The 144,179-nt window shown below is 34.4% G+C and overlaps 1 protein-coding gene across 1 annotated transcript; it reads left to right on the forward strand.

Moving 5' to 3' along the window:
- Positions 1 to 14,752: 14,752 nt before the first annotated feature.
- On the forward strand, positions 14,753 to 116,961 carry LOC150106979 (uncharacterized). The gene is made up of 13 exons (XM_090393526.1): positions 14,753 to 14,805; positions 26,375 to 26,523; positions 28,381 to 28,542; positions 30,745 to 30,987; positions 53,618 to 53,814; positions 58,368 to 58,478; positions 63,055 to 63,217; positions 71,450 to 71,600; positions 96,439 to 96,593; positions 98,582 to 98,824; positions 101,763 to 101,959; positions 114,095 to 114,205; positions 116,691 to 116,961. Exons 2-13 carry the CDS (start codon positions 26,385 to 26,387, stop codon positions 116,877 to 116,879), a joined length of 2,061 nt encoding a protein of 686 aa, XP_090249652.1. The 5' UTR covers positions 14,753 to 14,805; positions 26,375 to 26,384; the 3' UTR covers positions 116,880 to 116,961.
- The last annotated feature ends 27,218 nt before the right edge of the window (positions 116,962 to 144,179 follow it).

Consider the following 144,179-nt stretch of genomic DNA (forward strand, 5'->3'; position numbering starts at 1 on the left):
TTTTGGTGATATTGGTCCCCCTGTCTAGTACCTCTGCTTGTTCTAAACAATTTCCCCAAATCATCACCTATTCTCTAACCGCTGCAATTGCATTCTTGTAAACATCTCTAAATATAGCTACTAGTGTTAGTTTTCCATCAATTCCATTGGATTCCAGAACTGCTAATGTCACTTTCTGGTCGATACTGTCAAATGCCTTCTGAAAATCAACAAAGCAGGTATATTTGTGTCTGTTTTTTCTCCTAGCTTTCTCTGCTATTAATTTTTGACAATTTCTCCTCATTGACAAAATCTATTGAATTATTCTTCTATCGTTCCTAAATCTTGCTTGCTCGTTTGCAAGGTATGCTTTCAATTGTGATCTCAATCTTTCTGTCAATATCATCATCATCACCTTACCAAGGTGACTTGTCAAGGCAATTGTTCTATAATTTTCACATTCTAGCTTATTTCCTTTCCTGTATAATGTCGCTAATATCGATTTCACCCACTCCTCTGGCACTTTCCCGTCTTTCCATACCACATTACATAGTTGGTGCATTTCTGTAACCATACTTTCGCCATTATATTTAATCATTTCTGCAGTTTATGTTATCGTTATCAGAACTCTTGTTGTGTTTTAGCCATCCTATTGCTTTTTCTACCTCTTCTCTTAAAATGTCCATATCATGCTCATTACCTGGTGGTGATATCTGCTTCAATTCTTCAATCAATTTCCCAACGCTATCTGAATCTAGTTTTTCTTCATATCACTCACTACAGAATCTTGTCCGTCGCTGCACAATTTTTTCTTTATTCATCAATACGTTGCCTTTTTCATCTTTATTATGGTCTGTTTTGGTGCTATATTAATGAATAAATTCTACTTGCCTTTAATGGTTCACTTTGTACACCTCCCTAGTTTTATGCTCTTCAACATGCTGTTCTATATTATTGCATTGGGCTTCTAACCATTTCATCCTATTCAATCTGACTGCTTTTTTCACCTCATTACACTTTCATCCATACTGCTCCTCTATTTGTTCTGATGTGTCCCTTCTTATCTTCAAGAATCTCTTCTCCCGTACTAACTTCAGTGTTTCTTGTCTAATCCACTTCATCTTGATCTACTTTCTCTGCTTCTGGTACCGTTTCTTCAACTTCACTTCTATCGCCGTCATTACTCCTTTCACTCTTAGATTCGAATTTTTCTTTGTCCACACTTTTAAGTTTCTCTTCTAACACTGTTCTGTACTTCTTCCTATTTCTGATTCACTATTCTTTTTGTCTTTTAAAATGAAGGGGTTTATATTTTCTTTTACTTTCAACTTGATATTTGCGATTAGTAAACTATGACCAGAGTCTATATCCGCTCCTTGAAAGGTTCAACACTGCTGTTCTGATGTTATCCATCTACTTTTCTTCGTAAGCATATCAATCATGTTCTTGGTTTTCCCATCATTTGATCGCCACAACCATTTTCTGCACTCCTTTTGTTGGAATCTTGTGTTACAGATCATCATCTCGTGGTCCACAGCAAATTTTAACATTTTTTTTCACCTAGTTCATTTCTTTCTCCGAAACCATATTTTCTTTCCAAACCATTATTATCTATTCCTAATTTGGCATTGCAATTTCCTTCAATAATTAGCAAATCTTGCTTTGGTATTGTTTCTATTGTCTCTCTCAGATCTTTGTAGAATAAGTCAATATCCTCCTCTGTACTGTCAGATGTGGGTGCATATGTCTGGACTGTTGATACGTTGAATGATTTTGCTTGAAATCTTGTTACGATGATTCGTTCATTGACTGGTTTGTAGCCTAACAGTGCCTCTCGAGCTTTTTTTGTTAAGAAGGAAGCCAACTCCTGCTTCGTGCTTGGTGTCATGTCCTGACCATATTACTTCGCATCCATTGATCTCTCCTGATGATGTCCATCGCATCTCCGCCAGTCCTAGTATATCACACTGATATCTCTTCATTTCCTCGCGAAGTAATTCTAGTTATCCTGACATCCGAAGTGTCCGTATATTCAATGTTCTCCTATTGATAACAGTTCTGTTTCTTTTCTTTTCGGTATCCCACTTTTCTATCCAATCCCGATTGCTCGATTCGTATCGCGGACCTTGTTCATCGGGATGACGTTGGAACTGATATGTTTCACATAATCGATAGTTATTAATTCAAAAATTTTATTTTCTGAACTTCCTCAATTTTGTACGCAAAAAAGTGTTGGAAGGATAGGTTCTTTTCCTCTTTTTATATTTCATATAAAATTCGGAAGTAGCACATTTTTCATTTTATTTTACAATATCAAATTATGTTTAATCCAAGCAATTGCGTTATAATTCTTTCAATGGAAGGACATATTGTTTCTACGATCTCAGTAAATGTTAGAGCATTTTCTCATTCGTTTAAAGCTTGATGTAGTCTTTTAAAAGACAACTGCCACAACTTTGATACAGAAAACCACTTGGTTGTCTCCGAGACAAGAATTTCTAATGTTATTATTATTATTATTATTATTATTATTATTATTATTATTATTATTATTATTATTATTATTATTTGGAAACGATACGAAGCTAATTGAATAAAACCCATTTCTGTTTTTGTCTTTAGAGTTTGTTAGACACTAACACCGACCAGTTCATTTACATAATTAAAATTTCCTTTTTCTAGAGATTTTCTAACAAAACCTATTTTTACAAAAATTTCTTTGTAATTTCATTCTAAAAATATAAAATACTAAATTCCAAATTACTGATTTGATAATGTATGAATTTTTATTATCCCTCCAAAAAAAAAAGTTAAAATCATCAGAATATTTTAAAACAAGTATATTTTATCCACAAAATGAGTTTTTCCTAAGATCTAGACATAAACGTATTCGGTTTTAAAACAATATGGGATTTAATATCCCCATAATTTAAATAAATAGACATAAACACTTTTGTAACCGCATGGAAAATTCTACCTATCCATATAGAATTTATCACGTTGTTTCCTTACTATAGGAACCCATGTACTCTCGTACATGGGTTCAACATAAAAAAAATAATAATACTAGTTGCTAAGCACTTCTCGGATAGCCTTTATTTGCTTACTCTTAGTAATATAATATACTTTCTTGCAATGCACCATATAGATATTATAATGACTAGTTCATATGGAGAGAGCAAAAAAAAATATTATTATCAATAATAATAATTATAATTATTATTATTGATAAGAATTTGGTTTAATATGATTCGCACAATTAACAAAGTTGCTATTAATGACTTTGTTTCACATGAAAAAAAAAATAAAAAAACACGGGAAGTTATTTATAAAGAGAAATTTTCATTATAATTTTGAGCAAATACAAGTCATACTATTCAAGGTTGAGAATTTTGAAGATGTTTCACTAGTTTGTAAAAGTAGATGGCGCAAGTGTTAGTATTTTAAGTTTGATGGGAAAAACTGCTGGTTTTCCCCCTAACAATAATAGTAGTAATATTTTAAAAAAGGAAATATAAAATAAATTTCTATTTAATATAACAATATTAAAGAAATTGCATGTAAACATAAGTAAATAACCAAAATAACACCACGACACAAAGGTTTCCATGCAGTGTCGTCTAAATTAATACTACTATTAATAGTTTTTTTTTTAAATTTGATTCTTCAACCTTCATAATTCACGCACACTATTTATAATATATACCTGATCTATGTGTTATATGCGTAACGCTATAGACGTAGCGTTTTTACTTAAAAATAACTGCAGAATTGGTTGGTCAGTCGATAATGACAATGTCGTTGCTCATTGTTGAAAAAAAAATAGAAACAGTACTCAAAATTGAAACTTGCGCATGGTGTTTTATGTTTTTGTTTACGTTTTGTGCATAAATGCAATTTCTTTGACAGAAAACAAAGTACTGTAATTATCAATACAAAGTAATTACCTTAACAATGAATTAAAGTATTTAACTCAGGTTTTCAAAAATCGCAACTACCCCACACACACATCTAATAAATTACGCGAACAGTACGGCAAAAACCCGTCATAACAACAATACAACCAAAACAAACTTTCTTACACGCATGATCATCATATTGCCATACATCCAAAACACATACAAAACCTACAAATACATTTCCAAACACATGGACTATAAGCTAGTATTCACCACGATCAAAAAATTAGCAACTCTCCTAAAACCAACTAAATCTCTCACATATAAAGAAATATTCGAACACCACAACATAGTCTACAAATTTCCTTGTCAAAAAGACTGTGATGTCACCTACACTGGCTCTACCATTAGGTCTTTATGGACTAGACTACAAGAGCACTTCCAGGATTGCAACATCCCCCTTTCGGAACATCTAAACAAAAAAAAAAAAATACAGAGAAGACAGAAATTGCTGCTCACGTCCTTGAACTGAAACACATTCCGCAAATCGACAAAGCCACATAGACAAACAAGACAACGAAACAATGCTTAGAATCTCCGAAACAATTGCCATAAAATGCGATGAAAACTCAATCAACGTCAACCAACCCTACCTAATTTCCGAATGGTGGACGATCCACAACTTACAAATCAGGCCACGCCTCCGGCCATTTAGCGACAACAAATACCCTTTTTTGGCAGATTCAACTTGCAGTCGTGACATAGCCCTACACTCATTCCGAAAATGTTCCGATGATGGTCAGTTCGATCGGAACGCTTCGCACCCCGTTAACTTTCTCCCCTGTCCCAGTTTTCCCATAAGTAAACCCTCCACGCCCCCCCCCCAAAAGCGCCCTTAAACACAATAATATATATATATATATATATATATATGTAGGAAGTATTTTTACCTTGGGTATAAATATGTTAAAGATACCAAGTAATTTAAAACCTGGTTTTACTCCATTTCCCAAGTAAACAAACAGACTAAAAGTCAAGTTTGCGCCTGCAATTGATGCAAGTCTATCTGATCCCACAGGTAGTGCAGGATCAGGGCAACTCGTGGCAAAGGTGGAACAAGCTCCGATCACTAATCTTAATATTTACCCTTAATGCCAAAACACATCTCCAAGAAGGGGATATATGATGTTTTGTATTAAAGGCAAGGGGCCACTACCCAGACCGGTTTCGACCTTTATTGAGGTCTCGTCAGTGGGAGCTAGGCTAGAAATACCAAGATTTAGTCATACCGAGCTTGTAAGTATTTCGCCAAAACAAGTTACCATAAGGTGTTTTAACCTTATTAAATAAAAATCTCTGGAGGAGATATAAATGTAGGAAGTATTTTTACCTTGGGTATAAATATGTTAAAGATACCAAGTAATTTAAAACCTGGTTTTACTCCATTTCCCAAGTAAACAAACAGACTAAAAGTCAAGTTTGCGCCTGCAATTGATGCAAGTCTATCTGATCCCACAGGTAGTGCAGGATCAGGGCAACTCGTGGCAAAGGTGGAACAAGCTCCGATCACTAATCTTAATATTTACCCTTAATGCCAAAACACATCTCCAAGAAGGGGATATATGATGTTTTGTATTAAAGGCAAGGGGCCACTACCCAGACCGGTTTCGACAATAAAGGTCGAAACCGGTCTGGGTAGTGGCCCCTTGCCTTTAATACAAAACATCATATATCCCCTTCTTGGAGATGTGTTTTGGCATTAAGGGTAAATATTAAGATTAGTGATCGGAGCTTGTTCCACCTTTGCCACGAGTTGCCCTGATCCTGCACTACCTGTGGGATCAGATAGACTTGCATCAATTGCAGGCGCAAACTTGACTTTTAGTCTGTTTGTTTACTTGGGAAATGGAGTAAAACCAGGTTTTAAATTACTTGGTATCTTTAACATATATATATATATATATATATATATATATATATATATATATTATCAAAATAAACCCGGGTTTCCAATTTATTCTTCCCGGATTAGATTTTGAAGACATCCCAGTGTCAAAACAAGGTATGTAAAAAGTTTCCTCCTCTTTTATTCTGCTATAATTGCCTTCAATACTCACCCATAATGCCCTAAAATATATATAAAAATTATTTTGAGTAAAATATTCAATGGCTTTAAAATAAGGGACACTCCTAAACAAAAATATGCTATAATAGCCATAATAGCCATAATAATAATAATAATAATAATAGTACTGTGTTTTTCAAAAAAATAATAATGACCCGTACTGTCATATTATTCATAAGCTGGAAATGGAAATAACTTTGATATTTTCCCAAATTCTTTGAACTAACTTTTGGTAATCGGAAGGCAGGTAGCTTGTATACACTTGAGGTTGCCCGTAAGAAGCCTTTTTTAGTTATTATTATTTTTATGTGAATTCCTCGCAAGAAAGTTTATACGCATTTAGTACATTAGCACCACTAGATAATGCAGAAAATACTGTAGTGAATAAATTCGGTACTTTTTTCATTCACCCAATCTGCAGGCTGATGGTCTTCTACAAGAAGTGAAGTGAAGGGCTTTTCAGATTAAGATTATTTATCCGGTTATTTCATGAATATGTAACAGACATTCTTTATTCGAAAAACAAGGGATTTTCCACACACACACACACACACACACACACACAGAAAATAGAAATAAGTGATAGTCATATCACGTGAAGATAAAGAATGAGATAATTACTGGACTTATTTATGTTGTCATACACAGCGGAAAACTTGTTATTAAAAAAAAAAAAACAAGCTCTCTCCTTCTTGGAATAAAATCAACGGACAAGGACGGTCTGACATATTCCCTCTTTTCCTTATTACTTGTGATAAAGTTGGGTCATTTGAGATATTATGACGCACTTGTACAGTTCATGAAATTTTACTTTTGGTCTTCACATTTGGAGTAAGCAGTTGGTATCTCCGCAACTCAAATTACATTTACCTACTGAACATAACTTCCGAAGTATTTCTATCATTTGTCTTTGCTGTGAATAAACTGCAATGTTCTTGATATAAATTGATATAAATCTAATGAAATAAGTTCTAAGTGCTGTTACTTATAAGAAGATAAAATCTGTGTGTGCTGCAGGATCAGTGTATTTATCGACTACACTTTCCGTTTCTTACCCATTATTCTATGCCATATTTAAAATGATAAATGTTTGTAATAAATTTACTGAGGTTGTTGTTAGCATGTTCTTTACGAATTGTGAAGATTTTATTTTCGTTTGACCAACTGCGCCGATGAAAGCGCAAAGAAAGCGGTTATTCCATCTACTCGATATGATCGAAGTTATTCCGTACGTTCCATTGATCATTTCATGCCTTCTGAAAGTGAAATATTTCATTCTGAAGAAATGATTCAGTCAGCCCGAAAGGATACTGTCGCAATCACATTCTTCAGCCCAAGTATTTAAGATAAAAATATACAGTAGTTTTAAAAGATAATATACGAGGGTTGTTTGAAAAATTTGGTAAATTTCCAATAGATGGCGACACAATTCGTTCATTCATACCAGTGTCGACACGTATCATCTTTTCGTGACCCCGTGAAAATTTTATCCAACTGCGACGCGTAGTTCTCGTTTGGCAAACATTTAAAATGAACGTGTTCATCTTTTTCATAAAAATGGAGAAAAACAAGTTTCGTGCAGTGATAAAACTTTTATTTGAAGACGTGGACAGACTCGCAGATCAAAGCTGAGTTAGATGACATGGGGACTCTGCATTAAAACAATTTGTTTTTGGATAAATGAATTTTAAACGTGCTCATAAGTCCATCGAAGATGAAGCGCACTCTGGACGCCCGACTGAGGTCACTACGAAGTGATTGACAAAATCCATGAAGGAAGTGATTGACAAAATCCATGGTATCGTTATGGAAGACCGCCGAGTGAAAGTGCATGAGATTGATGAGATTCTAGACATCTCAACTGAACAGGTGTATAATATTCTGAACGAAAAATTGCACATGAAAAAGCTGTGCGCGCGATGTGGGGCCGCGAAAACGCATGCGAAAAGACATTTCAACGCAGTGTTTGGCGAAGTTTAATCAATTCGCAGGATTTTCTGCGTTGATTCGTGATTATAGACGAAAATTGGATCCACCACTACACACATGAGTCCAAGCAGCAGTAAAAACGGTGGACAATGCCCTGTGAAAGAGCACTCGAAAAAAGGCGAAGATCGTTTTGTCAGCTGGGAAAGTGTTGGTCATTGTTTTTTGGGATTCTCAAGGAATTATCATGATAGACTATTTGGAAAAGGGCAATACTTAACAGGAGTCTATTATGGGTCACTGTTGGGTTGTTTAAATAATGAACTGAATAAAAAACGGCCAAGATTGGCGCACAGAAAATTTCATCAAAACAAAGCACCGTCTCACACATCGGCCAAATTGCACAAAATGATATTCGAATTGGTTCGACATCCACCGGACGTGGCCCTGTGTGACTTCTTTTTGTTCCCAAATTTAAAAATTTGGGAACAAGAAGAAGTCCTTTCAAAAACAAAATCTTCGAGCGAAGATGTCATCAAGACTGTCAATGACTATTTTGCACAATTTGACAAACCCTACTTTTTAGATGGGATGAAAAAATTGGAAACTCGCTGGAACAAATGTGTAGACCTCGATGGAGACTATGTTGAGAAATAAAGGTGTTGTTTTCCAAAACAAATGTGTTTAACTTTTTTTTTTTACCAAACGTCTCAAAAAATACTCGTATGGAAGTCTACATTATCCTCAAGACTATTTTTATAATTCCTATTATAAAACTTCTTGAATAAAACTTGCAAAGAGGAAAGAAAGAAGCATGGATATTTCGTCTGATTTTATGGATTAATCATAATCTGGCGTAGAGAGACAGTGTCTGCTCTGCCTCCTCAACTGAACACCAGGGTGGTAACTACACTGATCCAAGTGCTTCAACTGCGTCGCCTTCAGGCTTTTCTTGGTCTGCCGTATCACCGCAAAAAGTCCAGTTTCACTAATTACCAGATTACTTCTCGTATAACAACTTTGGCAAAACTTGCAGTTAAACACATTGAGCCAATTAAACGGCAGACAGTTCTCAATCAAGGAATTTTCAAAAAGTCGACACACAACCCATGAAGGAAACCTTTTCATGACCAATCTAGAGAAATTGAAAAAGGCTACGAAACTCACTCCATCAGAGTAAATGATTCCTCATCTAACCACACGAGTAACATCCACTACGCCAGACATCTACACAAGAATCCAATCCCACAATAGCAGCCTGTGAAACCCTCTCTGCTGATTAAATGCAAACAGAAGAGCTGGAGGAAAGCAAAGTCAAAGCACATAGAGGAAACCTGCTCAACGCTTGCAGACGTTAAAAAAACTAACAAAAACAACAACAAAAAAAAAACATTAAAAGCAAGGCAAAAAGAAAACAGAAGGAAAATTTATCAAATCGGAGAAGTCTACGGAACATTAATTCCCTCTACCTACCTACCACAAGGATCCCAATAAGAGGTAAAACTGAATAATGTATTGGGGCACAATTTTCTAATTATACACTGGTATAATTCTTCTTATTACAATTCTTCCCTGTCCCAAAGCAAGACGAACTACATTTTACTTGTATATGAATTTTTACCGATGTTAACATTTTCGTACAAATTAAATTGCAACACATTTTCGGAAGAAGTTACAAATTTCAAAAGGACGTAGATAAGGAATTAATGTCTCTTTGCTTATTATGCGAAAAGACATTTCAATGTGGAATGTATCCTCCCAGAACTGCGATGCAGCTATCAAAATTTGTTGCAATATCGTTTATCAGTCATAGTCCCTTTTTTTCCAGTACTTGTAACTCGGTGCATCCATTAGTCACAATGCCTCCCTACACTATGACCTTAGCACGGCCGTATTTATCCATTTCAAGAACATTCTCGCGATGGTAAGCAGCACCACCACCACCACTTTCACGCGAGATCAAGTGTTGTCTAGAATCGGAGCAAAGACTAAAACGACTCTCACCTGTAAAGAACCATTAGTATCTGGTTCAGTTTTCATGGAAAGAAGGCTACTGAAAATGTGCTCTACGATGAGCTGTGGATAAAGGGACGCAGACTATATGGATTGTGTGCCGACAGGCCTTCGGGCGTATATGCCTACTTGCCACAGGTTGTCGAGACATCCGCGTAACTGTGCTTAAATGAAGTAGACTTGTAAGCTGACCTGCCGTGGTATATCGATTACGTTTTACTATCATAACCAAAAATCTGTCTTCATGCTTCGTGATAGAGCAAGGGCGTCCTAGCAAACGTCATGAATGCATTCTATTGGTCTGTGCGGCCTTCAAGCTTTCTAATAATTCTTCCATGTGCGAAATCATCACGATGATCTCTTTAAGACATTACAAGACATACAAGTTTGTAACTTTAATCCTTCAATCCTTCACGAAAAGAGTTTGCTTCAAACAATTCGCTTAGCGCAGCCTTTTATCTTGTTGAATGCTACTATACCCCTTTGCGCGCGATTAGAAAATCTGAAGGTGTGCCTCCTTTCTACTTCTTCTCAGTTATAAAAATTGTCACGAACTTATTAGTCTGAATTTGCGGTTGTAATCCTCAGAAATAATGTTCTCTCTAAGGTTTTGGATACCAGTTTATATATATAAGCCCAACAAAGACAACATTACAAGCTGAAAAATTAAAAATATGTAGAAAGGTATAAGTAACTCTGAAGGACCCAAGATATATTGTTCCTTCCACGAAGTTTTAGACTCTTTAAATTTTGCCATCTAAAACAATGAAAATAAAAGATCTAAGCGAGATTTAACTTATCAAAATCCAAAAGGTGTGGAAATGGTCCGAGTCCCTCGACGTCGCCACCTGATTTCCCATCCTTCTTCTTGGCCATGCGTCACTATCTTCGTTTCAAATGGGACATCCTTTTTTGTTATTGCTTTTTGCCTTTTTGTTAACAACTACCTAAAGTTAGGGATGACATATCAAGCAGCGCACACAAGTAAAAGGCATCCCAGATCAAACAATTGACTTCAACGTCTTCTTTCTAAGAGAACGTATATCGTCTGGTTCACATCAAGAAATATTCAGTGGAATATATTTCAAATGATTTAAATCCAACCTCTTAAATAAACCGCCAATTTTTTAAAATTTTATATTCTCCAAAAACGTCGAAGTCAGTAGTGTTTCCTTTCTGTCTGGCAAGAGGATATGACGTTTCCATTCATCTCTGATCGTAGGTATTTGAAAAGATAATTTCATGGAATAATTTAATTGTTAATGTTAATTAACAATTCATTCCGCATCACCACGAAGTCGCTCATGTTCGCTTATGCAGACAACGTGGTGGGTACCTTTAAGGATAGAGCTTTCGTATGCATCATTTCGTTATTGCACCACTTATAGCGGAGTTAGTGGCCTAATATTCAAATGACAAAACATAGATCAGGTTATATGTTGGTTATATGTTTTAAAAGTCGCATGATTTTCATTTTCCTTTAAAGCTGCTTGATTTTTCCTTTTTATCTCAGGCGATTTCCAAAAATAGGGCCTTTCTATTGTTTAGAACCAGTCAAGCGTTTCTTGGATTCGCCTGAAAGAAATTTCGAAATGCAATATTTTCCTTCTTGAGCTTAGACAATAAACGTGACACATGTATCCACGAAAGTTCTTTAGAAAACATTCCATTAATAGTTATTTTGAAATACGTTTTCGGCTATTGTGTTGTATTTCCTGCTAGGGTAGAACTTTTACTTGGTTTAACGTGTGCTTCTGTAGTGGGATTCATTCACTATACTGTTGTTCTAAAATCTCGTTGTTGTTGTTTTTGTTACTGCAGCACACATATTATTACAACTATAAACCGCATATTTAATTTGTCTGAAACAATTTAACAATTCATCATTTAAAAAATGAAATTTCAAAGTTGAAATAATTTTCAAATTTGTCGAATTACTGTTTTAGACTGTGTTTATCAAATTGTTAACACCATAACGTTCACTTATCAGGTGGAAATGCGAATAATATTAATCTGCTCCAAACGGTTTCATGTTCCGTGGTAGATTAGGTTGTATTACACAAATGGGAGAAATATTTTTTTAATATCTCAATTTAAAACGAAAACGATTACTCATACGACTTCATCTACTTGCTGTCTTATGGCGAATTGATTTAACATATGGACTAATCTTTAACTAATATTTAAGTCCTTGTCATTCAAAATGTAATGTTAAAAAAGAACATCTAAATAACTATATTGGCGGCTGTGTAATTAATTATTAGTTATTTATTGACACATTTTATTAAGAAATATATTTTAATTATATATTGAACAATCTGCCGTTTATCATAAAATTTATATCTTTTAACAATTGTAGCGATTATAAATAAACATAAATAAATCATTCACATGGCCCTTAGAAACTCCTTTGGATGGATTTCTGTGCACTATAAAGCGAGGATTGCAATCAGCTAATATTGCAAAAATTCGGATGTCATGTGATACCATTTTTCTCACCTCCATCTGCATCATATTTCATAGCGCGTGGTCAAAAAAACTAAAAACTAAAATTTTCTGCTGCATTATCCACCAACAGTTAATGGGTATTAAAAGGTTCAGAAAATATTAAAAAAAATTAACTTAAATCAAGAACTCCAAACAAAACTCAGAAATACTAAAATGAGTAATCGGTGGTAATGACCTGTAATGAGAACTCAATATCTCCTTGACTTTCTCTGAGGCGCCGCCATTTCAATTCTCTAATTGCTGTAACTGCGCTGCACTTGAAAGAATAGATTAGCGCTGGATTTTTTAAACTGAATCCGCGGAACCCTAGTGTTCTGAGAGATTTCACTAGAGATTCCGCAAAGGGTTTCTCCAGTCATTGAGAAAGTCTGAATTAGCAACTGAAATTGATCACATGAAAACACCTCTGTCAAAATCGATTCACACTGAACCATTTTTCAGAATTGAACATAACAATTTTCGTTTCCCGTTCATCTTTGTGAATAATAAACATTCCAGAGAGATAAAGTATACTAAAATCAAATCTCAATTTTTTTTTATTTTATATATAAATATGCTAAAGCCATCCAAAGGCTAAAAATTGTGACATAATTTGCCATCCTTGATATTAAAGATAATACAGCTGTCGCTCTGATTCCGTTATCCGGGATTGTGTGCTTCATCTAGGCCATGATCTAAAAGATTAAATTCGAGTTTAGCACTGTCTTTATCTAACATTATCTTAAATGAATATTGAAGTTCATCTCTGTAACAAGTTGAATTATTAAAATCTGAATTTCTCTTCTTATATGTGATAGTTATTTCTCCTTAATTTTCTTACTTCGAAATGTACGTTTATCTGATATTTTCAGTTTCCGAGAATGCCATCAATTTCTAGGTTTTGCTAACATAAATTTTTGAAAAATCCTCCTCTATCTTTTCTAATCTTAAAATATTCATTGCTCTCTCTCTCTCTCTCTCTCTCTTCTATTGTTGACCTTAACATATTCTTCTGCATTACCTATGACTGTTTCTATCTGTTAGGCATCACATGAATCTGTACTGTTCGTCGCGATAAAGAGATCTATTGCTCTGAACACGAAAGTGTAAATTTGTCCAATGCGTCGAACTTCCACTAATTTAAATATTCCAATAAGCTAACTTTACCACGAACTTGTAGGAGCATGTCACTTCTGATCTTACACCAGAAGAGTATAATAAAAATCCATAATGTTTTCAATGATAATAAATCCCCAGCTCCAGATGATCTCCTTTCGGTGTGTGATAAATGGTGTGCCACGAAATTAATACCTATCCTATCATACAAGTTGAATTTTACTGCACATAATATCATACATGCCACACGTTGAATGCGGAAGGCTCGACTGGAACAAGAATCTGTACAAAAACATTGAGAAACGAGCCTCACAACATGAATTTTCATTGTAGGAGAGCAATTTGAAGTCCCACATTAACCAGAACCAACATGCAGCGTTTTCTTGAGTGGTGCAAAGAGCGTGAACAGTGGAAGCTAGGAAATCTGTGTTATGGACCAACGAATCACGCCACTCCTTCCACCGTGCAGAAGTAATGGTGTGACGAATTTCGGGTTAACATCACTAACCAGAGTAAAATAATCTCAACTATGAAATTCGGAGGTGGCAGTGTGATGGTATGGTATGGTCCTTTTTCCTGGTTTGACCTCAGACCTACGTTTGTAGTGCCATGAACTTCGAGAAGTATCTGAACATTCTGGACAATGAAATGCTTCCTACTTTGTGGTATTTCTACGGAACTTACCATTGTTTCTTTCAACAAGACAACGTACCGTATCATAAGGCTGCAACTATGACTACGTCGCTTGTGGACATAATCGTCATCATGCTTCATAGCCTCCATAGAGCCCTGATCTCGACCCTATTAAACATATGACGGAAGAAGTGGAGCGTCGGGTGAGGTCAAGGGAAGTCCTGTCTCACAACACTCCATCACCTCATTACATGCCTACAGGAAGGATGGTCCAAAATTCCCATGAAGCGTTGCGGTATTTAATGGTGAAACTGGAGTGCAATTTTATTTGTAGAAAATATTTCTAACGAGGCGTGCTATTTTTGTTTTTATTTCGTTCTACCGAACATCTGTCGTCAATATCAACAATTAATTACGAATGCGATAGGTGGGTTCCAGTTTACTTGAAGGACACAAAACCGACGTCGCTATACAAGTATACATAACTGACTCATCACTAGCCAATGGCTATTACTCACAATGAAACTGGTTTTAATTTAGCAATACACAATCTCTCAGTGTTCGCATTGCGAAAGAAAGTACAGAAACTGTTCCAGCATTTTATGAAGAATCTTTGTGCAAACTGAGGTAATTTCTTTTAATTTTCGTTGCCATTTATATAAAACTTAGTTTGGTAAAATGCAGAATTTCCTTTCCTTTTTTGTACCGACAGTGAACTTAGCTTGTAATTTATATTGTAATACGGCTTCCCTCTGTAGTATGCTAAGTCTGAAAGTTTTATTTTATCTCGCCTGTTTGTCGGTTATGCAGAAAAGAAACGAGTTCTAAGGAACCAAAACGCTACCACTTCGGTAAACAGTTACTTCACATTCATTTGAGAAACGTCATAAATATCATTGGCACTACAAGGTCAAATCTGACTTCAGATTTCGTAAAGCAGACATAACAATCTATTTGGTTATTTCGTTAAATAGTGGATTTGAATTCCGTTTAGGAAGTAAGAAATATTTAGAACGGCTGCCATACGTTATTCTGTCTGATTCGGTAGTGACAAGGTTCCTAGGTCTGCAAACTAGGTAGGTCAAATGATTTACTGTTACTTGAAAATTATGTTTATAAGAAAATATGTAAATTATATAAATGCCGCTAAGTTTAATCTTTCGATCTAATGAGGGAATGTCGTTAGACATACACGACAAAATAACTGTGTTTTAATATATGATTACTTATATTTTGGCAATGCCAGATTGTCTCAGTATTCTTCTTGTGATAAAATAATACGTCCATTTTAAAAAAAATCAATAAATAGAATGTTTTTTGTCCTTATTTGTTTACCAAAAAAGTATATCGAAAATAATCCTTGCAGTGGTGTTCAAAATGCAGTTAGTTAAGATTTCTTGTCCATTATAATATTTTATATCTTTAAAAAAAAAACCACACTTAAATTTAGCAGCCAAATACTGTGGAAGTACTGACTGTTAGAAGAATCACTTGGCTATATATATATAAATGTTCTTGATATTGCTCATAGTGTCTCGTATGGCAATTAGAACTATTGCTTTCTTGTTCCAATTTTGTTGAATTTCAATCTCCATATCCCTGTACTTGGTTAGCTTGTCATGCACTTTTTCTTCAACTTTACAATTCCTGGTATTGCCACATCAATAAACAGCACATGTTGTTAGTCCGACTACAGTGACGTCTGGAATATTATGTTCAAGATTGTCTGTCTGAATTTTAAAGTACCATAATATCTTGGCATTTTCAATAACTTTTTGAAGTGTGTGTTCCTACTGGATTTTCAAATTGGGAAACCATATTTCCTGCACAAGTTCCACTGTACAGCTTTTGCTATTTGATCGTGCCTTTGTTTATGGTTTATATGGGCAATCTTGCTGCAATAACTAATTAGATTGTCCATTGTCTCTTGTTTGTCTCTGCATATTCGGCATTTGCTATCGCTACAGATCTTTTCCATCTCGCCTTCATTGCATTCGTTTGTAGTGCTTGTTCTTGAATAGCAAGTATCAGAACTTTTGTCTCTTTCTTGAAGTTGCACTGGTGAAGTCATTGTGAAGTTAAGCGGCTATCAACTTTCGCTTGAATATCTTTAAAATAGTCACAAACCTTCTAAACGTTTTGCCAGTTCTTTCTCCTTGTACTGTTCTTTTAAATCTACCACATTCACTAATTTGTCTTGATAATCTTCATGTAACATCTTTACTGTGCTTTCTTGATGTAATCATTCAGCAGGTGCTTCTATTCTTCAACTTTCCGGTTCACTTGCAAAAGTCCAGTACCACCACCTTTTCTGTAAAACCGATCCACATCACTGCTTGGTACAAGGAATGATACACTGTCATCAATTTTCGTGTTTTAATCAAGTGCATAGAAATCGCTTGTATGCAGTCGATCATTCCCGTTGTATATCTGATTACAGAGATGAGTATGCTTTTTCAGTGTTGCCTCCATTCAGCCTGGACTTTAGGAGGTTTCTAATTCTTTTGAGATATCCATAGGCTGGCTTCTGAACTAAAAATGCCATCTGCCTCAAGTATCCCTAGATATTTAATGGATTCATGCTGTAGCAAGTTCCATCTGTAAATGTGATTCCTTTGTTGCCTGTTAGTTTTTCCTCGAACTATGGAAAGTGTTGCACGTTTCTCAAGTCCAAACTCCCATCTGAAATCTAAACTCTACACTGAAGATTGGACTGTACTGAGCAGTGACTGAATGTCCCTGAATGATTTCCCATATAGCTTGAGGTCATCCATTATAACAAATGGCATATTATTATTATTATTATTATTATTATTATTATTATTATTATTATTATTATTATTACTAGTACTATATATATATATATATATATATATATATATATATATATATATATATATATATATATAATATATATATATATATATATATATATATATATATATATATATATATATATATATATATATATATTGTTGAAATTAGGATTTACTCGGGATGTATACATTAATAAAACTAAATTTAACTGACTAGAACCCGAGAAAGTATAACAAAAAACCTTTAATACATCACAACTTTAATACATACCGATGAAACTAGTTGTGATGTATTAAAGGTTTTTTGTTATACTTTCTCAGGTTCTAGTCAGTTAAATTTAGTTTTATTAATATATATATATATATATATATATATATATTCTTTTATATATATATATATATAAAAGAAATTAAATGACTTTATACCGAGAATGACAAATTTATCGTTAAATTTAACGATAAATTTGTCATTCTCGGTATAAAGTCATTTAATTTCTTTTTTATATACTGTACTGTTCTACCAAGTAAATATGAACATTAATATATATATATAAATAAAGTCATTTAATTTCTTTTTTATATACTGTAGTGTTCTACCAAGTAAATATGAACAATAAACAAAGTGCCTTGTCTCTTATTCATATTAGAATTTAAATCTATATTTATTTTACTTTTAAAAAAATCACTGCACTCCAGTGCAGTGATTTTTTTAAAAGATTTCTTATAGTTCTTATAAGAACTGGGCGATGGACTGAGTCCTTGACTCTTTATCCCGTCATCTGAATGAAGTAAATCTGTGTGGATGGAGTGTTTTTGAGCTAAAAAGCTCTAATCATGGCTGGGTAACGGCAATAGCCGAGCCTCAGTTGAAACTTCATTGGCTAGCATTGCCATTTGTTACCTTGGATGTCCTAAAAAGGACTTTAATCATTTTAAAAGATTTAGTAATACGGAGCTTGTAAGCATTTCGCCAAAACAAGTTACCATAAGGTGTTTTAACCTTATTAAATAAAAATCTCTGGAGGAGATATAAATGTAGAAAGTATTTTTACCTTGGGTATAAATATGTTAAAGATACCAAGCAATTTTAAACCTGGTTTTACTCCATTTCCCAAGTAAGCAAACAGACTAAAGGTCAAGTTTGCGCCTGCAATTGATGCAAGTCTAACTGATCCCACAGGTAGTGCAGGACCAGGTCAACTCGTGGCAAAGGTGGAACAAAATCCGATCACTAATCTTAATATTTACCCTTAATGCCTCTTGGTATTTCTAGCCTAGCTCCCACTGACGAGACCTCAATAAAGGTCGAAACCGGTCTGGGTAGTGGCCCCTTGCCTTTAATACAAAACATCATACATCCCCTTCTTGGAGATGTGTTTTGGCATTAAGGGTAAATATTAAGATTAGTGATCGGAACTTGTTCCACCTTTGCCACGAGTTGCCCTGGTCCTGCACTACCTGTGGGATCAGTTAGACTTGCATCAATTGCAGGCGCAAACTTGACCTTTAGTCTGTTTGCTTACTTGGGAAATGGAGTAAAACCAGGTTTAAAATTGCTTGGTATCTTTAACATATTTATACCCAAGGTAAAAAAAAATACTTTCTACACACAGACACATATATATATATATGATTTTAATTTCCCTTCTGCCTGCAAAAATATAGTGAACGTCGCATATTTAGAGATGCCAAATATTATGCAAATATTTCAATAATTCTAACTGTAGTGAGCAGGAAGTTAATTTCTCAAGATGCTTTTCTGTATAGCTTAAAATCAATTTAAAACAAATGTGGTATTTGTTATTGCTTGCTTGTGATGTTTCATATCCGAACAAGTATTATTCTTTAGAATTAATGTTAGATTAATCAGTATTGATATGGATAATTGAGTGGTAATGAATGACCCTGAAGAAGACCTTTCTGGATATTCACTGCCCCAGGTTACATCCATCGAGTATTAGTTAGTTTTTCGAGGTCACTGGTAATTTCTCGATGTTTTTATTTGCTTCGAAAATTGCTAGACGTTTTGAAATCCAAGTATCTGCAAGGATATTTATATTTCTAAATCCATGATAAATAGGTTTTCTTGTAGTAAGTCTAAGCCAAATAAGTTTTTTTTGTTTCAAATTTTTAAAAAATGTTTCTAATTAACACTTTGTTTTCTCTGGACTTTGTTCTAGATTTCTTTTTAAGTGGATATTTTTTTTTTGAATATTAAATGTGATGAATTTATCTGACAAGCTATTTGGCAGTAACTATTTGGATTAGTATCCTTTTCTTGCCTTCCAGAATCAGAAATATCCTTCTGGTTGTCAAGATTCTTCGACTCACTCGGCCCGTATGCAATAAGTTGTTGAGTTGTTCAGCATCGGGCATGACTGACTGGTCAGACATTTGAGTCCAAACGAATCCAATTCTTTATTTGGTGCACTCCAGATTTTCACTTTCTTTGCTTGCCTTTGAACCATTTCTGTTGTTATGAGATCTTCCATCCGAGTATTCTTCAATTACTTTTCTGCATCTGTCATCCATTTAGCATTTATTACGATGTCATTCTGGATTATTCCAAGAATGTTTCCAAAACTTGATTGTTTCTTCTTCGCTTTAAGGCATTCGGTACTCCTGGGATTTCTCATCAGTATTTCGGTAACACGCGTTGTTATTATTGCTTTTCTTGAAGTGAACAATTTTTTCTGTATTGATTTATTCTGCTTTCATAACAGAATGACAGTTTTGCTATTCCAACTTTTCCTTAATTCTTAATTAGATTAAAGGTCGTGTCGATTTTTGCGACTGCCCTTTTTATATTTCTCCGTAAATTTTCCTTATTTGCATTTAATTATATTGTTTACGTCTGCTTGTAGTTAGTTTACTTGTGATTCCCATATACTTTCCACATTGCTTTCCTTCTTAGTCACTGATTTATCTTTGAATTGTGAAGCTACTTCAACTGTAGTACCTGCAATTTACATCAAATTATTTAATTCTTCAACTGTTTTTGTAGGATCAGTTTCTATTTCCAAGTTCCAGTTGCTCAACACTGACACTGTCTTCTCTTTGTATTTGTTTCAGTGTCGTACTTGCTGCCTTTCTTTGTCTCTCTTCATATGTTTTGCAATCATACGTCTCATTTCTTGTCTAGATTTGTTGTCGAGCATATACCAGTTTAAGGGATATTCCTGGGATTAACTGTATTCAGGAAATTTATTTCAGTTGTTTGATAGTAATTCATAGTGTAGTAGTTGTTTCAACTTTTGCTGGCTGACAACTTATTTTTGTAATTCTTCGAGTTCAACATCACAAAAAACTTTGTTTGCCACAATAAAGTTTCGTTGATCCATCAATCGCCGTTCAACGATTATTAAATGTTTGTTTCCGTATTTCACATAGGCTGCAAATGCTGTTATCACGTTCATTGCATTTCATTGAGACATCTTTACTCTCAGCAATTACTACAATAATGCAGTCCAAGTGCTACTTCTATATTGAAGTAGAGAAACATCCTGCTTTCCTAATAGTTAATCACTATTTTTTTAAATGTTTGGATTAAAAGTTAAATAGATTTTTCATAAATATTATTCTATGAGGCACATCAGTTGCAACATCCGTTTGTCATCACTACTGTAGTATATAGCATTGGGAATCTCTTTAATGCAACCCCATTCATTTTATATTTTAGTCGGACTTTGCGGACATTTTCAGGAAAGGTTGCAATTCGTTTCTACAGTTGAAGAATACAATTTGTTATGGTCTGATTATGCTGAAATTATAGTAACCTTAAGCGATGTAAAAACCATTTTCACGCGATTTTTACATCGCTTAAAGTTACTAGAAATGATTTTTACATAATTTCTAGTAACGTTAAGCGATGTAAAAATTGCGTAAAGATGGTTTGATTTATGTGAGGGTGCATGAGAGTTTGCACTTTGGCGCAGTGGTACCGAAATGTTCAGATAGAATCATTTACTAAGAATTATAAGAAATGAATCAGTTAGTTCGGAGCCTAATTGAAGGATAAAATCTACAGAAGTATCTTCCGAGAAGGGGTGGAAGGAGATGAAGAAAAAATTATCCCTTTTGTCATTTTATTCTGGTCTTCTCTTTAACTTTGTCGCTCACATTGTGCAAGCGGTTCTTTCCTTACAGTTTCTCTTAAAGCAGGAATTACGGTAGTTTGAAGTTTCTCATTACTGATCTTCTAATAAGGGTAGTCAGTGAGGACGTAAAGTACTGGGCCCCAGGATCACTGCTTTGGCTCTTGAAATATATATCAGTAACACAAAGTACTGCTTTAAAGGTTTCTGTTGCCCCGAAAAAAGAGGTTTCTGAGTTCGATTCTTATCGCTTCCTAGAAGAACTCATTCTAAGTCTTTATTCGGCAGTGTAAATGATTTCAGGGGCAGCTAAATGATTTTTGTGGCAGTTCTGACGAACTAGGTTTGTTTGTTGTTCTCTTTCTCCCATAGTAACTCGGGTTTTTCATCTTGTAAATTCAGGTAAATCGACTTTAGAACTAACAACATTTCAGATAATAATGTATAAGTCAGAGGTAGGTTAGAGACCACGAGATGGAGTTAAATCTTCTACCGTATTCTCCTCGGTGGATGAATTAAAAATATTGATAATCATGAAGAGCTAATCTCTGATTGGATAGGGTTAAGAATTTTTATGTTATTTTAATAATTTAAGTTGAATATTCATGTCTTCTTAGTTTTACGAGTTGAGTACAAATCCGAAGTGATTGTAACAAATGATACCAGAGTATCACAACTTAAAATATTGCCTTATTGTGGTGTACGCCTATATTTTTGGTTATTATTCCTTATCAGTGAATTAAATCTAACATACTGAAAATTATTTAGTTTTATATAAAACCAGTCTGAATGTATAATGCCTCACTTCCCTTCAGAGGTTAGTTTTTCCAAGAAATGTTTCTTAATGTTTCCATTTTAAGCTTAGCTTAAAATGGAAACATTAAGAAACATTTGGAGAATTGACATCCGAAAATCAATAAAAGTGTTGCTTTGTAAGCAATTAATTCAATTATCAGTCGTGCTTGTTAAGTGCATGTTTCAAAAATTTTAAGGCCGGATAAAAATCAAATTGTCCATATTGGCTAAATCGACAGTTCTAACAAAAATATTGCTTTGTGCAGTTATTTATTTGTTTGGTTTTAGTTTGTAAATAATAATCAGTTTGACTTTAGGGAGTGTTTGCCGCTTCACTGCATACTAATTGGAAATTTCTATTGGAATTATGTCATTTCATATTTCTCAGAATATAGCTGGTCACATTCCATTATGTTATTGAAACCTCGGTAGAAAAACAAGTTATTTTTACGAAATTAAGAGCAAAAGACAAAATATGACAAGGCAAGTTCAGCTACAAGATACGTGAAACGCATAAATAATTGAAGGTTATTTGTTAACTTCGTCTTTTGTAAATGTCGATATTAAGATTAACATCACGGTTAAGCAACTGTACTGAATAAAAATACCTATTTTGCAGTTTCAAGGTTTTCTAAAGAACAGAATCCTTTAGCAACAATTCTTGATTTTGATTAATTCTCAGCATATTGCATTAGATTATATATTCCTTTTTCGTTATAAAAATGAGTAATTGTACTTTGCGCTGTCATCGTTATTACTTTTAAGAATATAATTTCTGACGGAATGTAACGAGCATTTTAATAGCAAAATGCTTGTCATTGGTTCACACTAACAACTTTTTTTCAAGCTTATTTGTTGTTTGTTTCTCTGATTTCCCTCCTAGGTTTCATCCTTATTTACCAAATCATCGACAGCAAAGAGAAGAAAAGGAAGACGATGAAATAACATTGAGACAAAGTCACAGTTGTGTGCAGAAAAGAAATAACAGTTAGAGTTCAAATTAAACAACAAACAGTTGTATTAATTAATCACCTACATCTTTAAAAGTAAGTACAATTGATGGTGATCACGCAAAGATCTTGGGTATAGACATAGCGAGTGCGATGAGGACATAGCAGCAAAGTTTCGCATGTTTCCAGGTAAAACAAAGACATCAGGCAACATTAGGTTAGCCTGTCCAATCATCATGTTGATGCTGTACTAATCATTACCACGAATCTACTTTGTTACTGAACGAACGTACATGGAATAGAAATTTAGAACTTTGTTTTATATTAGCCTAAAATCCGATAATATGATGATTGAACATGGTCAAATATCACGTAGGCAAGAGCATGCTAAACTAAATGATGTAGTATGGGCAGTGATCATTAGGTAACTAGAGTGAATAATGAAAAGTCAGCTAGTAGAATTAATTACTCATGGCGGAATTCAAGGCCAGCGCCACCGACATAAGATGTACCAATGTAAAAGAGGCAGGCAAATATAGGGATTATGGATATGAACTATGACATATCTGACTTACCTAGACAACAAACAATCAGAAGGTTAAGATACTCTAAATAATGAGATACTATTTTTGAACAATGATACCTGAGGAAAAGAAAGAAGTAGTTAAATATTCCACAATTTACTACAGTTATGAAAAACTTCTTGATTTGCACGCATTTCAAGAAGAATGATGAAGGCGAATTTCAAAATAGGACATTGGATAATAAAACATTTGACCGACGATATGATACCACAAAAAATTCTTCCTCCACTAGGGAAGTAATTTGGTCAGTTTTTGATTCATTAGAGACGACTGATGACATAATGAAAAAAAAAAGATAGTTCTCGCTGTAGCGCTAAACAGAAGAGTATTAATGAATCCAGGATATTAAGGACTGGAAAAGTTCGATAAAGGAGCAAAAATAATATAATATCTAAAATATCTAAAACCATTTCTAAAACTGCTTGGTAAATATCGATTATCCTTCCCATGAATTATTTTTTTGTTCTTCAGAACAGAATTGAAACTTTTGCATACTACATAAAGGAGCAACACCTGTTTAGTTTCCAAGGAGGGTTCGCACTATTTTTGATATTATACGACAATTTATATTCCTCTTGTTCTTCCTTTGTTTCTTTGAAAGTGATAAAAACAAACTAAAATGTGCATTTTATCCTGATTTCCTTTCTTTTGATTTCAAGAACTTCCTAGAAATTTAATCTTTTCCTGGTGGTCAATTAGGTATATTGACCACCAGGAAGAGATTAAATTAAATTTAATTAAAACATAGATGGGGGAATGTTTATTAAATTACTGAAAAGAAACATTACTTTGCAACTCAAAATATTATATAATAACAACTAATGCAAAGAAAATATCTCAACTTTCAACAGGACAAAAGAGTATTGATGATATACTCGTCATCATCAATAATCATCATCAATAATCAATAATCAGAAGAATTAGAGACATAACTACTACCGACTTTGCACATTCAACTAATGATCTGCATATCGTTCATAATATTCTACCATTTCAGAAACTATATCTCTGTGGTTGTCTGTTATATGTAAAACGAAACACTGGAAGTTTCTTGGTATATAATGTAGACTATGGATTGCGCTGCGGTCGAAACACGCTGGAAGTACCTAAGGCTAACAAAGAAATTTTCCATAAATCTTTCGAGTGCATTGTGACAAAATGCTATAATAAACTTCCGAATGAAATTAAATGTATAACCTCAGAATATGTATTCAGAAAAATATTGAGAAACTAGCTTATGGGATTAAAGAATGTTGACAATTACTTTAAAGGTATAGTATAAGGGATCATTATAACTCACATATCATAACCAATTAAGGTATTGATTTACAATTGGTTCATTCAATTATGAATTAAAATATCAACATGTACATTATTATAACTGGTAAGGGAGCCCTCTTAGAGGTCCCCGGACTCTCAGTGTCTGTTTTAAGCTAATTACTTTTCTAGTAACCAGTATGGCTACGGCCCTTGGTTACACATATTTGCATTAACTAACTTACATTACTCTAAACCAGTTACTTATCATAACTATGAAACCAATCAAAATATATTATATTCTACTTGCATATACGAGAAAACGTTTTATTAACCATAATAAAATAAGCCAAAATAAGTGTTAGTACCAACAGAATATGATAATAATACTTGAATTTTATTTTTAATACAGTATTGTGCTGTGTATTGAATTGTATTGTGAAATATTGTCATAATTATACAAGTTGAATAGTATAATATGTATAATTTGTATACGTGATGTGAATAATAATAATAAACAAAACAAGTTGTAGAAAAGTAAAAAAAGAAATCATGTTTCTTTGTGCATTCTTGCTAAAAGAACATACATTTTCCAAAATTCTTGATATCTGCAAAATTGTGTCTTGTTCCATGTGTTGTCACCACTTTTACTTAACAATAATTAATTTCTTATATGAGTAACATAACTGGTGTTGCATTATATAATTTTCCGTTATTCTAGCTTTAGCATCTTAAAGGATTTTGAGGTGTCGGCTCATTATCTCGTCTTGGAGGGCCAATTTGTGGCCAATAAATTGCAAGATCGCTATTTATTGGCCAGAAACTAGGTGTTCCAGGTCGGCTAAATGGTTCGATCGAGTAGCACGGACGGGGTAAATTTTAACTAAGAGCCCTTGCATTCGACATCAGCAGCATGCAAGAATATATCTAACCGGAGGTATACACTGAGGAAGAAATGTAAGACTACAGCTATAAGGAAACTTATTATTACTCTTATTATTGGAAGACGTCCTCCAGGCATGATGTAACGTACAATGTTTGTATCGATTTTTTTTTTACCATATCCATTAATTGCTTCCGATTCCATTTTCGTTCTTGTTGCAGAGCGTACTGTGCTACGCATTAAGTGCAAGTTTTCGGAATAGGATTAGGAAAGGCTATTATACTGCCACAGTAGGTAGATGTTTTTGTGTTGGATGTGATTTTTTTTTTTAGTTTGTACTGCAGATATGTATAAAATATAATCTGAAATTTAAAGAAATGTCACCAGTGCCATATCCCAATAACTTCACGATACTGTTAGTATCTGCAACGATTATAACAAATTATAAGGTTAAACGATACAAATTTGTAGAAATAGTACAAACGAGAAACATCGTGCAATTACTATTGTCATTGCATCACAATCGTCCATGCTATTATGCGGCATGTTTCTCTTTTCTTTTATGAGTATATATATTCCTGCTAAAAGCAATAATTACTCTCTTTTTCTGAATGTTGCATTCTTAAGCCATATTATGAATAATGGACTATGATTCATAATATGGCCTTCATCATATTTCTGTTTGTTTCCAAGTCGTTTAGGAAATGTAACAGTTTTTAATTATAATTTCATCTTTCTTGGAAATTCATGAAGTTCTTCCATGCGTTCAACTTACTGCTGATTCAGCAGGTAACATTTTGTGTTTCTCTTTCATTAGAACCTGCTCGATGGCGTGTACTGGAATTTCTTTCAAGCCTCTCAATGAGGACCATTTTCTTGAAGATATTGATGAAAGAGTAAAGAAAATATGTGAAGATCCTAATACAAGAGACTTCTATTTACAGGGACTTAGTAAAACTACAAATGGTAGGACTTAATTATAATTCAATGGAAGTTTGAATTAGAAATTTTTCACGCTAAATCCAAACCAGAAAATTTTTAAAAGATAGTGATGTAAGGAGGTTAGGTAATAAGCGATATCACTCCCGACAAAGAACACTTCAAACTATTTATGCATTTTAAACATAACATGGCTTGAAGCCATCTAAAAAGAAACAAATAAATGGCAACATCTTATTGAAACCACTTCCAGGATAAAGGTATTACATTTCGAGACTCGAATATAAAACCAAATTCTTGTCGTTTATGAATGTTTATCGATGTTGTCTAAACCCAATGAACTCACAGATTATTAGGCTTCATCAAATAGGTTGAAATGTGAACATCCAGTGATTTGAGTAATCATATATCTTCTCAGATACATTAGGCAAATATCACGTTTGGAACCAACTATCCAATATTCCATTTAAAAAAAAAATACCATCACAAAATATTTAATGCTAATCTCAGAAAGGCTTAGTCTAGGAAAATTATTTAGGATTACTGGTTGAGTCGAATTATAGGCAGAGCAACTAAAGCAAGGAAAAAACCGTGTGTGTGTGTGTGTTCTGTTAGTTGCGTTTGTTCCTTTGGCTGGTTTGTCTGTTTTATGTAATTAAAAACGAGCGTTCGACGGAGTTAAAAGCCTGCCACCTGAGACAGCCGAACGAACTACTTATGAAGGTACTTCGTGTCCTAGACCGAATTCTTTCTAGCCAAACGGTACCTTCTTTAAAACGATTATTCTGAGAACATGGTAGTTAAATTACCCAGGAACGCAATTGTATAAAATCTCTGTGTACGTTTGATGACATATAATGTCATCATTATTCTTGATGACATAGAATGTCATCATTACCTAGATTTTACTGTTTTAAATAGAAAAACGATCTTTACCTACTTAGAGGTATTAAGAAATATCCCTGTTACCCTCTTGGCAAAGCGGATTATATAAGAATTTTATTTATATTTTTATGAAATATCCTTCATGAATGACACATTTTCCATTTATATGATCAAAGAAGCTCCATTTATAACACACACACGCACACACACACACACACAAAGAAAGGGGGAAAAGAAAGAAAAAGAAGAAAATATAACAAGTCTATCAACTAGTGAGAAAAAAACAACTTACTAAGCTGGAATTTGGCAGTGATACTGTTTTGCTGTAATCGCAGTCATGAAAACATATTCCGAGTTATCCCGCTAAAAGAAAATACAGCAACCTTGATATCCATAACGATGCCTTCAAAAAATTTATAGCTATGGTTATTTAGAATTGGGGCTAAAGAAATTAAGATTATTACGCCAGTGCATTGTGTTTGTTAAATGCTTGAGCCCTCGAAACCAACTTGGTTTGCCTGTTTTGGGGATTGAAGAATAGGAAAAAAAAACTCCGCTTCTTACGTATACCTGCTAATTCAACCAAACTGAAACATAGCTGATACTAATTGAACGAGGTAGAGAAATTTCTGCATTAATTGTTCGAATGTTTGTCCTGTGCTTCCTATGTTATAATGTAGCATTTCTGTAGGTCTTATGGTAGTTTTAATTCGATGTCAATCCTTTTTTTTGTCAGTATTATTTTATTATATTTCGATTCTCTAAAAGAATATTTAATAATTTTCATAAAATCTTATTATAAGAGATAATGTTAAAATAGTTGATAATTTGGATATATTTCAGAGGATATTTACGATTTGTTTTTATTCTATCAAAATGCACCTCTTCATTTTAGTAATTTAATAAATATATTAAATATTTTAATGAACTGCTTACAAAAACTTGCAAAAAAGATATTTTTACCTATATTTATTACTTATTGTTTTTAAACATCTTCAGACGTCCCAAAAAATAATTCTAGTCCAGTGAATGGAAAACCAACTTATAGGCCTCTCGAAGATGCTGTCAATGAACAAGACCTACAGAAAGCAGTACAGGAGCTCGATGAAGATCCCGAAACAAGAGACTCGTTTATACAAGAACTGAAGGACATGCTATTAGGTAAGTTATCGTTGTTAGTAAAGAAAAACATATTAAAACACATTATTCTAAATTTGAGGTTTATAATCGATTATTTGTTTTTTCTTATAAACCAACTATTTTGCAGATATTCTAGGTGGAATTTCATTTTCATATGAAGAACAAGTTTCATATTATCCAATTATTATCCAGTCTTATATTATGGAGAACATCCATTTAAATTTAATGATGATTGCCGAGCATTGATCATTAAAATTAGACCATCGAAAGTGTTTGCAGCTGAAAATGTTTGGCACGAACTCTGAAAAAGGTAACAAAGAATCAAAACAGAAATTGAATTGAACATGGGGAAATATCATAAATCACACTTGCCAACAATGTTTGGTTGAATTTTAAGGGTTTGCAACCCTCGTAAATATGGATCAAAACGAGAACTTAATTCCTTTTTAAGTAATAGTTAAAAGGGATTTCACAAAAGTCAGATTACTTTAGAGACCTGAGCATTCATCGATGTATTATAGTATGCAGGATTATAGTTAAAAGGGATTTCACAAAAGTCAGATTACTTTAGAGACCTGAGCATTCATCGATGTATTATAGTATGCAGGATTATTTGTTTTGCTTCATATTTCAAGCAAGAAGGAAAGTGAAGCATTTATTAAACCGTCACTTCTGTCTGAATATTCAAGAAGCGAAACCAACAAATTTGCCTTTGACCGTTACAAAGTGATTCAAAAAGCAATAACACTACTTTGCTCAGATAAAGTTAATAAACTTGGCTTCAAAATCAGATGCTCCTAATTCGCATTCTGATTTGCTATCAACAGAGGTAATTTAGTTTCTAAACGAATTAATTACAGACAGCGTAAAGCTATGTCATATTTGCAACCATTTCTAGCATGCAATGGATTTATTGTAGGTTTTGGAGAATGAGAATGAACTCATTCATAAATATAACTCAGTAAAGGTCCGTTAAGTCCAGAATATAGGCTGGGTAAATTCTATATAGAGGCGCAACATGAGTTTGTTAAAAAAGAACAATCTTGTTGCAATGACTGACTTCAATTTTGCAAGATCAAAATAGTGGGAGATAAAAAGCAATGCATACATTGAACACATCCAAGTTATTTCAGAGAGTATTGCATGTTAGACTGATATAAACGCGACGACAAATCGATATGGATAATTGGTTATTTGTTGGACAGAGACAGAGCATCGGTTCTCTTATAGATATTGTAAGACTGGGTCTGGAATATCTGTGGTTCAGTGGAGGAAAAGCAGTAGAAGAGTTACAATGATGTCCTAAGAGTTCTTTCACTGGATCTCAAGTTCCAAATTTAACTAAGTTTTATACAGTAAGCATAGAAGCCTCCAGATGACCTTCATATTTGCAACTATAACTCCTTGACTTTTATTATTTAAAGTAAAGTTACTTAGCCAGCTTTAGTTTTAGCAGATACAGTAACTCACATAATGCAAGGCCAGTTGTGATGCCCTTTTTAATTACCATTTTACTGTAAACAGTTCTGTCTGATTCGTCATGCTGTGGGTCTTATTATTCTACCTCTGAAATTTGTTATCCTACAGTTCGGTTTGCATAGCCAGTATTGATATATTGATATATTTCAGTATGCGATGTAAGTATGCGTTTGAATTTAGCAAATGATTTTTGATAGCTGCAATATTTTCATGAAAAAAATATCGACTTTTGTTTTGAATAATGTCTCTACTTCCATGTTTTGAGAAGTTTGATTGCTTAACTGCTGTATTCACCGGATCGTTTTAGTCCCTGCAAATTTCATTGTCATTGTGTTTATCGAGTTTTCCCTTTTTTGATTTTTGTCTGTTAAAGTTGAGCATTGTGGTTAAGAGGTGCTAAACGATGGCTATCTCAGAAACAATTCTAACCATCAAATAAAAAAAATGTTTTGTAATGTATTATTGGACTCAACATCTTACGAATAATCAAATATTAAAAACGTTCGCTTAATTAGTAAATATGTTCCTAGTAAATGAATTACAGTGAAATCATATATTTTTTGTTTAGAGATCACGAAAAGAAAGTATCAAGGGTAATATATCAATAACTATGTGGTCGATATAATCAACTCATTTTCTGATCAATTTAGTCTTTATGAACATCTAAATGTCCTGTATGTTATAAGTCGTGACTTGACAGTGCAACAGGTTTATTGATAAAAGATCTATTTTTTTTTCTTCCAGAGGTAAATGATTTAGTTCCACAGACAGATCAGGAGTTCCTCTTAAAATTCCTTCGAGTCAAGAAGTTCAATGTCAAACGTGCGTTTAGGGTCATATTGAATTTCTACAAGAACAAGTCGGAATATCCTGACATGTATATTACAAGGGATTTCGGTGATGTTCCTCAGACATTTTTTGAAAAATATGTCGCAATTCTGCCTTTTCGACATGTAGAAGGAGAAAGCATTCATATTAACAGATTCGGTATGTATTATGTATGTTACGCATTTTGTATACGAGCTAACAATATCATGAAAGAGATAGTCGTGTTTCTTGGTTTATATTGATTTATTGATTCTTGGTAGTAGAAGTAGTAGCAGTAGCACGTGGTATATGGCGATGTGCTTTGATTATAGTGGTGGCAGTAGTAGTTGGAGGACTAAGTAGAGGAGGTAGTGAGATGTGTATAGTGGAATAGACCGTCCTCCGACAATGAGTCGTAGGTCTCTTTGGAGGCAATAATAATATTGCTTTTTTTTACAGCAAATATTTCACTTTATTTCAGCACATTAAAATTTCAATCTGCTCACTCATCACGTTGCGCAGCACAGATGGTTTTTTGGATAATCAAGTAGTCACTAAATTCTTGATAAGAGGATTTTATCACTTCCTTTTCATGTCATAAGTGCATAGTGACATATAAGTACTTCTGGTGAACTCCAGATAAGTTGCATCTAGGAGCAGGTATAAGTTTCATTAAAACACTTCCACACTTGCCAGTTACGTTACAGGAAACAGTGTGTTTTTGCCAATATAGCTTACCCAGTATCCTCTACGCACGTATATTGCTGACAGTTTGCCCAAAAATGATTCTTCCATGAATAGTTGTAGCTACTTGTTTGAAACATTAACTCCAAAATGCATATGGCCACTTGTCTACTATTGCTACAAAAGCCTTACGAATCTAGTTCTCTGAGCAGATCCAGTTTATTTCGGAACAAGCATAATCTTGAGAACTTCATCAATGAGGAAGCCAAGAAAAATCTATTATTTCAAATTCCTTGATGGGAAGTGAGAATCAAACAGATATCCTGAATTGTTTTTATTTTTCCATCCATAACAAGTTTTCGCAACTTTGTCACTGATATCTATACTATCACACCTACCTTCCGTTCCTCATCCTCCATCCCTACCTCGTACACGACCACAAACCTCATATCCACCACGAATACCTCGTCTTCTAACACTTCAGCTGCCATTGTGCATATTTCTTCGCTTTAATAAAAGACAAAAAGATGATATTTTTTTAAATATTAATAATCATAATATTTTTATTGATTGCGAAAATATTTACACATACAATAAACATCTTGAGTGACATTGCAACTTATAATTTTACAGAATTCAGCACTAAGTGCTGCATTTTCTACATTGGATTTCAATTAAAATTTTTAGTAATACTTTTTTGCCGTTATACTATGTATTTACAACATATGTTCTTATGATATTAACAATAAAGATTATACAGAATTTTTGAATACAGAATATACAGAATAATAATATTTTTTTTTTCATGTTTAAACATTTTATGTCTCAGATAAATTACATACATAGATACAGTAATAATTATAATACGTTACAATTGTGAATAACAGATACTTGCAAGTTAATAATATTTTAAAATAATAATAATATATATATATATATTTTTCTTCTGTATAATGTATATTCTTTCTTTGGGAGGCATTTCTGATTTCTTCCTCGAAGCTTAGCAGAGCTTATCTGAGGAAGATAATAGATGATAGATGGTGATGGTTTTTCATGGTTATGTTTCTATACTGGTCGCAAGCCAGGTGTTGATTTTACTATTTGTTGGTATGTGCTTGGGAGACTTCAACTGCTATTACAGTTAACTTTTTTTTATTTTTTTTTTGCAAGTAGGGTTGGATTTAGACATGGTGTGTTTGTTTCTTTTTGTTCTTGTAGTGATGTTTTTGAAAGGGGGGGGGGGTTGTCATAGGTTTGTGTGTGTGTGGGTGGGTGGGTGGGAGAGAGAGAGAGTAGACTTCAACTGCTATTACAGTTTAACTTTTTTTTCTTTTTCTTTTGCAACTAGGTTGGATTTAGACATGGTGTATTTATTTCTTTGTGTTCTTGTAGTGATGGTTTTTGAAAGGGGGTTTGTCATAGGTTTGTGTGGGTGTGTCTGTGGGTGGGGGGAGAGAGAGAAACAGGAATTGCTCTAATTTTCATTCTCGCTATAATATTTATATAGCGCCTGTTTCGGTTCTCTCTATGTTCCTAGGTTTCTACAAACAGACAACAAACAGAGAAGCTCTTTCTCAAGAGCTTCTCTGTTTGTTTTTCCTTTGAGAACCATGATCTTTGTCTTGCTAGAATTGAGTTGAAGTCCTCTGTTATTACTGATCTTGTGAACTTTGTCAAGAATTAGTCCTAGTTTTTCCATCATTACAAAGGAGTACTGTATCATCAGCGTACCTCAGATTACTGATCAATCTACCTCCTATCGTAATTTCTGTCCTGAGCTCATCCAATGCTTCACGCATGATGTCCTCTGCATATATACTAAAGAAGTGAGGAGAAAGTAAACATCCTTGTCTAACTCCTTTTCCAACTTGAAGCCAGTCAGTCAATCCGACACCTGTTCTTACTGTGGCTTCTTGCTCCTTATACAAGTTGGCTATCAACCTGATAGTGTGTTGAGGAAAACCCATTCTTTTCATTATTTCCCACAGTTTCACATGCTCAACACAGTCAAAAGCTTTAGAGTAGTCTAAGAAACACATTACCAGAGGGAGTCCGAATTCTTTACATTTTTCTATGATCTGTCTAAGGCAAAGGATCTGACCTCTGATGCCCCTACCTTTCCTAAAACCTGCTTGTTTCTTGGGCATCTCTGCCTCAACTTTGGCTTCAATCCTATTAATAAAATTTTGCTAGCATGAGATATCAAACTAATAGTTCTATAATTCTTGCATGCCTTCATATCACCTTTCTTGTGTAGTGGGATGAAAACTAACGTCTTCCGGTCTCTAGGCCATGATCCTGTCTCCCATATCCTTGTAATCAATCTGTGAAACACTCTTATCCCTCCATCCCCTGTGGCCTTAATTAACTCTGCTGGGATTTCATCTGCACCTGGGGCCTTATTGCTGTTGAGCTGCTCTTTCAACTTCATGCCTAAGTGGAGGAGGTTCCAAATCAAACTTTTCTTGGTGGGAGGACTCCACATTTTCTTTATCCACTCTACTGTACAGTTCCTCACAGTATTCTTTCCATCTGTTTTTGATTTCCAACTATTCTGTTAGTAATGAGCCATTCCTGTCTTTGATGACATTCAATTTAGGCTTGAACTTGCGCTTAAATCACGAACTAAATAAAACAACCTTTTATAATTATGCCTTCTCATCTGGAACTCTATTTCTTCACATTTATTAGTATAGAACTTTTCCTTGTCCTGCTTGATGGCTCTTCTGACTTCTCTATGTAGACTCTTGTATTCTTTGGTCCCTGTGTCTCTTTGTTTTTCCAACCGCCTTCTTTTGATTAGTTCCCATGTTGAATCTGATATCCATGGGTCTCTTGGTTTTCTTATTGGGCTGAGATACGTCTTCGTTGTATCCTGTATTACCATCTTGACTCCTTCCCAAAGCATTTCTGGTGAGATTTCCTCATTGGTCTCCAAAAATCATCCAGCCGAGTTGATGTTTCTTCTGTGAATCCACTAGGAATTACTCTAACATCCAATCTAGTGGAATGTGCCTGACCTGGATCGGAGTCTTAGTCTTACTTTGGCGCTTACTAGCTGATGGTCTGTACCACAATCTGCTCCAGGACAAGTATGCACATCATAGATGCTTGTCTTCCACCAGTGGAGAGCCAGAATGTAGTCAATCTGGTGCCTTGACCTATCAATGTTGGTTGTCCAAGTATAGGTCCGTCGTGGATGTTTCTGGAAGCATGTATTGGTAATAACTAATCTGTTAGCACGGGCAAATTCCAACAGTCTTCCACCATGGCTGTTACGTTCACCCAGACCAAACATGCCACACTCCTGCCTGACTCTCATACTCTTTCCCACTTTTGCATTTAAGTCTCCTAAGTTGTACAGTATGTCTCTCCTTGGTAGGCAGTCCAAAACAGTTTGTAAGTTTTCATAGAATTCTTCACTCTCTTCTTCAGGCCTATCCGTGTGGGGTGCATAAACTACCACAATTAATACGTTGGTAGGCTGAGCCTTAAGTCTAATGGAGAGTATCCTATTATTAATGGGGCTATAACCAAGAAGGCTTCTTGCCTGAGTTGTCTTCAGTATCACAGCTACCCCATGATGTTTTGAGTCGCCACCTGAGTAAATAACTAGCTTGCCATCCTAATGTTGGATCCTAATTCTTCTCAATCTACACTTTGGATCCGACATGATTACTATTACGATGTTCTTAACTAATTGATAGGTTGCAAGTTGATTTTTAATTCAAACATAAAGAAAATTTATATTTAAAGACTGCGCCACTTTATATCTGAATTAGTTCAAGAATTGAAGATAAACCAACTCTTAACAACCTTTCCCTTATATGTTGTTAATATATATACTGGCCGAGTATATTTAACTTACTTAATTTTCCCGCTTTGGTTCGAATATTTTATGAATGGTGCAGTAAAAGAGATTCAGGCAAAATTCAACTTTTGATTAACAAAAACAAACATTTAATTTTAAAATCATAAATTTTACACTTAACTTCAAATCAGTAATTAAGATATCACAAACACTTCAGCTTCTCCGATAAGTACAATCATACAAACTCTGACAAGATAAATCTGTTATCTCTATATTACAGTCTTCTCACAGTTCCTTAAGTTCCAAATACAATAAAAATTGCAGTAACACCACTTCACAAACAAATACTTTTAATTTTACATTACAGTTAATTCTCCGCAATAGTTACTATTAGTATCAGGAAATTCTAGGATGAAACTCACACACTTCTCTGTATAGAATACTAAAGGTTGGAATAATCTTACCGATAATCTTCTATCTTCATCAACTTATACACAAACACTCTTTATAACCGTGAACACTTTTAACAGTAACGGGCACTCATTAAAATAAATCTTCTAAGCATTAACTGAATTAAACATTGGTCACAATACACAATAAACAAACGTTGTTGCATGAAGTACTACTGATCACTCATGAAATAAGGCAGCACAATAATTCCTTAAATTTAGGTTTTATATGCACAGTTGTTCATTCCTCCGGCATTCAATTAATTCTTTAGGCACTATAATTCCAAACACAGCTAATGGTAAATTTCAACTTTTCAGCCTCTACTAATCTCCAGTAACTTCGTGCTTTGTTTCAAGGTTCCGTATGTCCTTGAAAGGTTGGCCCTGAAATTAAATCTCAACTCAAGTATTGCTAGTCTATTTAGTAGTCACTCAGCTGTCTTCGCTAGCTATAATTGTTATTCTACAACTTATTAGCTAACCACCTCTGGACTAGTAGACTTTATTTAGCTGCTTGAGTGACTTGCCAACTCGCTATTATCGCACTGTGATTTCCGAATGCCGAATTCTCCGATTCCAATCTAATGCCAATCCTCTCCTTTCTCTCTCTCTCTCTCTTAATAATCTATCTAATCTCCTAATTAATTCATAATTTCAGCATTCATCGCTTATATATCTGTTCTTCCCGCCTAAATTATTCTCGTGATCTCTTTAACTTTCCAGTAAACTTTCAGCATTTTCCCTCTTGCCTTGTTCCACACTCGTGCAAGCTTACTTACATACGTCTCCATGACAACAAAACAAAACATAATAAAATTAAGCTATTGCATAACGTTAAACTTTCACAAACAGGAACAAAATAAATAGAGAATATTTACATTTCAATTAATGTACAGTTAAATTATCAAATACAAACTCTTATAATATTCACATAGCAATAAATAAAATAACTTAATAATATTTTATTACAGAATCTTATTACTATTAACACATATCTTTGATTAACTAATTAAATATTACATATAATTAAGGTAATTATATGAATATTAATTTATAAACAAGTGATTTACATTCAATAATATTTACGTCTAGCCTTTTGTGATGGAAGATCTTGTTGGAATCTGAAGAAAATAATAATTACTCTAATCTCTACATAATCAGAATCCAACATCCATGATGTTTTGAGTCACTACCTGAGTAAATAACTAGCTTGCCATCCTGTCTTTTGAAGTGACCTTCTCCATTCCATCTAGTCTCTGTAATTCCCAAGATGTTAATTTTATACCTATCCATCTCTTTACAGACAATCTCAAGAGTACCAATCTGTAAACCCGAACATTCCATGTACCTATGTAAAATTCCTTTCTAAGATTAATCTTATACATTCTGTGTTGCTCATTCATGGTATCACTGAATTTTGATGGAGACTGTAATATACTTCTCGAACAAGACCCTCTGCCTAAGCCCTGAACGCGGCTCTGATTATTCTGCGCGACAGCCGATGCAGCATGAGATGCGTTATTAGGCACAATCATAGTAGCATTTTGGAGTGAAGTCACTGCAAGAAGAAAGTGGTAGGGTTGCAGAGGCCCTTTCCACATAAGATGAAATAGAAAAATAGGAAAGATTCACCCCTAGCCCTCAATACGCTAATAGCATTGGGGGGAAGGTAGCAAGAAGAAAAGAAAGAAGGAAAGAAAAAAAAGGGAAAGGACCAGTCTACAAATAATATAACAGATGTATATTACATGAAGTAAGGCATGGTCCAGCATCAGGTACCTCGGGTTTGCCATGCCCGTACTCACTAAAGTGAGCCCTTGAGGGAAATGGTTCAAAAAATGTAATTACTCGTAACATCATTATCATTTGCAGAATTTCTCATTGACACGAGTATAAAGTGTGTATTATTACCATTAATAATAATCATAGTAATACTTTACAATTGATAACTCACAATTACACAAGTTAAACAATATTACTTATGTTGCAGTTTACATAATATTTTTTTAAAATTTAAATATATAAATTAAATATATAGTTTTAAATTTAAATATATAACTGAAGTATTACTATCACATTTTCTGTTTACACACACACACACACACACACACACACACACACACACACACACACACACACATATATATTTGATTGATTTGGTCGCTGTGTTGGAAGTAGGCAGGTGTTTGGGAGGTCAAATGAATGATCTGAAATGTCTGATCAAAATGAAGTTGCCGATATATCCTGTGTTATTGCATCTGTCTTGATGGTTCACATTCTGCTTTATTGTGGGCTTCTTTTTGAGGTAATTAGAAGACTTTTTTTGTTTCACAGTAGTAGCCTTTCTTTGTCTTAATAATAATAATCACGGCACCAATCAGAGGGTATTGAAGAAAAGGGGCATTTCAGAAAATTCAGAGGAACTATAGACCAATTGCTAATTGATAAAATGATTTTGTAAATTCGAAAAGACAAAAAGCCAATTTATAAAAAGCATAAATTAATTACCAGAGGGTATTGAACTCTATGTCACATAGCTGGATTATAAAATTCTTAGAAATTTTCGGAGTGAGTAAAAACATCAAATCATTCCTAACTGCTGTCATGCCCACTGGGAAAACTCACTCAATAATCAATGGAGAGAATCCATTGATTATTTAATAACAGTGAATATCAAGAATGTAATTGTCAAGGTAACCCATAATCACTCTATTGTTCATCCTAGCACTGATTCCTCTAACAATAATTTTGAAGGAAACTAACTTTGGATGTCAAACATCAAAGCACACAGGAAAAATATCTTATTTGTTATACGTGGATAACCTCAAGCTATACGGAAAATAATCCAGATAAATTGGGTCACTGCTAAATACAGTCTGAATCTTCAATGAAGACATTTCTATGGATTTTGGACTTGAGAAATGTGCAACACTCTGCATAGTTTCAAAGAAAATAACAGGCAACAAAACAATCACATTTGCAGATGAAAGGAAAATTAAAAACCTGCGACAGAACTAATCCAATAATTCAGAAGTCTTTTAGAAGTTTAGAAGTTGTTTTGTTTTTCCATAATCCATCCCATGTTTGCTAGTAGGTCTGTAGTTTCTCTACCTTTCCGACAACCAGCCTGTTCTTCTATCATTTCTTTCTATACATGTGTTTCTGGTCTTTGTTTGATTAATTTCAACAAATCTTTGATTGCATATAAAAATAAAGCGAATTTTCTGTAATTTTTCATTCTCCAGGATTTGACGCTTTTGTCGTTGCGATGAATAATGATGCTTTTCTAAGACATTTTATTTTTTACCAATCTATTGATAAATTTCGGTTAATTCGCTACTTCGTCCTGCACCTGTTCGACAATTCCACTGGTACTTCAGCTCTAGGAGATGATTTATTGTTCATATCACCACATTTTAATACAACGATTTTCTCAATGAATTCTCACTCTCCTCTTAAATTCTCCTTCAATGTCAATATATTTCTCATTTTTCTTCTCTACATCCTTTTCCCGTCGTTTTGCGCCTGTTCTTGTTGTTGTTGTTCTTCTTCAACCAATGTTTCCGATATTGTTTTTTTTTTAATCCGAAGATAGGAATAAACCCACTTGTAACGTCATTCATTGTTACAGAAAAGTTGTCGCTGATATTTTTTCTTCACATGATGTTATCCCATTTTCTTCACTTCCCTGGAGGTTTTCTTTATTTTTCTATTTTATTTCCTATTTTATTCAATCTCTATAAACCTGTGCTCAACAGTCTATCCCGTCCTTTGTTGCCCTGAAGGTTAATTTTTCTTCTTGCTTCTGATATTTGAATAACCTCTTTTGACAGCAATAAACCACGTTTCTGTTAATTTAATCAGAACCTTCTTTCCTTCTTCTATTATGGTAATAAGGCTCTCTGGAATTTTGCATTATTTCATATTACACAAAATTATATTAGTACTGACCATAGTTTTTTTTTACATTTTCTTCCTGCGTTATTCAGACTCTTGTCTTCGAACTTCTATTGAAATTATAGAAATCCAAAGCGATGAAGTTCTTTATTTCTATTCCGTCCTTAATTTCAATTTTCTTCAGCAATCAGTAATACATTTTCTCTTCCGCAGTGTGTACTAGGCAGCGTTTTGCTGATTTGAAGATATTTCCCAATTTTTCGTTGTAAATATAATAATTTGTCTCTCTGTATATTCGTTTCGTACAGTGAAGTGCATGCGAGTAGCCTTCTTTCGTTGTTGAAAGTGTTTGCAGTGAATTATTCTTGACATGAAGACTCTAATATCCTTTCTCCTGCTTTATTTTTCATTCCTAAACATGAATTTTCAGTGGTATTTTTTTCCTGTTTTGTCTTTTTAGTCTACGGTTTCATTCTACCAATATACAGAGAAAATCTCAGTTATTAGTTGTGGAATCTACCGTAAATTTTGTCTTCACTTTCATCATTGAATATGCTTTATTGTAATGAGGATTATTCTGTCTTCCACCATGAAACTGTTTCTCATATTTTCAATTAGTTCTGAATTCCACTTCATTTCTTCTAAAACATTCATATTCAAAGTAAAAAATCCTAAGTAGTAGGGGTGGCGGTTTGAACCAAATGCTTCCGGTGGGCGTGGCTTCATGTGTCAGGAATTTCCCTGTGGGCATATGTGTCAATGGCTTCAGTTGTCGTGTTTTGGTTCGCGTATGGAATTATGGGTTATGGTAGAGATAAGGATTCATGTTGTGATTGGTGGGACACTTTAAACCAAATGCTTCTGGTGGGCGTGGCTTCATGAGTCAGGAATTTCCCTGGGAGCATATGTGAACAATGGCTTCAGTTCTTGTGTTTTGGTTCGCATATGGAATTATGGGTGATGGTTGAGATAAGGATTCATGTTGTGATTGGTGGGACACTTTAAACCAAATGCCTCTGGTGGGCATGGCTTCATGGTTTTGGAATGTCAGGAATTTCCCTGGGGGTAATTGTGTCAATGGCTTCAGTTCTTGTGTTTTGGTTTGCATATGGAATTATGGGTGATGGTAGAGATAAGGATTCGTGTCGTGATTTGTGGACACTTCGAACCAGATGAAGATCAAGATAAGATAAGGAATCGTGACGTGAATGTTTGTTGTTATGAGATGTAGATAAGTGACGTCATTTGTTATTTGTAAATAAGTGATGTCATCTGTTAGTTGTAAATAAGTGACGTTGTTTTGAATGGAAAAGAGAGATATATTAGAGATAAGGAATCGTGTCGTGATTTGTGGACATTTTAAACCAGATCATGATCAAGATAAGATAAGGAATTGTGACGTGAATATTTGTTGTTGTCAGATGAATATCAGTGACGTCATTGTTAGTTGTTAATAAGTGACGTTATTGTTTTGAATGGAAAGGAAGATTTATTAGAGATAAGGAATCGTGTCGTGATTGGTGGACATTTTAAACAAGATCAAGATAAGATAAGGAGTCGTGACGTGAATGTTTGTTGTCGTTATTGAGTTTGGAATTTCGCTGGGGCCCTTGTCTGTCGGACACATCACGTGGTGTGTTTGGTGATATTTAGAGATAAGAATCGTGACGTTATGTGTTTGGAAATTCACAGTGTCGAGGTTTTCTGAATAATTTAATTATATGTTACATCACTCAAACATAGTTTTTTTTTCTTCTTCTATAGATGGTTGTACTAATTTTTCCAATACAATTTGGGGTATTTCTTTACTGTTAAATGGTTGGAATTCTTATAGTGAGTCGTGATGGCGACAGTCTTTGGAACTTTTCTGAATAATTAATTATATACTGGTGTCACTCAAACATACACACACTTTTTTTTCCATAGCTCATCTGTATTTTTTTCTATATTCATATTCTAATCAAGTTCATATTTTATTCATAATTCATCCGAATATTTTGATTTGTCTAAATGAAGATCATAAAGTTCAATAAATAAATAAACAAATCGTGTGTGACTTCACGGTGATTTCCAACTTATTCTTACTTAAACATACAAACACATCAAAGACAATGTTTGTTCTTTTAAGTTTACATATTTATTTCACAGATATTATTTACAATGCAATATGCAGAAATAGGAATTTACATATATCACCAATGCAAATGGTGTTTTTCTTGGCATAACATTTCTTTCACATACACTTTAGACATGAAAAGTCACTAATGTGTCAATGTTGATACTCTAATATACCCTGTGACTATTCTTATGAAAACAAAAAAAAAAAACTATTCAGTATTAGAATTACGCTTACCAAAAAACATACGAACAGTGATTATTGTATTACAATTATAAATTGTTATGTTCAAGTTAAAAAAAAAACAAAAAAACTTACATATCTTTCCAGAATGGGAACATCTTGGTACTATGTAGGTTTTCTGAATATTCCAAATTGTTGATTAACATATATTCACAGAACACAAACACAAGTCTGAAAAGACATTTCACTTTTTCATAATAGGTTACTGTGGCTAACATATATTCACACCACAAAACACACAAAACATAGGAGTTGAAAGATATTTCTTTAAATAACCAGAAAAGCTAGTGGACTACTTAATTTACATTAGTATCTGATTGGTTCTCTGTATTAATTCTTTCCCACTGTTGCCCAACCTTGGTGGGAAAGTCTATGCGCCGTTTTCTTTAGGGCAAGTGTTATATCAGGTTTAGAATTCCGATTGCTGTTAGAGTATGGAATTCTGAAATTATTATTATTATTTTTTTCTTTCAAATTGATTGGTTATTTTCTGTATTTTACTTTTAAAGGTCATATTCTAACAGAATAACTGAGCAGAATTAATAAATATATAAAGTATATGTGAATTTATTTTCTAACACTGTATATTTCTCATTAAGTCTTATCTTTAAGGTATCTATCTTATCCGGTCGCCTTTTGTTGTACGTAGGTGAGAAATCTTGTGTTTTGGTTTGAACTCTTGGTTTCAGTTGGGAAATTACCAATATAACTATTAAATTTACCTTCGATTCCTTGTGCTTTTAACCTATTTCTGTAAGTGGAATTTATTTATTTTATTTATTTTTTCTTTAGCATTAGTAAATTTTAAGTAACTGATATAAGACAAACAAGGTTTTGAACTCTCTGCAGTTTTTCTACAGCAATCATTTTAAGAGTTTTTGTAACGTGTTGTTGGTTTAAAATATCTAATGGCTCCGTAAAATAACCAAACTCTAACAGTATTGTGACTTTTCAGGTGAAATCTTCACCACTAAAATTCTAGCTATTAATTTAATACCCGATTATTTCTTTTGCTTCCAAGATTTGACAGGAGTTTCTTGAAATATTTCAGGACTTGCATGAACAAATAAGACTTTTAATTCAATGAATCAAAAAAAAATTTCTCTGGTTACTTTGTGGCATGAAATTTCACAAGGAAAAAAAAAAGTTATCTTCCTTCTTAAATTTGTATTACACATCTACGACACTCAATTTGTTCATTTAAATTTACACATTTATTTGAACGAAATATTATTTACAAATTGTATTTACTGAATCTAACAATACAGAAAATAAATAAATTGAAAAATACATCAAAGTTTGTTCCATGCTTGTGGAATTGCCATCGTATGGTTTTGACAATGTGACTCTCATCTGAAATTTAATTTTCATTTGGTGTTCGTTGGGAATTTATTACTGTAGTAAAATTAAGGGTTGCATATTTATATTTTCGAATCCAATACATATACTTCTGAGAATTATTAAAAGCACAGAATCTTTCGTTATGTTTCCAAAAGCATTTAAAAGTACGCATTATGTTTTCACGTTTTGGGCATCCAATTTCATTTAAATCAAGAACAGGCCTCCCTGTTAACATCGCTAATAATTTTGATTTTTCTCTTCCTTTGGCAAGTAATATATGATATTTCCATGTTGATTCTATCATCTAATTTCTTAGTTTGTCCAAAGATAGTGAACCAATTTCCCACTTCAACTGATAGTTATATTTTATTAACCAAGAATTCTGTTTTTTTAACTCTTTCAGGAACGGTTCTGGCTATAAAGTTTGTTAATGTTATTGATTTTTCTCTTCCAATGGCGGTAATTTTTTTTTGATACATTCGTACTGATTCCTTGTTATCTGCACGCTACGATACCTTTTTTATTTTCTAAAACAAACGTTTTTAGAGTTTAAGTAACATGATTGGCTAAAATATCAGCTGTTTGTCTCTGTAAAATAATCAAATTCTAACAGTCGTATTGTTAGAATTTGGTACGACTGTTTTTTCTAGTCTGGTGAAGGTATCTACAGATGTAGTAACAAATTGTCACTTATCAGTTCATTTTTACTTTATTCACAAAACTACAAATCCATTATTTGGTATGGTCTCTGTTTTTAATTGCCCCATTACTAGAATGTACGGGTGGTAAAGTTTTGAAATAAGTTTCGACTCGCAAGAATAATAAAATGTTTACATTCAAATAACTATTTATGATCACAGCAAGCAAGAAATTTATCAGTCTTTTAGTGATGTTACCTCCAACTGATACTGATAACTTTGGAGGGAAAAAAAAATAGCATCAGGTTGTGGAAGTTAAAGGTTAGTCAAGAGGGTGACAGAGGTCTTCCCTGCAATACTCCCCCCCTCTCCTCCAGAAGATGGCTATTTTTTTCCCTCCAAAGTTATCAGTATCAGTTGGAGGTAACATCACTAAAAGATATCTGCAAGTGATAAGCTCGCTCATCTCCGCTAGCCTGAGCAGACATCTGCTGGAGGAGAGAGGGATGTTGGGGTTAGAGTATGGGGTGGGGGAGTATTTAGCATCAGTTGGAGGTGACATGACTAAAAGAAATCCGAAAACGGCAAGCTAGCTCATCTCCCTTAGATGAGCAGACATCTTCTGGAGGAGAGGGATGGGTGGGGGAGCCTTGCAGTGAAGACCACTGTCAACCTCTCGACTACCCTTTCACACCCAACACATAATGCTATTTTTTTTTTTTTCCATCCCAACAATTTCGGATATCCGCAAATGGCGAGATCGTTCATCTCCTTGGTTATCAGTTTGAGGTGACATCACTAAAAGATATCTACAAATGGGTAGCTCGCTCATCTTCCTTTGGATGAATTCGAGCCACAGAGATAAAGTTTGTGCCATAATGTCACAAAGTAAGATAAACGCACATCAACATCGATCCACCAGCATGCGAAAACATGTCTGTGAGTCATCTGCACGAAAGTTTCATTTTGGAAGGAACGGTCAGGGTAAAGGGTCAGGTAAACACTACTATAAAGAAAAACAATCGAGTCGAGTGTCTTTTCTGTTACTGCAATTCGTTCATCCAGTGCAGCTATCCTATTGTGTTGTGTTGTGGTGTTTAGGTCCAGTAAAGTAAAATAATGAGTGAACCACAAAAGTCTTTGAAATTTTCTTTCTTTAGGAAAATAGTGTAACCTAAATATTGTGAAATAGTTTTAGATAACTACAAGTTTCGATTTTTTTTTCGTTGTAAGTAATATTTCAGCAAAATAAAATAAGCATTTGTAAAACATGAGTAAAGATGTGTGTTGTTGTTGTGTTTTCCACAGTGAAATTTTTACTCAGTTATTCAGTTTAGAATTTGATAATTAAATCCATAACTTTATACCTTAATGCAATTCTGTTTAATTATTGTAAAAAAAAGCACTACTGTGAAATTAATGCAAGGACCATGGCAAACCCGATATCCTGTAATTAAATATTTAGAAATTTGTCTAATGCTATCTATTGACATTTTTTTGAGTTATCTGTAAACATTTCGTTTGCATACTCGAAAATCCTACCTGTTAGAATTTGGTGATTTTACAGAGAGAAAGCAGATAATTTTACCGCAAACATAACTTAAACTCTTAAAGTTTAGTATAGAAAAAAGGTTTGTACTCTCCAGATAACACGAATACAAATTTTACCTTTCCCACACAAAGTAAGATAAAAATTTGGTTATTTTACAGAGTGCAGATATTTTAACTCATCACGTTACCAAACTCTTAAAAAAGCTTGATGTAAAAAAGAAAAGAAGGTACATTTTTTCTTTTCTTTTAAGATATTTGTACATGATAAAAGTTTAAAAACATATCACTGCCAGTCGAAACTTTTTTTCTTTTTTTTTTTTCAAAACTTGACAACACATATTTGTAGTTTGGTGAATAAAGTACAAATGAACGGAAAAGTGACAATTTTGTTACTACATCTGTAGATACCTTCACCAGACTAGAAAAACAATCGTACCAAATTCAAACAATACGACTGTTAGAATTTGGTTATTTACAGAGAGACAACTGATATTTTAGTCTATCACGTTACTTAAACTCTAAAAAAGTTTATTGTAGAAAATAAAAATAATATCGTAGCATGCAGATAACAAATGAATCAACATGTATATATCAAATAATAATCACCTTTGAAGGAGAAAAATCAAAATCATTAACAAACTTAATAGCCATACCCGTTCTTCATTTAAATGATACCAAATGATGAAAACAAAATGGGTATGAATTTCCAAACTTTGAAAAGCTGATGAATTACTTGCTTGCTGTGATCATAAATAGTTATTTGAATGTAAATATTTTATTTTTCTTGCGACTCGAAACTTATTTCAAAACTTTACCACCCGTACATTCCAGTAATGGGGGAATTAAAAACAGAGACCATACCAAATAATGGATTTGTAGTTTTGAGAATAAAGTAAAAATGAACTGATAAGTGACAATTTGTTACTACATCTGTAGATACCTTCACCAGACTAGAAAAAACAGTCGTACCAAATTCTAACAATACGACTGTTAGAATTTGATTATTTTACAGAGACAAACAGCTGATATTTTAGCCAATCACATTACTTAAACTCTAAAAACGTTTGTGTAGAAAATAAAAAGGTATCGTAGCGTGCAGATAACAAGGAATCAGCATGAATGTATCAAAAAAAAATTACCGCCATTGGAAGAGAAAAATCAATAACATTAACAAACTTTATAGCCAGAACCGTTCCTGAAAGAGTTAAAAAAACAGAATTCTTGGTTAATAAAATATAACCATCAGCTGAAGTGGGAAATTGGTTCACTATCTTTGGACAAACTAAGAAATTGGATGATAGAATCAACATGGAAATATCATATATTACTTGCAAAAGGAAGAGAAAAATCAAAAACATTAGCGATGTTAACAGGGAGGCCTGTTCTTGATTTAAATGAAATTGGATGCCCAAAACGTGAAAACATAACGTGTACTTTTAATTGCTTTTGGAAACATAACGAAAGATTGTGTGCTTTTAATAATTCTCAGAAGTATATGTATTGGATTCGAAAATATAAATATGCAACCCTTAATTTTACTACAGTAATAAATTCTCAACGAACGCCAAATGAAAATTAAATTTCAGATGAGTCACATTGTCAAAACCATACGATGGCAATTCCACAAGCATGGAAGAACCTTTGATGTATTTTTCAATTTATTTATTTTCTGTATTGTTAGATTCAGTAAATACAATTTGTAAATAATATTTCGTTCAAATAAATGTGTAAATTTAAATGAACCAATTGGGTGTCGTAGATGTGTAATACAAATTTAAGAAGGAAGATAACTTTTTTTTTTCCTTGTGAAATTTCATGCCACAAAGTAACCAGAGAATTTTTTTTTTGATTCATTGAATTAAAAGTCTTATTTGTTCATGCAAGCCCTGAAATATTTCAAGAAACTCCTGTCAAATCTTGGAAGCAAAAGAAATAATCGGGTATTAAATTAATAGCTAGAATTTTAGTGGGGAAGATTTCACCTGAAAAGTCACAATACTGTTAGAGTTTGGTTATTTTACAGAGCTATTAGATATTTAAAACCAACAACACGTTACAAAAACTCTTAAAATGATTGCTGTAGAAAACCTGTGGAGAGTTCAAAACCTTGTTTGTCTCATATCAGTTACTTAAAATTTACTAATGCTAAAGAAAAAATAAATAAAATAAATAAATTCCACTTACAGAAATAGGTTAAAAGCACAAGGAATCGAAGATAAAATTAATAGTTATATTGATAATTTCCCAACGGAAACCAAGAGTTAGAACCAAAACACACGATTTCTCACCTACGTACAACAAAAGGGACCGGATAAGATAGATAACTTAAAGATAAGACTTAATGAGAAATATACAGTGTTGGAAAATAAATTCACATGTACTTTATATATTTATTAATTCTGCTCAATTATTCTGTTAGAATATGACCTTTAAAAGTAAAATACAGAAAATATCCAATCAATTTGAAAAAAAAATAATAATAATAATTTCACTTGTCAGAATTCCATACTCTAACAGCAATCGGAATTCTAAACCTGATATAACACTTGCCCTAAAGAAAACGGCGCATAGACTTTCCCACCAAGGTTGGGCAACAGTGGGAAAGAATTAATACAGAGAACCAATCAGATACTAATGTAAATTAAGTAGTCCACTAGCTTTTCTGGTTATTTAAAGAAATATCTTTCAACTCCTATGTTTTGTGTGTTTTGTGGTGTGAATATATGTTAGCCACAGTAACCTATTATGAAAAAGTGAAATGTCTTTTCAGACTTGTGTTTGTGTTCTGTGAATATATGTTAATCAACAATTTGGAATATTCAGAAAACCTACATAGTACCAAGATGTTCCCATTCTGGAAAGATATGTAAGTTTTTTTGTTTTTTTTTTAACTTGAACATAACAATTTATAATTGTAATACAATAATCACTGTTCGTATGTTTTTTGGTAAGCGTAATTTTAATACTGAATAGTTTTTTTTTTTGTTTTCATAAGAATAGTCACAGGGTATATTAGAGTATCAACATGGACACATTAGTGACTTTTCATGTGTAAAGTGTATGTGAAAGAAATGTTACGTCAAGAAAAACACCATTTGCATTGGTGATATATGTAAATTCCTATTTCTGCATATTGCATTGTAAATAATATCTGTGAAATAAATATGTAAACTTAAAAGAACAAACAGTGTCTTTGATGTGTTATGTATGTTTAAGTAAGAATAAGTTGGAAATCACCGTGAATTCACACACGCTTTATTTATTTATTGAACTTTATGATCTTCATTTAGACAAATCAAAATATTCGGATGAATTATGAATAAAATATGAACTTGATTAGAATATGAATATAGAAAAAATACAGTATATAATTAATAATTCAGAAAAGTTCGAAAGAGTGTCGCCATCACGACTTACTATAAGAATTCCAAACATTTAACAGTAAAGAAATACCCCAAATTGTATTGGAAAAATTAGTACAACCATCTATAGAAGAAGAAAAAAAAACTGTATGTTTGAGTGACATAACATATAATTAAATTATTCAGAAAACCTCGACACTGTGAATTTCCAAACACATAACATCACAATTCTTATCTCTAAATATCACCAAACACATCACGTGATGTCCTGACAGACAAGGGCCCCAGCGAAATTCCAAACTCAATAACAACAAACATTCGCGTCACGATTCCTTATCTTATCTTGATCTTGTTTAAAATGTCCACCAATCACGACACGATTCCTTATCTCTAATAAATCTTCCTTTCCATTCAAAACAATAACGTCACTTATTAACAACTAACAATGACGTCACTGATAATCATCTGACAACAACAAACATTCACGTCACAATTCCTTATCTTATCTTGATCTTGATCTGGTTTAAAATGTCCACAAATCACGACACGATTCCTTATCTCTAATATATCTCTCTTTTGCATTCAAAACAAAAACGTCACTTATTTACAACTAACAGATGACATCACTTATTTACAAATAACAAATGACGTCATTTATCTACATCTCATAACAACAAACATTCACGTCACGATTCCTTATCTTATCTTGATCTTCATCTGGTTCGAAGTGTCCACGAATCACGACACGAATCCTTATCTCTACCATCACCCATAATTCCATATGCGAACCAAAACACAAGAACTGAAGCCATTGACACATGTGCCCCCAGGGAAATTCCTGCATTCCAAAACCATGAAGCCATGCCCATCAGAAGCATTTGGTTTAAAGTGTCCCACCAATCACAACACGAATCCTTATCTCAACCATCACCCATAATTCCATACGCGAACCAAAACACAAGAACTGAAGCCATTGTTCACATATGCTCCCAGGGAAATTCCTGACTCATGAAGCCATGCACACCGGAAGCATTTGGTTCAAACCGCCACCCCTACTACTATCCTAAATTTTCAGTATCGAAATGGATGATTCTGAGCAATCTAAGTTTCTTTTTTTTTTACCTTAGTCCTTTCAAATTCTTCAGACTTTCTGTTCCCAGTAACGTACTTGGTTTCTGTTTAGATAAAATGCAACATCTGAGAGTTTCGTGCTTTCGTGGTGATCAGCCCGTTATGAAATTTAGGTCAAATATTTTTTTTAGTATGGTCACTTTCTACAATCAAACAAAAAACAATTTGATTAAATTATTATTTGTCAAGGGAGCGTCGGTAACTACTAAACACTGCGAAAGAACTCAAAACAAGATTGGTTATCGTACTTTATGACGTGAAAGATGTGCAGGTAATAAACGACCACTCCTTAGGTTTTCAAGCACTGACTGATTATTAAAATGCAGCTTTCTCTTTGCTGCTTTATGTACAGAAGCTTCTCACAGAAGTAGAATAAATTACTTTATTTTATCAAGGGCACTAAAATATACATGGAATAGTACTTATTAGTCAAGACAGAAAGGATATTTAAATTCAGTTATTTTTATAGTAGAAATATGCAAAGTAGAAACCGCTGCAGTTAAAAAGTTTTTGAATAATTTGAATCTACTCTTTCATTTAAACGTCCAATAGCACTGTAAATAAGTCAAACACTTTACGCAAAACAAGTAACGTTGAATAAGTGTTTCTCGTAAAGAAGTGACTTGCTACTTACGGCTCCTCATGTATATCGTGAGTAGTGGAGAGACTTGCAACTCAATCACTCCTATACTTATGATGGAATCACGTTAACACGCTCATTTGAATGGCACTTCAATCCTGAAACTGATGGATCAGGGTGTTGTTTCTGCTTCAAGGCATCATTTGTATTTCAGAAATACTCTTGTTCAGGATATTGCTGCTAATAAGGATGGAAAAAAACTTCAGACTCTTAAACGAAATACAATATCATGCATCCTACGAAGAATAAAATGTAGCGTGAAGTGAGGTAGCAGCATAGTTTGTAACTGGCGTTTGGAAAAATTCTGAAAATATGTTCACACATTCATAGGATTCAACAAAGAATTACAAGAGATTGTTAACAAGGTAATGATGCTAGCCAACGAGTTAGAGTTTCAGGTTAACAATGAAGATTTAGAGCAGTTGTTGGAAACTGTGGAAGAAGAGCTTTGAAATAAAGACCTTATAGAGCTAAATCCCAGAAAGTTGTGGAAGAATAGGTAGAGGAGAGAGAAGAGCACGAAAAAGAGAAAGCATAAAATAGAAGATATGCAGAAGAACAACAGCAACATCGAAAAACAACACAACAAGGGAGAAATGCAGAAGAAAAAGAGGAGAGAAAAAAGTAGAGCAAGAGAGAAAAGAAGAAGGGAGAAAATGAGAAGCAACTCAGCTGCAAAACGCTTACTGGGAAAATATTTATCAGGAGCAAATGTTTCTGTCCAGTTTTAATTAGGTAATTCGGTTGTTTGAGGACATCAACCCCCCCCCCCCAAGTGAGGAGAAATTTGGGAAAGTAAACAACATGATAGCTGCAGTTGCTTGCTACAGAAAAACATATCAGAAAAGTAAAATACAAAAAATAATCCCTATACTTTTCACGCAAAGTTTCTTAAAGAATGCTACTCTTCCACAGCAGTGCGGTGTTTTGTAATCACACGATACTTTGCAATCTACTGTGCCGGCCTACCGTGTGGTTGATAGATTGATAAGTTGATGAGTAAGTGGCCTCCCTGCCTTATTTAGAGGAAAATATTTTCGTCGGGATGGTCAAAGAGTCATCCGAGGTAATTTCTTTTGCACGGCACATTAAACAGAAACCAAAGAGTTATACAGCAGGACATGTGGAAATCCGTAAGTGGCCTATGTAACCTTCTCGACCTCTATTGTGCCAGTAATCACATGCGATGTTTACAGAAGGCGAGACAGACTACCCATAATGGGTTTAATGATGCGCTTGACTGAACTGACTGTTCAACAGTTGTAAAAATAGAAGGCTGTTTGAAGCATTTTAGATCCTTTTTTTTGTTTGTTTCTTTTAATATTTTTCGAAAGCTGCTGCCAGTCAAAAAAAAAAAAAAAAGAAGAAAAAAAAAGAAAAAGAAAAAGTAGAGAAAGTGTCAAAGTAACACTTGTTTAAAATTGTAAAGTGTGTTACATTCTTTGTTTATTTATGCATTGATAATAATTCCTCAAAATAATAAGTTATTCAAAAATATTTGAACACTGCTACTTGGGCTGTATGATTGATTTCTCTCTCTCTCTCTTTTCCTCCAAGAGAAAGATAACAGAAAGAGGAAAAAAAAAGAGAAGAATAACAAGACAGAGAGAGAGAGAGAGAGAGAGAGAGAGAGAGAGAGAGAGAGAGAGAGAGAGAGAGAGAGAGAAATCAAACCAAAAGACTAAATAGCAGAAGCATTATAAATTTATTCATTATAACTTTCTATATCGCCTTATAAACTCATTTAATGACTTTCCATTATACTGGCAGCCTTACATATTATGCAATGTATTTCCGTTTTAAATTGCTCAACTGAAATGTGGACAAACAACTCACTTATAGAATAAGCTGTGTTTTGAATCTGTTTTCAAAGTTTTATCGCTCATATTACGTTTGTTCCTGCCATACAAAATTTGTAGTTTTTCGCAGCCATCATTTGAAATGGATTGAACTTTTGAAAAATTGTGATAGTTAAGAAGATAGTGTCATCTGCAAAAATGAAAAACTAAGTATAATAGCGTTGCCATATTGGAAACCAGATTTAATGCCAACTTCCTTAATGATGTTGCTTCTCGTAGTGTACAGCTTCGTTACTCCTGATTGAAGAACAAATCGACTTCAGTTATAACTGTTGTTTTTAAACTTTGTTTTAATTGGCATTAGCTATCTGTCGATGTAGAGATCTATTTTCACGATAAAAAGTCAGGACAATATCTATTTGGCCTAAATCCAGCATTTATTTTACCGATTTTTCCTTTAATGAGATCTTTAGCCGTCCATAAACGTTTCTAAGAACAATTAGCAAGGAAATTTCTCTATTATTCTTACATTTATGTTTTTCTTTATACAGTTCTTAATTTTTTCTTGATATATTTCTTTATTTTTTCTTTTATCTCTTTATTTTTCTTTATGGATTTTTTATTTTTTCTTCATATATATAATTGAGATTTTACCTGTATTACTGATGTATACTAATCACTGCGCCTCGTTTTGAATGTTTTATCTCTCAAGATCTGTGTAGCCCAAAAACATCGCATATGCAATTATAGCACTAGGCTACTCGAAGAAAGACAATTATAACTTTCATGACTGTACTGTAGTTTGCCGGATACACTCAAACAACACACAGTAAGCTTACACAACTTCTGTCCATAATATTTAGTGCTAAGATTATGGACCACAATATGGCAACTGTTATCTCTTACGTTCCTTTCGTTTCTTGCTAAAAGGCTGATGCGTCTTTTCTCGCAGCTTTAAAACACATACAGCTTTTAAACAATGAAAACCACAGCTCGCAAATAAATGAAAACCTTACTACATGAACATTGTCGTTATTTTTAATAAAGAAGTCCTGTATAAGAAAATTAAGTTGGTTTTTCGCACTTAGAATGAAACACGTATGAGGTCAATAGTTTTTAACTAATTCGCATTGACGGTTTCTTTTTAGCATTCGTCGGTTCAGGGGAATATAACTTTGAGCAGTGTTCTCGAGCACTGACCCTTCTTCATGAAAAGGAGACCGAGAGTGTGCTTAATCAGATACATGGATCAATAGCAATTCTTGATATAGAAGGCGTTACTTGGTCGTCTTTTCAAAATTTTATTGGACTGCATACACTGATCAAGTTTTTTAAACATGGCGTGGTAAGTAATGTTTATTGTTTCTACAAGATATAACATGACAACTTATTATATATATATATATATTTATTTTTTAAAGATTAAATGATTGAAAGCCGAGAAATAAAAATGTTGTTTTAATTCAGCACGACTAGATTCGTCTTCAAGAAGACTTCTTCGGGTGCACAATAAGAGAGCACAACCAATAAAAAATCGTGAAAGAATAAAAAAGCCTAAACAAAGCGTTAGCGTAAAAATTCTTTAAAATTAAAGCGTTAGCGTAAAAATTCTTTAAAATTAAAGCGTTAGCGTAAAAATTCTTTAAAATTAAAGCGTTGGCGTATGAACATTTGAAGCTGTTCTCTGTATCTCCTCATCATTGGGCGTGGCATGCATTCAAAATCTCGTGAACGCCGAAGTTGGATGGTAACACAATGGCAGTCCGAAAGATTATAACTGAGATTGTTTAAGATGTATTTGATTGAAAACGATTTCTCTGGATTCCGCTATTCTTCTTTCTAGTTCATCATAGCAGCGAAAGATAATTTCAGATTTGTCCCATAAAACTGGATGAACGAGGTTTTCTTCATCAGCGTTAGCAGAATTCAGAAAACATGGTTTGTCAGAGCAATATCTCGTGTTCTGACATACGTGACGTTTCTATTATATTCTTCAAGACTTAATTCGATGGATTTCTCCGTCTGGCCAAAATAAGGTTTCACCAAATTCGTAAACGCCGGGTTGTCTTGTCTTTGTTTGGCCTACTTAGCAAGGAACGGAGTTTCAGGACAGAAGTGAATGAAGTCCAGATGTTGTCTTGAAGTCCAGACTTATACAAATTATACAATTATCCAGAGTTTGGCTAATTTTGGCGAAAGAGAGCTGGTATATGATAGGGAAATGTACCATTTTTACTATTTGTATGTGCAGTATGGCAATGAGGTGGATTGAAAAGTAACTTATTGTTTGCTTTGAATAACCATTTTGTTGCTACTCTTAGAAGAAACTGAAGCTCTTTGTCGATGATACTTTTAACTCCCTGCAGGTGTCACGTAATAATAATAATAGGAAACAAATCCGATTACAAAAAGGAACAACAAAATAAACGATATGTGCGCTGGAAAAAATAAACTCTTGCATGGCCAATTTCTTCGAGATACTGAGGTATCTCGAAGAAATTGGTATACAGCACGGATACATAAAGAAATTTATATATCCGTGCTGCAGCCATTGCTTGTTCACGCATATATAAAAAAGAAACAGAAGAATTTATTCTAGCAGCTCAAGAACAGGCATTACAAACTAATGCAATCAAAGCAAAAATTTTAAATATCAATAATAACAGTAAATACAAATTATGCGATCAGAAAGATGAGACCGTAGAACATCTAATCAGTGCCTGCAGCAAAATGGCTCTAGTCAAATATTTATAGTCAAACTGACTATAAATACCGCCATGATCAAGTCGCCAAATTAGTTCATTGGCATCTAAGCAAAAAATATGGCTTTCCTACTTCTGATAACTGGTGGCAGCATAAAATAGAGACTGATTTGAAAACGAAACAGCAAAAATTCTGTGGGACGTACGAATATTAACTGGTTCGCATTTAGAACACAATAGACCTGACATCACAATTATCGAACATCGACAAGTTAGGATTATCGATATTGCAGTACCCAGTGAAAACAACATCAACAACAAAGAATTGGAAAAAAATTACTAAATATCGAGATCTGGCAATCGGAGTTGGCCGACTGTAACTTAAACACATCAAAGTCATCCGAATAGTAGACGAAATATCCTTAAATTCGGTGGGTACCAAGATTTTGACAATAAAAAATGTTTATAAACAACTTATAGGAGAAATATGACAGTGAGTGAGAGAAAAATACATTAATATGAACCATACGGTATGTACTGTGAAATGATTCAGAATCAGTTGACAAGAAAATATATATTCCACATAGAGCTGACATACTACAAGAGTTTGTCAATGAGATTCGGGCGATCACTGGGTGTTACATTCAATGTGTCGCTTTTGTGAAGGACCAATAGCTGATACTCCATACTCCCCTACAGACAAACGCAACTGTTCTGTCGAAATGTTTCGCACATGATGTGCGATTTTTTCTTTCAAATCTGCCTGGAGAAGTTTGTCCCGATACACCATGCTTTTAGGTAACCCCAAAAGAATAAGTCATAGGGTTAAGGTCGGGCGAACACGGTGGATTTCATATAAAATGAGCGACTGGTTACTCAATCCTTTGTGAAATGTTGTGGGGAGGTGTTCCATCTTCCATCAACACTATCGTGTTCCGGTACCTCCATCACTGCAGTTTCGGGATGACAAAACAACTCGACATGTCCCAATCAAGCGCAACTGTGACCGTTGCCAAGGTCACAGATCATGTTCGACGTACTTCGTGGAAGAAAGTATCCTTACAATCACTTATAGCGAATGTTAGAAACTTGTTGAAGTGCATGGGGGTTTCTTTGTATCCCGGATATTGCAGTTTTTAGTGTTCCACAAACATGAAATCATTGTCCACCTCGATGCGTGCCAGAAATGAAAACACAAACATTTCACGGATACTGCCATCTTCCATTGCAATTATTTGCTATGGTTGAGTTTATGTGGATAGAAACTATATATACTGAGTCAAATGGCTACATACACATCCTCGCACACTTCTCTTTCCAGTGTTTCCTTTCCTGTGTTTTTATTTTTCCAGGCGCATCATATCAATAAAGATGTGGGGAATTCAATGAAAGTGCAAAGGATTTGCTTTCCGTTATACCAAAAAGAAAAAAAACCACCTAAGTAGCTTTTTCAGGAATATATTATCTTGAATAGATTACATTGAATGCTATTTACTGCATAAATAATTTTCATGGTTTCCATTTATCTTTAGTACGAAATGGCGCAAAAAAAAAAAAAAAAAAAAAAAAACTCATGAGTACATCACAGCACACATTTCGACAATGTGGCAATCCATCATTGAGTGGTGTGGAAACAAATTAATTCTAAAATCCAAAATTAAAATTAATTCCAAAATACCTCAGGGTCCCGCTTGTATAATGTTTCCATAAGGCATTTTTTCTTGTGCATGCAGAACTTCAATTTCTTCTGTTTAGAAGAGTAGTAAGACCCGAGCCCCCTTCGGTGGCTTTCACCGACTCCTTTTGTTAGAATGTAATGGGTTTTAATTCAGAATATGAAGTGAGGACTTTTTATCAGGGTTTTTCAGTTAAAGGTGATTTTGTCTAACTCATACGGAGATGGAAATATTTTCTCCCGGAAAACGGGCTTTCGTCCCTCAAAACTTTGTTCCGCCATACATGAACACACACGTTTCAGTCATGAAATATGGGAAATGCAGCAGAGAATTGAAACCAGGCTGTATAAATTACCTAATCCGCCTAATTGGGGACTAACGTGTCAGTGATGGATGAGAAACACATGGATGAATGAAACATATTCGGTAAACGCCAACCCTTCTTCGCATGGTGTAATTTATGTGTCCTTCTTGACAAATCGTTGAGGTTCCTCTGGATTACCCATCGTATAACAAATCACGAGAATATGGAATCAGGTAAATAGTGAAAATTAAAAATTATGAGAGCTGATGAAATAAATGAGGAAATCCCGTGTATCTGTAGAGAAATCCCTTGAATCCTCGACTCTTAAATATCTTTGAGATATATTTATAACGGATGTAAATAGAATTAACTCTTTCTGATAGGAAGAATATGATGGGTCCTATTAACGACGATGGCCTTGTTAATAAAACTCTCGTTGGAATAATTAGATAATAATGTGGAATTAATTTGTTGCTATGTTTGGAAATAACAATGTCCGAGATAATTATAAGATAGTGTAATTATCAGTTTGGAAGATTTTCCAAACTGATGATGGCCAAACTCTATCGCTCATAGGTTATTACATCCTTGCATGTCTATTTCCTCTGAGGAAGAAATTAGTCTTAAAATATTTTATTTATTAAAGTAACTTGAACTTTTTATTGACAGTTAAATCAAATTCACCGTCGCATTTTTGGACTTCTGTCAGGAATCATAAATAAGGCTGTATCCCGATCATTTCACAGTACAGATAGCTCTAGTACATGCAGAAATTTTGTATAGTATTTTGTCTTACTTATATATAGTTCTTTGATGTAGTAAGAACATTTGAATTCACCAGAGCGGCATTAAAACTTGATCCATAAAGTAAAATTATTACAGCATTAAAAATACCTTCGAATACAGTATAAAATAAGGGAACGTCTCATTGCTATTGAAAAAAAAGCCAGATATTACTAAGTGATTATTAAAATACATCCTATAACAGACCTCTAAATATTTTCGATATTTGCAAATGCAGGTTGCAAATTAAAAAATCCTTTGTATTCTGATATTCTGTCCTTTGTTATCCTTTATCTGTAGACCATATTAAATTAAGCATTTCATATACTGGTTATATCGGTTAGCTGATATTTTATCAGCAATTATTATAAACGTGTGATAAACTGACTATTATAAACTTATTTGATGTCCTTTAATGTAAATTATTTTTCAGGATATCATGCCTGTACGCATGAAGCAGGTTCATGTACTAAATGCACCAACTCTAATAAAAGCTATTTATTTTGCTGTCCGGCACGTTTTCAGCGAGAAGATCTACAACAGGGTAAGTCTATTTTTGATTTATATTTATTACACACACACGCGCGCGCGCACACACACACACACAAGATTAAAACATAAGCGAGGTTGAAAACAATTCTTGCTTTCAATTAAGAGTCAAACTGATGGCTCAATTAAATAACAAAGCAGTAAAGAATATTATAAGATATAAAACAGATCCAAGAAAATTCAAAATTAGAATCACAAAGATACAAAAATCGAAAGACATCGGTTTAATATACAATGAAAATTTCCATGAAATTCAAAGATACGTTAGTATTCAATCTCCGTAAAAATATCTCAAATGGGATATTCCTCGTAAGATCAATATGTTAGAGAATGAAATCTTCTCTCTTGATTCAATGATTACAAAATTATTATGACACATAAAAGAAGCGAAAAGAAGGACACTTAGTTATTGAAGTATATTCAACTTTAAGGATAAAATAAATCATTTAAATGCCGGTGTCATTTAAATTTTGTGGAGAATTGGACATTCCCCTTACTAGTGTGTTCTGAAAAAGCCCTTGAATTGTAAAACGTTCCACTATCACACACACATACCATTAGGGAAAAACTTGTCCTTTGGATCTATCAACAAAACTTTGTGATCTTCCACGCGGGATATTTGATATTTGAATTGTGTAAACGGCCACAATCATAAATAACACGAAATAACGAAGAATATTATCAGATGCAAGCATGTGGTACTGAGCAAAAAGTGCTCGATATATATATGTTTAATACACATAAATTTTAACAAATTTAGAATTTCCACTATGCAAAACAAAAATGTCATTACTACCCTCACATTTCTGCAAATAAATATTCAACATTCACGGCAGGCTGTAAATAAATACTTGAAACATCGAAGTAATGTTAAATCACGAACTTTATTTCACTAACAAAGACTGGGCTGGCTTTTTGAATAAGTTAAAATTATTTTGTAAAGGAGAGGAAAAGAAGAAATCTGCGATACTTGTGATCAACCCAGAAGGTTACATAATTAGTTTCTCAGTACAGCAACGAGGACTTGCTAATTGCTGAATTTATGTACCGTAGAATCAAAACTCTTGATCCGGCCTTCTATCTAGATTATCATGGCGACATAAAGTACGCCTGAGTAAAATAGGGTAGCATCGTTTGTTTTCTTATAACTTATGGTTTACGCTTTGAAACAAAATTCAACGCAGTGAAGGAATGCCAACACATTTAGACATATCTATTGATGATACATTTAAGTCTAATGAAATGCTATCAATGGACAAAATAAAATCCCTGGTAAGGATGGTAAAACTAATGCTTGAGAATGTTCCCCCGGATATTTAACAACCGCTTATAACAACTAGCTCAAGAAAGGGTGACTTTTTATATAGAAGTGATCCAAAATTATACCAATAATCCAATCAGGAAAAGACGCATGTGACGAAGACGTAAAAGCTCATAAAAGTCGCTGGAAGGTATTAAAAACTTACAATGCACGATATAATGCATTCCTCTTTCAATAGACATATTCAGTCGTAACGAGTATGCATTTAGACCCCAGAAAAGTACTGTTTTTGCTTTTATAGAATTTTAAAACATTTACACGAAAACAGCCTTATTGACTTGTCTCGAAGTTCACGGAGCTCACTGATTTATCGTAGCCAGCCGTCATCAATCAGTTAAAGAATTATTTCGACCTTATTCAACCTTACAGAAATTACTTTTAAGGTGTTAGCAGCCTTGAACTAATTCTATAACGAAATAATCAAACGAGTCTGCCTATGATGGTGACGTTTTGGATCTGGGTTTTGGCACATCCAGTACTACTCATTATTGCGATTTTCATATTACACTGAAACAGAGACAGCTTATGCGACTGATTTGACAGCTGTGATTCATTGATGAGATAGTGTATAAATATACGCAACGGCTAGTGAAGAATTCTAAATTCGTAGAATTCGCGCAGGAGAGTAAAGAGTACGATAGTACCGAATTTAGAATATTCCCTATTTCACCTGAAGAAGAGTTTTCGTCTATGATAGGCCAAGAAAGAACGACAGTTATTTCATGGCTTATCATAGACGATTTATTACAGTAAAAACGATTTTTCAGATTACGTCATCTCTGTAGAATTAATCAACCAACAATACTGCTTGCCGTAATCCACTTGCTTCCATATCCCCACGAACACAACTCCAATCAAAGGACAGCAGCAATTTACAGTGATAGCGGGATCACTATATACACACACAAAAAAAAAAAGCCTAAATCACAACTTAGCCTTAGCAGAGAAAGCAAGAACATTGCTCATAACAAGAACTCAATTTACCCTCCCTATATAATCAAATACTTTGGATTCGGAAACGTATTCCAGAGGGAGGGGAAATTAAGTTATGGGGGGTAAAGGCGGATAGCGGGATTGCTGGAAATGCGACACACTATCATTTGTTGTCAGTACCTTGAAAACCATGTAAGCCTGAAGTAATTTAGTACCATGGGTAGACTAATGATTTTTTTTATTGTTAATAAAAGTAATGAAATGTTTATTGGCATAAACATTTCATTACTGTTATTAATATTTTACCTAGTCTGCAAACCCTTCTCTACAGACCAGACATGGACCGTTTTTGAATCACTTCAAGCTTCCATTAATCGAGGAGTTGATTTCGCATCCGGCGATGAAATTCACTTACCACCTAAAGACATTCGCAAATGCGAGGGCATATGCCCATTTAGAATCAACAGGTGAGAAGATACACTAGCCATTCGAGTTGTATATTAGAACAATATTGCCAATATTGCACTCTCATATGTTGCCTATGTTCTAAATCTTTAAGCAGTCAGAAATTAAACTGCTGCATGAAAATGAATGAATCTATGCACAGGCGCTGCTGTAGCCATGGCACAACAAAATTGTTTATCACGCGATACCTCTCTGAAGTAGATGAGCAGGTCGCAGAACATTACTGGCGAACATTTTCAAAGAAGAATGGTCAAATGATGGCCACTCAGCGTCCAACACCACTTGAGCAAGGCATGTTAAAGCGAATATCAGTCGACTTTCAAAGTCACGCGGGCGCAACTCTTATGTAGGGGTTATCTTGAATGGGTAGAAATGCAGAATCTTCCATAGAATAGTCCAGACAGTTATGTAAGACACATCCCTATGTCTTGATACAGCACACAGCACTCCAAGAACTAATGCTGTAATTGATGACCTGCTCCACAACGACAGTAGCAATTTCATTCGCTTGTTATGAACTGACTGGTTTGAGAGCTCTTCCAGGCCTGACTCCCAGCGACCTGTTTCTTCAAAACGACTAATCATTTGTTGCAGAGCACATGGAAATAGTGGACCTCGTCCACATTTGTTCAGGTGACACAATGCGTGGAATGCAGCAAAGCTGTGTAGTCGTTTATGTAATACAGCTTCACGAGCGAAGCATATTGGGGCGAGATTAGTGGCATCACTGTGGTCGGTATTAACAACAAGAATGAAAGGAAAAATCCTGTGTCCATCTTTTTAAACCCCCCCTGGCACCTACCGATTTTCATGATATGCAAATTCTATGCATTTTAGAATTTACCGTCCTCTGGTAGTGAATTTTGAAAGTACTTTTTTTTTGTCGGATATTGCTTCCGCATGACGTGCAATTTTATTCCTGAAAAGTTTCATAGCATTTGAATCACTGCATGACCCTTCACTACAACTTAAACAGGGATAATTTAATTCTGATCACCCTCTATTTTCGATAGAGGTTATAGTACTGTAGATTTTGTAAGTTCCTTATTAGGTTCTGAGTATAAGGTGTAATTGTTTTTGTAAACTAATAATCTCTGCTTTAACTAAATGGTGTTTTAAAAATGCAAAACGAAAAATCAGCTGCCAAATCTGCTTTGCAAATAGCGTCATCGCACTAATTGAAATGGTTCTGTTTTTACTTTTAAAGGTAACATTATCAAGTCATTTAATTTCAGTTTGTGATTTATTACTTTGTTGCTGTGCTTGCTACGTTATTAGTTTAATAATAGAACTTCTACCAAAGCTTATCTTCATTCTAATTCTCTTTTTATGCCGAGTCTTGGCTCTTCATTTCTTCCCAGTTCTGCTTTAGGTAATAATTTTAAACAGTATGCACATTCAATTGAAATGTCGTCTTTCGGTCTTGCTTTGTTCAAAAGAAATATCTTTATGTATTTCCATGAAGGCTTTTAAAATGAATTAATGAATTACCTAATCTATTTTCTTCATTGGTTTCATAAATTTATTCAAAGTCACATTGCGAAGGCCCTTTTGAAAATTTTCATTTCTACTTTCATCTATGTATATATATATATATATATATATATATATATATATATATATATATATATATATATATATATATATATATATATATATATATAAAGTTTTTTTCATCAAAACCTCGGTTTTCAGTCGTTAAATAATAACTTTAATATATATATATATATGTTAACACAACTGATGTTTCATTTTAGTGAAAACGTTAACGCCTTAACTTAAATATCTTAATAAATTTTACTGTATAATTAAGAATCGTTTTAAATATTTAACCAAACTTGTCTGCTTTTAGGTTATTTTCCATAACACTCTGGAGTCGCTTTATGAATTCGTTCCAAGAACCCTTCTTCCCTCGGAGTACGGTGGAGAACTAGGCCCTATGAAAGAACTGTCGGTCTACAAAAAGCTTGAAGAGTGGTATCCACACTACCAACACAGCCTCAAGTATGGCTTTAGTTCTCACAACTGATTCAGCGCTACTGTTCTTGCTTTTTGATATCCGGAATAAGTGGCTTAGAAAACAAAAATTATATTTTTGCCTTGAAAAGAAAATTATAGAGTACCCAGTCCACGTCTGCTAACCCAGTGGTCTAAGCATTCTGATGATTCCTGTGGTCTCGTAAAGGAAACTTTACATCTCTACAACTCTAAATAAACAATTAAGTGTCAATAAAATAAATATCTCAGATAAATAAACATAAACCATCATACGAAACTAAATAGAGAATTTGAATATCAAAGAGAGTATCTTCAGGAATTGAGTATTCTAAGTTATCTAAATAAAATTAAAAGGTAAAATAATAATGTGTCTGTTGCTATGGTTTCATCCACTTCATTGTTTTTTAAAATCATTTAATTTCAAAGAATCATCACGAGATGATCCGATATACCATATGTTTCAGTGAAGCATGTGCGCTAATAATGTATGAAGTCATTAAAATTGGAATAATTCCATAAAGATATTGTTTACCATCATTTTGTATTTTAAAATTTCATGACGGCTGGAGAGTCGCCCGGTTAAACAAGGCCCCCATTGTTTTCGCCAGGGAACCAGGGCGAACAGCGAAAAGCCAGCTACTAGAAAAAATCTGAAAACACACCCCAACTCAACATCACCAGACATCACGATCGGTGGTATCAACATAAGAAGCCTGAATGGCAAAGAAATGGAGCTAGCTGAGGAATTGGATAAGTACCAGATCGACATAATAGGGGTGTCTGAAACAAAAAAAAACAACAAAAAATGGTGAAATCTTTCTGAGCAATAAATACAAAATGTTATATTCGAGCAATGAAAATCAAGGAAAAGAAGGAGTAGCCAGAGTATTCAACACAAAATACGAGGCTAATCTTCTTGAATGGCAGACAGTCTCAAGTAGAGTGATGTGGGCAAATATCAGAATGTGGAATTGGACAATGAGACTTATTTGTGCATACAGTCACACAAAAAGTTCTACTAAGGTAGAAGTGAAGGAATTTTTTGATGCTTTAGAGAAAGCAACTGACACAATGAAAAAGGAAAAGTTGGTCCTTGTTGGAGATCTAAATAGCCGAGTAGGAAATGATTGTCAGACAAAAAAATATTTTGGGAAAATTTGGAGAAAAGAGCAAAGCTAATAATAATGGTAAATACCTGTTGAATTTCTGCTCAGGACATGGACTGGTTATTACTAACACAATGTTTCAACATACAAATGTGCACAAATTCACATGGAGAGAAGAGGCAAGGAATAAGAAAAGTCTCATTGACTATGTTATTGTTGATAGTGATGTTTTCTCCCTGGTGCAGGAGAAAAGTGTGTACAGAGTGTACAGAGGATTTGAAATTGGAAGTGATCACTATTTAGTCTTGAGCAGGATAAAATTGAATTTCATGTTGAAAATAATAACATGAAAGAAAGTTTTAAAGCGAATAAAAGTTGAGCAGTTCTCAGATGTGAAATGTAGACTAAAATTCAAAACGATTATTGAAGAAAAAATGAAAGAGTTTGATCATAGGAACCAAACCTTGGAGATTCAGTGGCAAGCCTTGAAGAAAACCCTGATTGATTCAGCTAGAGAGGCATGTGGTGAGGTTGTCTGCAAGGATAGAAAAATCAGAACTCCATGGTGGACACAGGAAGTTAAAGAGGCAGTGAAGGAAAAGAAGAAAGCATATCAAAAGTTCCTGGCAAATAAGTCAGCTTATGCTCTAAGAGAATATAGATATAAGTGTAAGAAAGCTAAACACTGTGTAAAACTAGTTAAACAAAAGTCATGGGAGAACTTTGGCTAGAACATAGAAACTAAATATCAAGAAGGTGGTAAGATATTCTGGAGGTTGTTGAAGAAGCTTAGAAATAGAGGAAAGAGTGCTGTAAAAGGAGTTAAAGATGATAAAGGTGACATGGAAACGGAAGACAAAGATATCCTTGAAGTATGGAGTAATTAATTTGAAAAATTGCTAAATGAAACAAGCAATGATAGCACAGTGGTAAAAAACACTCAAAAGGCATACAGTCAGGAATACATATCCATACTTGAAGTAAAAAAGGCCATCAAAAACTTGAAATGGGGAAAGGCAGCAGGAGTAGATGATATTGTATGCTGAAGTATGGTAGTATAAAGTCTTACAGTGGCTGCACTGCATAGTTCAGAAGGCCTGGACAAAGGGACGAATTCCTGATGATTGGAGTAGAGCTCTAATAGTACCCATATATAAAAAAAGGAAATAAAACTGAATGTGAGAATTACAGAGGAATTTCCATACTGGGTGTTCCTGGCGAGATCTATGCAATTATACTTGAGAAACGGTTGAGAAGAATTATGGAAGAAAAGCTTGGTGAAGAACAAGCTGGATTCAGGCCAAATAGAGGCTGTCAGGATCAGATCTTCCCTTTACGACAAATAGTTGAGAAAGCATGGGAATTAAACAAAGATCTGTATTTAAGTTTTGTCGATCTGGAAAAGGCATATGACATGATGCCAAGAGAGAAACTATTCAAAACACTACAGTTATATAGTGTCCATGGGGCATTTTATCAAGCAATACTTAGTCTTTATTTGACTTGTAAATCAGCAGTTAGAATTGAAGGAAGTACAAGAAGATGGTTTAATGTTAAACCTGGTGTGAGACAAGGATGTACTTTATCCGCTCTGTTATTCATTATCTATATGGATTACATTATGAAGGAAAGTGGAATATATATATATATATATATATATATATATATATATATATCAGAATTGGAGATGTTAATATCAGCTCTTTGCTTTATGCGGACGATGTTATACTTCTAAATAAATCCGCTACAAGTTTGCAAGATTCCCTGACTAAATTGAATAACTGTTGTAATAGATTGGTATGAAGTTCAGCAATAAAAAGACAAAGACAATGAAAATAGGTAGAATCGTTAATGATATCAACTTTGTTGTGAACGGAGAAACTGTGGATCAAGTAAAACATTTCAGCTACTTAGGCACGATTTTTAGTGAAGATGGTAAATTAAATATGGAAATAGACAACAGAATCAACAAAACTGGTATGATAGGAAGTCAAATGAATAAATTCGTATGGAATAAAAGAGAAATTAGTCGATACACTAAATTAGCTGTATACAAGACAGTGTTCAAACTAGTTTTAACTTATGGATCTGAGAGCTGGGTCAGAAGTAAAACACTTGACCAAAGACTAGACACCGCAGATATGAGAAATATTAGAAATATTAGAGGCGTGAACAGATGGCATCAATGGCAATATCATATTAAAAACAGGATATTAGGAAAGAACTTGACATCGTCAGCATCCAGGAATGCGTTAGCAGAGCTAATCTCAGATGGTATGGTCACTTAAACAGAATGGGCGAGGAAAGATTAGCAAAACAAGTGTTCTCTGCTAGGTTGGCAGGAAAACGACCCAGAGGAAGACCAAGATGTAGGTGGATTGATACGGTACAAAGTGCCTTAGACGATAGAAATATAAGATCTGATAATGTTGGAGTCTTGACAAGTAACAGACTGATTTGGAGGAAAATTGTAGATAGGAAGTTAGTAATGATATAAATTTTTCATGTAGTACTATCGTATCATGTAACCCCTTGAGGGTACATGTCAGGAATTTGATGATGATGATGAGATATTGTTTATTTTTGTCGAATTTAAATACTGTTCATGCAAGATTATTTAGTTAAATGAGTCTTCAAATTTAACATAAATAACAACTAAGTGAAATTCCTGTTTATTTGTGTATTGATTTGTTTTGTACATTATATATTTATTTTCCTAATTGTCCACTGAATTATTTAATTGGTTGCATCAATCGCTTATTGTAATTAAGTACAAGTAAATAATTATTTGCTTGTTTAATTTATCATTTTAGCTGTTGTCGTGTATAATACTGATTGCGGTATTTGTATTACTATTGTCTTCGACTGCTTTTAATAGCTGTGAATTGACAGTGAACAAAGTACTGAACTCTAAACAGAGATATTAAACATAGGCTCACGAAATAAGAAAAGAAGAAAGTACAGTTCTCGAGCTATTGGTTTTGAGTAAACACACGTTTTAGCTTTCTTTCAGCTCATCACATTTACTGAGAAACAGGGAGCAGCACAGTAGAAGCACGTGCAACGATTACCTGCAAACGAAGAGAAACTTTCCTGTCATTTACAGGCAGTTTTTCAAGAAAATTCAGATCATTAGCGATTGAGAGATCCAGAATTAAGCTTAATGACTGTTCTGACTCTTTTGCAAACTTATAATTTCCCCGAATTGGATTACGAAACGAAATGAGCTGACGACATAATTATCCATCCGTGCTTTGAAGTTCAACTTTTCCAGTTCATTGCATGCAAGGTTCAAGGTACATATAAGTCTTACAAATAACAGCGTCGTTAAAAGAGATTACTATTTTTTATTAGTTTCTTAAAAGTCATTAGGGATTTTATACTACTCTTGTATAGGAATATACTACACGTACTGTAATTTCATCACATTTTTCTGTGTTCATTCTGACCGAACCTTAAGGTGGCTAACCCGTATAAAATAATACGTGTTGCACAGACGATTTTTTATTTTTAATTCATTTTGTTTTTCGAAATGTAGAATTTAAAACTCAAATTTTTGATAGATAGCAAAATAAAAAAAAATTGTTATTCATCGAAAACTACTGAAATATCGAGATCAAATCGATATTTCAGTAGTTTTCGGTGAATAACAATTCCTGCAACCGTTCTTTCTTATGATAATTGCAAGACAACAAAGGGCTTTAAATATCTTTATTATCATTTTCTTAGTATATCATTTGCGCAAATAAATGAAGTTAGCCACTGATATATTAATGAGTAACTATAATTACGGTTTGCCAAGCATAACTCGAATGCGCAACATTCGAGTTATGCTTGGCAAAACTCGCATAACTCGAATGCGCAACATAATTTAGCTGTTAAAAATCGAGAAATCTTAGATTACCTCAGATTCTGCCATCCTATTCCAGTGAACCGAAATGTGTGAAATTGAAAATTTCGTATATTTTCGAACACATAACCAGGAATGAAATGTCACATATGTTATATAGTATGCGTATACGCTCCAATGCGCATGTTTTTTTCCCTTTACCACTTAAGTGTTTCATACAATAAATCAAGAGAACGAATATGATCTGGAAGAGCAAAATAGAAGCAACAATGAAATCTTGAGAGAGGCCAGCAAGAATTGCATTTTAATAATTTCAACGGAGTTTTTCACAAATTTTATAGAGAGAATCAACCATAAACGTATTATATAATAAAATTGCTAATCAATAATTATTTAAATGATAGCATATTATCAGTTCGTTTATATTGTTGATCATTATTAAAAACCATAAATATTAAAAAATTACAATTAACGATGATAGCAACATGTTGCAACACTGCTAATTATATACTACTCGCTCCGAATTAATACTGGTATAATTGACCATCTTTACAATAACCTAAGATAATAATAATAATAATTATTATTATTATTATTATCTCAGACCTCCAGGGAGTCAAGGACTCATCGAGGGAGGCCGTTAATTACCCAACCTTCCCTTAAATGTATTTACGCTAGATGCACTCACTACCCCTGAGGGAAATTATTCCACTCACTCACTGCTCTCTGGAAGATAAGCCTAGCTCTTACCACTTTCTTGCTGAGAACAACTTTAACTTCCATGGATGCTCCCGTATTCTCTCCACACCTTCATTTTAACGAAAGACTTCATCATTTGAAATGCTCTAACACTCACTTAAAAGTTTATAGACCTCTATCATATCACGCCTCTTTCTCCTGTTAACCAGAGCCTGCAATCCACATACTCTAAATCTGTCCTCATAATCTTTGTAACTCTTCTTTGCATCCTTTCCATAGATTCTTTATCCCCTTAGAACCTGAGAGACCAAATCTGAGCACAGGAATCCATGTATGGTCTTATCAAAGCCTTATAAAGAGACAAAATTACTTCCTTATCCTTACATGTCAAGGTTCGCTTCAACATAGCAATTATCCACTGAGTTATATTTGCAACGTTTTCTATGTGACTTTTGAATTTCTTATCCACCAATACACCAAGATCCCTTGCCTCTTCAGTTTGTTGTAGCATAACCCCGCTATGACTATACACTTACTAATATTAAACTCAGAGCGATTTTAGTTTACCCAGATTTCCAGTCTATTCAAATCATTTTGTAACTGCTGAATATCAGTAGCATTCCTGATTGCCCTGCCCTATCTTCGCATCATCAGCAAACAATTGCAAATCGGATAAATCTGATGATAGACCCTGCTTGATGTCATTAATGTATAGATTGAACAATAGTGGCCCGACGACTGACCTGAGGTTACCTGAAATCTGGCAGATTCACATCCACTGTATACCACTTTTTGACATCTGTCTATCAACCATCCCCTGATCCAAGTCAATAGATTATATTCCAATCCTCTATTCTCCAGTGTACGCAACAGCCTATATTGTGGTATCCTATCAAATGCCTTAGAAAAATCAAACATTATCATAGTGTACCCATTACCTTTATCGAACTCGGCTGTAACAGTGTTATAAAATATGAGAAAATTGCTAAAACATGAACTTGCTTTAGTAATGCTGTTCCGAGCAGAGTATAGCTGACCACACCACACCAGAGATACTGATAGACCGGTAGTTAGACACATCAGCTTTTGCACCACCCTTGTGCAATGGAACTCTCATACATTCCTTAAATTCCTGGGGTATCATTCCTGAGCTGAAACTCAAGTTAAACAAAGATGTGAAAATCCTAGCCAATTCAGCTGAACATTCCTTTAGTTAACGGGATATTCCATCTGTCCCTATTGACAAATTCTTATGCAGGTTATGCAAGAGCTCTTCAACCTCATTTTCATTACTCCAATTATCAATAATAACTAAAATTTATTAATAAAAACATATTCAACAATATGGTGATTTTTCCAATTCAAGTCAGTATATTATTATTGGTTTTCATTGGGAATTATTAATCGAAAAGAAAAATACTCTATTAAAAAGAGAAATATTAAAAATCTGGAATACAGGTATGGAAAATGCAATAAAGGAAACAAATCGCATACAAATCACTCCTTCAAAATGCACAAAGGAAACAGAACAAATACACAAAAACAAAAGGAATATATAGATAAAAACATAGTACAGAAAGCTCACCAAGATTCTTAGAACACATTTATTAATAAAATAGAAGCCATACATGAAAGACAATACAAGACAAGCATTGCCCACAAAAGTTTAAGGAAATTAACAACGAAGAGAGAGATAAAGCACAAATCAACATAATACAAGAGAAACAACAGACAGAACATTGCAAGAATATGTTTAATTGTTTAGACAATAAAATAAAATTTCGAAAGGCACACACGCATTGTTGCATCTCCTTAAGGTACTTCAATAGTCTGAGCTTCCTATGTTCTTTTAAACGCCACTTGACTGATTTTTTTTCCATTTTATTTTCACGTCATCTACCTTAGAATTTGCTTCCGTCTTAAGATTTCAAAGTTAATTTGTCTTCAGTATCGTCAGGTTTTTCTCTCCAGTGGGACAAATCCTCTTGTATTCAAGTTCACGATTCAACTTGGAATCGTTTTTTGTTGGTGCTCATTTCTTGTGCATTTTTTCGCTATTTTGCTGCCCTACTTAACACTGCAATCTCTCTCTCTCTCTTTCAAAATAAAAAAAAAATCTTATGAAATGCAGCATATAAAATAAAATCTTGCTCAAAAGGCAATTAGTTATATGAATTAAAAAGACATGCTTTTTAATTATCTCTGTGCATAGAACAGAATTTAGAAAATTTCAAGCAACTGAATTAAATGCACAAGGAAAGTAAAGTCTGTTCAATACATGGCAATAAAATTCTACCCACTTTTTTATGTTGTAGTAAAAACTATAGATATGACCCTTTTAACAAATAATGCCTGTCACAAACTGCGTGAAGAAAATGGTATAAAATGAAAGGGACGCACTTCTATTTCTGTGTACTGTTCAACCCTCCCCCCAAAATGTTGTAAAACTGTTGCACAAGAGTAATGCAATGAGCAATAGAAGCAATATTTGAAATAAATCCAACTCTTATAATATGACCATCCTAATTAAATCTTAACGGACATATTCATTCAGAAAATGGTGACTCTATAATGTATAATGTCTGCATTTTTAGTTCTTGAACAATTGGACAGAAAACTTGTACATAAATTCCGAAGTCATCGTCTTACACCCGAATATAAGAAAAGCAAAGAAATACTGAATAAAATTTCTATAATGAGACAGAAGTTTCTGCACAAAACAGTAAGATCTATATTACGAGTCCTGTATCCTATGAAAAAATCATAAACCAGGATGCTCCTTATGGAGTTCTTTAAGGAAAAGTGAAGTGCGATCGAAATCCTAAAAGTTCAGGCATTTGGATACGCTACTCTTAGAAATCACCGATGAGCTGATTAAGACGTAGCCACAAATAAATAAAGAACCTCGTAAAGCCCCTCCACTCCTTCGATACAATGCAAATTAGCTTTTGATACGAGCACTAAACACGGCTAAATAGTAGCAGTGATCATCACGCAACAGATCCGTTTATCATAATAGATATCACTAACATAAATATCATTAACCAATAATACTTATCGTGGTACACTAAGTCCATATAATATACATCACCTCATGAACTTTCAAACAAGAGAGAGAAAGAAATATTTAGAGGAACTGTTCAGTTACGCACAGATCATGAACATAAGAGCTCCTATTAATACATACACGCTCTCTAAAAGTAATAAGAACCAAATAAGTAGTAATTACTTCCAGTATTTCACAAACTGCCTACTAAATGCCTCCTCTGAACTTTCGCCAAAAGGACATCAGAAAAACTGTGATTGATCTTAATACCAACAAGGCTCCTGGTTTAGATGGCATTCCATTGCCATTCCATTCCCGCATTGGAACCATCCTTCCTCACACTGTTTTTCCCAGTGAGTACAATCTCCCACTCTTTCAGAAACATATTGACAGGCTACATTTTCTCCTTAATCACTTGCCTACACATGGCACTGTAGTGTTATAGGTCTTATGACCTTTTTTGTGTGAGGTCAATATAAAAAATTTCGACAGTATGGTATTAGAAGATAATCTGGGGAAGAGACTGAAAATTACCACTCAAGAACTTGCAAATTTATCTATGCAAAAGCAATTAATGAAATCCAACTACAATTCGTAGTTCATAAAGATACTACTATTATCTCCCGATATCCAGACAATAAATATGAAGCACACTCCCTAGGCGTTTAATGAATTAATAACTCGAAAAGAAAAGTTTAAAAAAAAAACACTTTCTCGCTAGAAATCTATGTCGAATGAACCAAAACGAGAAAGCAAAATCTTTTTTTTTTTTTTAATTCTTTAATGAATTGTTCTTCAGTGTAAACTAACAAAGTCTGCACATGAAGGAGTTCGTATTGTTTCGTATCTACTTTCTCAGTTAACATCACACACCTCAAACAAAGGTAATATTCTAACAAAGCGTAACATTAAATGAGCGTCTCCACAGTAAACTATATCACCGAATAAAGCCGTCTTCACCAGTTCAAGAATAGAAAAATCGGGTTTATAGATCTAATAACAAATTTTGAGAATAAAATCATAAAATAAATAGAAACAATTCCTTTGACGCTTTTTATCCCCAGAGGGAGGGGGTGGAGTTCCTTTGTCCCTATGGAACCGCTATCTCATTGTCATAACAACTCACACTGGTATTGTCTAATATTGTAAATTCTATGGTCGATTTTTCGAGATTCGGAGTGAAAACTCGAGTTTGTGGAAGACGAAACTACTTACTACGCTAAGGATCAATAAATTCCAGAAACTGACCAAGGAATGACCTAGAAATAGCCCCTATAGCGTGCGACTAGAATCTAATTAATAACGGTCTTTCTTCTAGAAGAATGTACTACAGAGGACTAATATATAAGTCACCGAAATCAGACGTGCACGCTGTTTTGTGAACATTGTATTTCCTTGATAAGTAAAAGTAAAAAAAAACACTGATCCAATAAACAATTTATTGAATAAATATAAATGAGCTGTCTCTATATTCTTGATGACCCAAATCTTTCTCCTCATCTGACGATGAAATAGTGCTAAATAATTATTCTCATTTGGAATAAGAGGAACATTTCATGCCCAGTTTAAGAAGCAGTTGTCACAGAGAATCAGGGAACACAATTAAGCACAAATCCAGGACATGCTGATTGATCACCGCATCCCTGAAATCTCCATATGATCAGCTACTTCTGTTCAGCATACCCATAAATGGCATTCGCAACCAGAATATACATGCTTAAATACTCGCATACTGAGATGGTATCACGTTACCAGCTAGCCAAGCTCATGTGGATGAGATTGCAGAGTATTGCATTCCTAAAAACTCATTTAGCAAACAAGCTGTCCGGCCAGAAGAATACATTCGAATAACAAGCATAACTCCAGCCTAGCCTGGCCGAGTGTTAGCGTATCCGCTCTCCAGACAAAAGGCTGCGGGTTCGAATCCCGCCGTGGGCATGGATGTTTGTGATTGTCTGTGGAAATGCTGGTGGTGGTGGGCGGTAGATGGCGTTAGTGTAGTTGATTGAGACAGAGTTGTAGAGAAGGTTCCCTCCCTCGATGAGTCTTTGGACTCCCTGGGGGTGTCATGTAATAATAATAATAATCATAACTTACAGATTTCATAGCCTTAGTTGTTTCGTCCGTAAATCCAAAACAGCCGATTACTAACAATGCGCATATGAATATATACTGCTTAAAAACAAGTCAACGGAGACCATAGTGTGAAAAACAAACGGCCATTGCGCCTACCTTGATAAAGTGCAGGACCACCTTTCGCAGGGATGTGTGTGTAGAAGTCCTAGGAGCACACTTTCCACAAGCGTACGATAGGGATCAGTGGTAATTTTGGACCATTCTTCTTGTATGCATGCAATGAAGTGCTGGAATACCGTGGGACGAACGTCTCTTGACCTCACCCAACGCTCCAGTTCATCCCAAACATGTTAATTACGGTTGAGATCAAGGCTCAGTGGAGGCCAGCCAAATGTGATGACGTTAATATCCTTAACCTACGCAGCTACAGCGGCAGGTTTATGAATTTTACGGTGCATTGTCTTGTTGAAGCTCCTCCACAATTTGCTGAACAGATAGTCCTGCAACATGGCATCCTATCACAACAATGCTTCAATCTCCATCAGTTCCCTTCTGACAGCCATTTCACCTGGACACAGTTGCACTGACTTGGGAGCGTCATATTCCTCCAATTTATATTGGCTTCAAACATGTAACTCGTTATATGAAACAATACACCTTGTCTATAGGCGTGTCCGTTGACATATGTACAAGCAGTGTACACATTAATACTGCTCTCTATCCATTCCTCTCACCCCCCCCAATCTTTCTCTCTCCAAAACCCACTTGCACTTGAGTGAACTAATCAACTACTTCTACCACAGTTAAATTGTAATAAAGAACATTAAAACTGAAAGGCTAATAATGAAGATGAAGTCGCTTAACCTATATTAGTATAAAGTATTGTCTTGCATTATTTTGAGTTACTATTACGAAGAAAGGTTTATCAATAACGCTTAATGAAATAACTTTCAAAAACTTTCTAAATAACCAGAATACCATAAGAACAGTTATGCAGTTTTGAGAGAGCATCTCATACCCACAATACTTATTAACCTATCACATAAGCTAAAATTCTTATAGAATACTAAAATATGGAATATACCAAAATGCCAATAATAAAATACCAAAAATGGAAGTCCAAACAACACAATTAATAAAGTAGACGCAGATAAAATCTATACCTCAAAAATCATACAACCTCAATGCCCAAGGAACCTCATAGAACCTCAACATTCTCCATTCGCTTGTCGGCTAGGTTGACAAAGTGGTTAACGTGTCCACTATCCAATCACAAACTGCGGGCTCGAATCCAGCTGCAAGGATGGATGTGGTTTTCTTCAGGAGGGAGATAAACTTCAATGCAGGGGATTAGACCACTTCCCATCTTCCATCTTACTGGAGACTTGAAATAGCTTGAAGAAGTTTCAGGTTTGACCTGTGGGTATGGACAGAACCGGCGCTAGGGTCTTTGTCGCCCGCATGCAGTTTCTATGTAAGCGCCCCTGTAACGATCCGGGTGTGTGTGGTTCTTTTACGGTAATAAAAATTTAAATTATTGGAAATTTCTTAAATAAATTTTGACAGAACAGCCACACGTTGGTTCGCTAAATGTAACGAACTGGGGGTGTTGACTAAGCAGGATAATCGTTAAAAACCAGAATATTCAAAAAATTCTCAAAAGTTAAAGCAAATTTTGATAAAGCCACTTAACTTTAATCGTTGAATATAATGATACAGGGATTGTAGCCTTCTCACCGACCCGAATCGCTAACAAAATTAAAATGAATTTTAATTAAAGTTAAAATTTATTTGAACTGAAGTTTAAAAAATTCTTGCATTTTACAAGTTACTAAATTCTTAGTAACTTGTAAAAATTTTTTAATAAATTTTTTAAGTTTAACTATCTTTTAGGAAAATAAAAGAAACTCAAGATAGATGAGAAAATAATGAAAGAATTCAGAAATAATTACAACATTTAATATAAGTATTCAAAAAAAAAAACATCTTTACAGAATAACAGAAAATAAATTAAATTACATAAATATACTTGAAATTTTTTTAAATTAAAATTTTAGGGTTTTTGATTTCATATTCACAAAATTAGAAATAATGGTCTTAACATCTAATTCCGCACATACATCATTTCCAATAGCTATTAACGCTAAACTAACAAGCCTTTTTTTTCCTTAAGTAGGTTTTAATCAATATCAACTTGGAAAAGGAAAGTTCACCGCTCGCTACACTAACAGGTAAAGTTAATAATATTCTTAAAGCAATTGAAAAGTTAGGATTAGCAATTGAATAGATAAATTATTGGACACAATAAAATTAAGAATATCGAAAGGGTTTTAAATATTTAAATTATCCTTCCGAAAAATACCCCGGAAAGCACATAACTCGTCATATAGTTCTATTGCATTTACGTCTTTATTGTCGCCGTCCTTCAAGAGAATCTCTAAATCGTCAAAATGTTTTCGTAAATCTTCGTTATTAATTTGTAGTAATCTATACAAGAAATTGAAACTATCATAATATGTTTTTAGTTGTTCAAAACGTTCTAGTAACGAACACATTGCAACGTCTGGAAGTGTATAAAACACATTCACTCTAAATTTATCTTCTGGCGATTGTGGCGTTTCGTCATGATGCTCATAGCCAAATTGTCGTGTCTTCTTTCGTCGTCGGACTTCCGTACCAGTTTTAAATTCTTGTTCTTCATCCACTTCTTCACTTAGTTCTTTTGCCGTTTTAGAACTTCTTCAAAATTTTTATCCGATCGATACTCTTGTAAGAATATTTTTAAGTTTTCGTTAGATTCTAAAGCAAGTGTAATGTTCATATTTTTGTCTTGAAGCATTTTACTCACAGGGTTTATTCTGTTAAGTAAATCATGCCAACTTATAAGAGAGCAAATAAATTTGTAGTCCGTTATTTTAGCACATAATATTTGTGTTTCATGCTGAGATTCTTCATTAAAATTTTCATTATTTAAAATTTCAAAAAGTGCATCGTAAATTTCTCGTAACTGATATCGTAGAGGGCGAATTCCCATCTCGTTTCTGATGGCTGTTTCAATGTTAATTTTTTTACGTATTTTAAAAGGATTGCCCAAGAGAATGAAATGAAATTGTATATTTCTTGAATAATTGCAAAGATACTAATTGTATCTGCATTCACTCTGGCTGCATCGTTAATGATTAAATTTAGAGTATGAGCAGCACATTGCACGTAAAAAGCTCGAGGATTTTTGTTTAAAAACAAATTTTGGAGCCCATATTTTTTCCCTTTCATATTTTCCCTATTATCATACCCTTGACCTCGCATGTCTTCAATGGGAATGTTCCATTTTTCCAGTTCTTCCATTATTGTTGCACATAAACAACGTCCTCTGGAATCTGATATATCTGCAAAACCTAAAACGTTTTCCCTGTTCTTGACAATTCCATTGTCACAGGAAACAAAGAAAATAATAATGGTCATTTGTTCTGTTTTACTTGCATTAGGTGTGCAGTCTAAAATTATGGAATAATATTTAGATTTTCAAATTGATAATAAAATTGTATCCCAGATTGCGTTACTTAAAGTTTCCAATATTTAATTTTGACTGTCTTTACTCAAATAGTGTATCCTCCTATTGTTTCGTTGTAGGGCCCTTTCCACATGATTTCCCATAACGGGATCAAGCTTCGCAAACAGTTCGACTAATTTTAAAAAATCGCCGTTATTTCTTTCATATAATTTATCAGATGATCCGCGAAAAGCTAAGTTTTGGCTACCAAGGAATTTTAAAATTTCAATCAAACGTTCTAAAACACTCGTCCAATGTTTCTTTTCCATTTCATACATGCTTTGAGTTTGTATGAAATGTTTCTTTTCCATTTCTGGCAATGATTATTAGTTTTGTTTTTTAAATTTTTATCAAGTTCCTTCCATTTTAAAAAATTTTTCATGTGAGCTAAACTAGTCTAATGTCTATGCAAAGTTGTACTTACATTTCTCCAATCGTTATAACCTTCTACAAGACTACTTGATTCGGTAGGTGCGAAAGGTTTGCAACAAAAGCAAAAAACAGAATTTAAAGTTTCGGAATAAATGAGCCATGTTCTTGGCACGAGCTTACCGTTTTCCATTTTTCTATTATAATAGGTGTCGCCAAATTTATGACCATATGCATCTCTGGGATATATTATATTTTTCTTTTGAACAGGCCAATTAAAACAACTCGTAATGTTTCATCAATATTTCCCCATTCGCCTGAATCTTCTAAATTTACAGAGACTAACAATGTGTTAGTTTCGTGGTCAACTACAACTAAATCTTCTCCTAACTGTTTTTCACTTAAATCATGCGTCTTGTTATCTTGTTCAATAGTTGCAATAGTACTTTCATGCCAACTGGATGATGTACACGGTTCTTCAACTCTGATTTCTGATGTATCGAGTTGGTTACAATCTGCCACAGAATATTTTAATATTTTAACAAATTTATTAAGAGCCCCAGTTTGTTTCTTAACATCTGCTTCTTTCGCAGCATGACGCTTACGATTTTGTGCACCGGATAACTTTTTTTTTTAATGTTTGATTCCAATTCTATTTTATACCCACAAGAAATTATTACACAACACGACACAGAGACGAAATAATAGTCCGCACTGCGCTACTGTCAGTAGCCTACTGAGATGCGTACCATATAACTGGTTAACTAGCAACAAATGTTTTGTACGAAAATTCTTTTCTGCACATAACCGTTCACCGTTTCACTTTAGATAGACTGCAGTAGACTCAATATTCTGCAGGCAAGCATTTAGCCTGCTCTCGCTGCCAAAATTGTAAACAGCCAGCTGATCAAAGAGGCGGCAATATACAATTTTTTAAAATTTTTATTCGGTGTATCTGGCCTTATTTATTTTAATATTGATCATTCTAAGAATTTTTTGTTTTCATGATAAAAATTTTGTTTCTTAAAAATGACTTATGAACGGTGCCCCGGCGGCGGCGTCCCCTTCGTAGCGGCTCCCGCATGCACCGCATACTCTGCATACCCGCTTCCGCCGCCCCTGGGTATGGTTTGCGGACTACGTAAAAAAATTCCTGAGCTCAACCACGGTGCGAATGCATTATGGGTGCTTTCGTGGTCATGGGGCCATATAAAAAATCACAACATAAATCAAATTGTAAATCACACTTTCCCCTTAAAGCTTTCTTTAGTTTCGAAGGAAGCGAGGTTACTCCTATCCAATATTTCTTCATTGTCTAGGTTATTTACTTTCTATCTCTCGTAACAATTAATGAACTGTGAGGAACATAATTTTAGTACACGTTGCTGAATTATTTTTATTATGTTTATTTTTATTATTTTTACTTTGCAAAGCACACCACATAAATTTTTCTATGTTTCACTTTACATGATGCCAGAATTGTAATATTGTGGAATCATGTGATTTTATTTTCTCGTGAATATATCCCTCTTTTTCATTTTTTTTCCCTCTCTCTTTTTTCTTTTTTTCCTGAATTTTAGTCTGAATATTAGTGCTATGTCAAGTTTATAACTGACGTGACATTTTTATTATAATTAAAATAGTAATGGTTTTTTTATAATTTTTCGCAATAGTTTTATTATTATTTGGTACTAACATGGGATTCCCGAAGGAACGCAAGAAGGTCACTTCTTTCTATAATGTTTTGTTATTTTGTTGACGAATGCGCTCTCGTGTTGGTGACGTATTTTGCAACAGGAAAACCCAGAATATTCTGGAAAAATATCCTGCTATCTTTGTGCGAAATTACTAACTCGCCTTCAGCAAATCACAGTTATTATTTAGTAATTAGTAAAAAGAAAAAATATAAGACGCATAAGATGCGATGAAAATTTATGTAGACATTTTAGCAGACTTTACAATTCTTAGTGAAATATTTTTTCCATTACAAGTAAACAGCAATTTTTTCCTCCAACTCTACACGCAGCGTAGAGTTGGAGGAAATTTTCATATTTCATATTTTAATATAATTACATAAACAACGTTTCGGAACTTCTTTTTTTTCTTTTTTTTTTTTTGTAGCAAGTAGCTAGTTTTCCTCTTCACATAATTATGCGTTATAATACTCCTAACAAGTTTCCAAGGCCAGACGAGTCCATTGGTACCTATAGGTGACGTGTTTCTTCGTTTTAGAATAAAATATCTAATAGTTCGAAGGAATTAAACTGTTAGTAGCATTATGCATGCTGAATGGAGAATAAGTGATTACAGAATGCTGTAAGAGCTAAGAGAAGAGTGGAGCGTAGAAATAGATAAAATTCAAGGTGAGATAAGAAATAAATTTAATTCCATATAATCCCTATTAACAGAATCTTAAAAGGAAAATACAATAGTTTAATTTTTGAAGCAGAGTACTAAAGTGGGCAGGGATTAAAGTCAATCATTCATTGATAGCTGAGCCAAAGATAAATTGCAGAAGTACAATGCGAGTCTTAAAGATAAAATTCAAGGTGCCATTGAAAACGCATTAGGCTTAAATACATTTAAGCCTAATGCGTTTCAACTTTTCATGTAGTTTTATTAGCTGTAATCATTTGCTAAGAGCAGATGATCACATGATTATACTGCATCTTGAATATTATTTCAGAATTGTTGTGGACTGTTTGGCGCTGATTTCTCTAAGTTATATACCTTTTGGTTTTCTTTATTCTTATGTAATTCCACCCACGATAGGTTGTAAAGCTATCATATGTTAACGTGCAGATGTGGTAGTTTATACACTGCATCATAATATACCATTGACTAACAATTTCAACGTTTCGGTACTGAATTGATAGAAAAAAGTTTCTGAGACAGTTGTCAGTTAATATAATAAGTTTAAATTATTATAATATAGTACGACTCGACCACTACAGAATATTACGCAGAAATAACTTAAGGTTACACGAGAAATGGCACTCTGCAAAATAGACCAATTCCGTATGTATTGAGTCAAGGGGTAGGGAGAAAGGATTCACTTAGTGCGACAGGGTACTAGATGAAATAATTTCAAAAATAAATGAAATAAAAATAAAAAGTTTTGTTAATAGTGCTTATTAATGTTTTCCTTTGGAAAAAGCACAGTAATTAATTACATGTGAATGAAAATTAGCATCCAAGAGACCATCTTGAAATAAGGGGTTTGCTTGTGGGGAAAGAATATGAGGAAAGGTAATTTGGTTAGATTTTGGTTGTGTTCTAGTTGAAAAGCACCTTAAGCTCCGCGATTTCCATGTTATGTCTGTTAATTTTTTTTTTTTGGCTCCTCTGTTTTCCTTCCCTCAGTACAGGTAAATTATTTTGAGGGAAGAAAAACAATGTCCGGTTGAAAAAAAAAATCACCACTGCCTCCGAATGTGATCCTACTAATTAACCACCAAGTACAAAGTTATCCATTCCCTACACAGGATTCGAACTGCCTTTTTAACCAAACGGCATCCTCGACTCCAACTGAGCCAAGACTGGAAACGCATAATCAGTTTTTCCTTGGATATGAAAATATTTGGTTAAGATATTTTTTTCTGTTGATATTAAAATCTTAACCATTATTATTATTACTATTATTTTTATATTATTCGCACTAGTTGTCATACCTGTACTTGAATTCATTCACTTTACCTGCACCCACAATATCCAAAGACTATCCACGCACTACTCTACCAGAGAAAAATCTAGTCCTAACTCCCTTCTTGACAGAATTGTTTCTCAACTTCTACGTATGCCCACTAGTCCTTTCCCCACCATCCATAAAATGAAAAATTCCATCTGCTGAAATTCTGTATAACCCTTTCAGAAGTTTGTAAGTCTCAATCACCTCTTTCTACTGTTCGCTAGAATCTGCAGTCTACAATGGCAGCAATTTTCTCATGCCCACAGTTCCAGCCAGTTCAAATCATTCTAGTATTGCATATCAGTTATATTTTTAAATGTTGCTCCGTGAAAACTGTGTTTTAACCTGCTCATCAACCGCATATGTTATGAAAGAGTCACCGTAGCAAATATCATAATTCTTTTAATTAACTACTCTTACCAGATTATTGTTATTCCCACTAACGTACCTCATTCCATGATTTGTTTTCCATTTTGCTGCTGAACTTTTTTATTCTTCCTTTGCTCCTCTAAGCGCCTATCGACTTACTTTAGTTCCGTCGTCGTGTGTCTAATAATCTGCTTTAACCTAGCCATCTCGGAGTCTCGGAGGTTAATTTTCAATATTCTCTTGAATATCTTTAGTAGATAAAACCCTTATTCACTACTTCGCTGTTCTTATTAGCGTTTCGTTTCTTCTGCGCTTTTGGCCCAATTTAAAGCTGTATTTGATATTAAAATATCACAATGAAATATATTATAAATACTCTAACACACGAAAGTCTACCGTAATATACTATAAAACACAAATTTGCTAAGAAAAAACAATAAAGCAGATAAAGATCACCAAGATCATTGGTGTCCAAGCTATGAGGTGAAAACACGTGCTGTAGAAAGCTCCTGAATGATTTGTGATTTTTGTGGATTTATTAAGTGTTTTCTTAGATTTAATTATATTTTAGTATGTTATTGTAGTCTTTTAGTGTAGTAATTGTGCTACAGGATTTTATAACATAACTGCAGAAATATTAGTTTTCAACATTCTTAAGAATGGCGTCGAAAACACCTAAAGAACAAATTGTTACTACTGAGAAGAGTGTTCGTTCTGATGAACAAAAGTGCCGCTACAGTGACGATAATGATAATTTAACTGAGGATAAACGGATATCAGAAATATTTCGAATAAAAGAAATTATTAGAAAATCGACCAGAGAATTGGAAAAGGTGGAAAAACGTTTGATTGCCTTAGACAGGATAAGAAAAAGGATTAGAACAAGAACAGGCAGGAAAGTACTGAACTTGGTAATCATAATATTAATAAAAACAAGGTAAGTCATTTAAAATCTAAGAAAAAAGAGGTGATACGGAACGGGTGTTAGTTTGAGTCTATGTGGCGTGAAGTGGAAGTTAACAGAATGAAATATATGGTGGGGTGTTTCTACAGACCTGGTGTCTCAGTTGCCGGGGACGAAGATATGCATCGCCAATTTACCATTATGGCTACCAAACAAATGATCATTATGGGCGATTTTAATTTTTCAAACATGGATTGGGTAGAAGAGAAATCTCGTAATAAGAGAAAAGGAGAATTTATTGAATTGTAGTGAGAAAACTTTCTCAAGCAGCAATGTGAAAGAAGAAACTCCAAGTCAAAGAGTGTTGGATTTGCTCAGCGTCAGAAGAGGTTTCTGACAGGAATATGGCTATTTTACCACCAAATGGTGACTGTGATCATGCTTTACTTTCTTGTCCAAGTTATGAGTTACTGAACGGAGCAATGTCAGCAATGCTTGGGAATCTTTGAAAAAAGTGCTTAAATGAGGTGTTCGAAGGATAGATAGATTGGGAGTGAAATGGATGTGCAACCGTATTAAGCAAGAGATCCACAAGAAGAAAATGATGCGGAAAGAATATCGGGAGTATGAGCGAGAGGAGTTATGAAATATATAAAGCTCAGGCTAGAAAAGTAGCGAGTATTGTGTGGAAAACTTAATCGGTGTATGAAAAAGAAATTAGCCATGCAAGCTAAAGACAATACGAAAGAATTTTATCGTTATGCTACAAGCAAAAGAAAGAATGAGTGTGAAAGAATAACTTTATTGAATTCAGATGGTACTCGAGTGTCAGAAGCTAATGCGATTGTTAGTTAATGAGTGCTCACTTTGCTAAGATATATCAATTAAGTGCACAGTGGTACTACTACTTTGGAGGAAGGGTTAGAGGTTCATGAAAATGAGGTTGAAGAGCTCTTGCTTAACCTGGATAAGAATTTGTCTATAGGCACAGTTGGATTATCAGCGCGTTTGCTAAAGAAATGTTCAGCTGAATTGGCTAGACCTTTCACACATTTGTCTAACTTGAGTCTCAGCTCAGGAATGATACCACAGGAATGTATGATAGTTCCACTGTACAAGGGTGGTGCAAAAACTGATGCGTCTAACTACCGGCTCATAAGTATCTCTCGTATGGTGGTGAATATTTTAGAGAAGTTGGTAAGAGCTCGCATACATAAACGGGTAGAAAAACATACTATACTCTGAAAGGATCAGCATGGGTTTACTAAAAGAATGTCATGTTTCAGCAATTTGCTCATATTTTATAACAAAATTACGGCTGAGTTGGATAAAGGGAATGGATTCAATATAATAATGTTGGATTTTTCAAAGACATCTGATAAGATACCGCATGAAAGACTGTTGCATAAACTGGAGAACATGGGAATGGAATATGAACTCTTGAAATGGATGTGCAACAGGGTAAGTCATTTAAAGTTTAAGAAAAAAAGAGATGATATGGTGTGGGTGTTAGTTTGAGTGTATCTGGAGTGAAGTGGAGGTTAACAGAATGAAATATATGGTGGGGTATTGCGAAAGACCTGGCTTGACTGGGATGAGCGAATGGTTGACAGACAGATATCAAAAGTGTATGCAGTTGGCGTGAATATGCCAGATTTAAGGTGACTAGTGGTGTTACCTTAGGGTTCTGTCCTTGGGCCATTATTCTTCAATTTATACATTGATAACTTCATGCAGGTTATAACATCAGATGTGCAATTGTTTGCCGATGATGCGAAAATAGGTAGAGCAATCTGATATGCTACTGATATTCAGTACTTACAAAATGATTTGAATATGCTGGAAATTTGGACAAACGAAAATGGCTATCACTTTAAAGTTAGTGGGTGTAATGTTATGCACTTTGATGTGATTAGAGTTCCAGGGGAATATTTTATTATATAAGCCAGGTTATGCTACAAGAAACTGAGGAGGCAAGGGATCTTGGCGTATTAGTGGATAAGAATTTTAAATTCAAAGGTCACATATCAAAAATTTGCAAATACAACTCAGATGATAATTGCGATGTTGAAGCGAACCTTGATATGTAAGGATAAGGAAGTCATTTTGCATCTTTATAAGGCTTTGTTAAGACCACACCTGGATGATTGTGCGCAGATTTGGTCTCCCTGATTTCAAGGGATAAAGAAGCTGTGGAAAGGGTTCGAAGAATAGTTACAAAGATTATATCTGGATTATGGGATTTAGATTAAGATTGAGTATGTGGATTACAGACTCCTGGTTAACATGAGAAAGATAAGTGACATGATAGCATTCTATAAATTTCTAAATGGGTGTTACAGAATATCATCTGAAGAAATGTTTTCTATATGGAAGATGGGGAGAGAACACTGGGACATCCATTAAAGTTAAGTGCGTTCACATTGATGAAAGGGTAAGAGCTGAGGTTTTTCTCCCAGAGAGCAGTGAGTAAGTAGATTAGTTTGCCCTTAGGAGTAGTGAGTGCATCTAGTGTGAATGAATTTAAGTGAAGGTATGAGAACGTCTTAAATGATTTATCGTCTCCCTCGATGAGTCCTTGACTCCCTGGAGGTCTCAGATGACGATGATAATAATAATAATAATAATTTTACACGAGCACTAAATTACACTGACCACTCACGATATAATCTCGAACTTAAGTCTAAATATATCCATTGAATAGATGGGAACTGTATTCATAGAAGAGTAACAATAACATGTGCACATATATCATAAAAATAAAAAATATTTTTAAATTTCTAAAATTTTTTTATTAAAATACGAAAAATGTAGCTGTATATTAAGTAGTTATTGTGTTATAAAAAATATACGAGTACATAGCGTCCCTCCGACTGCGCTATCGCAGTCTGAAGAGCAAAGCTGCATGCCGTTCTTCATGGAAATATCGAGTTCGACTCTTGTCCTAAAAACTTCCACAAGCGTTACAGAATTTTTTTTGTAATTTTTTTTTAAGTGAAGAAGAGTTCGGTTGAAAAAAAATCTCTTGAGGTGGTAGATTTCTATTGCAATATATGCTAACCTTCTGGTTAAAATAGACAAATATTTAATGAATAAGATGGATGTATATTGGTAGACTGCATTGTGGAATGGCCTCCATCTGAGACTCTGCAGAATGCTTCTGAATAACAATAATAACAAGAGGATCGTTTGAAATCAGCTTTTACGTTTTAATGAATGTGTTTTAAAGAACCAGGTGTTTCAAACTTGTATACACCATTTAGTCATAAAAAGCGAAGATGATCTTCTGCTGTCAAATTTCCAGTTTCGGATTTATCTCACTCCATAGTAGGGCGAATAAAAACTGTGCGATACAAATGTTGTTGGTGTTTGTCATGCATGGGTCCCTCAGTTTTCCCAATCCGTCGCCTTAGGACCAGTTGAGGTTATACCCTCCAATGAGGGACATCTGTAGGCATTTTTGATATAGATCCGTGTGTGTTCACGGAGCCGATTTGACAGTTTTGAGGGAAGAAAAACTCGAGTTTCTGGGTGAAAAAACCCACCGCCCCCGTATGAGATCAGCTGACTTACCTTTAGTCGAAAGAGACCAGATATAGGTCCCTCACATCATAGATGGGGATCGAACCCAGGTGTGTTTCCGAACAAAAAGGCTTCGTCTGTACCGACTGAGCTACGGAGGCTCGTGCGATACAAATAGAAACAAATTGCGGCAGCCGATGCATGTGGTTGAAACTCGAATACATACGAGTTATAGATTCTGTTCTAGATTTAGATTTACGATTACTATGGCCGTGCTAAGGATTAATCGTGAGGAAAAACGAGCTCACAACACACACACACAATTTCGAGCACCTATAACCACTAATAACGGTAACGGTTATAACCGTTACCGTTATTAGTGGTTATAGGTGCTCGAAATTGTGTGTGTGTGTTGTGAGCTCGTTTTTCCTCACGATTAATCCTTAGCACGGCCATAGTAATCGTAAATCTAAATCTAGAACAGAATCTATAACTCGTGAACAAGGTTGAATAATGCTTGCGAAGTGAACTCAGATCGAACGCTGCAAAATCCATATTGCTGGTAGCTGATTAAGGGAAGTCTGGGCAGCAAAAGGTTTCCTATTGGCAGCCTTCTCCATTATATTTTCAGAAAAAAGGTGGTGGAACTAATCAGATAATAGCTTCTATTTAAATAATATAATTAAATATTATATTAGATATTCTATTTAAATAGAATAGGCTGCGTGGATTTCGTTTTTGTCTCTAACCACTTGAGATATGCAGAATTATTTTCACGAATTGCTTTGACACAGTTATTCAAGAATCAATACTTGGACAATGATAGGGGTTCGTAGAATGAGAATGAAGTCCATTATTCCAATGAGAATTATTTCGACTTTCTAATCAAAGCAGGACAAAATTTAATCAGGACAAAAAGTGTGTCTGAATAAAGGATGTTCGGTAGAAAAATATGAAAGTTTATGATTTGAATTACCAAGAGCAGAAGTGATATCTACAGTATAATTGGAAGGTTAGTTAATTAAAAAAGAGGAATTGAGGGAATATAAGTTATTATGTGGTATCTTGGTATGTTGTTTGGTAGTTCTACATTTACAATAAGAAAAAAGAAATAAACAAAATATTATAAGTACTTTAAATTTGTAAGTAATTTTAAGTGCGTTATTTACGAATGTAAGCACTTCACGGCAAAGACCCCCACCCCTCTTAGTTTCGTCTGTTTGGAGAAATTAATTTCCTATTATCGTAGAATTTGAGCCTCCTTGATATAGTTATTTCCACAACATTAATATACTGGTGAAACAACTCTCTCCCTGCTCATCCTCACAGTAGTAATGTTTTCAGAAAAGAATTCCGAGTAAAACTGAAGTATAAAAAAATCTCGTCCCCGAAGGTTTGTATGTCGTTGTTCTAAGGGTTATATTATATAATCTGGTAGCTCTGCTCTAGAATCCAATTTATTACTTTTTCAAGTCATCTGTTGTGTTCAGTAGGTAAAACGGGGGTCGTCTCTCCTAAAGATAATCATAAACATCCACGCCCACGAAAGGATTCGAACAAAAACCTTTCAGGGGTCGAGAGGATAGGAGTCCACTCGGTGATTCATTCAGGTAGGTTTTGTTTCCCTTAAAACTCCTTATCAAATATCTTGGAACGATTTCCTATATTTCATTTACTCTTTTCGAATTCTTCATCGTTTAATATTAATTCCCTAATATAATATCCAATAAATTTTCCTTCCTTGTGAGTTTCTTCCCGAAAACGTTTTGGAATAAAAAGAGGAGTGTTTGTCCATTACGTTTAACAAAGTATTTTCATAAAACCAAGTATTATATCCAACAGTGACAGAAATGTTTTTTTTTTCGTCAAGAACACGTTATGTTTACGCTGTCTTCCTAGTAGGAACTATTTTCATAGCGCCTTATATTCTTGACACAACATTTTATCGTTGTTCTAATTTCTTCTATACGTAAGGAAAGAATGTATAAATTCTTCTTGTATACATATCCAGCAAAAAAGCATTTAATCTAAATTCATAATAAATAATGCTATAGCAGTTAATAACCCTTCTTTATATCCATAAACCAGGACATATTTTACAAAGTTTGCTTCATGCTTGTCATGCATGCGAGAGGCATTAAATGTCTCGTGTTATCATTATTTTGTGGCAGAACTTCTTGTAAGCAAGTTTAATCGAGGTAGATTTAAATAATTGATCATTAGTAAAGAACTTGAACAAGAATTTGACTGAATTCTTTCCTAGAACTAAATCGTGATAAAACAAAATGCTGGAGATGAATTATGGATGCGATGGTTGGATCTACGACAAATGCACCACAGACCGACTACAGGCATTTCATATGCTGTGAATATTAAAATATCCTGGGCAATAAAATAGCTAAACAGAATTGAAATTAAAATCAGCTGTTGAAAATCTATGGAAATGGAAAATAAAATTTATGGAACGCTCAGAGTTGCAGCTGACAATGAATGGAAAATTTCTCTACAGATTCTGGAGGGAAATATAATAAGTAAGCAACAAGAGGAGGGAGAAAAGATCAAAGGAAATTCACACTACAGCATAGAATCGTCTGAAGTGTGGTTTCGGTCGCAGTCTTTTAGTGGTAAAAACTAGTAAAATATTTAACAACATAAGTTCTATATTTGGTTCTGCTCTAGCAATATAGAATGATGTTCTAGACAAGGATAACATTACATAACAATTTATTGTGTCGAATAATTTTGAATTCAGAATTTAATATGGAGGTAACTGTGTCTATCGTATCCGAAGTTCAGAATATTAATTTAGTGTAATTGGAAAGCCAGCCGGAGACTAGAAAGATTTAACAGGCTTGATACTCTGAGTTGCATCGGAAGTTATTCATACTAAACCAAGGTCCGCTCACTGTCGAGTGATTCGCACTTCAGATCCTGAATTTTCCTGTAGCAAAACGAGAAACTGTTAAGTTGCAGAAATTGTTTTCTGTTTGATTTAAATCATGCTATCCGGGGTATATATTATTCATACTGTGCAATGTATGACAAGATTGAGTCTGTAATTAAATGCAGAAGCAAAGACGTTTAATGAAGTATTTCATTATGAGTGTCTATTCAGATTTTGCATATCAGTATGAGTGGATGACTGGCAAGACAAAGGGTGAAGATTTCATGATATTTACTCTAACATTATATAATGGCCCTTCAAAAATTCTGCAGGTCAGGATTAAAGAGATCATGGACCAAACAGAAACCAATTGGGGGTGTTAACTATTTCAGAGAATTTTGGATACTTTTGTATTCAATCTGTGTATATAACAGTGAAGAGCTGAAATATGTGGACTTTTTATAAAGTATAATAACAAACAAAAAAAAACTGGAAGAGAGTTAAATAGTAAGATAATCTCCTAATATATCAGGCTTGGTTTTGTTTAGTTTTGTCAGTTGGAATTTCCTTCTGTTAACGTCTTGTATTCTCCTGTAGGAATTCTTATTTTTATGTATTAAAACATAAGGATCACGTCGAATAAATACCGCTGACTTTGAATGGGTGTGTGAAGCTAATTTGAATGCGTTGGTGCTGTTTGTTCAGAAATGAAGAGGCAACTGAAAAGTGCCGAAGTGCAAGGTTAGTTGAGGTTGTGTACACTGCGATTGGAAAAATTGAAAGCTAGGCTAATCTCGTATTAATGGACCACGATACTGGCGTGAATGATAAATGCCATGCCTTGTTTTATGTTATATGGGATGAAATCCTTCAACCTTGTTTATCACTTTTAGCTGAAAGGCTAAATGTTTTCATAAATATTCCATGGATCAGAAGTAAACATTCTTCTCCTGCTGTGATGGAATTGTATTTTCCATGGAAGAATGACGTAGCTCTCGTGTTTAATTTATATTTAATAACTGATGATTTGCAGTTTAATTTTTTAAATTTAATTCAAGTTAATTTTTAAATATGTTTCATTAAACATATATGATTTTTCCTACGACATATGCAGAACTGCGAATATCAGTTATATCGCTTTCAAGAAATATTGATATCCTCAATTGCTCAGTTTTATTATTTATTTTTTATGAATTTTTGTTCCTTCATTTCCACGCGAACGAATAGTAATTTATCTTAATTCTAAAGTTTAGTAAACATTTTGGAAGTTTATTTTTCACTTGGTTAGACTATAATAAGTTTAGTTTAATCCTTTATCCAAGTGTAAGCAAACAAAGTTTGCGCCTGAAAATATCTTCAGGACTGGGGTAAGGTAGTTCTGCCTCCCACTGACGAGACCTCGATAAAGGTTGAAACCGGTCTGGGTAGTGGCCCTTCCCTTAATACATAACAGTATACATGTCCACAAGGAGAAGTGCTTTGCATTATGGGAAATACTGAGACAAGGAGTGAAGAGAGCTTGGTCCACCTTTTGCTCGGAGTTGCCTGGTGTTGCACCACCTTACCTCAGTCGTGAAGATATTTTCAGGCGCAAACTTTGTTTGCTTACACTTGGATAAAGGATTAAGCTAAATTTATTATTTTAGTAAACATTAAACGAATCAGGAAGAAAATTTCAAAACTGAAGTGAAACAGTGTGCAAATGGGGAAAAAAGTAATTTTAATTTTTATCCTCAATCACTCGTTTTGGGGCACAACCTCCGATGCTACATTTTTAAATAATTCCCTTTGCTTGTAAAAATAAATTCCCTTTCATATGGTAAATAAGAAATTAGATTAAAAAAAAGGGGGTGCGCTTTTAGTATTTTTAAACTCTCCCATCCCTTTTCTTGAATGATATGCTGAGAAATGAATGAACAACCACCACAGGTTTATTAGCACACAAAAATATTCGTATTTGTCAACACAGCTATGCATTTTGGCATTTTCTTAGGCTAATTAGCTAGCTTTCATAATGACTTACTGGATTACTAATTACTGCGTAATAAAGCTTTTCCCGTTTGTATAAATTCCCACAAAAGTACACCTTCATGGTGAACGCATTCTCACCTATGATAGAGTGAACATTTATTTGTTGCCTTCTTGTTCGTAACCGGTTTGGGCTCGATGGACTTTCAATGCCAAGTATTTTACTAACTAATGATACTAGATAGTCGGTAGTTAATACGAGTACAATGTGTGTTGTCTAATATACATGCCAAAGCTTGCATTCTTTGACCATATTAAAAATCCATGTTTCGGAGGAAAAACATTTTACTCTCAGGAAAATAATATAATTAACATTCAGTGTCAAATATGTATTCGTTTTATCAGATTTCTTATCCGATAAAGTAGGTAAAGTTCTGTAAAGAAGGTAGTTATAATTCTGGAAGTAAACTTATTTTGTAGCGAACTAGCTTGTCTCAAGGCTAAATGATCATCAGTATGCGCAATGCTTTGGTGCTCTTAGGAAGAAATTCGCATTTTCATTCAGCAAGAGGAATTATCTGAGCCGACTTGACCAAGGAAAGACTTGTGAAACACAGAAAAACAGGTTTTATCTGATTTCTATGATAAAGATAAATTCATCAAGGTAAACTGACGCAAACAAGGTGAACTCGGAGTAAAGTATTTTATGTGCTTATTTGCTTACTTATAATACAAATATTTTGTTTTCGCAAGTGAACCAAAACTCTTAGAAGTTTGATCTTCTTTAGATCTATTTTTTTCTTCAAAGAAAATGCGCTGTTATTTTTGTCTGTTCGGTTACTGGCATCAGTTCGTTTAACACTATGAAAATCACATTTTCTGTAATTGTAAATAAGGTAACCTTGACACTGATTCAACCAGTAATTCAGAGGGAAAAAATCACTTAGTACACTATAAAAATTACACATACGGGTAACTGGAAAATGCTAATTATCTCTGGGAGGCATCCGCCCATTTAGGGTGGGCACCGCAAGAAATTATCAAATCGGTTATCCTAATTTCTTGAAAGCTTGCATCTTTTGTCTCCAATATATTTATATAATTTAATCTCCGAGTGTTAACATCCCTTATGTTCATCGAAACCTCATCACCTGCTGTAACCATGTTTTTGTTAATTAAATTTGAATGCCTATTTGAAAAAGAATAATAACACAATAATTGTCACAAATAATGAAGAAGGTAATATAATATTTTTATTTTTCATTAATCTTTGGCTCTTTTATTAGGAAATGACAACAAACGACAAATTTGCAAATATTTCAAAATGGAGTGGAAAGTGATACTTTCACTGGAAAAACAAATACCGGTATCAAACTTCAGTTCAACTAGACTAACATTTTTATATTATTACCATTTAAAGATAATAATTCACTTTTTGCTGTTTAATACTTCGTGGGTCCTTTTGTTCACTTTATTACAGCTTGGCATGGGCGAGGCATTGACAAATTCAGTTTCCTGATGGATGCAACTGTCAATCCATAGTTCCATACCCGAAGGGTATGGAACTATGGATTTCTTCTTGTGTATTTCAGTCTCTATTTCGTATCACAAATTCTCAATGGAATTGAGATCTGGGCTGTTTCCAGGCCACGGTAGATGCTGTAACCTTTTCCTTCTTAGAAAAAATTACTTTTTTTCACTGATCAGAGGTCCATTTGGTATGCTCTTAGCGCAAATTTGTCCGAGCTAATCTCATTTGTTTTGGTTAACAAAGGCTTATTTTCAGGCTCCTCGCTATCAGATCACCCTGTCGAATGAGTCATCTCTTGCCAGTTACAGAGCTTGCCCACATCTGTTTGTTCTTCCCGGTTTTGTTTCAGTTATCTGGACTAGGTACGGCGATTTTTGAGGCAGAGCCGCTTTCCAAATCGATCTTAAGATTGTGTAGACAATGGTTTTCTTCCTGTCCGCTTAATCCTTTCAGAGGATTCCTTTATTTTCGATAACAGCCTTACCACAGTAGATTGACTACAGGACTCCACCATTTTAGCTATTTGGCGAGTGGAATAGCCTTCTCTATTCCAAGCTGGAATCCCACTTTTTGTATGAGGTGTTATATGCATGCAACGAGTCATAGCGATTTTAGCATCAAAATTTCGCCAAAAAATTTCTGATGCAATAGCAGCAATTATTACATTATACAGAAACCTTTAGGAATGATAGATAATGCAATAAAGCGAAATATCTAATATTTCATTGTATTGCTAATATCTAAAACGGATTCGAAGGTTGCATTGAACGGAGGGGCCGTTTGAACCACAGAAGAAGAAAACAGCTGGCTTCATAATGTATCCTTGGGATGGAGGGAAGCTGATTTTCTTTCCGGAAGCAACGTAGTTTCCTTCAGAAATATAAACCAACAGAGTCCAGATATTGGCTATTAGTGGCATATGATGTAAAACTGGGATATTTAGAAACGGCAGCGAAAAATTAATCCGAACACTCACATTTTAAAAGAAAGTTTTAATTTCAGAAAAAAAAAGTGCAAACATTAAACTCCAACTTTACCTAATAATTTATACGTGTGGCATTGAGCTAGATCCTTTTGGAAGATCAGTTCTTTGTCTTTCTGAATCTGTGGGACAATTGCTTTCTCCAATATTTTATGTATTGGTCACTTTTCATCATACCATCAACAGACACAAGTGATCCTGGGCCGTCATGTGTAAAACAACTCCAGAATATCTTTTTAGCTCAGCGTTTAGAAGCTTGTTGAAGGTGAACGGGAGAAGTCTTCTCAGCCGCTGATTTGCGAACATAAGGTACTCGCTCTCCTTAGACAAAGAAATGGCTCTCATCTGAGAATACGACCTTCTTGAACTTCTCGGATGAGAGCCATTTCTTTGTTAAATCTTCGCACATATTTGTCCACTACAGCCTCTTTCTCTAGACACTTTTTTCAACATGTTGAAATTTTATTTTTCACTTGGTTAGAGTATAGTAAATTTAGTTTAATCCTTTATCCAAGTGTGAGCAAGCAAAGTTTGCGCCTGAAAGTATCTTCAGGACTGGAGTAAGGTGGTACAACACCAGGACAACTCGTTGCAAAGGTGGAGCAAGCTACCAACAACAAACACATCTCCTTGCGGATATGTCTAATGTTATGCATTAAGGGAAGGGCAACCCAGACTAGTTTCGACCTTTATTGAGGTCTCCTCAGTGGGAGCCAGGCCCAAGTTGAGATACCAGGCAGAAGCATTAGCAGGTCATCTTTACATATAGGAATTGCCAAATGGTGTGCCACCCTTTTTTAAGAAATTACTCTGGATTTAGAGAAAGATGTTGAAATTTTATTTTTCACTTGGTTAGAGTATAGTAAATTTAGTTTAATCCTTTATCCAAGTGTGAGCAAACAAAGTTTGCGCCTGAAAGTATCTTCAGGACTGGGGTAAGGTGGTACAACACCAGGACACTCTTTGCAAAGGTGGATCAAGATACCAACCTTTTGGCACACCTTTTGGCAACTCCTATAGGTAGAGATGACCTGCTAATGCTTCTGCCTGGTATCTCCACTTCGGCCTGGCTCCCACTGAAGAGACCTCAATAAAGGTCGAAACTAGTCTGGGTTGTGGCCCTTCCCTTAATGCATAACATTAGACATATCCGCAAGGAGATGTGTTTTGCATTATAGGAGATACTGAGACAGGAGTTGTTAGTAGCTTGCTCCACCTTTGCAACGAGTTGCCTGGTGTTGTACCACCTTACCCCAGTCCTGAAGATACTTTCAGGCGCAAACTTTGTTTGCTCACACTTGGATAAAGGATTAAACTAAATTTACTATACTTTTTCAACAGTTGTTTCTTTTTTAGTCTGGGTAAAGTAAATGTATGCTTCAGTCCCGTTTCTCCTTCTTACACTCACACACACACACTGAAAAAAAAAAAACTACATCCACATTGGTACATCATACAGTGTCCCTTGGTGTTGATTGTTGGAACTACCTTTTTTCTCAGATATTGCTTCTGCATGACTCACAATGTATTCCTGCAAAGTTTTGAAGCATTTCGATCAGTGAGTGACGCTCCACAAGTCCTTAAAAAGAGATTCTTTAATTTTGATCACCCTATTAATTTCATTGTGCTAGTCCTTAATAAAAAAAAAAAAAAAAAATAGCCTGTCTTGAAATACCGAATTATAATGTTTTGCTATTATGGTTATTAATTTGTGAAAATTGTTTGTTACTGAGAAACTACTTAAATTTTAATTGAATATTCATTGATAACATTCCTTTTGGTAAATTATTGGATTACAATTTAATTCTGCTGGCTTCTAATACCATTCATTAAAAATCTCTATAAACTCCAATGTTTTTATAAACGAAATTCGTGTGATATCTCCTTTGTGACGCACCATATCATCTTCACAAACTTGTATAATTTATTGCTTAATTGATTGTCCCTGTTGTATGCATTAACCTGAAACCTTACACCGTTTTACATATATCTTGAATTAAAATATTAGCAAGGGCGTGTTGAAGGGTAGTAATAACAAAATGTTTAACCACTATTTTGTTTTTCTTTTTCTCTCCCTTCAATTATTTTTTAAAAATAATTATTTTTAGTGGTAAAGTGTTTTCCTTTAGAAGAAATTCTCCCTTGAACAATGTATTGCGAGATTCAAAGTCGTTGTTTTCCTCAATATGTATTTAATCGTAGTTTGGGCTATTGACTCAAAGATAGTAATTCCGAGCAATTCTTGTCTATGGTTAGATCGGAGAAAGACTAAAATCTCTCTCACTTTTAGTCTATCTTTCTTTCTCGTGGCGAGAGGAAGTACTCCCGCATAAAATATTAAGTGGTTTATCTGATTCATAAACCCTTTATTATTTCATCCTAAAATTCTCTATATTAGTGTTTTTAGTACATATAAGAAGGAAAAGGCATTTAGAAATAAAAACATCAGCAATGATTAAGTTCATCCGCACACGATCAGTGAATGTTTATACAGTCTATGTCTGTATTGTTTCAGTTGTTTTGCTATAGCAAGTTTGAAACTTGCAGACAAATCAAGATAAAGGAAGTAACCATCGTTCGAAGTGATCCGCTGCTTTTAGATTTAGTTGCGATATTCTCAATTTTGTCAATCACATCTATGATATTTTATTTGTTGCAATTACGTATTTCATTTTCATGTTAATACTTTACTAGAATGAGTCCCAGTTTGCTGGAACCTTCCGATGTATCCTACAGGCTTTTCGACGATGAACTGACCCATGCAGATGTGGAAAAGGCAGCGACTATACTCAACGAAAATCCCGAAACAAGGGACTCCTATGTAGAACAGCTCAAAGAAATGTTATTGGGTAAGCAAAAGATAGCTTTCATTAAATTGGAGAAATAAATAAACAACGAAATGTTTACGTCCCAAATTCATTCCATTGTCAAATACTAAATGATTATCATGATTGAATATTAAAATTAATAATAATATGATCTTTATTCCTTGAATTAATTGTCATAAACAAACACATAATGTATATATCACACAGCCATATTAAGCATAATTTATTATTATTATTATTAATAAAGAAAGAGTAAAATATGCTACTGCAGCCAAATTGCCTCTTAAACGGTCCATTTTAAATACTCCATTCTACTACCAGCAAGCCACACTTACACAAATCCCACTAAAAGATCAGGATGATTGTTTTCGATTAGTAGATGAATTTTATATCCCGGTAGTATGAGACTGTCATACTACAGGGATATAAAATACTTACTGTAGAACTCACGTGCTTTGAAAAGATTCCGTGTTTAGGTTTCTAGATGTTCTAATCCTTATTTTACTTATTTCTAATCCCTATCCTATTGGATTAATATACAAATAGGATTACAACATCATGTTGCTCATAGGAATGCTATAAATGTGAAAGTAGAAAGCTTTCATGGATAATATAAAAATCAGGATTTGGACTGAATTTTCGGGTCCCAAAAGCGAAAATTATAATTCACATTTTTGGGCTTATTTTTTGTAAATTATCTAATGTCTTTAATATTTTTGGAGATATTCGATTTATGTATATTTTGTTTCAAATCATTGTGTGTTCTAACATTGGTTCGTGGTGCAACTTCTATCTCCTTTTCGCACTTAACTCTGCTAATTTCTAATTCTAAAAGGCTGGTCGTTATATTTCCGAACAAAAACAAAATGACAAGCAAATATCAAGAACAGCTGAAATGAAGTTTATAAGAAAAACTGCAAAGTATACTCTATTTGATCACACGAAGAAATTACGAAAGAATTAAACCAGGAATCAGTAATAGAAAAAATTAAAAAACATAAACATAAATGGACGGAACACTTTGAAAGAACGAAAAGAGAAAGATTACCAAAACAAGCCTTAAATTACAAACCACTAGGAAAAGCGGGACGTCCTCTTAAGAGAGATTCAAACGATGACTTTTAAGGCCGGAACAGGCCACGCTAGGCCTAAATCCTTGACAAGCATGCTGCTGAAAATGAATTATTTCACTCCTTGAGGATCCTATCCCATCGTAATTTCTGCTCACGCATAGACCTACCCTTTTACCGAACTGAACCGAAAAACCTACGGAGTAAGTTGGTTACTCCTTATTCCAGGAGTATCCCTTTATCTCACTATGAGTCCAGCTAACTCACCTTTCTTCGAAAGAGACCAGATAAAGGGTCACTGATGGGAATCGAACCTAGATCTCTTCGACCGAAGGACTTCATCTATACTGACTGAGCTACGGAGGTTCTGTTTACATATATGAAGCATTTTTATTTCGTTTTCCATTCCTTCATAAGCTGGAAGTGAGTGATCGCTTTTATCTAAATTCGTTAATGTTTAAGTAAACAGGAGTTTAAATAAACAGGACTAATAGATTATATAGAACGAGGAAAACAGATGAGAAAGATAGAACCCAGAAGGTAACGACATCACATCACATCTTGTGCAGTGTAATCTGATAAGTCGATGTAGTTGCTTTCGTCTTCTCTAACAGGTACCGAGAGGAATTAAGAAACTGGCCGAAGCGATTTCGATTCTGCCTCATCGTAACAAAAGTACAAAGTACGCAAGGATTTGAACAATTTTCAATAACAACAACACAGAAGAAATGAGCTATGCGCATTATTGTGTTGTCACTACAATATTAATGAGATTAGCACGTCAGGTGACACATTATGTGCTGTGTGTGTTTTATTATTAAAAGCGGTATCATCAAACTGTACACCATATTAGTTTATTTGTTGATTGATTATTTTGCGTATTAAAGTAGCATAATTCAATACTCATTAGTAATATATTGTGAATGTTCCTTTTTTCAGAAGATAAAAATTACGCTCCGGACACAGATCCCAAGTTTCTCCTGAAGTTCCTTCGTGCAAAGAAGTTCGATGTCTCGCGAGCATGCACGATGATCAAGAACTACTACAAATATCGTCGAAAGCATTCCAAATACTGCAACCCGGAAGATATTTCAACAATTCCTTCAATACTGTGGACAAATTGTTTAATTACATTGCCTTATAGAACTCCAGGAGGGGAATCTGTGGGTATTTTGCGACCAGGTACTTATTTTTCCTATGATACTATTTAGAACTAGAACTTATACTGTATTGGTGGATGTTCTAGGAATACGAAAAGAAAAATAATATTGACATAAGATAATTTACACGACACGTATGTTTCTGCTTTATTATTATTATTATTATTATTATTATTATTATTATCATACCTCCATGGAGTGAAATGATTCATCGCATTAGGTCCCAGTCTCTCTCTCTCTCTCTCTCTCTCTCTCTCTCACACACACACACACACACACACACACACACACACACACACACACACACACACACACACACACACACACACACACACACACACACACACACACACACACACACACACACACACACACACACACACACACACACACAGTTTGTCATATAGAGAATTAAATATGTTCGCTGTCTCCACACTCATCACATTCTCAGGAAGAAATACATTCCAAACACTAATCACTGTCCATGCTAAAACCTGCCCCTTAAACCTTGCTTACACTCTTCTTATACAGCTTCCAAGGATGACTTTTGTTCGGTTTCTATCTACCCATTCTGTGCAAAACCTCTTCCACGTTAATCAGATAATAAGCCTTTAACAACTTATGCGTCAATCATATCCTTTTCTCCTCTTCCTATCCATAAGTTTCTGAAAAATGCATTTTCTCAATATCTCTTCATACCCGACATTCTACAAACTAGAAACCATCTTAATCGTCTCTGGATCCTATGCAATAGATCTTCACCTTTTTTCAAACCTGGTGAAGAAATCATTGCACAATAATTTGTACGTGGTCTGATCATAGTCTTAAACAATAGAACCATAACATCCTTACTTCTACAAGTCAATGTCCTCCGCATCATTTCCATTATTCACTATTCTATTCTCTCTACTTTAGCAATATCTCCTCGAAATTTTAGGTCGTTGTCCACAATCATTTCTAGAACTCTTATCTCTTCTACCTCTTCCAAGATATTTTCATCGATTCTGTAGTCTACATTCCATCTTTGCTCTCCAAATTTCAAAACATTACACTTTGCAACAATAAAATGGCAACCATATTCATTTACCCATTCAGCCAGTGCATTCAATTCCTCTTGCCAAGCCATGGCATTCACCCTACTCCTGATAGTTCTCCCCAAACTATGCATCATCTTCAAAGAACTTCATATTCATTCAGACCGCTCCAAATATCATTTATATAGAAATTAAAGAGCAACGAACTCAAAACAGATCCTTTGGATACATCACTAGTAACATTCCTCTTCTGGGATATCGCTCCTCCATAGACAACTCGCTGATACCTATCAGATCCCTAATTCAGCGCACTAATTTACTATCTAATCCCATCCGTTGCATTTATCTGCCAGATTATTGCGTGGTAACTTATTAAAGGCCTTTGCAACATCAAATATATTACTGTGTATTATATCACCCTTATCCAATGCATTTATCACTTTATGATAATAAGTAAGTAAATATTGCTAAAACACGGTCTTACTTTAACAATCCTATGCTGACCATTAAAGAGTATTTTCCTATTGTCAACCCAATTCTGAATCTTGATCCTAATTAACCTCTGCAGCATTTTAACTACAACTCCAGCCACACAGACCGCCCTGTAATGCAAAGCCTTACTCTTATCACCTCCCTCACGAATCAGAACAATTTTGCCCTCTTTCCTCTCCTTTGCAACTTGATCCAGTGCAAGATTCATGTTAGAAAGATATGTAAATATTGTTGTTAAGTCCCTCCGGAACATTACCTCTAAACGCATGGTGAAATAATTTTTTTTCTTCTTCTTCTTCCAGATTGCATACTTTATATCTTAATTCATCCATTTCACACCTGCTCTATTTAATCTCTTTCACTTTGGAAAGCATTCTAATATTAGCTCCACTTGATAGTTCTTTATTAGGGCCCAAGCAACATCGATATCTAGTTTCTCAAGTAATTACTGCAAGCTGTATCCTTATTTTCATATTTTCCAGCCATCTTATAATTCCAGATATATCCCGTTCTAACAGAAGTCTTCTTCTGGGTAGTCCCCCTTCCAGTGATTAACTCATGGTCACTCTTAGCTAATGGTAGAAGATTTGTCACCCCATTTATGATGATATCATCTGTTGAGATGATCAAGTCCGATAACCTTGATCCTCGTTAACCCTCTGTTACGTACTGCCTAAGGTAATTGCCTCTCAAAATCTCCAGAAATTCATACTTTGCAGATACAGCCTCATCCATCCAATCTGCATTACCATAATTAAAGTCACCAATAACGATCACGTTCTTGATAATCAGGCGAATTTGCCCATACATTTGCTTCTCATCACCTTCCACATTAACCCGACTATAGCAACAGCAAACTAAATATTTAATCCTGACACCTCCACCTCACACCATACTGCCTTAAAAGCGTGACCACTATTTGTACCTAGCAAATCCGCCTTAGATGGGCACAACTCATCTGCTACCATCAATAGTGCTCCTCCCTCCTCCCTTTCTTACCTGTCTATCTTCACGAAAAATATCATATCCGTTCATCTCAATTCCTCTCGGGAAGTCTCCCTCGTCTAACCATATCTGGCAAATACCAACAATTTTGCGACAAATAAACTCAGTCAGCGCAACAAGTTCGTTTCCTTATTTCGAATACTTCTGACATTAGTAAAGAAATATAAGAAATCATCTGTTTCTATAAGTCGTACAACCAGTTGTGCCCACTTCTCTGATACTCGTATAACTCCTCAATACCTTACTCAAGCCCCTTCCTTTATATTACCAGCGATTCTACAACTTTAAAATTATTTTAAAGTTATTTAAGATATTTAAAGGAAAATGCCCTTTTTCATTTTTTAATTATTAATTTATCAATATTATTTAAAGTGTTGGCGAATATCTGGCAGTTTTATTTTTCTCCTAATTTCCTTTGTGTGTTTTCAGGTAACGTCGACCCCGATGATGTTCCTCTTGATGTTGGGGATAGAGCAGGCGTCATAATGTTAGAGTGGGGAATATGTTTTGAACTTAGTCAGCTCTACGGTGGAATTGTGATCTGTGATTTTGAGGGTGTCACTTTCAGGCACGTGAGACGCCACTTTCGAATTTCTAAAGCCATCATGTATGCAAAATTAGGACAAGTAGGTTATTTATGATTAAAACAAACTGATTAGTTGAAAGTCATTATTATTTTTATTAATTATTCTTACATCAAGAAACGTAAGTCTACGAAAAATGGCATAAATTCGATGAACCGCTGTAATCTGTATGCATATCCAAAACAAAAACTTTAAATATAAAATGTTTGAAATATAAAAAAATAAAAAATAACTTTTTGAAAATACTCATCCTTCGTTATCTTCTGTTACAAATATTATTCTTTAAAGACAAAGTAAAGTTATTATACATTTAACCGAATATATACGTGGGGTCACGTAAAAGTGTCAAAGGCAGTTAATTTGGAAGACCTCCTCATCTCCTGTAAGAGATACTGAACAACTGGGGCTTCTGACCTAATGTCCAATGCTCACCTTCAAGTGGTGAGTCCCATTAGCAGGTATCCACTGAATACTGAACGAACGAGGAAGGGCTAGCATTAATGGACCCAGCAGAATAAATTGTACTTTCTCTTGGTTTAAGCCAGAAATAAACCTGATGAAATTTCAAGTGAGCCAGAAGAATAGAAGGAATGTAAAATTACCGTGTGAACAAAATTTGTATCATAGAGATAAAGAAGAATAAAACAGGTGAGATCCTATTAAGAAATGAATATAGGTGATAAAGAAAATTGATAAAACTAACATAAGAAATTCTAGACCTATACCCTTAGCACCGGTCCTTTTTATAAACTGTTTGGAATAATTATGGATGACAGAATAAACAATAAATTAAATTTTCAAGGTATACATTTTTGGTCGTTTTTATAGATAGAAATACACTTTTATTAATACAGACCAGTATTTTACAAATAAACATTTATTAAAACCTACCAGTTTCGCCAGCAAACTGTCTGGCTTTTTCAAGGTATTACGGAGATATGAAAGTAAATGCAAATCAAAAGGAACATAAAAAACGTTGTAAACCAAACTAGTATCTATGGTTACACGTTTCGCGTGACAGAGATGGCTTATTGTTCTTATTCATTATCACGCATGCGCGTTTGTTGTAGACTTGCAATGTGATTACTGGCCAGCTGCAGTTCAGATTGACTGAGAGAGAGGATCAAGTTTTTCCACGAACTGTTGAGAATTATACCCTGATTTCTGTTGAGGTTTCCGCCGGTTATTAGTACTATTGTGGCTTCCTTAAAAACACGATGCCTGTAGTCGTCATCGAGATATGGCATGGAGCTGTTTTGCCAATCTATCGTGTGGTTAGACGTGCAGAAATGATATGCTAAGCCGGAAGAAATGCTTCTGTTGTGGTTTACGTCAGCCACATGTTCTTTTTGTCTAATTTCTAAACTTCGTCAAGTTTGTCCAATGTAGGCAAGACCACAGGAGCAGGGAATGTAATATACTCCTGGATATTTGTAGAAAGGAACTTTATCTTTTGGAGATCCTAAAACTTGTCTGATGTTGGTGGTTGGTTTGAAGACCACTCTGATGTTGTTGGCTCTTAGTATTCTTGCTATTTGATAAGAAATTGACTTGATGAAAGGTATCACTACAGTAGAAACGTGCTGACGGTGGGATTCTTCTTGTCTGGGGTTGTCATTGTATAGATATTTTTTGATGATGTTTTGAGGGTATCCATTTTGTGATAATCTGTTGGCTATTAGTGAGAGTTCATTCTGTGTATCCTCCTCTTCTGATATAAACTTTTTGGCACTATGTTTCAACATGTGGATAATACTCAGTTTGTGTGACTTGTGATGGTTTGAAGTATAGTGAAGATATCTTCCAGTATCTGTTGGCTTTCTGTAAATGGATAATTGGACACTGTTAGGTTGTTTTTTTATCAAAATATCTAAAAAATGTAGTTGGTTGTTGTTTTCTACTTCCAGAGTGAATTTTATCTTGCTATGTATTGAGTTGATTTTATCCACAAACGATTTAAGGTTGTCAAAGCTGTCTTGCCATATGATGAATATATCATCCACATATCTCCACCATGTAGATGGTTTCGGAGAGATTGCAGAGAGAATTTCTTTTTCAAGTTTTTCCATGAAAAGGTCTGCACAAGATGGTGATAGTGGGCTTCCCATTGCTAGGCCTTCTAATTGTTGGTATATGGTGTTGTTAACTTTGAAGAAATTAGATTGAAGGAGACATGTTGAGAACAGGTTGTTTTGCTTTGTTGAAACATAGAGCCAAAAGTTTATATCAGAAGAGGAGGATACACAGAATGAACTCTCACTAATAGCCAACACATTATCACAAAATGGATACCCTCAAAACATCATCAAAAAATATCTATACAATGACAACCCCAGACAAGAAGAATCCCACCGTCAGCACGTTTCTACTGTAGTGATACCTTTCATCAAGTCAATTTCTTATCAAATAGCAAGAATACTAAGAGCCAACAACATCAGAGTGGTCTTCAAACCAACCACCAACACCAAACAAGTTTTAGGATCTCCAAAAGATAAAGTTCCTTTCTACAAATATCCAGGAGTATATTACATTCCCTGCTCCTGTGGTCTTGCCTACATTGGACAAACTTCACGATGTTTAGAAATTAGACAAAAAGAACATGTGGGTGACGTAAACCACAACAGAAGCATTTCTTCCGGCTTAGCACATCATTTCTGCACGTCTAACCACACGATAGATTGGCAAAACAGCTCCATGCCATATCTCGATGACGACTACAGGCATCGTGTTTTTAAGGAAGCCACAATAGTATACTAATAACCGGCGGAAACCTCAACAGAAATCAGGGTATAATTCTCAACAGTTCGTGGAAAAACTTGATCCTCTCTCTCAGTCAATCTGAACTGCAGCTGGCCAGTAATCACATTGCAAGTCTACAACAAACGCGCATGCGTGATAATGAATAAGAACAATAAGCCATCTCTGTCACGCGAAACGTGTAACCATAGATACTAGTTTGGTTTACAACGTTTTTTATGTTCCTTTTAATTTGCATTTACTTTTATATCTCCGTAATACCTTGAGAAAGCCAGACAGTTTGCTGGCGAAACTGGTAGGTTTTAATAAATGTTTATTTGTAAAATACTGGTCTGTATTAATAAAAGTGTATTTCTATCTATAAAAAACGACCAAAAATGTATACCTTGAATAGTTTAATGAAACACAAAGTTCGGTGTATGGAAAGAGAAAAATGCAGAAAAGCCAAACTTTTGAACCACTTAACGTTCCTTAAACGGTGCAGGGAATTCTCCATAATTCCTAAGTTCCTTATAATCAGAGGTCATATCAACTTTATATCAGCTAAAAAAATTAATCTTCGCACTTCATTAGCGCTTGTTAGAGAAAGGATACAACACACGAGATACGAACTTAATAAAAGTGATAGTAATTGCCGCAAGTTATTTGATGAAATTTCCAACAACGTAGAATACACAATATGGAATCAACTAGACCAAATGATACAACGCAATTACGAAAAATCTTTCAAACTTTATTAGGATAAACAAATTAGGAAATTCAACGAACTTTACAAGAAAAAATATCGGACACAAAACAATCTCCCGGATGGCAAAGTGATTTTCAATTTGTCAAATCATAACCTCACAAGAAATGAATCTGATATTCTAAAAAAAGGTTTTAATTTCGCGATTACACCCAAAAACATTCCTAAAATGGATTTTATGTGTGGAATTGAAAAAGGCCTATATCCACTACCAAAAAACGTTGCAGACACTATTAGATTCAAAAGTACAATAATCCTAGCCAAAGCAAAACAACCTGTTCTCAACATGTCTCCTTATGAAAGAAAGGCAATTTTCAACTTGAAGAAAAATAAAGATATCATTATTACAAAAGCTGATAAAGGAAATTCTACAGTTATCCTCAACTCTACAGATTATTATGATAAGTTAAACGTATTACTATCAGACACCTCAACTTATAAAATCCTAGACAGAGACCCCACAATTAAAAATCATAATGAAACAAACCAACTAATCAGAAATTGTAACAGTTGACCAGAAGAAGTGAAGAGAACACTAAAATCCTCACATCCTATCACCCCAAGACTATATGGAACACCTCAATACATAAACAGGATATACCTCTCCGTCCAATAGTTGATGGAAGATCATTACCAACCTACTTTTTGGCAAAACATCTTGCACACTTATTAAATAATAAAATACGATCATCAGAATCCTATATCAAGAATAGTCAACATTTTGTAAATAAACTCCAAGCCATTACGATTGCACCAACTGACATGCTAGCCAGCCTAGATGTTGTATCCCTTTTTACCAATGTTCCAGTAGACGAGGTAATAAACATCATCCAAGACCTCTTTCCTCTAGACATCACACAGATGTTTAGACACTGCCTTCAATCTAATTTTTTCAAAGTTAACAACACCATATACCAACAATTAGAAGGCCTAGCAATGGGAAGCCCACTATCACCATCTTGTGCAGACCTTTTCATGGAAAAACTTGAAAAAGAAATTCTCTCTGCAATCTCTCCGAAACCATCTACATGGTGGAGATATGTGGATGATATATTCATCATATGGCAAGACAGCTTTGACAACCTTAAATCGTTTGTGGATAAAATCAACTCAATAGATAGCAAGATAAAATTCACTCTGGAAGTAGAAAACAACAACCAACTACATTTTTTAGATATTTTGATAAAAAAACAACCTAACAGTGTCCAATTATCCATTTACAGAAAGCCCACAGATACTGGAAGATATCTTCACTATACTTCAAACCATCACAAGTCACACAAACTGAGTATTATCCACATGTTGAAACATAGTGCCAAAAAGTTTATATCAGAAGAGGAGGATACACAGAATGAACTCTCACTAATAGCCAACACATTATCACAAAATGGATACCCTCAAAACATCATCAAAAAATATCTATACAATGACAACCCCAGACAAGAAGAATCCCACCGTCAGCACGTTTCTACTGTAGTGATACCTTTCATCAAGTCAATTTCTTATCAAATAGCAAGAATACTAAGAGCCAACAACATCAGAGTGGTCTTCAAACCAACCACCAACATCAGACAAGTTTTAGGATCTCCAAAAGATAAAGTTCCTTTCTACAAATATCCAGGAGTATATTACATTCCCTGCTCCTGTGGTCTTGCCTACATTGGACAAACTTGACGAAGTTTAGAAATTAGACAAAAAGAACATGTGGCTGACGTAAACCACAACAGAAGCATTTCTTCCGGCTTAGCATATCATTTCTGCACGTCTAACCACACGATAGATTGGCAAAACAGCTCCATGCCATATCTCGATGACGACTACAGGCATCGTGTTTTTAAGGAAGCCACAATAGTATACTAATAACCGGCGGAAACCTCAACAGAAATCAGGGTATAATTCTCAACAGTTCGTGGAAAAACTTGATCCTCTCTCTCAGTCAATCTGAACTGCAGCTGGCCAGTAATCACATTGCAAGTCTACAACAAACGCGCATGCGTGATAATGAATAAGAACAATAAGCCATCTCTGTCACGCGAAACGTGTAACCATAGATACTAGTTTGGTTTACAACGTTTTTTATGTTCCTTTTAATTTGCATTTACTTTCATATCTCCGTAATACCTTGAAAAAGCCAGACAGTTTGCTGGCGAAACTGGTAGGTTTTAATAAATGTTTATTTGTAAAATACTGGTCTGTATTAATAAAAGTGTATTTCTAAATTAAATTTTCATCAACAAAAGAGCAGGCAGCTTTTAGAACATCCTTCTCAACTTTGAATCATTTACAAGCCTTAAATCAAGTAATGAAAAAAAAAGAATATAACATACCAATTTCTCTGTTTTTTATAGATTATGAAAAGGCCTTAGACATAATAGATGTGTATAAAATACATTAAGCTTTAAAACATATAGGAATAGATGATATTTATATTATCATATTATTTCACACATATACAGGGTGTTCGGGATAAATTTGACATATTTATAATTAATTATATTTTTCCGTAAGTTACATGTATTAACACACACTTCTCTTCATTTAAAAGTTTGGACCCTTCTTCATTCATATACAAGATGTCAGAAAGGATGGATAGCTGGAACCCACCTGAATCATGGAAGAGAATAACTTGTATCATGATGATTCGTGCCCGCCATCAAAATAAGGATATTACGACTGCTGCCCAATGCTCCCTGAATACAGTAAAAACAATCAGGCATGAACTAGAGACTTGCAATGGTGACTACGAGGATGTAGCAAGAAGAAACATCCCTAGCAGACGATCTGATTGCATTCGTACAGCAGAATTCCTCGCAAATCTGCAGGAACAGGTGTTGAAGAACCCTGGCATTGGAATTCGGGCTTTGTTCGTGGAGTTGCTAACTGTAGTCAAGCCCTGGATAACAAGGGTAGCCAATGGTAGGCCGTATGTATGGCAGCAGGATTTGGCCCCTTGCCACACCTCTGGGAAAAGTCAAAAATGGTTGTCTGAAAATTTCTACGACTTCACCAGTCCAAATGTTTGGCCTCCAAACTCCCCAGACCTTAACCCCATGGATTATTTTGTATGGGGCGCAGTTGAAAAAGACACCAATCGCACTTCCAGTAATACAAAAGCCCAGTTAATGGATAAAATTAAAACAGTTTTTGCTGGCCTTCCCAGGGAGACTGTAGCATCAGCTTGTTCGAGGTTCCGAAGCAGAATTGAAGCTGTGATCGATGCTAATGGTGGTTATTTTGAGTAAATCTTGTTGATAGTATTGTAATTAACTCTGCTTGTAATGTTTTTTTGTCAATTCATTAAATTTAATAGATACAAAGAAGATTTTCTTTTTCCTTACGAAACTGTCAAATTTATCCCGAACACCCTGTATGAGAGAGGTTCATCAGTAATCAATTTGAAATGAAAAGAAAGAGGAATAACAGTAAAAAGATGAGTTAGAGAGGGATACTCTGTGTCACCCAAACTATTTTCTACATTAATTCAATATGCTATGAGAAAATTAAACTGGGAGAAAAGAGGACTGAATATTGATGGAGAATACTTAAGCAATTTAGGAGTGGCTGATGATATTATACTAATAGCAACATCGCCAAAAGAACTGGAACACGCGTTTATTTAATTAAATGAAGTCTGGAGATAAGCCTACCAGTACATTATGGATAAATCAAAAAGAATGTGTAATGTATAAAGTAATATGTAAAAACGTAATGTATGGAGATGCAGAGGACATAATTATCACTAGAGACAGCCAAGAAAAATGAGAAAATATCCCGACCAAGATGCATCCAACAAGTAACAAATATGAAAATATGAAAATAGTAAACAATAATACAGAACAAGTAAAGCAGTTCAATTACCTAGAATCAATGATCACTGAAGATCTAGACTGATTTCGAAACCATAAAAGACATAATCAATAATGGATGGATAACAAAAGCAGACTACAAAAAATATGGAACAATAAAAGATTAAGCAAAGAACTCAGATTAAAGATATATAAAACAATGATAATTCCACAGTACTCTATGGCTCAGAATGCTGGATCTTGAGAAAAAAGAAACTGATAAACTCGATGCTTTCGAAATGAAATGCCTAACAAAAATCAATAGAACAAACTGGACAGAAAGAAAAACAAATGAAAAAATCAGAGAAAAACTTAAGTTTAAAGTTACGGTTCTTCTCTGCATAGTTGCAGCACTAAAAAAAGAGCCCACTAAGCTGGTTCGGACATGTTTCAAGAATGAACTCAGAAATACTACCAAACATATTATTAAATGGTAGAATTAAAGAAGAGCCTAGCAGAGGAAGACCAAGAAAGAAATGGATTGACAACATTAAAGAAAGCACCCACTTAAACTCCATAATAGAAATTCATAAAAAGACAGCAGACCGAAAGAAATGGCAAAAATTCATCTTTGAGGAACTCAACCCTCCATGAACGGAAGAGAAGAAGTGTACAATGTAGATAAATCAAAGATAGATTGAAATTGAGAGTTCACATAAATATTTAGGACAAATCATTATAAACAACCGTAAAGTTTTCTTGATTTCTATTGAGTGAAGCTCATCAGAAACCAGAATAATTTTAAGTGATATTTGGAAATCACTTAATAAATCTTTCCACACCTCAGACTTTAACTTTTCTGACGGCTATCATGCATATCTACTGAACAATGACTCACCGTTGCCTGCTTCCACGCTCCACGTGTTTCTGGTTTTTACTTTTGTGTAACCGATTCTTCATGTTCCGTTCATGTATTGGTTCATGTTTACTGCTTAGTGTATTTTTTTGTTCTTCATAACCCAGAAAAAGCCACTATCATATGTGGCGAAACTAGTCGCTTTAACAATCTATATTATCAAGACCTATTAAACCCAGTGTTAGTTATCATTTGTCAAGTTCTTTTTTTTTTTTTTGGTTATAAAATCTACATTATCATCAGAATAGGCGTTAGTTCTCAGGCACAAGTTTTTAACACAAAAGGTGGAATATCATCAGGACCAGATGCCTTCTTCAGATTATTAAGGATTCTTCGGATTTCTTTCTGGCGGAAGACGGAGAATGCGGTTCTTTGTCTGGAGTGAAGGGAACTTTCCCAGGTGATCAGTGCGCAAGAATTAGAAGAGTGATGCCAGTAAGTCCGCTTTGTTTTTACTTAAGATGACTAGAGTATCATCCGGATGTGAGAAAGGTGGAAAGCTGTCTGGGAAAAAGTTGCATCAAATGGCATTAACTAGAGGCTAGAACGAGCGACAGCCATTTGGTGATGATTCGTTACATCGGTTGCGAGCTGCTATGTACGCAAAGTGAGCAGCTGGTGTTTTTCTCTCGAGCCATTCGTGGCATGCAAAAGTTTTTTTTTCTTTTACTATACATTACTTTCTAATAGTTTTTTCTTTCTTATTTAAGAAAGTTTCAGAAAGAAAGGTTCAGAAAAAGTTTTCAGCATTGTGCAGGTAGACTGAACTACACAAACATTATTCAAGAACCAAACATTGGAAGTTCGCATTGGCAAACTCCGCAGAAAACGTTTTTCGGTATGTTTTTTCTTGTTTTCTAGAAGATTTTAGAAGATTTTCTTCAACATTTTATTTTTGGACAGAACACAGAAGATAACTATCAGGAATGTGACAATGTTCAGGAAACTACTGAAAAAGCTTAGAAACAGAAGTAAGAGTACTGTAAAATGGATCACAGATAACAAATTTAACAGGAACACTGAAGTTCTTAGTGTCTTGGGTAATTACTTTGAAAGACTATTAAACGAAATAGGTAGTGAAAAAAAACTATAGTAGAAAATATTCCTAATTGCATCCAAGAGGCCTATCAATACCTTAAGTAGAAAAATATATTAGGTGGAGTTGATGATATTCAACCAGAAATGCTCAAATATGGAGGTATAAACGTTTTACAGTGACTATACTGCATATTCCATAAAGCAAGGTCAGAGGATCGAATTCCCTATAATTGAAATAGAGATCGCATAGCCTCTATCTCTAAAAAGCGGAATGAAGAATGAAATTATTATTATTACACGACACCTCCAGAGAGTCCAAGGGACTTATGGAGGGAAGGCACCTGCTCTACAGCTCTCTGTCTCCACCAACTACAACGAACCGCAGCTACCACCATCATCTATACCAAAGCCATTTACTGGCCACCATCACTACTGGTATTTTCACAGACAATCACATACAAGCATGCCCACGGCAGGATTCGTATCCGAAGGCTTTTTGGGTGGAGTGCAGATACGCTAACCACTCGGCCAACCAGGCCGGCAAATTAAATGTAAGAATTACAGGAATTTCCCTATTGAGTGTTACACGCAAGATTAATGCTAGCATATTTAAATAGAGGCTAAGATAAATTCTGGAAGCGAAACCTGTAGAAGAAGCTGGATTCAGGACAAATATAGGTTGTTAAGATCATATTTTCACTTTACGACTTATAGCTCTATGTCATATAACATAACAAGGATCTATTAGTAAAATTAGTAGCTCTGGAAATGGCATTCAAGTAGGTGCCCAAAGGAAAGCTTTTCAAACGCACCAATTATATGTTGTGAATAGAACATTGTACAGAGCAATACAAAGTCTATATTTAAGTTGTAATCCAAGAGTTAAATTGAAAGAAATACAGGAAGATTGCATGATGTAAAATTATCTGTGTGTTCAAAGAGTTCATAATATATTCACTACTATTTGTCATCTACAATAGATTGCATTATGAAAACATGTCCTTACACCTGATATTAGAATCGGAGATCTCAAAGAAAAAGGTTCATCCTCTGCTTTATGCAGAGGATGTTGTATTTTTAACAAATCCAGTGAAGGCCCTCACGATTATCTAACTAAATTGAATTATTGGTGTAACAAATTTGGCATAAAATCATCTATAACATGAAAAAATCGATGAAAATACGCATGATCATAGAAAACTTCAGCACCATTCCTAATGGAGAACATAAAGCATGTGAGATATTTCAACTATTTAGGCCCAGTTCTAGTGAAGATGGCAAATTAAATATGGAAATATGGAAGACCAAGATCTAGTTGGCTATATTTAGTTATAAGTGGCTTAGCAGAGCGAATTATTAGATACAACTATCGGAGGGCTGACAAGTAATAGACTAATTTGCAGGAAAACTTTTGATAGAAGTTAATCACTCACTACTGTCATAATAGCTTGAACACCCCTCGAGAATGCGTGTCGGAAAACTGACGACAACGATGAATAAACATATGATATAAAACGTGTATAACTTTTTTTACATCGTAATTAGCGAAATATGTTCTTGAGGTGTATTCTACTACATTTTGAAAGTTGATTGACTTGGCAGTGGAATTGTTTCTAGCCACTTCAGACCTCTAGAATGTGGATTTTAAATTCTTACAGTACATCATAAAGGTAAAGGTCAAAGCCGATCTGGGATATTGACTCTGCCCATAATTCTTTGCAATATACACATCAGAAAGGGAATCTACTTTGCATTAATAGATACTAAGACAGTCGAGGTAAACTCAACAGCTTCTGCATGCAGTCGTGAAGATACTTGACGACTTGGATTAAACAAGAATATAATTTCTTGTTAAGTGTAATTTACTCTTATTGATATAATCCTGTCAACTGGCCAAATTATTCTGAATAGGATTTGTTGGTATTCGTTTCAACGATACATTATTTTTATATGGTGCTCTCGAGAGATGAGTCCTTGAACTGCGTGGGAGTGTCACCTAATAATAATAATAATTTCTTTCCTAAAGACCAAACACGGATCTTTTTCAACTCCCTTCAGGTTCTGAGATCACCCACATAATTGTCAAAATGATGTGACTGATATTACTCAGGGCTCTCTCATTAGAGAGCACAGAAAATATTCGCTCGACCAACCAGACATGCAAATAAATAAATGAATGTAACTAGGACACTGTAAATATTATCGGAACCTCCTAGGTGAAAGCCAAATACCGTCGCCAGCTCCAGCAGCATATGATCAGTTGCATTCAAATCATTTTGTTGCCAGAACATGCACGGTAGAAGGAGTATACCATATTATTATTAACGTCTGATTTATTAATGGCGTCCACGTGTTTCCCATTGTTTTCTATGTTTTGTGATGTGACATGTGTATGTATAGCTTAGAATTTTTTTTGATTATTCATATGCAATATAAGATACCAAGAGAAGATTGAATTAATGAAGAAGTCGTGTAGTGCGTTGCGATATTGCTGTAAGCAGTTGCCCTAGCCAGATATTCACTGCTTGCTTCTACATGAATTCTTCAGTTTTCATGAGACTTCTTGTAAAATTCGCATTCGCAGTAGAAGCAAATTATCTCGGCATCAGTAGATGGACCATTTCTTGCTAACAAAACACAGCGTTATAAAGAGACACACGGTATATAGATAAAAATTGTTCAGAGGAAACCAGACCCTAATTATTTTTAGATTATAGTAAACCTGACAGGGGCCAATTGCAGTAATATGCCACAAGTAATACCTTCTATCCTATATGTATATAGCAGGTCTAATCTGATTATTTTGCTTCCAACCAATTTCTAAGAATACATGCCTTTTAATACCAGAATAAATTGGGTTTGATTTTTCTGTAATCTTTTGATTGCGTTGAGAATTTTATTAAATCTGTTTCACTGATATAAGAATTTTTTTCTAGCTTAGCTATCCTGGGCGAGTAAGGAAAATTCATGTCTTAAATGCCCCACTTTGGGGGAAACTGATTTTCTACGGTATCCGGCCGTTCATCCATGAAAAGATATACAACAGGGTAAGTTTTCGGATTTCTAGCAGATGTGTATATTAACCAGTTTACTGAAACACACAAACATTAGCGTTATAAGGAATAAACCTTTGTTGACAAGTGTATGATCCAATTTTTACTTTTTTTTCACCACCCAACAGTACACACGGATTAGATATATCAAACATATATACTTCTACCCATATAATTTTTTCTATACTATCCGAAGGTTATATTGAGTTCAATGGACACTTTGCATCCATGTGATATCATGTCATCCATGTCATATGGACGTATATCCACATCAAGGCAGGTACTGTAGTTTTAATCCAATTACTACAATCTTTACATCATCCTTATTTACGGCATATAGATTTAGTAAATTCTTAATCCACGGAAGGTGACTCCACATACTTTACCATCTCAATAGGATCAAAATCACAACTGCCATAATTTGTAAAGTGGTTATCCATTTCGTTACGTACAGCCTTGACTTCCTTTCCTTCTGAAATGTATGTCGTTTCTGATTTGTATTACCAATTTTCATGTTAACCAAGCTCCATTTTTTATTTTATCGTTCATACAAGAAATTTGGAAGATGAAATTTCGTTTCATGTTCGAAATTTCGAAATTTCATGTTCGATTAAATTTCATGTTCTATTAAATATCGATTATTGCTTTGCTTATAATAGAGCTTTTCATTTTGACCTTATCATCTCTTTAGATCATCTGTTATCCACTGTGTGTGAAGATCCCTTTTAACAATAATTCTTTCATGATATTGCGATTTGCTGTCTGCATATGTATTCATTTTGAAAATTCCTCACATAACTGATTTACATCTAATAGATAATTTTGACGCAGTTGATAATTTTATGTAGTTCTGAAATTTATTATTAATATTAAACGAGCACCTCCATGGAGTCCTAACACTAATCTCAGGAGATCAAAACTATACACACAACCAATGAATCATACCTCTCCTTGAGTCCATAAACAGAAAAAGTACTCACAACTGACTCTGGGAATCTATTCGACTCATTCACAACACTCGAAACAAAAAATCTAATCCTCACACCCCAATTCAACTTCCAGGGAAGATCCTGTTCTGGCCCCTCCATACGAGTGCTGAAACATTTTTCCTGTATCAATCCAATAAAACCCTTTATGCAACTTAAATGTTTCTATCATATTCATGTCAACCAACTTCTGCAATCCACACATCATCAGTCTATCCTCGTAGGAAACATTCCACAAGCCACTGACCATTTTGATTACTTTGCTCTGAATCTCTCTGCCACTTGTGTATCACCAAGAAACCCAATAGACCAGACCTGAGCCCCATAATCTAGATGTGGTCATATAATGTCTTATAAAGAGGAATAAAAATTTCCTTGGCTTTATTCGTTAGTTTGTTATCCAATAGCGAAGTAAACTTATAAGCTACCTTACCAAGCATTGCAATATATCCTCTAAATTTCAACTCTCAGTCTACTATAGTATGTCCACAGATACGAGACGCTTAGACACTTCTGTGCATGAAGAATCTATTCCGATAATAGGGTAATCAATCCTTATTGTGGAATAAGTGTTTATTATTACACGTCGAAAAATTAACTTCTCTTTTATGAATATTGTAGTTAATAAAGTAGTAACTATTTTACTTATATACCAGTTTGAAATTTTACGTACAAAGAACGTGATTTCTCGTGTTGGTGGCTAAATCGTACATCGCCTTATTTCTTTTTCCCCTTCAACATGAATTGACTCTTCTTGGCACAGAGCCAACGACAGCTCTCTAAAGTTTGAGCGTTCTATAACACTCCTAGATCCCTAGCTTCATCTATTTCCTGGAGTACAGTGCCATCAATCTGATACTTAGATTGTAATATATTTCTTACAAAATGCATAACTTTACATTTCTCAACATTAAACTGACACCCATTAACTTATGCCCATACTGTCAGTATTTAATTCATCCTGTAAGCTCTCCACATTGATTTGATTAACATTACTTTACCTAATTTTATCATCAGCAAAGAACTGAATATTTCCATTCAGGTTATTTCCTATATCCTTTATATACGAATTAAACAGCAATGGTCCCAGTATTAAACCCTGCGGCACACCACTAATCAGCTGTTTTCTCCTCCCTTTTGCTCCTCCATATACCACTTTTTGATATCTGTTCAGGAGCCACCTTATTATCCACTTAACCAATGTCATATCTATTCCCATTTGTTCTAATTTGCTTAATGGAGCTCCATGTGGTATTTTGTCAAATGCCTTTGCACAATCCAGCAGAATCATCGTGTAGCGATATCCTTTATCCAATTCTTAAGCAAATTAGATTTTACCGCCTTCATTGACTGTGCTCGTTGAGTTTATCACGTGCTTTTATCCGTATTACTAATACAAAAAATACAATATCTCATTGTGATGTTTAAATACTGAAACTTATTACAAACCACGAATGCTGTTACATGCTCATTATCATGAATTCTCTTTTCAGATTGTGTTCCATGAAAACCTGGAATCTCTGCACCAGTATATCCCTCCAGCACTACTGCCATCCGAATATGGTGGAGAGCTTGACCCTATACGAACACATTCCGTATACGAGAAATTAGTCGAATGGTATCCGCAGTATGTAGATAGTTTCAAATATGGTTATATGCCCAAGGATGGACAGAGTGATTAATGATATTTTTCAGGTTCTCCACATTTTATCGGAAACCGGCTAATCTGCTGAAGAAATACTTCCAGACTCTTATGGCATATGATTTTCCCACGTTTTGTAAAACATGTACAGAGATTTATGAAATTAATTTAGCTTGAATAAAATATTAACAACTAGAAATATATTTAAATAGTATAACATATTCATTTTTTCTTAACTGTTTGCGGTTCCATACATTTCGTGGAATCCAAAAGTATGACTGATTCCTTAGTGAACATTAAGCATGATTGGAACGTCACTTGTAATTAAACTTGATGATATAACTATATGCATAAGTTGATGATTAATATGAATCTATTTCACTTTGATGTATTTTGATAGTATTAATATATTAAACGTCATTTATTAAATGAAATCAACAAATATTTATTATGTAAATATATGCAAAGGAATCCAGTTCACAACTCGTAAAATATCTGAAGAAAAGGGGAAGAAAGAAGCTCTCTGAGAAAGTGAAGAAAGTGATTGGAGTGAGTCAGAGAGAGAGAGAGAGAGAGAAATCATTAACCAATTGGTTATGAAACATCTTAAGCCTTGTAAAATGCATATGAAATACAAAGTCTGTTCAGTAAAGGAGAGGAATAGTGTGTACTGCATTGAACAAAGCTACTGATATAATTTTAAGTTAATAACACAGCTGATTAATCTATAGAATAATGGGAATGAAAAATAAGGAGTTTAGTTTTCTGATTTTCGGAGGCTAATCTGAAGATTGGAAAACCATTATTCCCGACATGCTAAGGATGAACAGAGGATGAACAGAGAGCATACTAACAAGTTAACTGCAAAAGATGAAATGCAAATCAAAACAATTTATTAAGTAGATCTCTATGTCAAATAAATTAAATGTCTCCTCGAATTAAAAATTATGAGCTAACGAAAGATTTTGAAACCTTTCTTTATATTGTATTCAAAGGCTTCACGTTTGCTATAAATGATACATGGGAGTTACACTGCCGCATATTGTCAATGAAAGCAATTGATTGAAACCAATTCCTCGAAAATCCAGAACTCATAAAATTGCAGTTGCTCAAAAAATAATCGAAGAAATAATTCACTTAAAATGATTTCGGAGGAAGTTTGATCAAAATGGCAATCGACGGACATCCAGAAATATTTCAGAATTACCTAAATCACTGAAGACGTTTTCAAATGTTGCAGCTCATGTTTTTATAATTAAGTGTGAATTATTTTTTAACTCATTTTAATGTTGCAATTCTTTCTTTTAAGTTTACAAAGGTATTTATTTTATCATCCACTTAATTAACAGTTGCCTCGCAATAAATGTGTGTGTTTTTGTTTTGAGATCGCATGGCTTACAAAATTGATTAAAAAAAAAAACTAATGAAAGAAAGAAAAATGAAATGAGGGTAACAGACACAGTTAGAGTGTTTGATTGATAATTAAAAAGGATTTAACTACTTAGCAAGATTATTATTACGTGACATCTCCAGGGAATCCAAAGACTGATCCAGGGAGGGCACTTACTCTACAACTCTCCTTCTCCACTACTCACTCAATCCATCAACTACAACGAACCGCAACTACACCAACGCCATCTATCCTCCATCGACACTACCATTATTTCCACAGACACTCACAAACTTCCATGCCACCTGCGGGATTCGAACCCACTGCCTTTTCGCTGATATGCTGCCCACTCGGCCAACCAGGCAGGCAAGTTAATTCAGAAATAATTTTTGGAGCGAAAATTCAGTTAAAGATATGTAATTAGGTACAGTAAGTATGTAATGAATGAGCATTTCAGTATAACAATATTAAGAAACGCCCATCGACATCAATTATATTTTCTTATTTACTTAATGCTTTATCACATATGGCACGTATATATTAGAGTTCTTGAGACTTCCTTTGTGTGTTGGTCTGATGGACAACACTCAAATAATTTAGTATTAGAACACTTCTTTAATTAGTTAGGAACATCAGCATCTTTAGTTTGTCTTTGAGATTTGCACAAAACAAAATATAATAATGAAAATATGTAAGAATCAAGAACATTTGTTCCAAGTACGGCCGCATTGTCCTGCAGATCAACATATCGAAGAAACCAGTGTCAGTAACCAATTACAACACAGAGACGATATATCAGATACTGTCTACTTCTGACAAGCATTCTTACATCCTGTAGGATTCATCTACTTCATTTTTAAGCTAGAGATGGAATGATACCCAACTGAATGACGTATCCATTTTTTTTACTTCGAATTATAGCAGAGGGACGCTGTGAAGAAGTGATACGAAGCAAATTCAACTGGATTGTGTAGCCTTTCGAAAATAACCTGAAATACTGAAAGGAGTCATCTCCTAAGGAAAGTATATTTTCCACTCAAGTTGATTAAATACAGATTTTTTAGTTTTTTTCTGACATTCTGTTCCTTGGAAAGATTGATTATCACGATAAGTTAAGACATTCCCAGCAGAGAATGAGGAATGAGCAGGTTGGAATGAACTTTAGTTAATTTCAATGAAAATATTAAAAGAATTATTTGCAATGAAATAGTATTTTAGAGAATAATATTTTAAAATAGAACAAAATCTTAGATGACAAGCAAATCACTCTGTCTGCACCTTAGTTGATGTAAGATAATTTCAATGAAACTTTTGAACGAATTGTTTGCAAACAAATAAGTAATTCAATTAATTACGACAATGAATTGATTGAAAATTTATCGAACGATTTTAATGAAATATTGTTTAGAATAAAATACTTCCACAATGAATTGTCGTTCGACTAATTTCGTTGAATGAAGTGTTCAGAGAATTGTTGTTTGTGATATGTTTTCATGGATGCATTGCCATTAGAGAGATTGTTTATTGGGCAAAAAAGGGTGGCACACCATTTGGCAACTCCTATAGGTAGAGATGACCTGCTAATGCTTCTGCCTGGTATTTCCACTAGGGCCTGGCTCCCACTGAAGAGACCTCAATAAAGGTCGAAACTAGTCTGGGTAGTGGCCCTTCCTTTAATGCATAACATTAGACATATCCGCAAGGAGATGTGTTTTGCATTATAGGAGATACTGAGTTAGGAGTGTTGGTAGCTTTCTCCACCGTTGCAACGAGTTGCCCTGGTGTTGTATCACTTTACCCTAGTCCTGAAGATACTTCAGGCGCAAACTTTGTTTGCTCACACTTGGATAAAGGATTAAACTAATTTTATTATGTTTATTGGGCAGTTGATTTTGGTAGAAAACTACCTTTCAATGAATTGTCATTCAATTGGAATATTTGTGGAATCTCTCAATACAGCAGTTTAGTCCTAGCGATTTTTAATGGTCATTTGCGTAACCACACGCTATGTTCCATTCAACTGTGGTTGGGAAGCTTTCCTCCCCTTTTGTTTTCTTGTCGCGAAAATACTCCCCCTTATATTGAGTCATTTATACTTTACCTTATCCTCCACGATCAATGAGAATTCTGCTCCATAACCTCCCTCAATACGTACTCTCCCTCATAGCAACTTATTTAAAGTGTTTATGAGGAACTTTTAATAAACCGGTTTTCGATTTTCCCGAGTTAGTCGATCTCTGGCACGGGCAAGCGGATTTTTCCTTCTGACAACTCATGATAATCGATCGTAGAACCCACACTATTTCCATAGAGTAAACAGAGAGAAAGGATTACTGACAGAGATGGCGGCACTTGTCAGCCAAATCTCTTCACCAGCTGCCATGAGCAATTAGTGATAGCGTTTGGCCGGCTATCTCGGATTGGCTACCGCTGGAAATTGAACTGCCCTTCAGTCTCCAAAAAACTAGATAGGACGAAAACGGCGTCGCTTATTCCCTATGTGGGAAAAGGCGTTGATGTTTTTTTTTTTTTGTGAAGTAAACACAAATCAGAACCATTGTAATTCAACACTTGCTATATAAAATCCTCTGATCATATCACATTTATTTTGACTAATTACATATCATCACGGCCGATATTTTAATCAGGACATTCATTATGAATAATTCAGAGGAATTGTTAAATTATTTTCACTTGCCATCAGTGAAATAATCTTAATTAATTGGAAATTATTGTTAATTAAAATGAAGAGCATTTGATTCATTTGGCCCTTTCTAGAAATTTAATATTAAGCAGCAAGGTGTTTATGAGGAAGAATATGACCAATGAAACAAGGAATTCTCCTGATAGATATACATACAATTAAATAGAACTTATAGTCAGTAAAAGGCACAGGAAATGCACCCAGAATATTTGTAGTTACCGAGGAGATCAGAGGGATAGTGGTCATTTCCTAATCGGGATACTTAAGGTCAGAATTAACAGTGAATATTTTTCATCAAATGAGACTGAGATACAATATTAGCAACAACTGACTGAAGCGTTTAAAGTTTAAGTGCTTCAGTTAATTGTTAACGACTGTTCGCAATCCATATCTCACCGAGCTATGCACATGGAATTGAAGCGAATCGCAGTCATGCCTATACGGAAATCAACGTATTAAATAAATATTTCTAATTCTGTGGCCAGGAAGTGTAGATATAAATTTTTAAAATAATAATAAAGGAGCAGCTGAACGAGAATGTAAATATCTTTAACTATATCAAGGAGAGCATAAACTTAGCAACAGAAAACCCAATTGAAATTCCAATAGAAATACAACGAAAAATTATTTAAACAAAAATGGGACAGTAAAAGAAAAAGGAAAAAGAAATAGTTGGCTTAAAACCCATCTCATATTAATGTTACTTAGTCGCAAGGCAGCTAATAAAATAATTAGAAAACAGGAAAGAAATTCTTTACACGCAGAGATTGAAGAAATCTAGAAAACAATTGCATTAATGATCAAAGAAAATTATTTTTTTTAATTAGACACCAAAGACAGTTTCAAATAAAAAAAAAACAACAGCAACAATAGTCAAAAATAGCATTGAACACACACTAGCTACTATGCACGCAAAACCAAACAGGTCGAGTACTTTAGAGAGTACATCAACGAAGTCTTATACTATCCAAATACCGAACTCCTGATCTTCGTGAGACCTCTAAACAGAAAACTGATATATGTCACTCAGAAATGTTTAATCCTTCACTTGCTGAAGTAGAAGATAGTATAGAGCAACTCAAAAATAACAAAGCACCAGATAACAGAATAGTAGCCGACTCATCAAATATTGTGGTAAAAAAAAAATTAACTACAGAAATGCATAAATTTAATATGGGGGAAAAGAAAATATCCTCATAATGGAAATAATCACTAATCATAACAAAATATAAAAAAAGGATGAAATGGGTCATAGATAAGCAGATTTTCACACTGAGGGCAGACACAGGAGAACAAATGAGATAATCAGGAGCTCCATATTCTATTTATACACTGCTCTGCTCAATTGGCCACAATTATATTATTTCCCCGCTCTCCTCTAAAATCATTAAAACAAGAGCCACAGCTAACCAACATCCTTTTACAGTCCATCTTGAAACTCACTGAACCAACTTCAATGCCTCCTCTTTTATTCCATCTACTTCTGTCCTTTGAAACAGTCTCCCTCGATGATGTCTGCCTTCCCCAACCATTACAGCCCTCAGCTGTTCAAGCAAAATGTGAACAGACTTCTGCTCTCTTCTATTCCTCTTGTCCATTGACGGAAATAGTGTGCTATAAGTCTTGTGGCCTTATTAAATTCACACTAATAGTCTTCGGATATCTAATCTGTGATTGGCTGAATGCGCAGACCAGCTGTCTACTAGTCTCCAAATGTTAGTTAGGGCTAAATAGTCTCGCCTACAGCCTTTATGAAAAAAAGCCTTTAGCATATTTCTTTTATTTTATTAATTTTTTAATTTTTTGGTTTGTATATAAGGAGTGATTGTAAGGTCTTCAATATGTTCAGTTTCAAAGAATTTATTTATTAATCTTTTGGTTGGACCTAGATTAGCTGCGGTGTTGTTTAATATCTTTGGGAATGATATCATCGATTAATGTAATCATTGCGTGGGCTGATTTGATGAAGTACACAGAGAAGCTTGATGCTCTTTTCATATTGTTGGAAACAAAAAGTCTCGCCTCCGAGTGGAAGCTTCTTTCTCTATAGTTCTAGAATGGAATCTACAAGGCACCAGGGTAAAGTAATTTTTTTGCTGTTGGCTAGTTTGGTCTTTTCCTTGAAGTTGTGTTTTATGGTTTCAAATACAGATGCTTTGTAAGTACAACCAGCATTTCATTAATCAGATGTCAGGTTTTAATTTGTTGTCGTGTTCATATTGTGACTGTTGTAGTTTCTTCCATACTTCATTATACACGTTTGATGTTGTTCCCTATTCTTTTGTTTCCTTGTTCCTCTTGAAACTCTTATAAGGAGGGTTGTTTGAAACGTTTGGTAAAGAAATAAGTTAAACACATTTTTTTTGGACAAAAACACCTTTATTTTTCGACATAGTCTCCATCAGGGTCTACTCATTTGGTCCAGCGAGTTTCCCATTTTTTCTTCCCATCTAAAATGTAGGATTTGTCAAATTGTGCAGAATAGTCAAGATAATCATTGACATTGGGAAAAGAAAATGTTTTCCCACCGAGCCAAATTTTTAAGTTTCGGAACAAGTAGAAGTTACACGGGGCCAAATAAGGAGAATATGGTGGATGTGGAACCAAGTCGAACCTAAATTGGTGTAATTTTGCCATTGCTGGGCCGATGTGTGGGAAGGTGAATTGTCTTGATGAAAAAGCACTTTTTGTGGGCCAATCTTGGCCGTTTTTTCTTCAGTTCTTTTTTTCAATGGTCCAAAATGCGCATAATAGACTCCTGTTATAGTCTTACCATTCTTCAAATAGGCTGTCATGATAATGCTTTGGGAATCCCAAAAAACAGTGACTCACCTTCCCAGCTGACAAAACGGTCTTCGCTTTTTTCGGTGCTCTTTCACTGGGCATTGTCCACCGGTGTGACTACTGCTTAGACTCCGGTGTGTAGTGGTGATTCACATTTCATCTACAGTCACGAATCGACACAAAAAATCCTGCCAATTGAGATTGAACACTGCTTTAAAACGTCTTTTCGCATTCGTTTATGATCGACAGTCAATAATCGCTGCATCCACAGCTTTTTCATATGCAATTTTTCGTGCAGGATATTATAAACCTTTCACTTGACAAGCCTACAATAACAGCAATCTCACTACTTTCACTCGGTGGTCTTCCATAAAGATACCTTGGATTTTGTCAATCGTTTGCTTCATAGTGACCTCAGCCGGGCGTCCGGAGCGCACTTCATATTCCATGGACTTACGACCATGTCTTTAATGCTGGTGCAGAGTCCCCTTTGAACTTCCATGTAACTCGGCTTTGATCTGCGCTGCCGTCCACTTCTTCAAATAAAAGTATTTTATCACTACACGAAACTAGTTTTTCTCTACTTATATAAAAAATGCGAACACGGTCATTTTAAATGTTTGCCAAACGAGAACTAAGCGTCGCACATGGCTAAAATTTTGCCAGCGGTCATGAGAATGCAGATATTCCGACAATAGTATGAATGAACGGATTCCTGTCGCCGTCTATTGGAAATTTACGAAACTTTTCAAACAACCAGCTTATATGATTAAAATACATATTAATGTAATAAGTATGATGAATATTATTATTCCAACTCATCACCTCGATTTCACCGAAAGGGCATATATATTTGTCGAGAGAGCAACATTTGAATAAAGCTGTTGGAAGTTTATTTTTCACTTGGTTAGAGTATAATAAATTTAGTTTAATCCTTTAACCAAGTGTGAGAAAACAAAGTTTGCGCCTGAAAGTATCTTCAGGACTGGGGTAAGGTGGTACAACACCAAGGAAACTCCTTGCAAAGGTGGAGCAAGCTTACATCACTCCTATCTCAGTATCTCCCATAATGCAAAACACATCTCCTTTCGGATATGTATAATGTTATGCATTATGTTAGATATTATGTATAATATTATGTATAATGTTAGACCTTGCTAATACTTCTGCCTGATATCTCCACTTGGGCCTGGCTCCCACTGAGGAGACCTCAATAAAGGTCGAAACTAGTCTGGGTAGTGGCTCTTCCCTTAATGCATAACATTATACATATCCGAAAAGATATGTGTTTTGCATTATGGGAGATACTGAGATAGGAGTTATGTAAGCTTGCTCCAACTTTGCAAGGAGTTGCCTTGGTATTGTACCACCTTACCCCAGTCATGAAGATACTTTCAGGCGCAAACTTTGTTTGCTCACACTTGGTTAAAGGATTAAACTAAATTTATTATTTGAATAAAGCAATGTGATCCTTCAGATAAGCCAATTCATGAATATAAGTCCATGTTTTCGAACACTTCTCATGTTCAAATGTAGAGCCCCTTTACTCTGTTAGTGCATTGTTTCCGTATATTTACACCTGTCAGTGAATTCCTTCCTTATAGTCACTCGTTCCATACAACAGGCAACGAGTCAATAATACGCTATCTGTACATTCCAATGTAATTCACTCGTTTTTGATGATGCGTGTTTATTTAGGTTGTATGTTTTGCGGTATGTATATTTTGAATCGTTAGTCCATAAAAATTGGTATTTTTTTTTGTTCGATTTTTATATTTGTGTGGTAGCATACTTTTGTAGAATGGTATTAAAGACTTACGCAAGACGACTGCGTTGGGATACTACGGAATTTTCTTTTGGAGATTATCCTTTTCTGTTCTACTAGCATTCACACAACTGTGTGTCCTTGATAAAGTATAGTAGGAGAGGGTCGTTGAAAACTCTTTTTTTTTTTTTTTGATAGCCAGTTTAAAAAAAATGAATTTGTTTTGCTACAGGAGCATGACACAACGTTACCAAAATTTAAAATTGTCTCTTAGATTATTTTGTGTAGGAATAATTCCAGAAAGTCAGCAATGACAGTGATAAGATTATGCTGTTGTTTATTTAAATTTTTTACAGTAATTGTATTCAAATTTATTCTTATATTAACTAGAGTTCTTATTGTAATTTACTGCTGTAATAATTGTAATATGCTATAACGCCATTTGGATCCATGTTTAGTGGGATAACAATCGCTTTCTCCACAAAAATAAGTATTACGTTTTTTTGTGAGTTTCAAGACAAAGAAGATCGTCACAGTTCCCAGAAAACACATTGTAATCAGGTTAAATTTAGGATTTCTTATGTTGTAATCAAAACATAAAGGATAAATTTCTGAAATGGTTGGAGCAAACTTGTTATTATCGAGATATTTGTGGATCTAAAGGGAAAGATTCTTTCCAGTAGTTTCGAAACAGTTTCTTTCACAATTCTTCTTAGAATAACGTTCCTCTTAAAACGTTAATTCTCATAAATGGAAAAATTACCATAATTCATTCTTTCCGTGTATCAAAGATTACACCACATTTAATAACGAGAACACAATTTCTTGAAGAAATTGTGTTCTCGTTCCTACTTAAATCGCTGATCAATTATGCGTTTAGAGAAATTCTAATACGGCATCGCACAAAATCTAATTTTTATATAGGGTATATTAGTCAATTCCGACACTAGCTTTGCAACAAGATATGCGGCATCAGCAGGATCGATGCATTTCTTTTTCTGATTTATCTCTCTTTTTTTTTTTTTTAAATTCCATGCATAAAAAGTGCAATTTTGTACTTTACTATCGCGAACCTACAGAGAGGTGAGGAGACAGAAGCTTAACATTGCATTTGAAGACCGCCGATTGTACTCCGTAGGAAATTTCAAAGGGAAAAGTCAAACCATCAGTAGAAGAAACAAACAATAAAGAAATAAAATTATTCTTTCTGTTTGTAGTTGTTGAACTATGACTGACGGTAGGTATAATATCTGCTGCATGTGTTTCAACATATTGAAGAAGGGAGTGTTGAAATTATCGATGACAATTCGATGAAAAACGACTGTTTGAATATATGGAAAAATTGCAAATAGCAGAAAAATGAAGGTCTGTGCAGAAAAATACTCATTAATCAAGTTAATTGCACACTTCTGAACTGTGGACGTATTTTTAGAGATTGGATTAGAGTACCACCACCACCAACAAGGAGGGAAGAGCATTCGGTGGTTGAAAGGATTTGAAATTTGTAAAGCTTTCATGAAAAAAAAAGTAATTTTGAAAGATGAAGAGTTCAGATTTTTAATATGTTTATGCATGAAATATCGGAAGTTAGAGGCGATGAAATTACTGTGTTGTTTAACTATAAAACTACTGTCATTACTTTGAACTTCTTAGTTAATTTTATTATGTTGAATGAAATATGCCAATCTGTGAAGATTAACTACGAATTCAGACACTTGGAGTGTTTTTATTTTTTATTTTTTTTTTGATGATGACAATGCAAGGTTAAAAAGACAGATATTTTTACATTATTAAGAAAAACACACCAAACGAAGTACACGGAAATATTAAAATAGATTACACTTTTGTTTCATGTAGGATTACACAGGGCACAGATAAAGGGGTATAAAATGTTCTTACTAAGGTCGAATTCAAATATTTTCTTTTCATAATTTATCCTTATAGTAACCGTTTATTAATATCACTTAAGAGCTTCTTTCTTTGAGCGAAACTTTCCTCTTAACTGGATTATATGAAATCTCTTTAATACATCTTAAAAGTAATCATTTCTACGAAAATATGCTTAAGCTATAAATAGTAAATAGCACAGCGGATGTATGGTAAAATGCGCCATTTAATGACTCTCTCTCTCTCTCTCTCTCTCTCTCTCTCTCTCGTTGTGTCCTTCTTACTGCCATCCTTCGTGGGTAATTATTTGGGAGGGGTCGACGGATTGGTGACTTTCCTTACGTTATCAGAATGCTCCCATAAGCCATTTCGTAGAGAGAAAGGGTTACAAAAGGTTGACTAAACAAGCATAGTTTTTCATGTTATGTTTGCCAAATTGCTCAACCTTGCACATGGATTTCAATCTGCAGGCAGTAACTTCAAATGACATCGAAAGTTGTAAACACTGATGACTGAGACTGATCATATTTCAAGAAGGGCGCATTTATGATATAAATCCCAATATCAGAAATTTTGTTTTAATTTTGCCAGTCTACTAAGGTACCAGTGATGCTTTCTGTGGATAACATCCAATCGTTGAAGCCCTAAATGATAATTTGACTGTAACTTAGCATTGCTGGCTGTCATTATTTCGGTGAAATCTATTGTGATCAACAAGAAGACTGCTGGCAACGAAACATATACAGAGTTAAAACCTTTTCAAGGACTTTGAATTAAAGAAGTCTGAGCCCTATACTGACTTTTTAATTCCTGGCAGTAAAGGAAAGAGGAGACGCACTCTAATTTGCTGTGTGCACCTTCAATCCCTGAATTTTTTCTCAAGTTGTTTCACAGCTGCCAGAGAAAAAGGTGAAGTTAAATTTGCGTTTATTATTTTTTGGCAGAAATAGACCGTTTAATGGGTCTGCTCATAAAGTGTCTAGTTGATGTTAATATTTTTTAAAAAATAAGAATATTCTAAATTTTATTTCGTTTAATGTGTCCCCTCCTCATTCTTTCTTCATAAAAAGTAAATGCCTTTGATTGTCATCCATCTAGAAAAATACAAGTCTCCTTCCCCTTCCAGTAAATCATTCCTTTCACTACCTGTTTTCAATTATCAATTCAATAAATTTGTTTTATTACAAAATGATAGTTCCATATTTAAAGACACTACAGAACATCTGCAAAAGGAAACCCATTTTTTTATTTATTTATTTCTGAACCATCTCAGAATGATAATATAGGGCGATCAGAGATAGCTCCTTAATTTAACCACATACATATTTGTTGGGATGCCTTCTGTTTATCGTAATGAAGAATAAACGGCTAACAGTGATACAAAAATGATACAAATGCGCTTGGATTTTAATAGTCTGCATACCTTTTACATATACTATATTTACAAGATGTAGCCAGTGAGAAACGAATAATTTGTGTCTGTCCTTCTTAAAATGAGACTCATCAGTTTAGTTTCCTGATGTCTTTGATATTCATTAAAAGTCAGTATGTGTGTGGATGGTGGGGACTCAGGTCTCTGAAATGATTTTATTTAATATCAATCACACCCACGAAAGGATATGAAACATAATGTACACCAGTATCATGTCGTTCCAGTGGTCAAGAAAACAATAGACTGGATTGATATACTTCTTTGAACAACTGGAGTTTGAAGTCCTCGTGAAGAACTGTGTCTGAAGAGAAGGACGACACGTTAGTTCATCATACTTGGAGCTGCAGAGTAAGTGGTATTGACCAGCCGCTACTAGGGTATTTATGGAGTAAAGATTTCGGAAGTTTTCAGGACAGTGTCCAAGCAATCTTCAGTGGAAAATTCCTAAACAGAGAGGAGAGAGAGAGAGAGAGAGAGAGAGAGAGAGAGAGAGAGAGAGAGAGAGAGAGAGAGAGAGAGAGAGAGAGAGTATACCTATATATTTGGGTTCACCACTCAAATATATGTGAATAATCTTAGGTAGGAAGGATTTGGGAATCATCCATTGTTTTCTGTTGACCAGAGGAGAAATAATGTTTGAGTGGAAATGCATACCGAGGTGGGTTTTTGTTTTATGGGAGGTGGCTCATCTCCTAGCGATCTCGGTATTATCAAAAGTAAATAGAGGCGAATTGTGATCTTTTGTGCATGAAATAAAGCAGGATTGTGTTCTGGTAGAATTAAGGTTGAGAGGTTTGTCTACCCTAGGTTGAATTAACGCAGAAAGTGGTGTTTAAGCACTGACAACTTGTGCTTAGTTGATGAAACTTAAAAATGATGAATGAAGCGTCCTGTCGGTAAAACTGTGAACTGTATTTAAGGTTAGTGATAGAAGATGATTTGTGAATAGGGAGAAGACCGCAGGGAAAAGTACAGAGTCGTGGTGTATTCCAGTATTAGTGAGGAATCTGATGAAAGGAAGCTAATAACCACGGCACTTAACATTGATTAAATTTCTTGAGAGGAACGACCAGAAAGGAAATTAACATTGCAGTTACAAAGCCTGGATGGTAGGCCTTTGCTAGATCCGATCAAATGCTTTAGTAATATAGAACGACAAAACCTTTCCTTAGCTGCTGACTGAATAGGTGAGTCATGTTGGAAAAGAGATCGGTTAAGGACCAAAAATGACGGAATCCATATCAATGATCAGTTAAATACTGGTGGACTTTTAGTTGGTAAAATAATAGTCGATTATTTTCTTCGGAATTTGCGGTAACACTGAGATAAATGCAGCCGAATAAGAGTTTTGTGAACTGAAGGCTTCTTATGTGTTTTTGATGAGTTGGTTTTACGCTGTTTCCATGCTGAAGGGCAGATGGCAGCTCAGTACGAGGTATTATGAAGAGCACACAGGATTGATGATCTTTGTTCTTTCAGGATCAAAAGGTTTAAGAAACAACTCAGAAATATCAACAGGTGAGGAAGACTTTGTACCAAAGCAATTTAAAATTCTTCTGATGTCTTTCTGTCGAAAGGAAGCAGCATTGAGTAGTTCCTAAACTTAATAAATAACTATTATTCAGGAATTACGAAAAATACAGTGACACTATTCATATCTCTCAAGGTAATTATTAGTGCTATGAGTTTCCTGCGTAATGAAATTGGAGCGTTGGATGATAGCTCAATGCGCTTAATACAGGAGGTGTCAGTGAAGAATTATTTCTTCACTGACACAATATAATAGAAGATTTCCATTGTACTGTTTTGTCTTCTTTTTTAATATCAATAATTCTTCAGGGTAACGACGTTAATATGAAATATTATCGATTATGGAATTCAGAAGGCTACACAAAACTTTAAATATTTCTAGGTGACGTATGATTTTCTATTCAGGTTTTCTATTCAAAAGTATCTGCACGTTCTTTTTTACTCTCCTTCCATTTATAAGTAGGAAGAGTATCTCGTAGATTATTACGTCAATTATTTTAATATCTCTCTTCTTTTCTTTAATAACAGTTTGCATTCTACATTAAACCATTTCTTTATCTCTTTTACTCTTGATTCCAAAGGAGTTTGCTTCTTATTTTTTATGCTATCATTGATGTGAATCAAGTTGTATTCAGTACTTTCCTCCATTTTCTGTCATTTCAACTTTTGTTATCTTTCAAATTTATAATCGTTTAATTTCACTTAACTCAATACCATACTTTGTTCTCGCTTCTCTTTTATCCAGTTTGTTAATATTATGTGTCAGCTGTTTCGTATGTACAGTATTTGACTATTTATTTTGACCATAAAAATAACCCGATTCGACAATTTACAACATCACACGAAGATGCGTGTGATAATAATCATTGTGTAATTGGACTATTCTCTGTAACTTGGATTATGGATGCAAAGTAATTTTCTCTAACTGATACTCAGGATACAACTCCTGTTTTTAGTTCATTATTATGACCTTAAATGCATACAGTCTTTTTCGGTTAAATATAGAACCATCACAAGATTCCCTTGTCTGTTTGTGTATATACTTTTTCATAAAATTCTACATGATATTAGATTCGGGATGCAGTCAGATTAATGAATGGTGCTCCTTTATTGTCTGTTATATTTTAATGGTAATTTCTGTAAAAGTTTTATTCTTGATTATAACTTCAACGTAAATAAACGTGTTCGTACTCCTATCTGAGAGATTTTTATTTGCTTTTTCAAACTTCTCCAGAATGAGCGTCGGTTTGTCCTCTGAAGTTACCTACCGGCCTTTTGATGACGAGCTAAACGAGGATGATATGCAGAAAGCGGCTCAAAAAATGAACGAATATCCTGAAACAAGAGATTCTTATATAGAAGAACTTAAAGAAATGCTATTAGATAAGTAGACGTAAGTGCTAATAGTAGAATTTCACTTTTAAGGAAATAACATTTTTTGGGCTTATGAACCTTTTCCGCTTTCTAACGAATATATATATATATATATATATAGAGGGTCCTCGCTTTCAGTGTTGGACATTAACCTCACACTTGAGGACCCTTCTTCTCTTCATATAGATTAAACCAAAATAATCCTCCCTTAATCGCAAACAGAAATGGTTCCAAATAAACCAGAGATCTAATGGTTTACTGTCTGATTTCATATTATATGGTTGTTATTATAAATTTGTCTTTTTATTTATTTATTTACACTTTTTTGTGAAATATTCTTTTTGTTGCTTGGAGTTTGTTATGGTAAGCGTCCAGAATATGGACCTGCTGGCCAATTAGGAATATAATAAAATAGAGCATGCAGTCATAATCACAACTTTTTATCAATTAAATTATTAAACAATTTTTTTATACTCATATTAATAAAAGTAATAATTTTACTGCATTTTTTCTAGAGGATAAAGATTATATTCCTAACACTGATCCCAAATTCCTTTTGAAATTCTTTCGAAAGAGGAAGTTTGACGTCGGTCATGCATGTACTATGGTCAAACGATACTATAAACATCGACGTATATACTCAAAGTACTGCAACCCGGATGATATTTCAACAATTCCGTCGGTACTTTGGACGAATTGTTTGACTCCATTGCCATACAGAGCACCCAGTGGAGAATGTTTGGGCCTGGTTAGACGTGGTAGGTTGTTTCTCCGCTTTACTTTTTACGGTATACTGTAGATCCCGAGGCAAATATGTTATTACTTGGTGAATTTCGATGAGTGGCCAGGGCTAATTTATTAATTAATCCCTGGTAAAGGAGCAGAAATCCAACCAACTTATTTTAATACAAAAAATAATTAACAATAAATAATCGTATTTATGATTTACATCAGGGCTGTCCAAAACACTGCCCGCGGTGCAAGTTCGTGCCACCCGCCTGTGTATTGATTTTGTATTGATGTGGTATTGATTTTCACGAGCGAAAAAATAAAATAACAATTTGAACCGAACGCATATCAGATATTTTAATTTCACTAATCGATAATTTCGATGTTAGTTATTTTATTTGGTGTTTTTACATCACTATATATCCACGTGTTTTTCAAATACTAGATGTGTCAAAGAAGAGTTCTTACACTGTTTTGTTCTAACACGCATGCTCCGGACGCTCACGGGGAACGAGGGCGCGCGATTAGTGCGCAATTAGTGTTTGCGCACTAATCGCGCAAACACTAATTGCGTTTGTTGAGCTATCAAGGTTGTGTCGCTGCTGCTCACTTAATTACTAGTAAAGCATTGGATGCTGCCCTCGGATTATCTAAGGTTGGATAGCCCTGATTTACGAGGGCGCGCGATTAGTGCGCAATTAGTGTTTGCGCACTAATCGCGCAAACACTAATTGCGTTTGTTGAGCTATCAAGGTTGTGTCGCTGCTGCTCACTTAATTACTAGTAAAGCATTGGATGCTGCCCTCGGATTATCTAAGGTTGGATAGCCCTGATTTACATAATGATTTGACTCTTTTATTTCAAATTTAAAGTTGCACCTTTTAAAATTAAGGATGAATATTATTTTGATGGTTTAATACAAAATGACAATTTATACATTTCCATATGTTTTTTAAATTAAGAAAAGTAATTTTAAAATTAAAAATAAATGTTGTTTTCAATAAGGATTTTCTTCCGTGTTAGCTGATTTTCGAATTAATCCTTTATGTTTAGATATTGTAGATCCCGAGAAAGTGCCGCTTAATATTGTGGATCGTCTAGCGGCGATATTATTAGAGTGGGCGATTTCTTTTTAGGTTAACCAGATCCATGGTGGAAGTGTGATAGGCGATGCTGAAGGTGTCACTCTGAGTGAAGTGAAACGCTACTTTCGGATATAGAAAGCAGTGAAATTTGCAGCATTGGCTTACGTGAGTATTTTTCGATGAAATTAATTATTGAATTCAAACTTTCATAATAGTTCAATAGACTCTTGAACAACAACAAGAGAAACAACAAATATAGTAAAAACAAGTATAAGAAAAAAAATAATGACACAACATTTGTTACACGAAGACTAAAAATCATCCAGCCGTGGCTTCGAAACTGAAATGACAAAGGAAAATGCAAATTCATCGTTTGGTATCTCTTCACTGTAATTCAATCTCAACGTAAAATTCCAGAAAATTAGAAAATGCCAGGAAGAATTCAAGAAAGATAAAAGTAATTTTTCACGTAAAGCGGTATTCGTCTGCATTCTCATAAAAGTTTTCTGTATTTCCTTTCCTTGTAATAATTTGTCCAGTGCCGTCTTCATATATTGTACGGAATATTTTCACTTCTGCTGAAGCGGATGTTGTTTTTCCATATGTATATAAAACTATTGTAACTTGTTTTCATTCGCAAAAGTAAGTGAAATTTATCCACTATCTGATGTATCTGTTTGGATATACTGGTGATGGAATCGGCCCCTCTTTCATCTTTAAATGTGAAGTATGAATCAGGTAACATGAATAGAGAAGGTTCGAGATACAGAAAACGTGAGGCCATCTTGCATTCCTAATCCCAACTAGTATGCTATTTGAAAGTGAGTGTTTTTAAGGTCGATTTTTTCTAAGCTGCTGTAATAAATATTTTATTCTCTTCGCGAATAAATCACAATTTGCTTGTGTTAAAGATCATTAATATGGGAACAGAACATGGCCTATATTTGTACATATACGTTCAATGAAAAAGTGATTATTTAACGGAAGACGATCATTAAATACTAGATATAAGGCTTGCTGAGGAATCGGGGTTCATGAAAAGAAGTGGAATTAGTACTGGAAATCAAAAGGAAAAGATATGCAGGAGACTGTTGAATGGGAAATCTTTTCATGTAGAGTGATGTGGAGTAATTTGGAAGTGGAAAATTGAAGAAAGTGATATTTCTATGTGAAGGAAAGAAACTCTTGGAGATTTAAAAGGACAATAATATAAACAAACAAAGAAATAAATTAAGTTCTTCGTGAAGACTCGCATGACAAATAGAAAATGAATTACAGATGCGAAGAGATATTTTCAGAATATTTAGAGAAAACTGGACATTTATATTAACTAAATATAGATTCTAGATTTTGTTTAGAACTCAGTCTATTCATAATTTTCCATTTCAATGGATACATTTACAATTTTCCTCATCATGTTCCAAAATTTCCAAACGCTATTTTTTATTATCTGTAATCCCGAAATTTTCACTGTACACATCATTCGTTCCCAGAAACGACATCATATGCGACGAGCACTCTTTATGAAACCCGAGATCTTTGTTACATCTTAAATCCTTTACCCTGGAAAATATAACTGTGCTACGTATTGTTCAATCACGCTGATTTCCGTATGCTGCTTAATTTCTTATTTTTATTCTCGATGTCATGTGCTTTATCCTTCATCTTCCAATATTTTATCACTCAATGCAACTCACATTTCAAAAGACGAGCATTTCGAAGAGGTCTTCCGAATTCTCTTCTATATTAATAATTTTCCATAGATCGTTTGCAATATTTTTCTAAATAGCTGAACCAATTATCACTTCTTTTCTATCCTTCATTCTTTCCTGAGGTCGCTTCTCTCGTTTTGTTTTGTTTTGTTGCTTGAAATGTCTGTTGCACATTCGGTGCGCTCATGCACAACGGACGAAATGGATCACCTTTACTTTTCTCTTTTATTCTTCTTGTATTCGTCCTTTTATTACTATTGTAATAAAATCAACTGTTTACAGACCAAGCTGTTCATCTTCCTTCTGCAGTCCAGTATTACTGTTACTGTCTAAAGAAATGAATGACGCCGAGTGAATCACAATCTAGCCTCGAAAGGATTTATGTGTTGAAAGCTTCTCGAATAATAACGAAGTATCCAAATTAGTTCACATAAGAACAATAAAACAGCCTAACATATCTAAACCATTGTATGAAACGTCTGCTCTCCAAATAGCCCTAAATCATATTCATATTAGAAAATTTCATTAAAAAAATACTGTGTGAATTGCTCTTTATTATTAATATAAGCACATATACTTATAGATTGACTTTCCTGCTAAACCGAAAAAAGTTCATGTGTTGAATGCACCTCTTTGGGAAAAGATGCTTTTCAACAGTTCACGACCGTTCATTCCTAAAAGGTTATACGAACGAGTAAGTTACTTTCATTAAAACCAATTAAATTTCTCAATAAATGAATTTCTATAGCAGTGGCTTTACTGTGTCAGTATATACTATAGACATATAACAGAGAACACTATGTGTTTATGTTGTTATGTTGATCTTTGATTCTTTTGACATTTAAAATAAACATACACGTGACATCAGAAGTACGAAACAGAATAATAGAAGAATAAAGAGAGAGAGAGAGAGAGAGAGAGAGAGAGACCAAATTTAAATAAGTGATTAATTTTTACTAAAGTTAGCACCAGAGTTATTTTCCGTAAATATCTATGAAAAATATTACACTTTTTTATCTTCACTAGCCACGTTATTAGATGTCGAAGGAATTACTGCAATGATGATGAATTCTCTTTTCAGGTTATTTTTCACGAGAATCTGGAATCTCTGCATAAGCACATTCCTCCGGCACTTTTGCCGTCTGAATATGGAGGAACACTCAGTCCTATGAGCTCAATGTCGGCGTACGACAGAGTAAAGGAATGGTATCCGCAGTATGTGGAGAGTTTCAAATATGGATACATCGGCCAGGATCTTCGAAAACCGGGTCTCAGGTCGTTTATTGAACTTCTAGACCAGAGCGAATGATTTCGGACAAAATAAATAAATTAATAAATAAAATCAATAAAATAAAATAAAATAAAATAAAGGAAAAAATTATGGAAACCTGTTTTGAGATTTGTTACAATTCTCTTTTACAAGAAAGATAATCTAAGCATATCGATAATTTTTTATTAATTTTCAAGATTTAATAAAACCTCTTCCACAGAATTGGCTTCAAGTAATAAATGAAAATCACACACACACACACACACACACACACACACACACACACACACACACACACACACACACACACACACACACACACACACACACACACACACACACACACACACACACACACACACACACACACACACACATTATTCTGTTCGGTTTGAAGGACTGATTTGTCGTCTCTTGAAAATACAAGGAAGGATTACTTCATCTCAAATGAAATAATTTCCTATTCAAGCAAATTTTTTTATTCATTTTTCGTCTTACACACTTACAGACCGCTCCCCCGCTTCTCCATGCCCTTACAGTCCGGTATGAATAACGTTCTATCTTAAGGAGATAGTCTTATTCTTGCTGTAGTAGGAATAACGACAGGAGCACTTGCTCATACCCTGGAAATTCACTTATATCGCTGGAGAATGTCATTTACCGAGCATATCACAAAAAATGTTTAAAGAAACACTACTGAGGTATTGCGTGTGCTCTTCAAATTATTTGTCTCTTTTTCTCATAAAAACTCGAGTTTCCATGAAGGATAACTATGCCGCAGTTGCGTCACCCTAGCAAGTCACTTTCAATAGAAAACAGAAAAGTTTCGTAGCATACCACGAGGATTCAAATCCCGGCTTTACGAATAAATAAAGAAAACGGAAAAATTAATACTACCTTAAAGAAAACAAGAGATGTCTTTTAGATGATGCAGTTATAAAATGGCTATAATGGCCTCGTAGTATAAAATGGCAGAAATTGTTGGAAACTCTGTCCTAATTCCAAGCCAAAATTCATTTAACGACTTTTTAGGAAACTCACATTTTAAAGCTGTGTCACTTGATAACTCACAAATTCTCCTTGAACTTTTAATTGCAGATGACTGACGTTTTTTTTTTTTTCCTTTCAATTGAGTATGGTTTATGAACCCAACTTAGTTTTTTAGAATCAAAATTTGAAGGGAAGTATTTCTGAAACTGTGTCTTCACGCATTTCAGATGATCAATTATAACTCTTACAATGAAATCTTTGGGAAGGTTATTTTCGATTATAAAATCATCTGTAGCTGTAAATATTTCTAAAGGATCATTTTCCACCCTATTCTTCCATATGTTAACTTTTTAGTAAAACTTTCAATTTTATCTTTTAACATAAATATGCTACAATTTTTTCCTTGAAACGACATGTTCAAATCATTGAGTTTTTCGAAAATATCAGACAAATAACAAACAGTTTTGAAAGCCATAAGCCATTATGAAAAAAATTAACAGAATCTAATTTCTGCTCAGTCAAAAATATAACAACTTCATTTTTCAATTTCAATAATCTGTTTGAACTTCTCCCTCTTGAGAGCCACCTTACCTCTGCATGTAGTAATAACCTTTTTTTAATCAGAGTCCATGTCTTTGCAAAGATTTGAAAACAAACGACTGTTACCTCTTCTGTCTAAATATAGCCACTTATCTATAATCGAAATATATATTTTTTTCGGCTATGAGTGTAGGAAAATATGAAGTCTTTATTTTCCGTAATTAAACTATTATCTTTCTGTAAGAGCAAAAAAACTTTGTATGTACAGTAAAAACACTGCAATTCATAACCTACTCGAATCTGAGCCGAGGTGTTTCTGGCAGCGTTCGTTGGTGTTGCGTGGCGTGAGGGCATGCGCAATGCAAAGTGCGCGTGTTTGGTGTTCAGAACCAAGGCTGCAGTGAAGTAGCGCGATGCAATACGGGCGAGCGCTGCCAGAAACACCTCGGATTCATTACACGTTTGATTTTGAATTAAGTTTCGGTCGTTGCGCATTCAGAAAGCTTTTACTGTTGCGAAATTTTTCGCGAACACGACATTCAGTTACGTGACCCCATATGGGGTCACGATCCATAGTTGTTTAAGAAGCTTTGCTTTAGAGGCCATTGTTTTTGATTTTTCTGCTGATATTATCATACCATAATCTTTGGCTATCTCATTTAGATCTAAAATAGCTTTCTGTAAGTTATCTTCAGAATTTGTAATTATTATTTGGTCGTCTGCAAAGAGGAGAATGTTTAAGTTTACTGTAGGAGAAAGTTTAATTCCTTGATGTAAATTTTTATTCTATTTTATTATTATTTCATTTAAGTAGATATTAAAAAGAGTTGCTGAGAGGGGACATCCCTGTCGGACCCCTTGGTTTATCTCTCTCGTATATGATAGTTCATCATTTAATCTTATTTGTATTTGATTATTCTCATATATACTTTTGATAGCTTTTAGGATATTATTTGGTATTTGTCTTTATTTTAACATGCTAAATGAAATGCTTCTTTTAATTTTATCAAATACTTTTTCAAAGTCAATAAATGCAATATGTGTTTCTAAATTGTATTCTCTTCTTTTCTCTATTATTAATTTCAGGCAAAAGGCTGGGTCTTTACATGATCGTCCCTTTCTAAATCGATTCTGTGCTTCTAAAATAAAGTTTTCGGAATATTTTATTTGTTTGTTATTTAAAAGTCTGCTATATATTTTGTAACAGGAAGTTAGAATAATAATACTTCTATTATTTTTAGGTTCATCTCTACTACATTTTTTTAAAGATAGGAATCACAATTGCTTTTTTCCATTCTATTGGGGGGGGGTTTACTGGTTCAATAGATTTTATTTAAAAATAATAGGAGTCATTCTTTGAACCTCATTCCTGCATATTTATATTATTCTGAATCTAACTTGCCTTCTTCAAGTGAATTTTTATTTCTTGTTTCTTTCAGGCTGATTTCTAATTCTTCTTTAGTTATTTCCTTTTCTTTTTCATTAAATGTTTACAGTTGTCTTTTTTAAATATCTCTCTGTCCACAATTCTGTAGAGAGATTTAGAAATTCTTCTAATTTCAATTCGGTGTTTTTTTTTTACGTTTTCTTTAGTATCTGTACTTAAATGTTTACAAAATCTTATATACATTGGGTCCTATTTTATATAAATCATGTTATAAATTAGAAACAAATTTGTTTCATGATTCTCTATGTCTTTTTCTAACTTCTCCTTTAGCTATGGCTCTTATTCTTTTATATTCTATTTCATCATCTAATCTTTTACTGCTTAACCATTTATTTAGGCTTCTTTTTTATTTTGATTATTTCTTTGATTGTATTCAGCGTTTTCAATGTTTTCTTTTTATTGAATTTTTTGGTCTTTCCTAAGCTTTCATTTGCTGCGGCATTTAGTATCGTTTTTATATTAAGCCATTGTATTTCTATTTCTTCATTTTGTTTTATTTTATCTAAATATTGGTCAATTCTTTGTTCCTATAGCCATCGTATAGTTGTGTCATTTAGTAGTCTAGTTTTATAAATAAATGTTTTAAATTTTCTTTCTGTGTGCTTGTTATTTGTAGCTATTTAGGTGGCAATCTTAATTTTATTTTAACAAGGAAGTGGTCGCTACTTATTTCATATTTTCTGTGAACATCTAAAGAGAACTTCAAGTCTTTTCATTTAAGATAAAGTAATCTAATATTGATTTCTATTCTCTTGATGCCAAAGTATATTTATGCATGTTTTCATGTTTATAGAAAGAATTCATTATTTTAAGGTTTTTATAAAATACAAAATCGATCAATTTTTTACCATTCCTGTTTACAGTATGTTCTCCATATATTCGTATATTATTATTATTAATTTTCGTGTTTCCAATTCTTGCATTTTAAGTCTCCAGCTAATATTACATAATCATTTTATTTATTTTGTTATATATATTTTGTAATTGATTATAAAATTCATTAAAATACATTAAAATTCATTACTTTAAATAAATACATTAAATAAAAATAAATTAAAAATAAATACATAAATTCATAAATACATAAAATAAATACATTAAAAATTCATTAAAATTAAAATTAAATTAAAATACATTAAAAATTTGAAAATTTCTTTTATTTAATATTTGTTCTAATTATATTTCTTTATATGCTATTCCTCTTACATAACAATTTCCTATATGTATTATATTTTGTCGTTTCCATTTTCGTTTTACCTTTACCATTCCAGCAAGGTGTAAATGTATGGTAATTATTTGCAATTTGTAAACCTGTTTCTATGCTATATCACAAACCTGATTGGTTACTGCGCGTTTGAAATCTCTTTATTATATTATAAGTTTTCCTTATATATTATACTGTTTCCTTATATATATATATTCCTAACTTATTCTTTCCTCACTTTGCGTAAGAGGCTTATCTAGCTTTCGTACTACGAGTTTTATTCCTTGAATACTAGAAAATTTGTTCGTTAACGCTGTGCCACCAGTATCGTTTAATTGGCATAAAACTTGGTGATACGGACCAGTTGATTTCTCTCTCTCGCTCCCCCCCCCCCCTCTCTCTCTAACACAAATCCCTTCAATAAAATTTTACACAAACAGTCGTGGTCTAATTGCACTTAACTACACGCTTCTGCTATTTTACTTGGTTCCCGCTCTTAGGTTCACTTTTATTTCGGAACAGTACATTGTAATTTGAAAGATCGGACTGCATGCTATTGACATATAAACAAAACACATTTATTTACACTAATATAAAAGGTACATAAATCAAACGATAGGAAGGTTGGGCACTCTACCTATCTTTTAAACCTTTAGCGCAAAAAGAAACTTTTCCACTTCAATGCTAAATAGAAATTCTATAGCACAATCACTTATTTACTCTCTGATTAGAAAATCAACTTATTTAATTTCTAAGCCACTGACAAAGAGGTTAGCGAACTATGTGAAATTAATTAACAAATTTTCTACCAATTATTAACATGCCAATTGATTCTCTTATAAACGCATCTTATTACTATTAAGTTAATTCTTATCACTCCATCTATAACGTATCTCCTAGATTACATAAGGGAATGTATAACAAAAGATGGAACAAACTTACAGAGGCTCTGTTTAGTGCAAGACCTCACAAAGGTCTTGCACTAAAGACCCTTATGCTTTTCCTTTCACCTCGGGCCTTAGGCTTCCTTCTGGAGTGGCTTGCTTGAGGAGCATCTCGTAGGGATAGTAGTGGGCTTTGGACTGGAATTCTCTGGCACTCGAATAGCTCAGGCAAGAGGTTTTAGCATACAGGCAAGTTCTCGGTGCTTGAAGTTCGCTCTGCGGCCATTGGCTTCGGTTGACCTCCTGCAGCAATGACATCCGACCGAAACTGCCTCGGGTATTTACATCGGCAATTCTTTCGTCATTCCCATTGGCTTTTCCTCTGGCATGGCTAGCCGTAACGTCCTGTCCTCTGGATCCTACTCCCGATATTTCTGCCTCTAACTGCCGATGATTCTGTCGATCTTCGATGCGTTTTTATCTCACCATCTCCGGGGCCTTGCGTGAACGGTTGAGATCCCCGAAGAATTCGGCGTGACTCTTTGATCTTCTGTTTCGACCGACTCGTTCTTTCTTCTCCTGGTGTACTATACAAAATATACAAAATGGTTCCCTCACACGGGAACCACTTGTGATTTAAGCCATCCCTCTTGAGAATGAACTTGATAGTGGCATATACAGAGCTTGTAAACAATGGTTTCAAAAGCACTTAGTTAAATAATAATATATAGGTTGGAGTGATATAGCATTTTATTTTGTTTCTTGCAAACCTTACCCATTCTTTGTTTACTATGTTTTTGGTCAGATAAAATTTATCATAGAATTATATACATTCTTTTATACACGTTCATTTTTTTAATACAAACGTTTTAGATGTGACCTCTGTAAAAATCGATGTAAAACGGTCGTAAAATTTCAAGCTACATAGAATTTTACACAGGAATCTACTTTTCCATAGATTCATTCTGACTACGTTTTTTCTGTCGGCTTAAAAGTAGAATAATATTCTCCATGTCAGGTGACTAGCCTTCAGATGGATAGTACATTCCCCCTTCAGCATACCCATAGGGGTATACTGAAGGAGGAATGAGGAGATTATAGAGGGGACAGAGATATAGGTCAGAAATAGAAAGACTCTATATCCCTCGAGTACTCTAATACCATAAGGGTCATAAAATATGGAGAGTTGGCTGATAAGCCCTTATAGGAAAGATTAAAGTGAGTGAATCTTCCTCAAAATATAGGAAGAAGAGGATAAATCCAGCTAGGGACCATGGAAGTGCCACTTTCCTTAAAATCAAATGATTTCCCCTTATAGCCCTGTTAGTCCAAGAATCCTTATTCAATATATTCAGACCACCCCCGCCATATTTGTTGGGCTCCCCTATTTGCCACCAAGGGGATGCACTCTCTAGAGGTTACAGGGTCCCCAGAAAGTGTAAATATTTTATAAACGTAAAATGCAAACATAGAAAGAATAACGTATATTTATAAAAGTGAAGAAAATATTTTTAACACATTTCAAAATCTTCCAATCAGGTAGAATCTCTTTCCTCGTACCAGCACACAACAGAGTTAATCGGATAGCACATAGCGCAGAAATCGCCTTCTCTTTTTTGCGAAACAATATAAGAAATTCGTCGCATGACTTTAAGCAATCTTCATATATCAATGTTATCTCATTAGGCATAACTAAATCTTATTTCATAATTTAAACTCGTACCAAGTATAAACTTTCCTCTCTTAGTTCTCTGAAAAAATTACCCGTAACAGTTTGTCCTTGAAGGTCTCTACTTGTTTCGGTAAACAACTCGTTAATATCGTGAAGCAATATCATGAAGGAATAACCTTCACGATATTGCTAAGAGCACTTCTTGGATTGTATTATTATTACACTCCATTTTCTAATCCACATGCCAAACTTTCCGAGTAATGGTAGTCGTGTTTAATAACTGAAGGAATTTGATTCACTTGTTTCCAAATGCTAGTTATGAATTGAATAGTTTGAGATATCCGCTGGCTTCTACTCTGCTGACACGAGTAATCAAATGGTTTCCCCCCTTAATTGTTACTGTCCTCTGGAAACACATTGAAAGAGCCTATCATCGATCAGGAAATATCAAATGCTGACATCCGACTTCCTTCACCAACAGTCTACTATGTCCAAACTACGGCGTTTTTAGGGTGATTTACATGATCCGCAGGATGAAAATGACAAATTCTGAACATAATTAATATAAATCCTAAAGTTATATAGAAAATCGTTACAGGCTAGGCTAGAAAATGAAAGGCAGCTGCCTAGCAAACAAATAGATGATATATTAATGCTTTATGGGCTATATAACCATTTTTTCAACATTATATATACTGTGTATATTTTACAGGCATAAATACTTGTCTTTAGGGTATACAGAATGGAATTATGTCTGCTAGCTTCATTAATTCGCCGTGTTTGTCTGTTGTGAGAAGAAACATCCAAATGTCTACAAGGAAAACCTTCCATTTCGATACGAAACCGGTTAACTCTCAATTTGATAAAAAAAAAAGACCCCATTTACGATATTCCTCACGTCATATACAAGTTTGAACGACGATGTTTTTCCAACTAAAAAG

Source organism: Typopeltis vanoorti, chromosome 5 (assembly GCF_054136105.1).
Source record: "Typopeltis vanoorti isolate ZY-2024b chromosome 5, IOZ_Tvanoo_1.0, whole genome shotgun sequence".
Taxonomy (NCBI): Eukaryota; Metazoa; Arthropoda; class Arachnida; order Uropygi; family Thelyphonidae; genus Typopeltis; species Typopeltis vanoorti.

Bases quoted from the DNA above. Each gene is read 5' to 3' on its own strand.
- LOC150106979 (XM_090393526.1), top strand. From the start codon at position 26,385: ATGGCGTGTACTGGAATTTCTTTCAAGCCTCTCAATGAGGACCATTTT. The intron at 58,479-63,054 runs GTAAGTCTATTT...GTCTGCTTTTAG, and splicing joins GCGAGAAGATCTACAACAGG to GTTATTTTCCATAACACTCT. The intron at 101,960-114,094 runs GTAGGTTATTTA...ATTTTTTTCTAG, and splicing joins TGTATGCAAAATTAGGACAA to CTTAGCTATCCTGGGCGAGT.